At 42.4% G+C, this 144179-nt stretch overlaps 1 protein-coding gene across 1 annotated transcript; it reads left to right on the forward strand.

The window, feature by feature from the left end:
* The first annotated feature begins 46509 nt into the window (after positions 1-46509).
* On the forward strand, positions 46510-107479 carry TAPT1 (transmembrane anterior posterior transformation 1). The gene is made up of 14 exons (XM_059923301.1): positions 46510-47311; positions 56898-57028; positions 70510-70628; positions 81155-81317; positions 83681-83816; positions 85366-85463; positions 85640-85709; positions 91170-91250; positions 93668-93777; positions 95202-95261; positions 95648-95716; positions 99055-99131; positions 102286-102446; positions 105274-107479. Exons 1-14 carry the CDS (start codon positions 46525-46527, stop codon positions 105489-105491), a joined length of 2280 nt encoding a protein of 759 aa, XP_059779284.1. The 5' UTR covers positions 46510-46524; the 3' UTR covers positions 105492-107479.
* Positions 107480-144179: the final 36700 nt, after the last annotated feature.

Below are 144179 nucleotides of genomic sequence, written 5' to 3' on the forward strand. Positions count from 1 at the left end.
CTAACCTATACCAATGTTTTCACTCTAAAGCGTTCTATAATTTGGGAGAATCACAATACTCACCAAAATTCAGATACAAAAAGCACAAAATCTGAAATCACCAGCACAACCCTTCTGCTATGTCACTAGGTGGCAGCATATAATAATAAATAATGATATTACAAGGTAGTAAATAATAAAAGTGAAAAGCTACTTTAATAACAAATGGTCAGCCTCACAAAGATTCTAAAACAGAAAGAACTTCAGTGCTTTTTCAGGTTAATTTGAAAGGACAGTGGATCATTTAGAGGCATTATTGTACTCTACACATTCACAGATTCCATTTTAGGTAAAAATTCTTGAAACTAAAGTATGATGGAGAGAAGGGTTGGATTCTCTGAGACATCTTTTCTTCATTAACATTTAACCAAAGGAAATAAAAACGCACCTCTAAGCAAAGAGACCTGTCAATAGATACCAACAGGAAGTAATAATGAAACTTTTCTCAAAGTCAGATCTTGAATTTTACTTGGCAATTAATGATCTAGAAAAGAAAATCAAAATTTTAACTCTAAGGAAACATACCAGCACAAGTGAGAAATTTAAGGCCATAGGTAGCAAACTGGCATTCTACAGATTCAGGGAATGAATATGGTTTTCTTGACCTGAAGTGCATGCATGTGTGTGTGTGGGGGGGGGGGGGGGGTGTGTGTGTGTGTGTGTGTGTGTGTGTGTGTGAAGAACTGCCCATGTTAAAATTCGAGATGTTTCATACAAAAATCCAGATTCCTGGCTTCTCTAGAGCATACAGATCTGCCAACACTGAGTCCCTATTTTCACATGCAACAAGAGGCTGGCATCAAGTGGTGCCCACCCCTTTTAACCAAACTAGAGCCCTCCAGAGTCTCCCATTTGCTCTGACTCTGGTGTCTGCTTCCTAACTATGTTAGTTTTCTATTGCTGCACAACAATGAGCACAAACTTAGAAGCTTAAAACAGCACCCGTATGTCAGCTCACAGCTCTGTGGTCAGAAGCCCGGGCACAGCATGACTGCGTTTTCTGCTCACGATCTTACAAAGCTACCGTCCATGTGTCAGCCAGCCTGCTTTCCCATCGTCTTCCAAGCCACGTGGTTGTGCTAGAATTCAGTCCTGTGTGGTTGTAGATCTGTGTTCCCTGTTTGTCTATTGGTTCTGAGCAGGGATACTGTCAATTCCTGTTGGCTGCCTGCATTCCTTACTACGTGGCCCCCTCCATGTCCAAAGCCAGAAGTGGAGCACTTATCATGCACCAAACCCCACTCATGCCCCAGATATCTCTCCAGGAGGAGCTCAGTCCCCTTTAAGAACTCACCTGATTAGGGATGGCCCACCCAAGCTATTCTCCCATCCTTGAAGCCAAGTCCACTCTGTGATATAAGCTACTCATGGGGGTGATGTCCCCTCACAGTGCCAGGCCCAGGGATTATGCAGGGCATGCACAACTTGAGGTGGGAATCTTAGACTTCTGTCTGCCACACTTGGTTAGGTTGGTTTATCATTCATTATCAAACTTGCACTGGTTTTTTTTTCAGGATAGAGTTGAAATTGAACTATTTCTATGACACGTTTCTATCAAAAATTGAGACAATGAAAAGTGGAAAGGACATATAGTTTGAAAACAATAAGAAAAATGTTCCTACATGTTTCCTATCAAAATAAAGTGGACTTTTTTTTAGACTCAGGTCCTATGACTCATCTTTGTTGCCCAACTGGGAGTTTCAGTTTGTGGCCCTGCTTTAAACCATACCGGATATCTGTGTCCACTGAAGACAAATGAAGCGCCTCTCTACTGCCTCTCATGTGACTCCTGGCTCCCCAGTTCTACTTCTCCCTTTCCTCTTGACTTCATGGGCTTCAATCTTTGGGGTTCCCCGAGCTGAGAGACTGTGCTTCCTTTTATCAATGCTTCTCAAACTATCTGGGATGAAGAAACTTCCTTCCCCAACCCGTCACAGACTGATATATTTCTTAAATACCATAGAAATAAAATGAGTTCACCAATTAGGTTCTCAGATACTGGAGCAATGTAAAATTGCTATAAAAGTTTCCAAATTTTACCTTGTTAGAGACTGTTAACAGATTGTTCATGGGCAGCTACCACCCCCCTAACCACACAAAGCTAATAAGGACCATTCATCAAGCATGTTTTCAGTGCAAATGACTTATAGCATCAAATTACATATATTGCTAAAGTTATAATAGCTAACTTTTCTTGTGGAATTATTACATGCCACTGCCAAGTATTTTTCTAGCTCTTTATATACATTATCTCCTCTGGTCCTCAAAATCTACTTGCGAAATAGATTCTACTATTATTTTATAGGTATGAAAACCAGGCCCAGAGAATGTAAATAAGTTGCCCACATCCACACAGATAGTCCGTGTTCTCAAATACCGCACTCTGCGGTCATTCATGTCACCAACATTCATGGGGCCACAAGGAGTGCTGGAAATTGTACATGATTTGGTGTCAGGGACCAGAGCTGAAACCACATCTCCTCCATCTCCCAGATACATGACATGGGTCAAATTATTTAACCTTTCTGAGATTCATTGTCTTCCTTGAAATGTAGCATTATAATATGTAACTCACTGGGATATAAAGGGGGGAGCGATGGTTATATGATATAACTTGTGTTAGTACTTTATAAATCATAAAATTCTCCTCAGACATTAATTATATACACACATCAATTTTTTGTTGAGATATAGCTGCTGTACAATGTTATATGTTACAGGTGTACAACATAGTGATTCACAATTTTTAAAATTTTTTTCAAGTTGTGATTCACAATTTTTAAAGGTTATACTCCATTTATACTTATTATAAAATATTGACTATACTCCCTGGGTTGTACTATGTATCCTTGTAGCTTATTTATTTTATACGTAGTAGTTTATACCTCTTAATCCCCTACCCTAATCTTGCCCTTCCGCCTTCCCTCTCCTCACTTGTAACTACTAGTTTGTTCTCTATATCTGTGAGTCTGTTTCCTTATTGTTATATTCATTAGTTTTTTTAATTTTTAGATTCCACATATAAGTGATATCATACAGTATTTGTCTTTGTCTGTCTGGCTTATTTCACTTAGCATAATACCCTCCAAGTCCATCCTGTTGTTGCAAATGGCAACATTTCATTCACTTTTTATGGCTGAGTAGTATTCCATTGTATATATACACCACATCTTCTTTATTCATTCATCTGTCGATGGACAATAAGGTTGATTCCATGTCTTGGCTATTGTAAATAGTGTTGCTATAAACATAGGGGTGCATGTATCATTTTGAGTTAGTATTTTCATTTTTTTCAGAATTTATGTCCAGGAATGGAATTGCTGGGTCATATGGTAGTTCTATTTTTAGTTTTCTGAGAAACCAGCATACTATTTCCACAGTGGCTGCACCAATTTACATGCCCATCAACAGTGTAGGAGGGTTCCCTTTTCTCTGCATCTTTGCCAACATTTGTTATTTGTGTTCTTTTTGATGATAGCCATTCTGACAGGTGTGAGGTGGTATCTCATTGTGGTTTTAATTTGCATTTCTCTGATGAATAATGATACTGAGCATCTTGTTATGTGCCTGTTGGCCATGTCTTCTTTTGAAAAATGTTCAGGTCTTCTTACCATTTTAAATCAGGCTGTCTGTTTTATTGATGTTGAATTGTATGCGCTATTTACATGCTTTGGAAATTAATCCATTATCAGTCATATCATTAGCAAATATCTTCTCTCATTCTGTAGGTTGTCTTTTGACTTTGTTATGGTTTCCTCTGCTGTGCAAAAGCTTTTAAGCCTAATTAGGTCACATTTGTTTACTTTTGATTTTATTTATTTTAATTTAAAAGATTCAAAAAATATTGCTACGATTTATGTCAAAAAGTGTTATGCCTATGTTTTCTTTTAGGAGTTTTATGGTTTCTGGTCTTACATTTAGGTCTTTAATCCATTTTGAATTTATTTTTGTGTGTGGAGTGAGAACATGTTCCAATTTCATTCTTTTACATGTAGCTATGCAGTTTTCCCAGCACCACTTATTGAAGAGGCTGTCTTTTCCTCATTGTGTATTCTTGCCTCCTTTGTCACAGATTAATTGATCATAAGCGTGTGGGTTTAATTCTGGACTCTCTATTCTGTTCCACTGATCTATGACACACATCAGTTTTTAAGGTAATACTGGCATAGTCTCTAAACAATGTCTTTCAAAAAGCTCCTTTCAAATATGCTGTATCAGGGAAGGCTCAGAGAGTGGAAAGATAACCCAGAGATAATCTGTATCAGTCAGGGCTCTGCCAGAGAAACAGAACCAGCATATTAGATGGATAGATAGATAAAGAGATAATATAACGTATGTTACGTATTATAAGGAATTAGCTCATGTTGCTGTGGAGGTTGGCTAGGCAATTCCAAAATCCATAAGGCCAGCTGTCAACAAGCATAGCCTGGAGACACTTGGGCAGGAGGTGATACTGCAGTCCACAGGACCACAGGCAAAATGTCTTCTTCCTCAGGGAAACCTCACTTCTGTTCTTAAGCCCTTTCTCCTGAAGCACCTTGGATCAGGCCCACCTACATTACTGAGAATCACCTTCTCACTTAAAGTCAACTGATTGTAGATGTTAATCACATCTATAAAATACCTTCCCAACAACACCTAGATTAGTGTTTGATGAATAACTGGGTACTATAGCCTGGTTGACACAGAAGACTGACTATTATATTATTGACAGCAAGAATCCACATCAGCACTTGGGCTGGGGGAACATTGGAATGACATGGTCCTAGGGTCCAAATGGTGGGGAAGCATGGTGGTAACTGCCCGGTAAGAGCTGGGACCACGGAAGAGGCATTGCACGTGGTAGAGCTACCACGTTTGGTAGGGGAGCTGAAGAAAAAGGGGAGAAATACCTGGCTATTCTCCCCTTTCCATCTTCCAGTTTCCACCAATGTTTCCCATTGGCCAAAACTTCAGGATATCAGAGGGCAAGGGAGCCTGGGAAATGTAGCTTCCTGTGTTGCAAAACAGCTTGGAGGAATGAAGGCCAATGGGACTGATGACATTTATATACCTAAACAAGAAAAAAAAAAAAAAAAAAAAGATAATGTGCCCCTACCTAGGGATGCTTAAAATTGAGAAGGCACTCATAAGGTGACTTGAAAGACGGCTTCTTCAGAAAGCAAAGAACAGCTGTGTCATTCCCACCTTTCATTCATTTAGTAAATGTTAAAGCTTTATGCAGTTGGAGATAAGGCTTCAGAAGAGCAACTTGTGTGCAGTGCTTAAGAGCCTGGAGTTTTTTTCCTGTGGGTCCATGGGCCTCCAAGTGTGATGCAAGTACCACTTTTATTCTGATGATCTATGCACTTGTAGAAATAAAGATTTCTGAGCCCATTCCAGATCTACTGAGTCAGAATCTATAGGAATGGAATGCAGAATTATGCATGTTTATCAAGCTGCCCAGGTGATCATGAGGCAAACTGAAGATTGAGAACCAGAGTTTCAGGCAAGATGAAGCCACAGGAAAGATTAGCAGGGAAGTGTCATGATAATATTTAAGTTTCAGAAAATGATAATAAAAATAACCAACACTTATGGACCAAAAGATCAAACAGTGCCTTAAGTACTTCATGTGTGGATTTATTTAACTACTCTGATGTCTCTGTGGAAGATAGTCGGTTTTTTGGCTCTGGGTACTAAAATGGTAAGTAACAGTTAATTAGTGTTTACTAATTTCAGATATCGAAAATAACCTCAGAAGGGGCTAAATCAGAACTTCATAAAACAAGCGTTATTGGCTCCAGATTTTTTGAAGGTATCTGAACACGTACCATTGATTGAGAATTCATGTGGTTTATTCAACCACAAATTTGAGCATACTCAAATGCATCTACAAATAATACCCAGTGAGTTTCTGGCAATGTAGTAGTTTCCTTTAGCCCCATTATTAACCCTTCCCTGTACCCACACTCTTTGTCATGTGACTTTGAAGTGCCCTCCTACAGGAGCAGGGCACTCTGCTGTACCCCCTTGACCTTGGGCTTAACCGAGTAATTTCGCCTGTGGATGTTAGCATCTGTGACACAAGCAGAGGCTTGAAAAGGGGTTGCACGCTGGGGCTTGCTCTCTCTTGTGCCTCTGTCACCACCGTGAGAGTGTGCCCAGGCTGGCCTGTTGAAAGATGAGAGACATGTGGAGTAGAGCTACACCCCACCAGCTGCACCAGCCATGGCCAGCTTAGATCAGCCAGTTTGCCCCAGATGCATGGGAAACATACTCTTAGTGTAGATTGCACTAAGGATTTATAATTGCTTATTACATGGCATAATTGGAACATACATAGCTCTATCAGCACTATATTTCAATCCACTTCATTGCACTGTGGACAAAGAATCACATCTGCCACATCAGTAAACAGAGGATGTTGCAGCCATCAAGCCGTCTCAGGATGGAAATAGGATGCCTGCCATAAAACCCTCAGCCGCTGCAGCCACCCCCAAGGATGCACCCTGAGGAAACTTAGGATGGAAAAAAACAGGATACTGGCCCTAGATAGCTGAGGTGCATATCAAAGGAATGATTTCAACGAGCCCAAACTTTTGCATCTTCCCACACACAGAAAAGCACTAAATTCATTAACTTGTGATGTCTGGTTTTCTTTAATTAACAGTCATCTTTTGATGTTCCGACCACCTGGGTTTTGTTGCAAACTCCTCTATATCCTGGCTCCACCCTTACATCTTTGGGGCAGTCCCTCAGAGCAATCTGAGAGTCCTGTCTGCGGATTGAAGTCCGCAGAAAATCTGCCGAATAAAACATAACTCACAACTTTTATGTTGTGCATTTTTTGTTCAGTTGGCGGCACATTGGTAAAACTCTTTGTAAACAGTGCTTGGTGAACAGTGCTGGTCTCTCTCCAGTGATTATTTTCTTCTTTAATTGTTCCAACTCTGTATCACCTTATAATAATCTTCCATATTCCATGTTTTAGAGGTTATGATACTAAGGAATGTGGAATGATCCTCCATTCCAGAAGTGTCTAGGAAGGAAGTTAGGATTCTCGAGGTTAGCGCTAGAGTTGAGTGAGAGTAAGACATTCCCACCAAGACAACGACAGACTCCAACCTCAGAGGAACTGGTGAAGTCAGAGGCTAAAAGAAAATGAGCCAAGGTCCAGACACAGAGGACAGAGAGAGAGAGAACAGATTCGAAGAAATAGGATAGTAGTCCAGCTCTCAAAGGAAAGCATTCAGGGATACGGAGCTGATTTTAAAGGGACTCATACATAGAGAACTCTAAGGAATCTAAAAAAACATGCCAAAACTGACAGAACTAATTAAATGGAGTTAGCAAGGTTTTAGAAAAGGCCAGTGTACAATCGTATTTCTTTATATTAGCAACAAACACATGGAAACTGAAACTTCTAAAATAAGCCATTTATAATAGCATCAAAAAACACAAACTAGGGCTTCCCTGGTGGCACAGTGGTTGAGAATCTGCCTGCTAATGCAGGGGACATGGATTCGAGCCCTGGTCTGGGAAGATCCCACATGCCGCGGAGCAACTAGGCCTGTGAGCCACAACTACTGAGCCTGCGTGTCTGGAGTCTGTGCTCCGCAACAAGAGAGGCCGCGACAGTGAGAGGCCCACGCACCGCGATGAAGAGTGGCCCCCGCTTGCCGCAGCTAGAGGAAGCCCTTGCACAGAAACGAAGACCCAACACAGCCAAAAATAAATAAATAATTAAATAATTAAATAATTAAAATGAAGTGTTCAATAATTAAAAAAAAAAAAACACGGACTAGTTAATAACAAATTTAAATATATGTATATATAAGACCTATACCTTGAAAAATACAAAATATTGATGGGAGAAATTAAAGGAGAGCTAAATTAATGGAGAGTCATATTCATAGATTAGAAGACTCAGTATTGTTAAGATGTCAATTCTACCCAATCAGAATTGCAGCAGGCAGATTTTTTAAAGACTTACAAGCTGATTCTACAGTTTATTTGTAAATCTAAATGACTTAGAATTGCCAAAACCATTTTGAAACAAAAGAACAAAGCTGGAGAACTGACATTACCTAATTTCAAACTTACTCTAAAGCGTCAGTAACCAGACAGTGTGATAGTGGTGCAAAGATAGACACAGAAATCAATGGAACAGAACAGAGAGTTAAGAAATAGATGCAAACATATACGGTCCATTGATTTTTGCTGAAAATGCTAAGATAAATCAATAGGAATAGTCTTTTCAATAAATGGTGCTGGACAATTGAATATCCATACACAAAAAAATTAACCTCAGGTCTTAGCTCACAGCGTACATAAAAACTAGTTCAAAATAGATGAGATGTAAACATAAAAGCTACAACTATAAAAACTTCTATAAGAAAGCATAAAAGAAAATCTTCGCAACTTTGGGGATAGGCAAAGATCTCTTAGGTAGAACACAGAAGTATGCATTATAATAGAAAAATCGATAAATTTGACTTTAATAAAATTAAAAACTTGTCTTCAAAAGGCACTATTAAGAAAATGTAAAGACAAACCACAGATTGGGAGAAAATATTTGGAATGAATGTATCTGACAAAGTACTTGAATTCAGACTATATCAAGAATTCTTACAACTGAATAATAAAAGATGAATAAAATAAAAATGTGCAAAGGTTTAAACAGACACTTCACAAAAGAAAATGATGTATGAATACCCAATAAACGCATGAAAAGACAAGCAACATCATTAATCATTAGGATAATGCAAAAAATTAAAGCCAAAATAAAATACAACTATACATCTATTAGAATGGATAAATTTTAAGACTGGCAAGAAGATATGAAGCAATATTGCCAGTGGAAAACAGTTTGTCAATTTCTTATAAAGTTAAACATATACTTATCTTCTCACTCCTGATTATGTATCCCACCCCAAATATTATTAAAATATATGTCCATACACATGTATGTTCATAGTAGCTTTATTCATAAGAGCCAAACATTGGAAACAACCCAAACGTGTGATTTGATTGGATAAACAGATTTTGGTATATTTATACAATAAAATACCACTAAGGAATAAAAAGGAACAAACTACTGATACGTGTAACAACATAGATGAATCTCAAAAATACTATGTTGAGGAAAAGAAGTCAGACACAAAACAGTAATACTGTATGGCACCATTTATTTAAGCAGTCGAAACTAATATGTGATTCCATACTAGAATATGCAACACTAGTCTATACTAAGTGTCTTAATCAGCTCAGACTACTATAACAAAAATACCATAGAAGGGGTGGCTTAAACAACAAACATTATTTCTCATAGTTTTTGAGCCTGGCAAGTCCAAGATCAAGGCACAGGCAGATCTGCTGTCTGGTGAGAGCCCCTTTGTTGGCTTACAGAAACACATCTTCTTACCATCCTCACATGGTAGAGAGAGAAGAGAGCTTGCTAATAAGGGCACTAATTCCATCATGTGGGCCTCACCCTCAAAACCTAATTATCTCCCAGAGGTCCCACCTATTAGGTTTCGAACATACCCATTTTGGGGAGACACAAACATGTAGTCCATAACACTAAGAGAAACCAGATCAGTGGTTTCCTGGGATTGGGAGTAGGGGATATTGAATGCAAAGGGACATGAGGGGACTTTTTGGGGGTGATGGAATCAAAACTATATCTTGAGTGTGCTAATGATTACATAACTGTATATATATTTCAAAGCTCCTCAAATTGTGCATTTAAAAGGGGGGTATTCTTTTACATAAGTTATACCTTAAGATAAACAAGATAGCGGGCCCAGCTGTGGGGGTAGGGAGATATGGCAAGGAGGAGACCTAGTCATTGTGTCAATGTAGCTATTGTCTGCAACTTGCCTTTAATGCATGATAAGTGCATTCTGGTCACCAGACCCCATGCTTTCTGTACTAGAATGCATTGAAGATTCAGTACTAATAGTACTAATAGCAAAGTATTCTCAGGTTCTCCACCTACAAATGCTTCACACTTTATTGTTCTTTATTTTTATACATCTGCTTTTCCTTCTGTCATCCTCACTCTCGCACTAGTCCAAACATATAAATATAGATAGATAGGGGGAGTTCCCTGGTGTCCTAGTGGTTAGGATTCTGGGCTTTCACTGCTGTTGCCTGGGTTCATTCCGTGGTCAGGGAACTAAGATCCCACAAGCCACGCAGCACAGCCAAAAAATAAAAAGAATTTGTAAGGAATAAAATAGATAAACAACAAGGACCTACTGTATGGCACAGGGAACTATATTCAATATCTTGTAATAACCTATAATGGAAAAGAATCTGAAAATATATATATATATATTACATATATATCTGAATCACTTTGCTTTTCACCAGAAACTGACAGCATTGTAAATCAACTATACTTCAATAAAAATTGTTTGTTTAAAAAAATATAGATAGATAGATAGATAGGCAGATAGGTAATCTCACTCATCTGGTTTACATAAAAATTCTGTCAGCCATAAGCCTAGCATAGCAGACGTTGAGACAAAAAAGCCTAACTGCTACAAAATATTAAGTGCAGAGCACCTCACATATTTATTTCTAAAGAATTGTATGTTCACCAAATGAGCAAGGACCTGGGGAAGGTGGAAAGGATAGGGCCAAGCACACAAGCAGGTAAACTGGCCTTGGGAAAAATCCAGGAAACCCATTCAATGAGATATAAATAAAGAAGATCTAAAAATAGGGGTGTTTGAGAAGAATGCTACAGAATTGGTGGCCTTTTGTCTCTGCACTGAGGGAAATAAAGTGGATGGGGGTGAGGGAAAGAAAAGAGAAAATTTTGTGACAGCCACTGGGAAGAATTGGAAGTAAGCTCACCACAGAAGGTCAGGAATGAGTGACCAGCTCTGATCAGAAGTCATCATTTATTAATGGTTCCAATTAGTCTTGAGTCAAAATTCATCTCCTTTGAGAGTCCTGGTTCTGCTCTTTGCCTTTCACATGCAGACATTTGAGTATTTTGAAAATGCACAAGGTATATAAGGTATATATATTTTATCCACACATTGTGTATCTCTGGTGGTGAGAACACCGATGTGTTACTCTCGTTGTATTACTATACATATGTCCCTAAGTCTTCTTCTTTCTGGTTTAACATCTCAACCTGCAGCTATTACTCAGATAGCTGTTGTTTTGCCATCTTGGCAGCTCTCTCTTACAAATAGATAAATAACAACAAAAAAGTTAGTCATTCTTCACAGTACATTATGTGATGGTTAATTTTATGCATCAACTTAGCTGGGTCACAATTCCCAGATATTTGGTCAAACATTATTTTTGATGTTTCTGCAAAGGTATTTTTTTGGATGACATTAACAGGTAAATTGGTGGCCTTGGGGTAAAGCAAATCGCCCTCCATAATGTGGGTGGGCCTCGTCTAATAAGTTGAACGTCTTAATAGAAAAAGACTGGTCTAACCCATGAAAGAAGGAGTTCTGCCAGCAGACTGCATTTGGACTCAAACTGCAGTGCTTCCCTGGGTCTCCAGCCTGCTGGTCTACCGCATCAGAATTTAGACTCCTCAAGCCTCCACAGCTGCATAAGCCAATTCCTTAAAATAAATCTCTTAGATAGATGATAGATAGATAGATAGATAATAGGTAGATAGATAGATATAAAGATAGATATAGAGATTGAGATCGAGGCAGAAACATCCTGTTGGTTCTATTTCTCTGGAGAATCCTGGCTAATACACTTTATAAAAAGTGCTTTCACATAAGCTCTCCAGTAGGTGAATTATGGAAGTCATTTGTGCTAATCAGCTTATACAGCCTTTTCAAACTTCTTTCACTTGGAAAGGAACATAAAGATTTGTGGTCCCTCCTCCATATCTCTCACTAACTATATTTTCCAAACTCCAAAACAGAGGCCACAGACTTTTCATGATGTCTAATATATCAATATAGATCTTAAAAGAGTTATACAGCGCTTCCCCGGTAGCACAGTGGTTAAGAACCCGCTTGCCAATACAGGGGACACGGGTTCGAGCCCTGGTCTGGGAAGATCCCACATGCCTCAGAGCAACTAAGCCCATGCGTCACAACTACTGAGCCTGCACTCTAGAACCTGCCCGGGAGCCGCAACTGCTGAAGCCTGCACGCCTAGAGCCTGTGCTCCACAACAAGAGAAGCCACCGCAGTGAGAAGTCCGCACACTGCCACAAAGAGTAGCCCCCGCTCGCCGCAACTAGAGAAAGCCTGGGCACAGCAACAAAGACCCAATGCAACCAAAAATAAAATTAATTAATTAATTTTTTAAAAAAGAGTTATACAGAGGAACGTTAAGGCTCAATTCCTTAGTAGCACTTTTAAAAAAATAGTGACTTGAAGTTAGTTTATTCCCCAACCTTCCCTCTGATCTTCAAATAAGTCACCTTTCTTCAAATAATGCAGGGTTTCTAACGTACCAGTTATAAATATCATTACTAAAGTGGATTCGAAATTCAACATCAAATCTATAGAGAGTGATGAGGATTTTGTTGGAATAAAGATGACTAATAATGTATTATCAAGAGCAGCAACAGCTAGGGATGATGCAATTGGCAGCTCACCCACATGTTACCAAAAACAGACCGCCTTTTACAGATCCCTGACAGAACTCTCACACCCTTTTCCTGATGCTGAGTTCTTGGGATCTTTTCTTTGACCCAGCTCTTCAACAGAACATTACTTACAAGCAAACAAACCCTAGTTTAGGATGGGAAGTGAACGGGAGAACAGTATACATAGGATGCATTCTCTCTCCTTTCAACTCCAGTTCACAAAGGGTGTAGTTTAGGGGGCAGAGCTGCATTAGAATATAAGCACAAACACAGCCGATTCAGATATTAAATAAGTGAAAATTTTTATTGAAATATAGTTGATTGACAATATTATATTAGTTTTAGATGTATAGCATACTGAATCAATATTTTTATAGATTATACTCTCTTTAAAATTATGACAAAATAATGGCTATATTTCCCTATGCTGTACAATATATCCTTGTTGCTCATCTATTCTATACATAGTAATTTGTGCCTCCCCTACTCCTATTTTACCTCTCCTCCTTCCCTCTCCCCACTTGGTATCCAGAGTCTGTTCTCTGTATCTGTGAGTCTGTTTCTGTTTGTCTTATCTTTTGGATTCCACATATAAGTGATAACATGCAGTATTTTTTTTCCTCTGTCCAACTTACTTCACTAAGCATAATACCCTCTAGGTCCATAGCAAAACTGTTTTGTACTTGTTAGAAAATGGCTACTACCTTATGCAAACCTCTCCACCCCAGACCCCTCTTCTTTCCCTCTGGTCCCTCCTTGGGGCTCCTCCAAGGCCTTCTCACAGTTTCTAGTTAAAGGGATAGTGCCTGGCAGAGTGGGAACCCTTGGAATACCGCTCTCTGCAGCTACTGTCAGCATCCATTCTGATTGGTCGGCATGCATGGCCTCCTGACTGCTAAATATTCTAAATATCATACCTAGTTGGATGGGGAAGTTTTGAGCATTTTTTTTCATACAAAGGCTTTTAGTTACTCAGTCTATTTTTGTTGAGAAAATAAATAATAAAAACCAGAAGCATTTTTATAGCAATCTATACTTCACGGCTTTTCCAATATATTAGCCTCTTCAACAACTATTTATTGAGTCTTACCATGTTCCAAGCACTGTGAGAGGTATTTACATACACACACACACACACACACACATCATTTACTCCTCATGACAACCCTGTGACTTAGGTGCTACTATAATAATTTCCCCCAAAATCATGTTAATATTACCTAACATTACGCTGTGTGCTAGGTGACCGGCACTGTGGTAAGCACTTTACATGGTTTAGCTCATTTAATCTACAACAATATCATAAGATATATGCTTTTTTCATCCCCAATATATAGATGAGTCAACTGAGACTGGAAAAGATTAAGTAACATCCTTAAGGCGAATGAGCTGGCAGGAACAAAGCAAGAACTCTCATCCATGTTTTTCAGTTCCAACTTTTCCACTGCCTTCTCCATTGTTCCTTGTTCCCTTGCATAAGGAGTGGACATTGGCAGAAGTCTTGAATAATAGGGCAGTTGTAATTTCTAAATGGCTCAAAGTATCTTGAGCTCTAACTTTCAGCTTTAGGATTGACAACTTACAGATTTCATGTTAAAGAAGTGTCACCCTCATACCAACTAATCTAACTGATATCTAGATGAAGTTCTGCTCCAGTTTCTCAGTGGTTATTCTTGTCTTTTAAAGGTGGGCATTTTGCTATCCCTTACAGACTCTTTCTGTGTTTTTCTTTTACGTTGTATTTGAGATGAAAAAAACTGAGTGTTCAACTTCCTGGGGACATTATAGAGTTAAGGAGTTACTGAAGACTTGCTACATTCCTGCCCCTTCCCCACTTTTCCCTGTTCTTGTCTATTGTAGGATGCTACACCATAAGTTTTGGGGGCAGGGACTGTGCCTATGTCATTGTATCCTTGGCCACTAAACTAGTGCTTTGAACATGAGAAAATAATAAATATTGTCTGAACACAGGAATAAGTATAGGTGAATGGTGGTGCTTTTTCATTGCCTCCAAAAGAGACAGTGGTCCTAATCATGATGACTATGTGCTCCCCCAGCATACCTCCCACTCCCACCAAGTCAGAACTCCACCATATCCAGTATATGGCATCCGATACATGGTTCTCTCTTTATTCTTTCATACAACAATCGTTTACTGAAATTTTCATTCCTTTACTTAACTGGCATTTTTTGAGCACCTATTGTAATAGGTGTGAAGCAATATGCCGGATTCTGGGAATACAATGATGAAGAAGAAGGTAAGTAAGGTCCCTTCTTCAGGCGGCTTACTTCCTAGTTGTAGGGAGGAGGTGGAAATGAATGCCTCCAAAAAACAACTCAAAAAAAGAATGCACAAAATAATTACCAATTATATGGAGGGCTATGAAAAAATAAACAGGGAAGAGAGATGGAGTAACCAGGAATACCAATGAGTAGATGACCTTTGAGTTGAGCTCTAAAGAGGAGGATGATCTACCCACACAAAACGATGGGACAAGAGCATCCTAGGCAGAAAGAAGAGCACGTGCAAATGCCCGGGCTCCTGGGGAACAGAACGGAGGTGGTGCTGCTGAAGTCCAGTGAGAAATGGGGAAAGCGTGAGAGCAGGAGAAGCCAGGCCTTGCAGGGCTCCATTGTACAGAGTGTGACTTTTATTCTCAGACAAATGCAAGACCAATGAAGGGAATGAGAATTTTCTGTCTCCTGTGGACTAAGGAGGAAAGAGTAAAGGCAGGAGGTGATAGTGGCTTGGACTAAGAAAGTGGCAGAAGAAATGGAAAGAAGTCAGTGGATTCGAGTTCTACACTCAATAAGGGAGGGGGATGGAAAGGATCTGGCTGAAGCAGCTGAGATGGGAAAGAGTCAGATAGGGACAGGTTTCAATCAAGAGTTTTCAATTTGTATATATTATTTTCCATTGCCTATTAAATATCCAAATGGGGCTATCACATAAGCAGTTGGATATACAAGCCTTGAGTTGAGGGGAGAGAGAGAGAGAGAGAGGTTAGAGCTGGAAATATTAAATTTAGGTATCAAGAACAGACAGATGGTATCAAAACCAAGTAATATATACAAGGATCTGCTTCTTTCAACACCAGTCAGAATCATATTCATTCTATGATCTTAAGCAAATAACAATTTTTCATGCCTCCATTTTCTCATCTATAAAATAGGAGTCAAAGTACCACTTCTTAGGGTTGTTGTGAGGATTAATAAAATAATCCATACCCTGGAACTAGATAAGCGCTTCATGCGTGTTAACGTAACTAGCTTGTATTTTTCTCACATAATTGCCTTAATAATCACTCTGGGTATGACTGTCTTAAGGCAACTGAATGCCTTCTGCGGGGTTACTCAGACATGCTTCTCTATCAACCTCCTGAAGTCCTGGCCTGTCGTCCCTGCCCTCAGTCTTCAGCTGCCGTCTCAGACAGCTCTGGCCAGACTCCCACCCTCAGGACACCCCAGGCAAGGGGAAGGCCCCAGTCTCATGGGGTAGGATGTCGATATTCCCTCCTCGAAGACTTTCCTCTTTTCTAGGTTTGCCTTAAGGACCACTCTAGCTTGGCTTAAGGGGACAGCCCTCCTTTCTTACCCCAGATTGAAGATCAAGAGAATGCCATGATGCTCTTACACCTATGAATCCCATCTAAATCATCCTCCAGCTTTTTCTTATACAGTTGAAGGTGGTTGATGGAGTTGATGAAGCTCTGGACAGTTGAAGAATCCATTTCTTCACCTCTCAGTAAGTCCTACAGCAATGTGTCTAGCATTGCTCTTTATAACATAGGGAATTTGTCATACATTTTAACTAGCTTTGAGTTTCAGCCAGAATTCCTGCAGGAAACATCCCATTTCTCATCATATGTATTTTATTTTTAATTTTTTTCTTAGTGTCTGATTTATTAGCCCATTACGACCTCCATGCAAATAAATACTGGCCCATGAACCTGAAGTCTAAAGAGATTTAGGAAGAATAACAGTATAGAATATTGCCTCTTCTTTCTGTGTATGCTTACGATCTTGGGTTACAAATCTGAATAAGATTATAAAATCTGTACTATAGAAGAATGCATCAAATAGGTCATCTGGATGATGTTTAAGGGAGGATGATAATTAATTGCTCCTTCTCTTCAAAGTCCAGAACCAATTAAGAAATAGAGTCCAATGCACAGAGGTCAAAACATTACATTTGTAATTCAGCAAGGCTAGATTGGAGAATGGAGCTCATCCTGTAGCAAATGGAGGCTTTCGCCCACTGCCAACTCAGAAAGGCAGGCCACTGCATCCCACAAGATGAACACCTGTCTTTGAAGTCTACCATATAGAAGCGGGAGCCACGGATGCATGCTGATTGCTGAGAGGCAGATCCCAGAGAGATAGCCACAGGACCCATTTGAAAGGGAGCGGGAATCAGAGAAACTTGGACAGGTGGACATTCAACTTTCCCTACCTCCCAAATAAGAATGGTGAGAGAAGAGAGAGATACTTAAAGTGTTCCTTGAATCTTTTTCCTTCCTTTCTCCTTTAAGGAAATGTAGTCCAAGAACCCAGGTTGGTAATAGTAACACTACCCACATTTTAAGTGCTCAGCAGCCACGCTTGGCTATACTGGCCACTGAACAGCAAAGATAAAGAATCATTCTGTCATTACAGGAAGATTTATCAGCTCTGTTTCACTCGTATAATTACATAACAATATAAGATAGAATATATTTGTTTCATGTGGGTGTGCCTTGTTTGCTCAGTGAGCTCAAAAGTTTTTCATGGGCAGGACTCTTCTCTTACAATTCTTTTGTATCCCAGAGCACTAAGCCAGTGCTGGGCATGTATGGAAATACTTTATAAGTATTTGTTGAATTGAATTTTTAGTACTAACTTGGCAATGTGCTATGAAGTAGAGTAGTAGAAAGAGAACTAATTTGGAAATCAGGAAACCAAGTTTCTGGCCCAAGCTCTTCTGCCAGTTAGTGTGTAACTTGGAATATCTCATGTAACCGAAGTAGTTCATAGTTTCCTCAAATGTAAACAGTTATAGATTAGGCTATATCAGAGGATTTTTCCAGGTTTGGAATTTTGTGATACATGTGGAGTGTTCACTTTTAAATAGAAATGCGCTCATGCGTGCACACAGACACACACGTTCAGAATGGAAAACTAGCCTGTTAAAAAATATTCTAGCTTGTTTAAAATCTCTGGAAATAAGAGTGCTCCCTCAATAGGAAGAACTAAATGCTATTAACATTCAGAGAGTAGAGAAAAATCACCTGGAAGTGGAAAAACACTGGGAGGGCAGCATCATGAGGTTCATTTGCTCTGACCCTGCCAGGTGTGAATTTTTCAGGGGAAGGTGTGTAGGAGGAGTTCCTGCCAGAGGGAGACTGTGAGTGAAGAAGAGGGGGAAAGGCAGCTGTCCTCGGGGAGAACTGAGTGGTCTAGATGGACTTGAACATCAGGAGCTTCAATGGGAGAATAGAGGGAGAGGGTGAAAAGGCCATCTGGAGCCAGGTTGGGGAGGATCTCGGTTACAAGCCAAGGAGTTTGTATATTATTTGGTCAGAAGTTGGAAGACAGTCAAAGCTTTTGAGTAGGAGAGGAACAGAATTATAACAATGCTTTAAGAAAATTAAGTCGGCAGCAGAGTTTCGAATATATTTTCTGGGGAGATTTTGGAAGCAGGAAGATCAGTTAGAGGTTCAAGTGGAAGTAATGTTAATTAGTGTCATCGCAGGGGAGCTGGAAGGCAAACGACATGTGTGCGGTGCTTTAGAGTTTACAAAGTTCTTTTCCCATCAAGTACTTCAGTTGATACGGCAGTTGTGGGAAGTAAGTCGCTCAATGATAGACACAATGCAAGGCGATCAGTTTACATCAATAAATCTTAATTGAATTAACATCAGGAAGACTCTAAAGGACTTGATGACTATACACGGGAAGGAAGGCAGTGGGAAAGCAAAGATGACTCATAGCCTTCAAACTAGTATAACTCGTTCATTCGTCAAACATTTATTGAGCTCTTACTATGATGCCAGGAACTGTTCCAGATGCTGAGCTGCAGCAAAGAATTTGACGGACAAACACCTTACCCTCAGGGAGCTTACATACTAGGGTTAAGTGTTCATCAATAGATATATAAAGAAATATAAAATATCATGGCGTAAAGAGAAAAAAATCAGGGTGAGAGGATGAAGGGTCAGGAGATTCTTTTTTAGATAGTGTATTCAGAGTCCTCTTTCTGGAAGTGACCAGGACAGAGGCATCTGGAGGCCAGAGGGATAACAAAAGACCAGATTTAGAACGGTCTCATAAGCCAGGCTAGGGACCTCTGGTCATTGTGTGGAAGAATCATTCATAGAGGAAAAAAAGTGGACATACAGAGACCAGCAAGAGGGTACTACAGGGGTTCAGGGAAAAGATGATGATGTCTTGGACTGATGTGATATTTTTAGAGAATACAAAGACCAGCCAGATTCCCAATATATGATAAGATAAGGCTTACAGGATCTTTTTCTTGGAATTGATGTAGTGTGGAAGAAAAAGAGAGAAATCAGGATGCTTCCAAGGTTTTTGCTCTGAGTGGTTTGGTAAATAGTTGTGCCCTTCTGAGGTAGGGAATAGTGGGCAAAGGAATCAAGAGCTTTGCTTTGAACCTGTTATCTTTGATCAACCTGCTGAACATTCAAGCGGAGATGTTGCAAAGGAAGGATACGATTCTGGAGTTGGGGGAGATGTCAGGGTTAGAGATCTAAATGTCAGATGACTTTACAATCACCAAAAATAGAGAAGCCAGGAGGGGGAAGCTGGTTCTCGTACTTATCCAGTATGTATTAAGTACTTAGTATGTGTAAAGGATTTATCTAGGCTCTGGGGGTGCAGAGGCCAAAGACATAGTCCTTGCCTTCAAAGGGCTCACAGGTTGTCAGGAATACAAGCAAAGAAACCAATCACACTATAGTATGATAAGTTCTATAACAGGAGTTTCCAGGGGTGATACAGGAGACTGCAGAGGCGCAGCAGATCCAGAATTCAAGGAAGTCTTCCTTAAGAAGGTGATACTCAAGAGAAGTTTTGAGAATTGAAGAAGTGTTGTCTGGGGGGGGGAAAATCCAGGCCCAGGAAGAAAGGCAATTCGGGTGGAGGGAACATAATTTATAGCATAGAGGCACAGGATAGCAGGGCATGGTCATGCATCTGTGGTTATTTCGGTATGACTGGAAAAGAGGGTGCTTGTAGGAGGGGGGCAAGAGATGAGACTAGACAGGTGGGCAGAGATAGATCATGAAGACCCCTCTAGGCCATGCTGAGGAGTCTGCCAGATGGAGAAGAGGACAAGTTTAGTCTTAGAATTGCTGAGTTTGAGATAGACATGGAACATGTCGAGAAGGTAACAAAAAACAGAAGATCAGAACTCCAGTGAACATTGGGGCCAAATTCCTCTTTTTATTTCTAGCTATATTTATAATATTTCAGCATCTCCCTCACAGAGATCATTGTTGAAGACATAGACATGAATCAAACGTCCAAAAAACAGGAAATGCAGAGAAAAGAGGAGCAGGAAAGGAACAGAGCTGTAGGCAATGCCCACAATTTGAGAACTGGTAGAGGAGCAGAGTCAGGATGGAAATCAGGGCCAGGACAGTCAGAGAAGGTTAAGAACTGGAAGAATACATCGTCACTGTGGCCAAGGACAGAGGAAGATGTGTGAAGGGGACTGTTGGTGGCAATGTCATATACCCAGTGAGGTTAAGGAAGGTGAAATTTGAGGGAATGTCATCCAATGTGGTGACCCAAGGGTCCCTTGGTGACCTTTGGGAGAGTAATTTAGAAGCCTGGGGGAGAAACTCAGCAGCCAGGGGTTAGAGTGACTAGGATTGGAGTGAGAACGTGAAGGCAGAGAAGGGGGACTTCCAAGCCTCCAATGCCAAGCCTGTCCTAGTTTCACACCTGGCATCTGCCATTTGTATTCAACCTTCACTTGACCCTTTTTTCCTGGCTTTCTGTCCTGCCTCTCTTATTCCCACTGTCTACTGTCCCAACAAGACAGCATCTCCTGCCAGCAACAATCCTAGCATTCAGCCAGCCAGCAAGCTATGAACTGAATCATCAAGTAGACTTTATCAGATAACAAAATAGGGCAAGGTTTACCTTGATGAAACATGTGCTGTCATCGAGTCTGTAAAATGAATAGAATCTCATTAAGGACATGTTCGACCTGGAAGAATTCACACTAATCTATGAACAGTGGTTACTAACCGGGTCCAGGCAAGTAGGAGGTTGCGGGGACAGGGGACGTTTTTTCATTTCTACCATATGCATCATTTTATTGTTTTAGGTTGTTGTTGTTTTACAACAAAAATCTGTTGGTTTTCTAGTTTTAAACATTTTGGTTAAAAAAAAAAAAAATGACACGCCTCCCCCACCATGCTTCTAAGCTGCAGAAGTACCATTTGGCCAAGACCATCTATATTTCTTCTTTCCTTTATGTTCTCCTCCCATCAATCTTTGGCAGCTAGAATTAACTCAGTGGAAATGCTGGCAAACTCTCCAGTCAGACATTTGTTCTCTTTAACATCTGGCCATATCGAGATAATTGTTCTTCTATATCCATTGATATCTTGCTTTTAATTAATTGGATCTCTGCATATCCAAAAGCCACTTATGCAAATTAAAACAATGACTCCACTCAAGAAACTGGGAATGATAACCACAGTCATTGTCAAATGAGTGAAGCTAATCAAAGCCCCATTGTCATAATTTTCTTCTTAGAGACCAACAGCTGAAACAAGTGGAATCAGGAAAAAGAATAATTGGCCACTTATTCCAATTCCCACCATTTATAATAGTAATAAACAGCACAAATAGCAAACAAATTAAGTACTGCTCCCATTGAGCTAATCAATTAACAACATGACAGCTTTACCTCCCACTGCTTGACTCTTTCCCTTCTATCTCTGGCTCATTCGGACCCCACTCCACTCCCTGGACCATGACAATAGCCTCCCAGACTCTACTCTTGTTCCTCTTAGGCATAGCCTCTGCATTGGTCACTGGAATGAACTCTCGAATACAAAATCCAGGCCACTGCCTTGCTTAACACCCTTCAACCTGGAATGTTTAAGCTTTTTATCATAGCATCCAAGGTGGCTGGTTTCTTGGCCCCTATCTGTGGATCTTCTGAAATCAGGCTCGTGGTGTATCAGATGAAGAGTTCACCTTGATTTGGGACTATTGTGTGGAGCTCAGATCACTGCCAAACTCCACTTTCTCTTGTGGTGAGTCTCCCTTTGGGGAACCAGAGTGTCCTCTTCTGTCGCTGAACAGTGGTCAGGACCGCCACCATCCACTGTAACAGGTTTTCCTAATTTTAAGATTTGGTGGAGAGGGTTGGTACCTCACTTTTTCCCTCTCAGAAGGCTTTTAGGATCCTTATGCAAATACATCCACCTTCTCCCAAAACCTCTGCAAATTGAGGAGAAGTCTTGGCTAAATCAACAGCATTAAAAAAAAAAAAAATTAACGGTATGCCATTTTCCAAAGTCGACATACCTCAATTCTTATATTTATATAGAGGATGCAACTCCGATGTGACTTTCTGTTTGCCTCTAAATAAAAACTTCCACCACACCAGGTGCTCATCATAGGTATAAGCACAGACATATATCTTAAATCTTTTTATGTCTGCTTAGAAAATTGCTTTTCTGAAAACTTCCTTTAATAATATTATTGATATTTTATAGGTGATCTGATAGATCATTTCCTAGAGTCAATAGCACTAAGATTAGAGCCTTCTTGACTTTAACCAGAGCCCAAATGAATGAACCGTCTCAATCAACTGTTAATTACTTCTTCTGCTCCAGACTTTTAAAAGAAAGAAGGCAAGAAGCTAATAATTACAGATTTGTCAGAGACCATTTACAGGAGCTTTTGAGACAGCATCAGCCTCTATAGATCTCAATCACACATTCACACAGAAAAAATGCAGTATCTACAGTTCTTAGGATCAAGTGGCTCTTGGGAAGGCAAGGTTTTCAAACTTGGCCTGTTAAAGCTCTTTCACCAATGATAACCCTGCCTCGTGGAAGAGCTTACTCAGGCATCTATCAAATAGTGACTGCAGAGGTAGGAATGTCCATTGAAGACCTGATGGGAAAAACTTTAGAAATACAATGCTGGACCTTCTGACATCAGTAAAAATATCAGCAGGACCCACAGACACACAGTCAACTAGCAAGCTGTGGTCTTTTTAAAGATCCTTAAATACATAAAAATACAGAGTTGGCCACGTGGATGTCTTCAAGTCCTCCAGCTTTCTGAGTTCATCCATTCTTACATGTACGAGTTGAAACAGACAATGAACTTATTTAAGGACACCAGGCAGCGCTAGAACCTCTGGGAGTCACGTTTGGAGCTGTCTGAGCTACCTGGCCAGGAATAAGGCTATCCAAGTCATGCAAGAGTCCCACCTATTCGGTTTGAGATGGTTGGGGGAGGTAAATAAAGCTTTGTGTCTTTCTTCACATTATAGTTCCTCGTTTTCCCCAAATAATAGACCCTTCTAACCCAAAACTTATCCCATTTTTGTCTCAGTTCTCAGAACTCCCTGTAGTAACTCCTCAACTAAAGGTTTTGGCAGCATACTCTTCCCTTTCAGAGTTGCCTAGTTTATATGGGTTAAACTCTACAAAGCCAGGGTAGAAATTCTAAATAAATTAGTTAAATTAAGTAGAAAGAGTAACACATCACCATAGTCAATTGCAGCTAGACCTAGATACAGACATGGCATAGCTCTGGTCTTTTAAATAGACCATGGATTATCAAAAAATGAATGTCTGTTATTTCACTTTTGCTAAGTCCTTGTATCTTCAGAGGGCATCATCCCTTCAATACCCTAATGAAATTGCCTGGGACCCATACCACGTGCCTTGGGAAATCCAGGCACAGACACATGCATGCAGGAGCCATATGCACACACTTAGCCTATCCCGTTTCAGTCTCTCCAAGGCACCCCAAGAGGTTATGCTTCTAGTCAACAGTACGTCCTCTGAGCTACCTCTTTCCACTTTTTTGCTCAAACATTGTTGGCATAGTGGACTCTGTGGGCACTCAACCAAAAGGAGCTGCCCCGCCTTCAGAGAAGATAGGAGACAATGACTGACTGACACAAGACTTTGAAAAGCCATCCCTTTGCCTCAAGAGGAGACCAGCTCCGTGGTGGAATTCATGCTCCAGAGCTCCCCGAGGGGTCAGATCCAAGTCAGCTCCTGCCAAGGTCACATCCATGAGGGGCTTTCCTCTCCTTCCCTGCTCTTGTCCTCCCACTCCCCTTCTCCAAGCACCGCCTCAAAACATCACTGTCACAACAATCCCTGACCCAGGTTCTGCTTCTGGGGAACCAGACCTAACACAGTTGGATTTATAAGATTTTTTCCAGGAGGGGACTGAGAACTCAACACAGAACAGCAAGGATTCAGATCTGGGTCCCGTGCTACATTGCTAAACCAAGGAGCCCCAGCGTGAACTGCTGCAGGGTAGAGAATGCTCTTTTCTCTACAGAACAACAGGACAAAATCATAACTACTTTCATGCTTTCAGAGGCTTTTATTCTGTCCTCTCTTAACTGCCTCCATGGAAGGAGGTGAGCACAAGAACAAGAGGGCAGCAAATCCTTGGTGTAGTTACTTTCCAGAGTTTGACACTTGTATTAAGAAGTTTCTGAGAGCTGTGGAAGCAGACACAAGGCGTGGCAACCAGACTATTTAGCTCTTATAAATCTGCCGTTCCCCAGACTCATTCCTCTCATTTTCTTTTCTTTTGTTTTATACTTCTTGCCATTGCCTGATTATTATTTTTTTTTAATCTTTATTGGAGTATAATTGCTTTACAATCTTAGTTTCCATGGCATAACAAAGTGAATCAGCTATATGTATACATATATCCCCATATCCCCTCCCTCTTGCATCTCCCTCCCCCCCTCCCTACCCCACCCCTCTAGGTGGTCACAAAGCACCGAGCTGATCTCCCTTTGCGATGCAGCTGCTTATCACTAGATATCTATTTTACATTTGGTAGTGTATATATGCCCATGCTATTCTCTCACTTCATCCCAGCTTACCCTTCCCCCTCCCCGTGTCCTCAAGTCCATTCTCTACATCTGCATCTTTATTGCTGTCCTGCTGCTAAGTACTTCAGAACCATTTTTTTTTTTTTAGATTCCATATATATGTGTTAGCATATGGTATTTGTTTTTCTCTTTCTGACTTACTTCACTCTGTATGACAGATTCTCGGTCCATCCACCTCACTACAAATAACTTAATTTTGTTTCTTTTTATGGCTGAGTAATATTCCATTGTATATACATGCCACATCTTCTTTATCCATTCATCTGTCAATGGACACTTAGGTTGCTTCCATGTCCTGGCTATTGTAAATAGAGCTGCAATGAACATTGTGGCACATGACTCTTCTTGAATTATGGTTTTCTCAGGGTATATGCCCAGTTGTGGGATTGCTGGGTCATATGGTAGTTCTATTTGTAGTATTTAAAGGAACTTCCGTACTGTTCTCCATAGTGGCTGTATCAATTTACATTCCCACCAACAGTGCAAGAGGGTTCCCTTTTTGCCACATCCTCTCCAGCATTTATTGTTTGTAGATTTTTTGATGATGGCCATTCTGACTGATGTGAGGTGATACCTCACTGTAGTTTTGATTTGCATTTCTCTAATGATTAGTGATGTTGAGCATCCTTTCATGCGTTTGTCGGCAATCTGCATATCTTCATTGGAGAAATGTCTATTTAGTTCTTCTGCCCATCTTTGGATTGGGTTGTTTGTTTATCAATGGAACAGGATAGAAAGCCCAGAGATAAACCCATGCACATATGGTCACCTTATTTTTGATAAAGGAGGCAAGAATATACAATGGAGAAAAGACAGCCTCTTCAATAAGTGGCGCTGGGAAAACTGGACAGCTACATGTAAAAGAATGAAATTAGAACACTCCCTAACACCATATACAAAAATAAACTCAAAATGGATTAAAGACCTAAATATAAGGCCAGACACTATAAAACTCTTAGAAGAAAAGATAGGCAGAACACTCTATGACATAAATCACAGCAAGATCCTTTTTGACCCACCTCCTAGAGAAATGGAAATAAAAACAGAAATAAACAAATGGGACTTAATGAAACTTAAAAGCTTTTGCACAGCAAAGGAAAACATAAACAAGATGAAAAGACAACCCACAGAATGGGAAACAATATTTGCAAATGAAGCAACTGACAAAGGATTAATCTCCAATATTTTTAGTTTTTTAAGGAATCTCCATACTGTTCTCCATAGTGGCTGTATCAATTTACATGCCCACAAACAGTGCAAGAGGGTTCCCTTTTCTCCACACCCTCTCCAGCATTTATTGTTTGTAGATTTTTTGATGATGGCCATTCTGACTGGTGTGAGGTGATACCTCATTGTAGTTTTGATTTGCATTTCTCTAATGATTAGTGATGTTGAGCATCCTTTCATGTGTTTGTTGGCAATCTGTATATCTTCTTTGTAGAAATGTCTATTTAGGTCTTCTGCCCATTTTTGGATTGGGTTGTTTGATTTTTGATATTGAGCTGCATGTGCTGCCTGTATATTTTGGAGATCAATCCTTTGTCAGTTGCTTCATTTGCAAATATTTTCTCCCATTCTGAGGGTTGTTTTTTTGTCTTGTTTGTGGTTTCCTCTGCTGTGGAAAAGCTTTTAAGTTTCATTAGATTCTGTTTGTTTATTTTTGTTTTTATTTCCATTTCTCTAGGAGATGGGTCAAAAAGGATCTTGTTGTGATTTATGTCATAGAGTGTTCTGCCTATGTTTTCCTTTAAGAGTTTTATAGAGTCTGGCTTTACATTTAGGTCTTTAATCCATTTTGAGTTTATTTTTGTATATGGTGTTAGGGAGTGTTCTAATTTCATTCTTTTACATGTAGTTGTCCAGTTTTCCCAGCGCCACTTATTGAAGAGGCTGTCTTTTCTCCATTGTATATTCTTGCCTCCTTTAGCAGAGATAGGGTGACCATATGTGCGTGGGTTTATCTATGGGCTTTCTATCCTGTTCCATTGATCTATATTTCTGTTTTTGTGCCAGTACCATACTGTCTTGATTACTGTAGCTTTGTAGTATAGTCTGAGGTCAGGGAGCCTGATTCCTCCAGCTCCGTTTTTCTTTCTCAAGATTGTGTTGGCTATTTGGGATCTTTTGTGTTTCCATACAAATTGTGAAATTTTTGGTTCTAGTTCTGTGAAAAATGCCATTGGTAGTTTGATAAGAATTGCACTGAATCTGTAGATTGCTTTGGGTAGTATAGCCATTTTCACAATGTTGATTCTTCCAGTCCAAGAACATGGTATATCTCTCCAACTGTTTGTATCGTCTTTAATTTCTTTCATCAGTGCCTTATAGTTTTCTGCATACAGGTCTTTTGTCTCCTTAGGTAGGTTTATTCCTAGGTATTTTATTCTTTTTGTTGCAATGGTAAATGGGAGTGTTTCCTTAATTTCTCTTTCAGATTTTTCATCATTAATGTATAGGAATCCAAGAGATTTCTGTGCATTACTTTTGTATCCTGCTACTTTACCAAATTCATTGATTAGCTCTAGTAGTTTTCTGGTTGCATCTTTAGGATTCTATATGTATAGAATCATGTCATTTGCAAACAGTGACAGCTTTACTTCTTCTTTTCTGATTTGGATTCCTTTTATTTATTTTTCTTCTCTGATTGCTGTGGCTAAAACTTCCATAACTATGTTAAATAATAGTGGTGAGAGTGAACAACCTTGTCTTGTTCCTGATCTTAGAGGAAATGGTTTCAGGTTTTCACCACTGAGAATGATGTTGGCTGTGGGTTTGTCATATATGGCCTTTATTATATTGAGGTAAGTTCCCTCTGTGCCTACTTTCTGGAGGGTTTTCATCAGAAATGGGTGTTGAATTTTGTTGAAAGCTTTTTCTGCATCTACTGAGATGATCATATGGTTTTTCTCCTTCAGTCTGTTAATATGGTTTATCACATTGATTGATTTGCGTATATTGAATTCTTGCATTCCTGGGATAAACCCCACTTGATCATGGTATATTATCCTTTTAATGTGCTGTTGGATTCTGTTTGCTAGTATTTTGTTCAGGATTTTTGCATCTACGTTCATCAGTGATATTGGCCTGTAGTTTTCTTTCTTTGAGACATCGTTGTCTGGTTTTGGTATCAGGGTGATGGTGACCTCATAGAATGAGTTGGGGAGTGTTCCTCCCTCTGCTATATTTTGGAAGAGTTTGAGAAGGATAGGTGTTAGCTCTTCTCTAAGTGTTTGATTGAATTTGCCTGTGAGGCCATCTGGTCCTGGGCTTTTGTTTGTTGGAAGATTTTTAATCACAGTCTCAATTTCAGTGCTTGTGATTTGTCTGTTTATATTTTCTGTTTCTTCCTGGTTCAGTCTTGGAAGGTTGTGCTTTTCTAAGAGTTTGTCCATTTCTTCCAGGTTGTCCATTTTATGGCATAGAGTTGCTTGTAGTAATCTCTCCTGATCCTTTGTATTTCTGCAGTGTCAGTTGTTACTTCTCCTTTTTCATTTCTAATTCTGTTGATTTGAGTCTTCTCCCTTATTTTCTTGATGAGTCTGGCTAATGGTTTATCAATTTTGTTTATCTTCTCAAAAAACCAGCTTTTAGTTTTATTGATCTTTACTGTTGTTTTCTTCATTTCTTTTCCATTTATTTCTGATCTGATCTTTATGATTCCTTTCCTTCTGCTAACTTTGGGTTTTCTTCGTTCTTCTTTCTATAATTGCTTTAGGTGTAAGGTTAGGTTGTTTATTTGAGATTTTTCTTGTTTCCTTAGGTAGGATTGTATTGCTATAAACTTCTCTCTTAGAACTGCTTTTGCTGCATCACATAGGTTTGGAGTCGTCGTGTTTTCATTGTCATTTCTTTCTAGGTATTTTATGATTTCCTCTTTGATTTCTTCAATGATCTCTTGGTTTTTTAGTAGTGTATTGTTTAGCTTCCATGTGTTTGTATTTTTTTACAGATTTTTTCCTGTAATTGATATCTAGTCTCATAGCGTTGTGGTCAGAAAAGATACTTGATACGATTTCAATTTTCTTAAAATTACCAAAGCTTGATTTGTGACCCAAGATATGATCTATCCTGGAGAATGTTCCATGACCACTTGAGAAGGAAGTGTATTCTGTTGTTTTTGGATGAAATGCCCTGTAAATATCAATTAAGTCCATCTTGTTTAGTGTATCATTTAAAGCTTGTGTTTCCGTATTTATTTTCATTTTGGATGATCTGTCCATTGGTGAAAGTGGGGTGTTAAAGTCTCCTACTATGATTGTGTTACTGTCAATTTCCCCTTTTATGGCTGTTAGCATTTGTCTTATGTATTGAGGTGCTCCTATGTTAGGTGCATAAATATTTACAATTGTTATATCTTCTTCTTGGATTGATCCCTTGATCATTATGTAGTGTCCTTCTTTGTCTCTAGTAATAGTCTTTATTTTATAGTCTATTTTATCTAATAATAGTATTGCTACTCCAGCTTTATTTTGATATCCATTTGCATGGAATATCTTTTTCCATCCCCTCACTTTCAGTCTATTTGTGTCCCTAGGTCTGAAGTGGGTCTCTTGTAGACAGCATATACATGGGTCTTGTTTTTGTGTCCATTCAGCCAGTCTATGTCTTTTGGTGGGAGTATTTATTCCATTTACATTTAAGATAATTATCAATATGTATTTTCCTATTACCATTTTCTCAATTGTTTTGAGTTTGTTATTGTAGGTCTTTTCCTTCTCTTGTGTTTCCTGCTTGGAGAAGTTCCTTTCGTATTTGTTGTAAAGCTGATTTGGTGGTATTGAATTCTCTCAAATTTTGCTTGTCTGTAAAGGTTTTAATTTCTCCATCGAATCTGAATGAGCTCCTTGCTGGGTAGAGAAATCTTGGTTGTAGGTTTTTCCCTTTCATCACTTTAAATATGTCCTGCCACTCCCTTCTGGCTTGCAGGGTTTCTGCTGAAGGATCAGCTGTTAACCTTATGGGGATTCCCTTGTATGTTATTTGTTGATTTTCCCTTGCTGCTTTTAATATTTTTTCTTTGTATTTAATTTTTGATAGTTTGATTAATGTGTGTCTTAGTGTGTTTCTCCTTGGATCTATCTTGCATGGAACTCTCTGAGCTTCCTGGACTTGATTGACTATTTCCTTTCCCATGTTAGGGAAGGTTTCAACTATAATCTCTTCAAATATTTTCTCAGACCCTTTCTTTTTCTCTTCTTCTTCTGGGACCCCTATAATTCGAAGGTTGGTGTGTTTAATGTTGTCACAGAGGTCTCTGAGACTGTTCTCAATTCTTTTCATGCTTTTTTTCTTTATTCTGCTCTGTAGCAGTTATTTCCACTATTTTATCTTCCAGGTCACTTATCCATTCTTCTGCCTCAGTTATTATGCTATTGATTCCTTCTAGAGTAATTTTAATATCATTTATTGTGTTGTTCATCATTGTTTGCTCTTTAGTTCTTCTAGGTCCTTGTTAAACATTTCTTGTATTTTCTCCATTCTATTTCCAAGATTGTGGATCATCTTTACTATAATTACTCTGAATTCTTTTTCAGGTAGACTGCCTATTTCCTTTCATTTGTTTGGTGTGGTGCGTTTTTACCTTGTTCCTTCATCTGCTGGGTATTTCTCTGTCTTCTCATTTTGTTTAACTTACCGTGTTGGGGGTTTCCTTTTCACAGGCTGCAGGTTCATAGTTCCCGTTGTTTTTGGTGTCTGCCCCCAGTGGGTGAGGTTGGTTCAGTGGGTTGTGTAGGCTCCCTGGAGAGGACTGGTGCCTGTGTTCTGGTGAGTGCTGCTGGATCTTGTCTTTCTGGTGGGCAGGGCCGCGTTCAGTGATGTGTTTTGGGATGTCTGTGAACTTAGTATGATCTTAGGTAGCTTCTCTGTTAATGGGTGGGGTTTTGTTCCTGTCTTGCTAGTTGTTTTGCATGAGGCGACAAGCACTGGAGCTTGCTGGCCATTGGGTGGAGCTGGGTCTTAGTGTTGAGACGGAGATCTCTGGGAGAGCTCTTGCCAAATGATATTACGTGGGGCCGGGAGGTCTCTTGTGGTCCATTGTCCTGAATTCGGCTCTCCCACCTCAGAAGCTCAGGCTTGACACCTGGCCGGAGCACCAAGACCCTGTCAGCCACACGGCTCTGAAGAAAAGGGAGAAAAAAAGAAAGAAAAAAGTTTTTTAAAAAATAATAAGTAAGAAAAATTATTAAAATAATAAAATAATAATAATAAAAGAAGACAGCAACCAAACCAATAAACAAATCCACCAACGATTCATGCACTAAAAATGAAACTAAGATAAACATAAAAATCAGAAACAAATCAGTCTCAGACAGCAAACCCCAAGTCTACAGCTGCCCCCAAAGTCCACTGCCTCAATTTTGGGATGATTCGCTGTCTATTCAGGTATTCCACAGATGCAGGGTACATCAAGTTGACTGTGGAGATTTAATCCACTGCTCCTGAGGCTGCTGGGAGAAAATTCCCTTTCTCTCCTTTCTTCGCACAGCTCCCGGTGTTCAGCTTTGGATTTGGACCCGCCTCTGCGTGTAGGTCATCTGAGGGCGTCTGTTCTTTGCTCAGACAGGACGGGCTTAAAGGAGCAGCTGCTTCAGGGCCTCTCGCTCACTCAGGCCGGGGGGAGGGAGGGGTACGGATGCGGGGCGAGCCTGTGGCAGCACAGGCCGGCGTGATGTTGTAACAGCCTGAGGCGTGCGTTCCCTGTGTTCTCCCGGGGAAGTTGTCCCTGGATCACGGGACCCTGGCAGTGGCGGGCTGCACAGGGTCCTGGGAAGGGAGGTGTGGATAGTGACCTGTGCTTGCACACAGGCTTCTTGGTGGCGTCAGCAGCAGCCTTAGCGTCTCATGCCCGTCTCTGGAGCTCCTTTAAGCAGCGCTCTGAATCCCCTCTCCTCGCGCACCAGGAAACAAAGAGGCAAGAAGAAGTTTCTTGCCTCTTCGGCAGCTCCAGACTCTTTCCCGGACTCCCTCCCGGCCAGCTGTGGTGCACTAGCCCCTTCAGGCTGTGTTCACGCCGCCAACCCCAGTCCTGTCCCTGGGATCCAACCGAAGCCCGAGCCTCAGCTCCCAGCCCCGCCCGTCCCGGCGGGTGAGCAGACAAGCCTCTCGGGCTGGTGAGTGCTGCTCGGCGCCGAGCCTCTGTGCGGGAATCTCTCCGCTTTGCCCTCCTCACCCCTGTGGCTGCGGTCTCCTCCGTGGCTCCGAAGCTCCCCACCTCCGCCACCCGCAGTCTCCACCCACAAAGGGGCTTCCTAGTGTGTGGAAACCTTTCCTCCTTCACAGCTCCCTCCCACTGGTGCAGGTCCCATCCCTATTCTTTTGTCTCTGTTTTTTCTTTTTTCTTTTGCCCTATCCAGGTACGTGGGGGAGTTTCTTGCCTTTTGGGAGGTCTGAGATCTTCTGCCGGCGTTCAGTAGGTGTTCTGTAGGCGTTGTTCCACATGTAGATGTATTTCTGATGTATTTGTGGGGAGGAAGGTGATCTCCACGTCTTACTCCTCTACCATCTTGAAGATCCCTCATTCCTCTCATTTTCTTTCTCAACCACTTTTATGCCCAAAATAAAGCACACTTCCCTCCATTCCTTTAGGGAGTGTGGCAAGTGCTACAGTGAGGGATGTGTGACGGTTTGAGGAAAGGTAGAAGGTGATCTGGGCACAAGAAAATCCTGTGGGAACCGAGATGTGCAGGAAGGGCGTGGCTTCCCCTCCACAGAGCAAGGGTAACATGGGGTGCATGTGCATTCTCCCTGCTGCGGCAGGTGGGCTAAGTTGGAGGAATAGACAGATTGCCAGGGGACTGCAGAAAAGAAAGCAGTCAACATGATGATGAGGAGGTGAAGGTCAGCAAAGTTTTCACTGAGCTTAGGACATCTGATCTATGCCTGGAAGGATAAGAAGTGGATTACGAAGGAGAAAAGGAGAAAGGAGGAAATCCCAGTTGAGAACCCCGAGGTGCAGAGATGTGAACCTAGAGAATCCCACAGTGGTAGGACCAGGGAATCCTGCAGGGCTGTGGCAAGAGATGAGACTGGGATGATAGCTTGGAATCAGCTTGAGAAGGTCCAGAGGATCATGGAAGTGATGTCAGTGGGAACCACTTTGTTCATATGGATGGTAAAGACCAGTATGCCCACCCAGTGGGGAATAGACTAAAGAGAAATAGAGAAAGAGAGGTGAGAAGGCAGTGAAACCAGTTAGGAGGCTTTTGAAATGATCTCTAGTGCTTACTGCATACTTATGACATGCCAGGCACTGTTCCAAGCATTTTCCACATTTTATTTCACTAAATCCTCACAAGGGCTGAATGGGACAAATACTATCGTGCATCTCAAATAGCAGAAGGAAACTGAGATGCAGGAGGCTAAGTAAGTGGTCCAGGGGGTCAAAGCTAGTAAGCACAGAGCAGTGACTTAAACCCGGGAGTCTGGCTTCAGAGTCGGCAGGATGTTCTGCTCCCCTATTCTGTAATCCTCCAGGGCAGAAATGTTGAAGGTCTGTCCGAGGGCAATAATAGCTGGAATAGAGAAGAGGGAACAAGACGAATGACATTTGCAGGGTGAGTAGGTGAGACAAAGAGATCAGTACAAATAACTGAGGTTTCTAGTTTCAGTGAACGAAGGCATGGGGGTTCGCATTAATAAGATGGGGAATAGCAGCTCCAGGGGTGAAATACCATCTCTGTGTGAGATGCGAAGTTTGCAGGGATTAGGAGGTATCCTGGTAAAACGTTCAAAAATGTGTCTTACTCCTCCCCTCCCCTTCCTCCCTCTCCCATCTTCCCCAGCTCGCATCATCACATTTGCACTGTCCTTTGCTCTATCAAAATGTCTTCTCAAGAAAGTGCCTGGGACAGATGCCATTGACACACTAAGGCCAGTAAGTTCTCTCTTCCTGGGCAACTCTAATCATAAATGAGAGGCTTATTCCTATCAAAGGAGTCAGTAAAAATCAAGAGAATATGCTGGAGAGGAGGCTTCCTGGCACCATGGAGAACTTGACCTCCTTAAGAAGATGACAGTAAGTCCCACCCACCACGACCAATTCAAACTTCCAAATAGATCAGTGTCTCCCATTAATTCAATGGCTGTGGACAGACTGGGGTAGTTCTCGGGGTTCTCTCACAGGACACAAAAGCCGTTGGGAAGAGAGAACACTTTGGAATCTCAGCTAATTCCCAAGAGCATACAGGCCTTCTTTCAAAAATGTTCTGGTCCAAAGGACCATATTTTTATAAAATCAAGCATCTCTCTCTACTTCTTCATCTCTTCCTCTCTCCCTCTCTCTCCTGCCCTCCTGTACTCCCTCCTAGTTGTTTTTACTTAAAGAAAGTCATTGACAAATGCAAAAGGCTACTCATTGTGTCATAATTCATAATAGCAGAGGATTGGACACAATCCAAATGCCTATCCATATGGGACTTAGAAACTATGATATGTTCCCATAATTCTGTATATTCAGCCTTGAGGAAAAATGAGGAAGATTCCATACGTATCAATATGGATACTGAGATAAATTATGTGCAAAAAGCAAGGTGCAAACTGGCAAGTCATATGCCACCTTTCCTATATATATTTTTATATTTGCATAAAGAAATATTAGAAGACAATTTTCAGAAACAACATTAGTTACCTGCAGACAGCAGAGGCAAACAGGGTGGAGGGCACAGGATGAAAGCAGCAGGGCCCTGGGTATAACCATCTAATGTTGACTTTGGAATCATACAAATCTTATGTTCAAAAAGTAAAATTAAATGTAAAAAAACAAGGAAAATAGCTCATGCAGAAATTAAAAGGAGATATTTTACAGAAGTAATCCACAGGGAGAAGTCAAACTGTGGTGTATGGCCCTCTGGACAAGCCCTCAAAGTAGGGGGACCTACTAGGCCCTGGCTGGTCCTCTCTAAACAGCTTTCGTTGGATGCGTATAGGATGAGAGCAGGACAATGGCGGGGAAAGACGGGGATGGATGGAGAAAGGGGACAATATGGCTCAGGAGGAGAGTGGTCCAGAGGCAGTGGTCCAGAGGCAGGGTGGTCCAGAGAACAGGAAGGGAGCAGGAGCATGATCAAGACATCACTTCCCCAAACGGCCTCCTCCCCCAGCCTGCAGAAACTTCTCCCTCCATCTTGCCACAGATCTTCATCATTCGTCAAAACTTTTTTTTTTTTTCCAGGTACTTTTAAAATTTATTTATTTATTTATTTATTTTTGGCTGTGTTGAGTCTTCATTTCTGTGCGAGGGCTTTCTCTAGTTGCGGCAAGCGGGGCCACTCTTCATCGCGGTGCGCGGGCCTCTCACTATCGCGGCCTCTCTTGTTGCGGAGCACAGGCTCCAGACGCACAGGCTCAGTAGTTGTGGCACACGGGCTTAGTTGCTCTGCGACATGTGGGATCTTCCCAGACCAGGGCTCGAACCCGTGTCCCCTGAGTTGGCAGGCAGATTCTCAACCACTGTGCCACCAGGGAAGCCCTCGCCAAAACTTTTTAAAGTTAGAAATATTTTTTTCTAAATTTTTAGGGGAGACCATCTTCCCTATTAGCATTTTTTTGCTTGTGGGGCAGGATACTAATTTAAAATACTAAACTGTGTCTTTTTTTCTCCGGGCCTGACCCTTCTTTTCTCTCTGCTCTCCTGCCCCCCATCGGAGCAGGGAGGTGCCTGCATGTGTACTGCCTGGGGAGCAGATGTGGAGGGTAGAACACAAAGGCCTGTCTGTCCAACATTCACTGCCCCACCCACCAGGAAAGAGGGAAGAAGAACGAGAGAATGATGTCTGGCGTCCTGAGAATGAGTGAGGAGAATATCCATCTAATATTCCGGGCAGAGACAGGAAGACTCATGGCCGCGTGGCCGGGACCCTCCAGGCAGAGCCCAGCCCGAGACCTGTGCTCCAGGCAAGGTAGGGAGACAGAGTGAGACCCACATGGTGTGAAAGGACTATGCAGAGACAAACCTATAAAGATGGGCAGTGAACAAAGCCCAGGTCCAACCCCACCCATTCTCTGGCCAGGGACAACATCCGGACCCGTGACCCAGGTCAGGAAGAGAGCCAGCCCCGGGACAGGGTGAGGATTTCCTCTGCTTTCCTTTTTCCAACAGTCTACTATGACGTGAATCTAAAGTGAGTATTAAATTGGTCTACAGATCACTTTCATGCAGTGTTTATTGCATACTTCAATTTGGGGGATGAAATATATGCCCAATATCTCTGATTCTTTCTCAACCTAATTAGACGCACTTATACTCCAAGGGGAATTGTGGTTTGGTGCAGGGAAACAGAAGCAGGGCATCTCTGATTTTCCCCGGGCTCCCCCAGCCCCGTGCTGTCCCGCTGCAGTGTCCCACCTACACAGGGTGCCAGTGCTGGAGGCCAGAGGCAATGACATGTCCGTGGGATAGGGAAACAGCATCGCAAAGCAAAGACAGAAGCTTGGAGAACTTGTCAGGGAGGAATCATGACTGCTCAGTTCACCTTTATTTAATTCATGTGCCCAGAACTAAATTCCACAGAGGTCAAACAAATACACTAGACTCAAGAACAGCCAACAAAAGTGTTCTGCACTTTGTCCTGAAGGCAAAAACAAAAAAAAACAAAACGAAAAAAGGGTCAGAACAGGGACAGGGTGGAAGGGGATGCTAGCTACAAATATAAAGGATTCAAAGAGAATGCAGTTTGTTCAATGTCCTGGAGGTTCAGCAGCTGAGGTCAGTTGCTACGGAAGGAGAAAAGTTTTCTTGAAGGTAATCGCAGTCCTGAAACCTGTCCCACTTCCTAAAACAAAGTTAACCTTTGGAGCTGTGTGCACTGGCAGACCGGCAGGTGAAATGATTACATTAGGATAAGAAGAGTGCATTTCATATGTTCTATTGCCCTCCTAAGATTGTTATAGATTCTACTTAAAAAAGAAAAAAAAAAACCAATAAAACAATAATAATTAAGGCCATCTACCAGTCCCTACTTACCTAGACTAACTGGTTCTTTTTTTTTTTTTCTAATAAATTTTATTTATTTATTTATTTATTTATTTCTGGCTGTGTTGGGTCTTTGTTGCTGCATGTGGGCTTTCTCTAGTTGCGGGAGCTGGGGCTACTCTTCATTGCGGTGCGCGGGCTTCTCATTGCAGTGGCTTCTCTTCTTGCGGAGCATGGGCTCTAGGCGCGCGGGCTTCAGTAGCTGTGGCACGTGGGCTCAGTAGTTGTGGCTCACGGGCTTAGTTGCTCCGCGGCATGTGGGATCTTCCCGAACCAGGGCTCGAACCTGTGTCCCCTGCATTGGCAGGCGGATTCTTAACCACTGTGCCACCTGGGAAGCCCTGTCTCCAAGTCTTTACTTCCTTCTCGCTCCTCCTGTTTGTCTCCCCAGCTGAGTGTTTCTCTCCCGCTCATGAGGTGGCTGGCACTGAGGACAGCGATGGTGTCACTGCTGCTAACCCTAAAGGACATGTTTCATGTGTCTCCTACACGCCCTCTGCTGCAGCCATCATCATTGGACACTGCTCTTCCTTACCTGACTTCCGTGATAATACCCTCCGGTGGGCTTCTTCCTGCCTCTTGCCTCTCTTTCATGGACTCCTCCTCCTCAGGCTATGTCCTTCTGGAATGTTGGTGCTCCTCCTACTTTTCCTGGGTGCTCTTCTCTCATGCTATATACCCTCCTGGTAGATGTCACCCATCCCCTTGTCCTCAACACCCAGATGCAAATGACACCCATATCTGTATTTGACCCTGATTTCTCTCCAAATCACTATATCTGCATACATTTCCTATTTCCTGGACACCTCCCCTTGGCTATCAGTGGGCTGAAATATGTCATTTTGATTCTCTCATTGGGAGGCAGTTTGATCTTAAGCAATGGTCCCCAAACTTTCGGGCACCAAGGACCTGTTTCGTGGAAGACAATTTTTCCACGGACCGGGGTGGGGGTGAGGGATGGTTCAGGCGGTAGTGTGAGTGCTGGGGAATGGCTGATGAAGCTTCGCTCGCTCGCCCGCCACTCACCTCCTGCTGTGCGGCCCGGTTCCTAACAGGCCGCAGACCCGTATCAGTCCATGGCCTGGGGATTGGGGACCCCTGATATTAAGGACCGAAATGAAACTGGCAGGGGCCAAAATGAGACATAGTAAAATTTGTTACGGATGAAAAGCTGACTTGAGGATCATATATCATTGCTAAATTTAAAAACTGCAAAAATCATTTCAGAAAATATTGGGCTAGGTTAAAAAAGCAAAGTAAACTACCGTGGACAATAGCCAAAACAGCAAATGGTAAAAAACTTTTATTGCTCACAGATTAATGAAAAATCAAAAAGATTTGGTAAAAGTTTACATGTATAAACTTTGACATGGTAAAAATTGTGGACCTAAAAGGAAACTTGCCATAGTAAAAGCTATAATCTATAAAAATTTGACAAAGATGAAGAAAAAGAAGTTGAACAATCAAGCCTTCCTTGTAAAAGGTACATGAGAAAGATTTTATGCTGATGGAAATAATGTTGGTAAAAAAAAATGAAAGTGAAAACAATTGGAAACAGTTTTAATATGCTATATAGAAAATGGATCAGGGAATTAAATTGCCTCAATGGAGTTCACTCTGGAATAAATCTTTGCCACAGAATTCATCCGTGTTTATATCAACCTAGCAGAAATGTTTACATTCCAGAACAAAAACCAGCAGGGCCAAAATATACAAGAGCTCAAAATGATGACATCACAATGTCCCACACTCCCCACGGGTACTTCAAACCCTACAATTTCCAAACCGGACTCACTTTTCCTTCCCTAACTATGTCCCAAACCACTTCTGTTTCCTCTCCCTGACTCCTCTCCCCTCCTTACCACCTTTTCCCTACCATCACATCTGATCCCATCCTGCCTTTTCTGGCTCCTAAATATCTCTCAATATGTTCTCATCACCCCGTTCCCACTGTGGTTCCTGCTATGGAGGCCACCATGACCTCAGGGAAACAGCCTCTTAACTGGTCGTGCTGGTTCCCTTGAATATCGCAAACTACCCACACACTGCCAAGGAGGGAGATCTTTCTGAATCTCAAATCTGATCATACATTCTTCACAGGTTCCCTCTGCCTCATGCCTGACATGCAAGGCCTCTCATGGTATTTACATCTCCAGCCTCAACTCCGTGGCCACTGCTAGACAATGTCTCTCTCTGCGTCCTGACTTGCTGTCTTCTCTCTGGCTCAAGAGCATCCTATCCCACGTGCTTCCTCTGCCACCCCAAATCCTGCTGCCTTCATCCAACCCCAAGAATCCCTGTGCTATTCCTTCAAGAATTATATTGCAATTGTCTTTTTTCTTATCTGTCTCTCCCAAGAAATTATAGAGTTCTCAGGGAAGGATCATGCCTTATTCACCATTATATTCTTAGTACCAAGCACAGTGGCTGACATGAAATAGGACCTCTCTATGTATTTGTTAAACAGATGGATGGGTAGTATTTAATCTTCACAACAATCCTGCACAGCAGGCATTACTACCCTCACTGAAAGAAGCACAAAGAAGTTAGGTAACTTGTGCAAGTTCCCATAGAAAGTAAGTAGCAGTTAAGATTAACCCTATAACAGTTTAACTATAAGGCACATGTTCTTTTTATTCCACCATGCAGTGTCTTTTAATTAGATGCAACCCAAATACAGATATGGAGACACAATTCTTACAAATATGGCATTGAGAGTCAACAGGGAGAACAATGCATTAAAAAATAACAACATAGTGTGGTCATGCAGTTGTAGGTGCATGGACAATGGGTATATACAGAAAAGAGACTAGCCATAGGGGAAAGGGAGGTTAGGGAAGACTGGGAAGGGGGATACTCCAACTAGGGTTTAAAGGATGAGTAAGAGCTTGACTGGCAAAGTTGGGAAGTGAATCCTGGACAGATGTAGAAAATGAGTTTAGTTTTCTCATATACCAGTTGCTTCATCAGAATAAGCTTAAGAAATTAATATTCTCTCTGAGTGTAGTTTAGATGACAAAGCAACTAATGCCAATATTTTGACATCTCAAAACACTAAAGTGATTAAATATATGAGTATAAGTGCCAGTGAAGATGATTTCTCAGAAGCATTGGGCATTATGCTGGAAGCATCTTTCCTGGATGCTGCCAGAGTCCTCAGGCAGGCCATTATGAACACATTTCTTCGTGTCTGGTACCTCGTCAACCTATTCTTCTGTGTTCCAAGTGCTAATTAAAATTGTATGCTGCCTGCCAAAGGAAAAGTGCTTATATTAAAACAATAAGTGTCTAAATTAAATGGCTCAAAACAGCCTGATTCGAAGCTGACGTACAGTTCTTACCCCACGCTATAATTGTTGGGGGAGAGGGCTAAAACTCAAGACATAAAATTTAACAGTGTATTCCTTCTGATATTTATAATTAATCAAAATAATCTAGAACTTTAAAGTTTCCAAAAACCAGCTTCCAAGCCATCATCCCATTTTACCCTTTCAATAGACTGAAATGATTTGATTTGGGATTTTGAGGTGAAATATGATATTCTATACGTGAAGAATACATTGCTTACGGTTAAATTGCATCTGTGATTCCTTGTCAAAAACCTAACCCTTTGTCTTATAGCCAAACAAAACAAATTTTTAAAAAATGTTTGTTTTACAAATTTTATAGAGATCAATTTTCAGATAAAAAGATGTTGGTAAAAGTTCTTAGGGACTTGGACATTGAGAATAAGACTTAATACACAGTAAATGCGCCATAAACACAGACCGACTTTCTAATTGTTCTACTTAACAACTATGGGTAGAAGTGCAAGCAAATCTCACTATATATGAGGCTCAAAAAAACTATGAATTATTCTTGTCAAGAAGGCCCAGAGGTAGTGTTAGCAACCTTTTAATCCCCTAGTTCCGCATTCTACCTCCAGACCATTTCTGCCCATTCTTCTGTCTAGTCAATGCCCTGCCTCTCCCACCATTTTTTCCCTGGGTTTAGCCCTGGAAACAAACCCAGTCCTGAAGCTCTACTCAAACACTCTGCATCTTCCTACCCTGCTCCCTCGGCACACGCTGTTGCATCTGCCTGTAAGGCCTTTTAGCTACCTGTCTCTGCCCCATTTTCTACCTGACAGACACATCTTCCAAGACCTGTTCAAATGCCACTTCCTTCTAAGCTGTCCCGGCTCCCCCTGAACAGAATTACTCGGTCTCCCCTTCGAACTACCATGGCACTTCCTTCATTCCTCTACTGTAATACTTATCACACTGCAATGTAATTTCTTGCGGACAGGAACTACATGTCATTTTTCGTTGTTCCTCTAGGGCTTTGTGTAGTAACTGACATAAAAAACATTCAACTAATGTTTGCTGAATAAGAAATACTAAAGTCTGTTAAGTAAAGGTAAGCAATATAAGGTAAACATTATAATTTAGAATAGGGAACTTGAGTTCATCATAAGAAAAATAATATTACAAGCTTATGCCAAGTCAACATTTAACTTCAGCCTAAATACCCCAAGAGGTACCTAAAATCTCTTAAGTCTAGAACTTAAAGGAAACTTCAAGACAATATAGCCAATCCTCTGCTGTATGGATCAGGGAACTAAGGCCCAGAGTTCATCCTAATTATCATGACTAGTAAGTGGCAGCACAGAATCCTAACCCAGGCCTCCTGACTCCGAGTTTATAGCTTTCCCCATTTAATCTGCTGTCTCTCTATCTGAAGACCTTTTCTAGTCTACTGCCATCACGTGATATTAGATTGTAGAGTCTAGTCCCAAACAAATATGCCACACACTTAGGCAAAGAAGCAAAAGAATCAGACTGTTTTGAGAAAACCATCCGTTAGCTAGAAATAAATGCTTGCATGGGTGAATCCACCTGTGTGTTATATATAGGTCCCTTAAGAATTAACAGACACTGCCTCTCTGAAAATTTAGTTAAAAAATTACAAACTCAGAAGAAAAAAATCCTTGCTGATATGTTGTTTTTAAAAACACATCCTTACAATCCTTACAAATACAAAGAAAATTATTTTCTTTCAAGGGAGAAGCCAATTACACTACTCTCCATAAAACAGAACACTGGGAACTTCCCTGGTAGTGCAGTGGTTAAGAATCCACCTGCCAATGCAGGGGACACAGGTTCGAGCCCTGATCCAGGAAGATCCCACATGCTGCAGAGCAACTAAGCCCGTGCACCACAACTACTGAGCCTGCGCTCTAGAGCCCACAAGCCACAACTACTGAGCCCACGTGCCACAACTACAGAGGCCCGTGCACCTAGAGCCTGTGGTCCGCAACAAGAGAAGCCACCACAATGAGAAGCCCGCGCACCGCAACGAAGAGTAGCCCCCGCTCACCGCAAATAGAGAAAGCCCACGTGAAGCAACAAAGACCCAACGCAGCCAAAAATAAATAAATAAATAAATAAATTTATTTAAAAAATAAGTAAATAAACAATGTTTTTTTCTCCTCAAAGAGAGAAATCTGGACTGGAAAGCTTGCTAAGCCATCACCTTGGTCTCTCTCATCAGTATTTTGGAATTTTCCAGAAATTTAAAATTTAATATGAAACAAACCTTATATCTGATTTTGAATAAAGGGTCTCATTAGCCAATAAAGCATGGATTTACGTTCATACACTTTTATTACATAAACAGAACCTTTTAGGTCTTCAGAACAGACTATCTTTTATAAAATATCTCTTGTAACAAAATACAGTTTTCAATAGGTCCTGTTTAAAATGTTTTCAGTTCTATATTCTTATGCCAGAGAAATGCTTTTAGAAAAAAGATTTTGCTCATGACCGTTTTAGTTAAGTTGTAACAGGTACATTAAAATCAAAGGCACATTATTCAATTTGTGCTAGATCTTCCAGAAACAAACTGAGTTGATGTCCTTTAGAAATCCATGGAATAAAGCCCAGACAGGATAAAACATAATAAGTATCAGTCCAAAAATGACTGCCGAAGATAGAAAGTATTATTACTGAAGCTCAGAGATTCAATAAACTCACATAAATTTACTGCAAAGCATTGCTCTGGGTCCCACAGTATATTTTATTTCTTTAGAACATCAGTTGCAATGCTGTTCGGATTTTCTGAAAACATCAATTCATACTTTTCTCTTGGAAAGACAAGGGTGAATGAATTAAATTCAGTACTACATTTTGTGAATTAGATGTGTGGTATTTATGGTTTAGAGAATAGAAGTCATGTACTGCTAAAATAAATTTTCAATTGGGAAATACAGAATTATTTAAACTGTATTCTATTCAGTGGTTGAATCTATACTACCAAAATGAGTGGTACAACAGTAATCATCTCAAATACCTCTTTAGTTGCTGTTAAATGCTACCTTCAAGCGGTGTTCTTAGAGTTATGCATGTGTCCAGTACAGAAAACTTGTAAAAAGCACAGAAACCCTGAGTCTTGGGGTGAGGAGTGGAAAGGTCAGCGGGAACCACCAGTTCTCCTCACAGAAAGGGATGAAGAGCTAATGCTTAGCTCATAAAGTAGGGACATTAACGATGACACACCTTGGATGTGTTATCAATAAAGTTACTGCATTTGAATTCCCTGCATTCAAAATTTAGACCCAATTACAAAGTCACTCTATAATTAAGGATTTCATACTTTTCTACGAATCTTCAGAGTATAGGCAAATATCTAGCTCTTTATAACCCAGGGGTCCAAGAATCTGAAAAGGGTTTGGAAGGGTTTTATCAGAAAATTTTAGAAGAGGCCATCAGGGTAATCTGGTGTAATGCTCTACAGTGGAGAAAATGAAGCATAGAGAGGTCACATGTGTCACCTTAGATCAAAAGACTCTTTGACTGGAGAGCCAGAGGGTCCAGGCCTTCTCTTGATTCAGGGCCCCTTCAAGTCATCAAAGTGCCTGATGTTCCCGTTACTCAGGAAAAGTATATGAAACTAATTCCAAACATATTTTAGGGGAAATATACCAGAAATGTTATCAAGAGATAAATTGCTTTGTAGTTGAAAAGTAAAACCTACTCAGTCTAAACAAAAGGAAGCATTCGAAGTTAGCACTGAGGAGGAAGAAAAAGGGAAATCTTATTTTTTTCATTTCCTACTGTAGCATAGGTATTGCCCCATTTACCAGCGAAAGATACTGAGAACCAGAGTTTATAGGTTTCATAAAATAATTTTCTGGAGCTTGAATCCATGGTTCATACACAATGTGTTCAATGTATTTTGTTTAGTCACAAAATCACAATCATTAAATCTTCACTAAAATAGGCGATTTATTGTTTTAATTGTGTACACTACTCACCCAATTTTCATTCTTTTTAAAAACAACATTTTGCGTTTTGCTATTTTCAAAATACAATAGCTACATGGTAGATATTACCACCATTAGGTAAAGAATACAGTTAGTTGGGATTGACATATATACACTAATATGTATAAAATGGATAACTAATAAGAACCTGCTGTATAAAAAAATAAATAAAATTAAATTAAAAAATTTAAAAAAGAATACAATTAAGAATATGTGTAGCAATTTTACAAACTCAATTGAATTTATATAATCATAGTTATTATGCATATATATTAAAATATAATTTGAATATATAAGTCCCTTATTATTTAAGAAGTTTCTTCACTCATTGCATTTTTTTCCTTCAGTACTGTTTACATGTAAGACTCTTCTCCGCTTCTCATTCTTGCTCATCACTTTCCTCTACGGAAACTATTACCCACCAATGAATTATTTCTTTCACTAGCAACTAATATAGTGACATGTTAACAGCACACCATCCTACTGTTTGCTGAATTAATGTTTTAAGTTCAATTCCTGTAGCTCATTGTCATCCAAATCCTGCTTTCAACTTATAATTTAACTCAGAATGTTATTTGATGTCTCTTTAATGGCGAGGGTTATCATGTTTTTGAACTACTCCTATTAATTCCTAACGGTGGCATTATAAATCTAAGCTTATGTCTTTTGTTCTACAACTGATATAAAGAACATTATGATATTTTAAGTTCTATTTATTGTTCTCAGAGAACTGTTGGTTTTCTATACTTTGAAACTATTTCTTAAGATTATGTGTAACTTAAGTTTTGATGATTTAGAATACATATTTGATAATACCCTTTTCCTGGATTCTGAAAATTTGCCAATGGGTTGAATTAAGTCAGAGAAAAATTTTCATATACAGTAAGATATTTGATTATCTAATTATCAATACCTAGACAAGGAAAGAATAGTGTTAATTGAAAAATTATTTATATTAATGTTCATTTCAAAAATGCTTTTTAGTATATTCGACTTCATTATGTGTTTGAAATTGTGCAGTTTCACAAAACGTCAGATAAAATAATGCAGCTCCAGTGAAAAGACCCAATTGATGAAAAGCTACAAGAGCTTCAGCTTTCCCATTTCTGCTTTGCTCCTCTGCTATAACACCTTCAGACCTGGCCTGGACACATTGCTCCCTCCCTCTCTTTGCTGACTATTTTAAAGGACAGAGACAGCCTTTGGAACACCATGTTCTTCCTCAGGCTATTACAGAAAATGAGAGAAATCCATTCCTACAACTGGCTGCCTTAGGAAACAGAATTTTAGATTCCTTCCCTTCCAGCTCCTGTTGAGTTAAAAGCAGGGGCCATAAGCCAATAAATGTGGTGAGACAGCACTTGGGAACTGACATAAACAAGCAATAAAAGCCTACTTCCTTCTTCACAATCAGTAAATAATAGAATGGGATGGTTTTACACTATAAAAGATCAGAGAATAATAGAATTTGAGCTGTAGAGGAATCTTAGAGGCCATACAATTTTCAGTACCTTTTGATTTTCAAAATGATTCTGAAAATTTGACCAGAGCACTTGTTTTTGATTGATTCATTAAGACTCAGTTTTGACCAAACATAACCAAAACAGAGAATTTCATGGTCACAGGAATGTTTAGAAATGTCATCCTCTGAACTGTTCCGTTTTATGAAGGGGAATAAGGATGTTCCAAAGGCATCAGTTCCTCCTTTCTCTGGCGGCCGAGGGTCAGTTCCCAGCTACGGGGTCTTTTTGGTCCATCTTGGTCCCTCGCCCCAGTCTCTTACCCTGCTGTTAAGACTGTTAGGCGGCTGCCCTCAGCACGGTGCCCAAAACAGCCCACTCTGAGTTTGCAACCAGGTAGGTACTCACTAGTGACAACAGAACACTCAAGGTCTTTGATGAATCAACACGAGGTCGACTTTGCTCTATTCACACCCGTTTATATCTGGCTCTCAAGTTTAGGTCTAGGGTAATTTCCAGACAGCTTAATGCTAAGTGAAGAATTACAGTTTTCCGTTTTCTAATCAAAAGGGTACCAGAGGTACAAGTGAAGTTGGCAGAAGAGAAAGCGACCTGCCACGGTTCCCCTAAATGGAGTGCCCGGCCCCTTCCCCGAGCCCCGGGCATCTTCACTTCCAGGAGCCCTGCGGCGGCGGCGGTCTCGGCACCGCCCTCGGTGCGGAGTCACACCCCTGAGCTGCAAAGGACAGTCACCCCAAGTAAAGAGGTCGCCCAGGTGATGGAGCAAGGGCACCACGGCGGCCAAGAGCTGTATTCGAACCCTAATGCCGAAAGACAATCTAGTTTGTCCGCGGGCGCGGAAAACGTATAAAGCACCCTGCTCCTCGGGCTGAGTCCCTGAGACCATCGCTTCTCCTCCGCGCCCCCACCTGTTGGGTAGCATCTCCGGGCTCCTCCTTGCCCAAGTGCTTTGGAAGCTGTCAACAAAAACCTAGAGGCCAGGGAATGTGACAGGTGATCATAACTATGCAGAGGAGATGGAGCCCAAATAGCGGACCTATGGGGCCGGGCCTCGCGGGGGTCGGGGATCTGGAGCCGGCCCCTCAGCGCCGCGGCCACGCGAGCTGTGCCAAGACCGGGCGGGCGGCGCCGGCGCACTCCGGGCACCGAGCCTGCAAAACGGGCCCCGGGCAAGCGGCCGGCCACCTCGCAGACGGCGGGCAGCAGGCGCAGCGACCGCCGCCCCGGGGCGCCTCGGCCGACCCTCCGGCCGCCGCCGCCTCCGCTCTCGCCCCGCTCCCGCCGGGGCCCCGACCCGAGCCCCGGAGGCGCTCGCTCTCCCCGGCCGCGCGACCCGGCGGCATGGAGCCCTGCGCGGGGTCCAGGACGGCCGAGCCCGGCACGGCGCGGGAAGCCAGCGCGCGCTACGGCGACGGCAGGAAGAAGATGGCGGCGGCCGTCACGGCGGCGGTCTCTCACGCACAGCTGACGCTAATGGCGCGCGCCGGCCGGCGGGCCGCGGATGGTGGTGGCGGCGGCGGCCCGGGCTCCACCGAGGGGCGGGGCGAGGCGGGAAGGGGGCCGGCCGGAGACGGAGGCCGGGCGGGAGGCTGGAGAGAGGCGGTGGGGAAGGTTTGTTGTGCTCGGAACATGGCGGGCGTCGGCGACGCGACCGCCCAGAGAGAAGGCGGCGGTGGCGGCGCCGACATCCCGGAGAGGGAAGGCCGCGGAGAGGCGGAGCAGGCGGGCGGCGGCGGTCACGGGCCCCCGCCGGCGCCTCAGCACACGGAGACACTGGGCTTCTACGAGAGCGACCGCCGGCGGCAGCGGCGCCGCAGCCGCGCAGGTGAGAAGGGCGGGCGGGCGGCGCTAGGCCGCGGCGAGGGAGCGGAGGGCGGCGGGGGGCGCCGTGGGACTGCCGGCTGCGAGCTCCGCGGCCGCCGCTGCCTCCGGGGCCGCCGGGGTGTGGGTGCGCGGAGCCGCCGCAGCTCCCGAGGCTCCGCGGCCGCTGACAGCTCCTCGGGCGGGTCCGCGCGCAGCGCCGAGGCCCCGGCGGCAAACGCCCGGCCAGGTGCGTCCGAGAGAGAGGGCTGCGGCCCGGGGAGTTCGTCCCCGCTCACTTTCCTGCTTTTGAAAGGTCTTTAAAAACAAAACAGAACGCCTGGTATCCTCCCGCCTCGATAACGTTGGCGAGCATCTCCCCACGTCTCAGGGAGCCCAAAACTGAGAAACGCAAGACTGATTTCATTATCTGTGTGCCAAGGTGACTTTTGTTCTGTGTTTTAAGCGAATTTGAGTCATCGAAACCTGTTAACTTGCCCTCTGAATTTGTGTTCTTCTGCTGCAGATAACAGGGTGGTAATAATGACCGTAAAGTTCAGTCGTTTTGCCCAGGACATAAATATTTAGCGCTCCTGCAAATGTTACCTGTGAACTTTTCCTAAACCGAAACTTAAGCCACTTTGAAAAAAAAAAGAAAAAGGCTGCGTAAGATGCACTTGTGGATCCTACTTTCAATGACCGGTTTTAAGCATATTGTTACAATGTTGTTTCTTTAAGCGATAGGACTTTATTCTTGTTTTTAAAAGTTGCATTTGTATTCATATTGCAGTCGTGTATTAAGCTTAAAAAAGGGGAAGACTGAGATGTATGTTTCATTGAATATAGGGTGATAACAGCATTTTAATTCTTAAACAATTCTAAGTTTTGAGCAGGAACAGACCCATAACTACATTAATTTCTTCCAACTAAAAATTTGCTTCTGGTACACCATAGGAGCTGCATTAGCCGTTATTTCCTGCAGTTCATGCAAATAAGTGTTTAAGTGCTAGGGCTTACTGCATCATTGATTGCACTTGGGTATTGAAGATGTGGGAGTACTTCAATGCTAACTTAAGGCTGATGAGGTAAGATCCTGATTGATTTGCTAATTATCAGAAGTAGACGTAGGTTAGACTTTGAAGAGGTCTTTATCTTTGAAAAATTAAGTACAGACTGTGCCTTGTTTTGTCTTTTTCAATGAACCACTTAGAAATTCTCAACTCTAAGTTGTCAGTTAAACACTTGCTTGGGAGAGTATTTACTTTCTAAATTGGTCAGATCTAAATAAGACAAAGTATTAAATCTCTCAGCTGTCTGTTTACTTACTTGGACTTGAAAATTAAAAGCCCTCTGGTGCAAACGGAAAAAAATGTAGCCAGGTTTCACTCTATTTTCTTTGAAATATGTATGAGTTTTAGGAAAGCCAACATGATAAAAGCCTTTGTTATTGTTTGCATGCACAAAAAATGAACTTGTCAGGTGCCTTTTGATGATCACAGATGTTGGGCTCCTGGAGTAACCCTTAACACCCCTTCCGTGGCCCTGCTGGTCATGGGTCTGGATACCTGGTACTGTGGACTTCCATAGACTTCACGCCGCCTGTGCTTTCTTCATCATCATGGGTTACGGAGCGTGGTTTACTTAACATGTTTGAAGCTGGGCTTTTAACCCAGAGTTGCAGGAAGTCGTTATCAGTCACACACTTCCGGCTTTAGTCTTTGGGGTAGTCATTGTTTCCCCAATGCTGTCCGTTATGTTGAGGAGAGATGACCGTGGCAGCTCTTGGGGATGAGGACTTAGGTGAGAATCCCAGGAGTATTTCAGCTGGAGTCACCAGCCAGCGTTGTTGTGTCTGGGACTGCACATGGGCCCTTTGTCCTTTCCCCCGGGTGTCTGTCTCTTCTCCGCTAGTTACACAGCTCTTGCCGTTGCCGTTGCCAGTGCCCACTCTCCAACTCTGATGCCGCACTGGTCAGGGCATCCTCACTGGAGATTAGAATTCTCTCAGTCATTCTGAAATGCCCTGGGCTGCTGAGTGGCTTCTGCGTTCACCCTAACCCTGCAGCATTGCTCCCTTCCACGGTTCAGCATCCTTTCCTTCCTCTCCTGTCTGGAATTTAGAAAACTCTTACCTAGGGGCTGCCCTGGGCCAGAGGGCCTTGGAGTGGCGCCACCTAGTGTCATGTGAGAAGTATTTCTTCCTGAATCAAATCTCTTCCAAGCCTAGGTGCTTGCTCTTAAGGTGTTCCATGTCCATTTTTTATATTCTGGTGCTGCCTCTGATACTCTAGTCTTCCCCCCCGTCCCCTGCCAATTTAGGGCAACCTTTGTCTTTCCTTTTGAAAGTCATAATTTTAGTGTCTTGGTGGCGTGAACCATCAGTTAGTTCCAAAGTCCCCTTCATCATTTCTCCCAAGGAATTTAGGACTCTTATAAATTAGATGTTTGTTGGCCTGCCCTAACCATCTAGGGTCCCGTAAATGAATATACAGATTAGGTGATTATCCAAACCCTCTGAATCCAAGTAAAATAATTCAAAATGTAATGTTTGAGGTTCCTGTTTTTATTTTATACCTGTCTGTGTTCATTCATATGTTTGTAGAATATTTATGTATATTAGTTTGTATATATACAGCTACGTCAAGGGTAAGCTTTCTTTTTGTTTCTCTTCAAACTCTTCTAATCACTTTGTTCACTGAACTCCCTCTGACTTATGTGTAGCCTGGCAGTGGGCTGAGACTTTTCTCAGGTTCTAGTACTTAAACCTTAACATAGATAGGAATGGCTATCCCACTCATCATTCCTGGTTTCATTCTGTCACTCATGATGGTCACTGTGTATTCCACCGTTGCCTTATGTGGTCACCTGTCTTGAACTCTGGGTATAGTAGTCATCAAGAACCGCAGATTCATCTCTTCTGTCTTCTTTTTTTCCTCTTCTTAAAAATATGACCAATTTCTATTGTCCTTTTTGATATAAGACCAGACAAGTACATATTACTGGGACTTCCCTGGTGGTCCAGTGGTTAGGACTCCATGCTTTTGCTTTCTCTGCACAGGTTCGATCCCTGGTCAGGGAACTAAGATCCTGCAAGCTGCATGGCACGGCCAAAAAAAAAAAAAAAGTACATATTACTATGTTTCCATGCTTGTGCCCCACTTCACAGGTCTGTAGAAGTTCTAAGTGGGAGAGTTTCTGTATAGCCATATTCCCATTTAGGAATCTAGGTCCAGCAAGTCAACTTTGGACTAAGAATTAGGCAATCTGTTCTTGGCTTGGTTCAGTTGTTCAATTGCTTTGTAGACTCTATGCTTGCCTAATCCATTTGGCTCTGTTTCATAACTCCACTACTAAATAGTTTAGTATCTGAAGTATCTAAGTTGGCTCTAGTGACTGGAGACTTAACAGTAGAAGACTTGGTGTAAAATAAATGCAACACCTACTGGTGAGGATGAAACAATACCTATATAATGCAGGTATTGGAGTATGCATAGGGATAGGTATTGCTTGTAAAACAAAAGAATTTGACGTAAGGTATGGGTGAACAGTATGGTTTTTGACTATAGCAGTGCCATGGGCCCATTTTGTTCCTTTTTAGGTGGTGACTCATCACTCTGGAGCTTAAACTTGGTATCCATCCCTTGTGCTTCTCTTCTCTTTCTTTACATTTTAAACCTCTTGCTTTACCTCCATAAGAGAATGAACAGAGGCAGGAAGAAAGACTAAGACTCAGAAAAGCCAACTGATCTCCTTTTTAGCAGCTCCCACAAAAGATTTTGAGTGGGACAAAGGTTTTAACTGTTCATATTCACTATGTCCCATTGTGTATTTGAAAATTTAACATTTTGAATATTAAAATACATTCTCATTTAACCAGTCCTGATCCTCTGTAATATGTTACATAGTTATCCTTATGGCCCCAAACTTATCCTGATGGATGATTAAAGGCCGTGATTCTGAAAATTATGCTCTAGAGTAAATCAGTTTCTCATTTATAAAGGAAAATAAGAATAATTGTAAAACTGCCTGAGAAATTACTTGGAGTGAACACAACCCAGATACAGATAAAGTAAAATTAGCTTCTTCTCTTCTGACAGACGATTGCTCTCGTTTTAAAAGTCTCACTTGCTTTACTTAACAACTACTTGTAAAGTAAACAAGCAATGAAAAGTTATTTATTTTGATCTTTGACTGGTTCAGTATCTTGACCTTTTTAAGATGTTTACCTTCCACCTAGTTTACCCTCCAAAATTCAGTCCTAGCAGCTCATTTGCAGCCCACTTTGGGGAATGCTTGCATAAAAGAGGTCTTTGGAAAGACTGTATCATTGACTGTCAGGTTAATGATATTTTGTTCCCGTTTTTTAGTCCTTACTTTGTAACCTGATGACCTTGGAAAAAGTCACTACTCTTTTTGTATCTGTTTTCCATCTATAAATTTATGAATATGCTACCTATTCTTTACTTCCCTAAATGAGATTATTTATAAACAGTTTGAGGACCTTAAAAGTTCGACTGGTACCTTTACTGTATTTGACTTAGGAAAGCAGAATTGCTGTCATTGATTCCTAGTTGGCCTTGTACAAGGGTGTGCCTTTGTATTTGTGTAATAAACTTGTAACTAATATTTTAGTGTAACTTTAGTAAAGCCTATTAAATTTTTGCATTATTTAAGACTGGAGGTTTGCATGTTTCATAGTATTTTCCTAGCAGTTAACCAATATTACTTTACAGTTTTTTTGATGGTCAATGCTATTTTAAGAAAGATATATTTAGACATATTACTGAACATGTAAATATATTTATGATTACTCATTACTTCAAATTAATACTTTTTTATACTGGGTTTTTATTTCTAAAACAAGCTCTCTCAGAAGATAATTAAACATAATATTTCTTCGTTTAGGGATGAGGAAGAAACCATTTATACTGTACTTTTTCTCAATTTAAGATACTGGATCACAAGGCAATTCTGTGGTAGATGAATATTGATTAAAAATAATCTGGAAGAATTGATCCAGATTTATGATTGATATTATTTTCCTAGTGTTAAATATTCATAATTGACAAGACTAACTTGTTTAAATGTAGAAGCTCGTTTCTATTATAATTGTTGATAAATAGTAAAATACTTCTATTTTTAAAAGACTTTTACTGAATATTTCTTCTTGGTGAGATCTGGATAAATGAACTAAAGTTGGTTGACATCAGAAGAGTTCAAACAGTATTCAGAAAATAAACAATTGGATTATTTTAATTTGGAAAATAATTTGCACTTAAACTATAAAGACAGATGTTTGGCATAACAAATGAAAGTGACTCTTGCTAAGAAGGAATGAAGTATCACCACGGTATGGAAAAAGTTAAGGTTCACTTGGCTAGCAGAATTCTTGAAGAGTGGAGCCCACAGGTCAAAGAGCAGTAGTAGCCTTCCTAAATAATTAGCCAGGCACTCTACCCAATATCACGGGACAGGTGAGTTCAGGTAAGTCTGTAGAATGCTAGAGAACAGTGTTTAAAACAACGGCAGCAACGAACGAAAACACTGAAACACAGCTATACTTGGAACAGAAGATGGAGTAGCATCCTGCAGAATATATCCATGGCCAGGAAAAGACTGGAGGTGGGGAGACCAGACAGAGCGGCAAGACTACCCTATACCTTAGGAGCTCAGGCCACCGGGCAACAGAATCTTGTTCTTCAGTGTGAATCAGACAACTCCTCTGACAGGCTGAAGCCAGATCAGGGCTAGGTCATCTTCTCTAGTACGATTGTCAGATAGATGGGTGATAATTATGGTCCAGGGGAGAGAGCACGCTGGACTTGGAGTTCAGAGATCCAGGTTCTATTCCCAACTTGCCCCTTAGCTTTTCAGTGACTTTGGGCAAGTCTCCTCACCTCTGTGAGCCTCAGATTCTTCATTTGCAAAATGTGAATGCTGTTAACTGTTCCTTTAGCTCTCAGAATTGTGAGAATTTCATGAAGTAGTGTGAGCAGGACCTTTGTAAACTACCTCAGGCCATCTAGCGGGAGGATCCTAATCCCTGAAGTAGGGCCAGTTCTCCAGGAGTGGGGGAGGAGGAGGTGGTAAGAAAGGTTTCAAAATATTTCACCCCATGAAGCTTGGGTTTTTTTGTTAGTATTGCTTTAATGTTTCTTCTAAAACCATTCCCCAGCCCATTAGTATGGTGTTAATTGTAGGCAAACACTACCCTTACACTCAGAGCTCACTGCGGGCTGGACATGAAGAAGATCTGGATACATGGTGCTTGCTTTCAGAAAGCTCATGGGCTGGTAAGGGAGCTGATTAGTAAACAGTGTACCTTCATAGAAGTAAACCCAGGATGCTACAGGAGCACAGAGATGGGGGGTGGGGGGAGACCCAGTTTTGCAGAACACAATGGCCTGTTTACAAAAGCACTTGAGACAGTGATAGAATAATCTAGTGCCAAAAAGCACACACTTTAGGATAGACTGCTTGATTTGAATGCTGGCTCTACCATTTGGCTTGCTCTGTGACCTTGGAGACCTCCTTAACTTCTCTGTGCCTTGGTTTCGTCATCTATAAATTGGGCATAATTATAAAACCTGTCTCACAGTTATGAGAGGTGTCTACTCAAAACATGTTTAATCATTTGATTTTTAAGTGTTTACTTTTAAATTTTCTATGGGAAATCAAAATTGGTGTTTATAACTAAAATTCTTGCATTTCTAGAGGTAAAATCCTGACACGACACTTATTCATATTTACAATATAGTTAAAACACTTTCATAGGTTTATATTTTATAACTTAAGGAAAATTAGTTACTTAAGTTATATAGTTTGTTAAATATGCTTACTTGATGTGTTACCTTTTATCCATGGAAACAGGATTGCAGAAATAGCAATAAACATTAGGTAACCACCAAACTAGAATTGGTTAATACTATAGATCGTGTGAAATTACTAGTCAGTAGTTCAAGTATTGTGTCATGCTTTGCAGTTCTCATATCCTTTCATTCAAATCCTCTCTTCAGTCCCTCGAACATCCTTTGTGGGTGGCAAGCAGGTAACAGGTGTTGTAAAACTGCTCCAAGCCTTGGTTTCCTCTCCTGTGATATTGAGATCTATGAGTCGAGCGGGGTCACAGCACTAGTGAGTGACAGAGCTGGTGCCAGAACTTCCTTCTTCTAATTGCTAATCCTGTGCTCTCTTTGTGCATCATAACAAAACCCTTATTATGGTGGAAGCTCGGTCATCTCGTGGGCACCAGGGAAGGCACCGTTATAGAGGATAATTTTCTAAGTAAACAAGGGTACAGTGTTGGGCTGCACCCTGCAGGCCTACAAACCCTGTGCTTGCCCAGCTTCAAGACTGAAGAAAGAGCCCGGACTCAGCGACAGACACATCAGTAGTTTAATGGACGGGGGATCTTACACGTGGGAAGCACGGTCCTGGAGCGACACCCCACCGTGTGTGGCTGACAGCAGGCAGGACCTGGCGGCAGTCTTCTCTCCCGGGGGAAGGGGAGACTACCAGTTAGAGGGGAATTGACCTCAGGTAGCCTCCTTAGTTACCAGGGAAACCAGCAGAGGGGCACGCCCCTCACCACCCCTTTCATAAGAGCAGTCACTAGCTGGGGCCCGAGGCAAGTATATAGGAAGATCACGCGTGTGCCTAAGATGTAGGTGGAGCAGGCACTGGCTGGGCAGGGGAAGTACAGAGAGCAAGAGAACAGCCACCTTGAGTGGCCTCACCATACATACAGCTGTCTCAACCTTTTAATTTAATTTGCTTTTTAAAAAAATATTTATTTATTTATTTACTTATTTTTGGCTGCGTTGGGCCTTCGTTGCTGCACGCGGGCTTCCTCTAGTTGCGGCGAGCGGGGGCTACTCTTCGTTGCGGTGCGGTGGCCTCTCTTGTTGCAGAGCACGGGCTCTAGGCGCGTGGGCTTCAGTAGTTGCGGCACGTGAGCTCAGTAGTTGTGGCGCACGGGCTTAGTTGCTCCACAGCATGTGGTGTCTTCCCAGACCAGGGCTCAAACCTGTGTCCCCTGCATTGGCAGGCGGATTCTTAACCACTGCGCCACCAGGGAAGTCCCTATACTAAGGCCTTTTAGTCTGAACATCTATTAATATATACCGTGAAGCTTACATCATGTGTACGTGGCTTCAACCATAAATGTACTGAGAGTACCGTGCTCGTGGTGCACTGGATGATTTGGCCTGCCCCTGCGCTGGGCTGCAGTAGGTGGAAGTCGGGTTTTCTCTCCATCTGTTTCAGTCTCCTGTTTCAGACAGCTTTCGTGGTATCACTGACTCTCCAAATGGATTATGAATCTTGTATTTTAAAAAAATGTGTGTAGTTTTTTGGGGGAAGCTATAACTTCTATATATAAGCAAGCCACTTCACCTGACGCTCAAAGAACTAGTGATCTGTCCCAGTGTTGGAGGAAGTAAGCTGTTTTTAGGCCCACTGGGAGATAATAAGTCCACTTCTGAGTCTTCCTAAGGGCTTTTCAAGGGTATTTTGGACTATACACTGTTCCCCATCCCTGCAACCTTTAAATCCTAGCATCACATAAGACTAACTATGAGGGTCGACAACTCGTAAATGAAATCAACCTCCCCTCTTTGTCATTTTTTGGAGGGAACACCAATACTGTATTTGGTAAAAGGACCACGAGGCCAGCTCAGAGCAAAGAGGACAATTTGAAACCTTTGGTATGCTGAGTTCTGGAAGAGAGGACGGCCTCCTAGAGAGTAGAAGTAGGGATGTCTGTGAAGTTGGGGACTGAGAGGTCACCGAGGTGGTGGGCTGTCAGGGGAGTGTCACACAGTGGAAAAATTGGGATCAGGCATTAACAGCCTTACTTCTCATCTCAAGTCGTCCAGGTACAGCCAAGTGGAAAGTATTCCACCTCCTTTGGTCTTTCTTTCCTCAGCTGAGATGAGATGACTGTGGGTGAACTTGCCTCAGAGGAACCGAGGAAACAGGTGGACAAATCCAAGGAAAGGGGGAGGTCTTTCAGATCGGATTGAGGTTCTGTTTTGTATGACTTATTATAATTACCATCATGCTGGGAAGCCTTCACCTGGGGAAATGGCATTATTTAGATACTTGCAGGATCTCTGAGGCTGAAGAAGGAAGAATTTGCACTGGTGTCTGTGTACCTCACCCAGGATAGTTCTTGGGCTGAAGCAATGCCTGTTACGTGACTTGGCTCCCTTTTGATTGTGTGTGTGTGTGTGTGTGTGTATCTCCATTTTGTATATACTTGGTATCTACTCTTTTTACCTGCCTTCATCTCTCCATCAGTCCAGGTCCTGTATCACCTGTAACACCCAGGACTAGACTTTCACAAAACACTTTTCTAACTATTCTGGCTCATAGTAATCATCCCTTTTATATTCCTGTGACTTTTTCAGTTTATATCACACAGAACAGCAATTTTCTCAACAGTCTTTGCTGGTGTTTATGTGCAGTTCAGTTCTGGGCACAGAAATGTAGATTACTTTGTTTTATTCTCTTGTTGTTTTACATATACATTACCTGTAGCACCAGCTAGCATGGAAGTTCCTTGATAAATACTGTTCTTTTTGTTTTGTCATTTTTTTTTTTTCCTGTAGAGCTTTCATTGTTGAGGTTCCTCAGTGCTGAACTAACCAGAGGGTACTTCCTTGAACATAATGAGGCCAAGTATACAGAAAGAAGAGAAAGAGTATACACTTGTATGCGAATACCAAGAGAATTGGAAAAGGTACTTTTTTTTTTAACTCGTCGTTTTGAAAATTATGTCAATATGTTAATTCTATTAAAAAAATTGTGAACAGCTTGAGTTGCGTTTTTAAAATATTGGAAATAACGTGATCATAAATAATTAAATATATTGGGGGAGTAGGAATTCCCATTCAGGAAGAGTCTTAAAAAGTGTATTTTTAGTGTAAGAGCCAATGATTTGTAACTTTGCTACTTATTAAACTTAACCATATTCCCATTTGTGTCCCACCCAAATAACTTTTTCAAGGAATTGCTCTCTACTTATTCCTTTAGTTCTCTTCAGTTTTGTTTTACTAGAAGCAGTTTTTTTTCCTATTCAGCGTAATATAAATTATTTAATTGCACCCTTTTTTTTAAGGTTTCAGTTTCTCAGAAAGCCCTCATTTTTAAAAACAGTTTCTTCAAAGAAAAAAGACAATTTGTTTCACCTTCATCACAGAAAACATCTCAGCATAGGATAAACATAGTAATAGCAGCCTTAAATCTCTGCACATCGCGTGCTCCGTTGATTGTGTCCCAGGCCATCAAGACCAGTCAGATACGAAATCAAGGCTGCTCTTTCTGTCTGCATTGATAGAGTTGACGACTCTGAGCAGGAAGGAAAGAATTAAGAAATAATTCAGCTTTAGCTATACTGAAGCAAGTTTTCATACTTTTATAGTAACGTAAAACTTGTAATGTTCCAGTCACTTCTCTAGAATCACACTTTACTATTGGAGTTGGTATCAGAAGAGTTTAGTTGGTTTGCTTTCTCAATGTATTATAACAACAAGAGGTGTGGTACAGTGAAAAGGAAGGATGCCCGGTTTGAGAGATGTTGCTTTCGGTAGGTTCTTAGTGGCGCATCATCGTGTGCTGAAGCTTTGGAAAGTTCTGTATTAGGGTGAGATTTAGAGAGCTAGGGAGCCAGCAGGCATTTGAGACAATGAAACAGCTCGTTGCCTTTGGTCAGGATCATTAAACATGCGTAGCTATTATTGTGTTGCTGCTTTTCTGGGGAGTTCTAGGGTTCTGTGGAGGAGCCAAGGGCTGGAGGTGAGGAGGGAGGTGGAGGCGTCCGGGGGCACCCTCGGCAGCACTCCTCCCCAGGTGCAACATCACCCTTATTCTGTGTATTGGAGTCGCTTTAAGATTTTGTCCTGGGGGGACCTAGGGGGTGATGTTTCTTTTGCTTGAGGAAAAAAAAATCTTTTTAAGGTAAGTGTTGTGTCTTTCTTAAAACACTTCAGCCTGCTTTTCAAAGCTCACTTTTTTCTACCGATGATAAGCCATGGCTGGAAACGTGAGGACACTGCTGGAGGCGTGGACCTCTGCAGCCTGGACTCTTGTCTGGGACAGTGCCGGCCTCATCCGCCCACCTGTCTGAGCTGCCCTGGACTCCCGTTTTGCTCTGGGAGAGCACAGAGGGATTTGCCTGCAGTCACAGGCAGACTTTATGGACACGCCCGGGAAGCTGGTTCGACACCGAGAGGCGTCCATCTGACCCCTTTTATCATCCCACCTGTGGCAGAAATAGTGCGTGGTGGCAGCATCCTCTCGTAATCCTGTCACCTCATCAGAGGCAGGTTCAATACGCCCACCCTTCTCTCTTTATTAGCAACATTGAAATCACAAACAGGTTTCTGGGTAGATTTCTCACAGAAACTTGTAAGCGTTTCATGTTCGTTATTGTATTAAATTGTCTTCTGGGGGAAAATCCCTGCAGGTCTTTCTGGGACTGCAGTATAAACCATTGTTTTTCAAACTGTGGTCCGTTACAGGACCACTGATAGGTGGAGTCACCCATACAGTTACTAATCAATTAGGATTTATTTTTTTTAATTAAAGAATAGAAAAAGTATCAGATTGCATTCATTGCCTGTGCTAAGGGTAAGTATTTTTTCTTAAAACTTAGGTTTCACTTCTATGTGTGTAAAACGTATTAACATCAGAAAAGTTGAATGGGCACTGCTCATGCACAGTTGTAATTATTCTAATCCTGTTTCCCATGAGAGAGGCTTTTAGCTTTAGGCCTGTTTAGGAAATTTTCATTTAGTCTCTTAGAACAACACTTTAGCAATTTTACTGCTTAAAATGTACGAAAGAATGTCTTCTTTTTCAGTTTAGAGCAATTTCTTCTAAGACTAAGTGAAGCACAGAGGAAAGCAGCGTTAGATTTCAGTTTAATTCCAGGCTTAAATGTCTCTCATAACAGCATGAATTCACTCTGCTCTCTCTAAGGCCTTTATTTGATATGTGGGGATCCCACTTCAGACTTTTATTGTGAGAGGTGAGAGGCTATCTAGATATTCACGCTAATCTAATTTATTTTTTATTGGTTTCCTTTGTGTTTGTCTATTCTAATATGTAATACCTTACTCATTTTTTTATTGTTCTTGTTTTTTTGGGTAAGTGCTAATATATTTCCACCTAACCTTTGCAGGAAGAGAGAGTTGATAATTAAAGAGCACTTTGCGTCTACAGGGATTGCAAACACTCTAAAGCGTGTCATTACTGCTTATACTTTAGAGTCAGGAGAAAGGTCAGCTTAGTATCTCTTACCAAACCTGTTTAGTGATTGTAAAAAAAAAAAAAAAAATCCCAGGTTTTTTGTGTCAGTGGATAAACACATTATACTTGACATTTAATAAAGGTAAATTGCTTATATATTTAAAATAGTATTTCCAATTATTAGCACTTTTTTACATTTGAACTTTTCAATCTTATGTAAGCGTCTGAAATTTTGGAGCGTTTTGTTGGCTTTGGGGCAACATTTCCTCTTTTCCTCCACAGTCCCTTTTCCCCTGTGCCCACACACACCCCTTGGGTTCTTGTCCTAGATCTGCTGCTAACTGCTTACGTGGTACACTTTGGGGGCTGTGTTTTTCTCTTCCATACAAGGAGGAGGCTGAACTGTGCATCCTGAACTGAGAGCCAGGATAGCAAAGTGGGTTAAGGGCATGAACTCTAAAGCCAGTCTGCCTGGACTTGAATCTTGGCCCCACAGTTTATTAACTGTGAGGCCTGGACTAATTTACTTCTGTGGTAAGCCTTCTGTAAGTGTTTTAAAATCTTTACAAGCCTCTCTTCAGCAAATTGGGAATGCCTTACCCCGGGAGAACATGAAAAATTTTGAAAGGTTTCTTGTCCCCAGGTTGCATTCCAGTGGAAGTCTCATTTGCAATAGGGGTAGCTGTCATCTTGGGCTGAGTACAGCAGGAAGTGATTGGGAAAGGACTGATTTTCAAGGTTCTCCTGTGTCCCTCTTTCATCTCCTGCTATGCTTTCATCTTCCTTCTTTGCTAGCTAATAAACAACTTTTCTAACCCTGCAAGCGCCATGATTTTCTGACTCTCAGCCCTCTTGGATTGCTGACCTCCTGCGGAAAGAGCCTTTAGGGAAAACTGTTTTCTTCCCTCTTTTTAGCCAGACTGTCTTAGGGTAAAGCTTATCTCTTTCATGGGGATTTAGCTAATGGCCATAGGGATAACATACCTTACACCCTGACATTTTCTGCTGAGCCCTCAAGTCTGACCTCAGCAGGCACGTGGCTGGAGCTGACAGTTAGGATAGACAATGGTTGCTTTAATCTGGTGCTGGTGGAACCAGGGCAGGGGATCACCAGTTTCCCAGAGAGGAAATTCCTGGTGAGTGATTTTCACTGCTCCATACCCCACTTGGCTTGGCCAGTTACATCCCATCTCTGGCATCCATTTCTGTGTTACTAATAAAACAAATAGCATTTATCAAATAAGGATTAGATGCTTAGCACTGTCCTGAGCACCTGAAACGAATTAGCATTAAATCCCATCAGCAGCCTCCTGAGGTATAAATACCATGAAAGTTCCGTGTCCTCTTCCTGCCACACTCTGCCGTCCCACATAGACGCCCAGACAGATCTCACCTTCAACCCATGTTTTGGTTGAAACGTGCTAGTGTGTGTTCTGCTTTTTGACCCCATAGGAACAATTTACCCCACACCATGTACAAAATCATCCCTTGTCCAAGGGCTAGTTTTGTCATCTGAGTGAATCCCAAACTGCAGGAAGTAGTAAAGAAATGCTCACCATAGTATTGGGTTGGCCAAAAAGTTCATTCGGGGTTTTCCATAAGATGTTACATGTTTCCTTGACATCTTGCAGAAAAACCGGAATGGACTTCTTGGCCAACCCAATATTTTCTAAAATCCCCTAATGTATTTAAATATTACTTTAGAGAGATACAGCTCACTCGTGCATTTATTTATTAATTTCCTCGGTATTTGTTTTGAGTGCTCACTATGTTCCAGGCACTTCTACAGTGTGGCAGTAGAGAGATAAACTAAGACTTGTGAAGGTAATGGCAAGGTGATGAGGAAAAAGAGGTCACTTCTGTACATTTTACGGCATATGTGGCGGGGACAGGGGTGGTTGTACTAGGGAGATCCAGAGGTAGGAAATTGTTAGGAACACACAAGAAAGGACAGGTACACTGGAAGGTTGGGCTGGATCCAGGTTACTTTGAATGGTTAGGCTAAGGAGTTTAGACTGGCTTTGGGAGGAAATTAAAATTTATTTCTCAAGAATACTTTTAGCTGTATAGGTAACAGAATACCTAATGGTGACTTAAACAAAAAGGTTTTTGAAAAAATTTTTAACAAGTGAAGAGGAAGGAGATCTTAATTGTTCCAGCGGATTAATGAGGCCAGCATGGACTCACGTCCTTTTTATCTTTCTATTTCACCATCGCTGGCAAATTGGCTCTCAGTCCTCTTGTTGCTGCCTTTTAATAGAAAGATGAGAGCTGCAACCTTGGGCATTACATCTGCATTATAATCAGAAACAAGAGGAGATGGACAGTGCCACCTTTTCCACTGTCCCTTTTATAAAGAATTAAAAGCTTTCCCAGAGGTACCCCAGCATGCTTCCTTCCGCTATGTCTTATTGGCCAAACTGAATCACACAGCCATCCCTGCTGCACAGGAGACTAGGCCAGTGAATATCACGCTTTTCCAACAAAGGGAGAAACAGATTGAGAATGATAGTCGGGTTATCCACCCCTCAGAGCTCTGCCTCTGAAACATAGCAATGTTCAACATGGATTAGAAATAAGAGAAGCAGGGAGAGCTCAAGATCCCTCCATATGTATGCTCTTTCTTCAGATTAAAATCAATTGATTAATTTTACCTCTTAAGAAATTTATTCCTCGTGTTAAATACATGTCATATGTAGGTTGTGATTATTATGAAGTCTTTTATCAAAATTACTTTTCTGTAGTTACATATGTTTATGTAACCTTGCCTATATCATAAGAGGTAGAACTAAAATGAAAATATATTTTTGACTTTACCTTATAATTCTGTACTTTTTGACAATCTTTTATTTCATCATTACCATGCTTTGTATGTTATAGTTATTTAATATATTTTTTTAGAAAATTGAATTCAACTGCTTAGTCTTAAATAGAACTACTTAAATTCATCAGGTTGAAGATATAAGTATGACAGTAGGTATAGAATATTGTGTTTGGGGCATAGACTTTGTTATTATTGGATGGGAGAGGTTACTGTCACAGAGGGGAGTCTTGGGGTCGAGGTGAACAACCTTAGCTTCTCTCGGGTCCGGAGGGAAGAGCCCAGTAGCCCGATCATGGTGTTCCTTTGGCTTTGCCTTTCTTCGTCTAAGATTAGGCAGCTGGACTAGGTCATCTCAGGAGGATGGGTAGTCCATGACCATGTGAATGAGTTTGCTGACGAGGGGCAGAGGAAATGGGAGTAATGGAAACATTCACAGAAGGGAAATTTTACATCTCTAGTGGAGGAACTTAGTTCTGCTTTTTTGAGAGTTGGAAGGGGTAATAACATTTAGGAAAAAATAATTCAAAAAGTTCCTTTCAAAATAATGAACTTAATGAAAATATATAAAGCCTTTTTGTTGTTTCACAGTGTAAGTGTATATTAAGAAAATGTAGTTATAGCCAATGTTTCACCTTTATTTCAATAAAAACAGTCCTGAGACTTTGTTGTGAAACTAATAGGGAGTACTTAGATCTGTTTATGGCAGTGATTTCTTGGGCATCCTGCTCGGTTTCTAATTTTCATGAAAACGTGTGGGGAATCATCCCCCTAAATTGTTCTCATGATGCAGCTCTTGTTTGTGACACACCCTGACTCAAGATGTCCCACCACGTGACTACTAAGACACCAGAAAGCCTAGGGTATCTGCTCATCTCAGCATCTCAGCAGCCTTGGCTGGTGTTCCTCCTGGCCTCTCTGGGGCTTGTCGCCCCTGGCTTGCGGCAGTGGTGACAGCAGCTTCCACGTGTCCTGTGTGACTGTCTCACCTTTCCTAACGCTTCTTGGCGTGGGGGGGGCGGGGAGTGCAGATCCATTTTGGCGGGGGCACCAATAGCCCACTTCAGAGGTGGGGCTCGGGGGTGACGGGGGATGGCCCAGGCATCCGGGGCTTCCATGGCCTGCTGTCGGCCCTGTACCTCTTAGGCACATAGGACCCATCACATGGTTCTAGGGCAGCCAGCCAAAGACTTCAGGCCTCCATCCCATTCACTGATGTGTTTAAAAGACAATTTGTGATCTTGGCACTGTGGGGCTATGTTTATCTTTTTGGATCAGTAACTTATTTCTGTCACGTTAGCTTTGGAGACAGTCTAAACTCTTTCTCTTCCTCTCTCTTTCCACTGTGCTGTATCAGGCCCCTGTGATGTCTCCCTCAGACTAGTATTCTCCTCCTTAACTGTTCCTGCTGCAGTGCTGCTGGTCACTCCCTAAAAAAAGCAGATTTGAGCCTAGACGGTGTGTGACTGTAGCCTGCAGCAGCTGCTAAGACCTCGCAAATGTGCCATAGGGTCCTGAGGGCACACCCAGCCTTGTACATCACAGCCCTGTTGGTCCTTGCAAAATACCAGGTAATGGCCCCTGCCTCAAGGGTTTTTGTAAGGACTAAGTAAGTTAATATAGGTCAACTGCTTAGAATATTACAGTATTCAACAATGATTAAAAATAAGAGAAGTAGGAAAATCTCAAGATCTTTCCATGTGCAGTCTTTCTACAGATTAAAATCTTCAATATATTTATTTATCTCCGAAGAAATTTATTCCTTGTGTTAAATGTGTCAGGTATAAGTTGATTGTTATGAAGCCTTTTATCAAAATTACTTTGTTTTCCGTACGCACATGTGTTTATGTGACTTTGCCTGTCATAAAAGTACTTGGCTCCTTGTAATCCCTTTGCTTACCATCTCCTAGAGTGTAGACTTCCCAGGGGTATGAATTTTTGAATTCAGATGAATAAAAATTATTTTATTATAGGAATGACCTTGAAGCAGTAATTGCTTTCAAAGTCAGTCATTTGTAAACTTCCTTATTGATGACCCATTCTCCTTGACATCCTTTTAATTGATCCCCGCATGTGAGTTTGTTGAGAACTTCCAGAACACAGGATAAAGATTTGTGCCCCTTAGTGGTTAACTGAGCTGATTCCTGACCCTCTCATCTGATGATTACATTCTGGCCACACAGCTTCCCTCTCACGTTGCACCTGAGCACGCTCTTGTCTTTGCTTGAAATGCTGTTCTTCCTTTCTGTGCCTGGCGGCAGCTAGTACCCACCTTGTCTCCTGGTGGGAGATCTTTGCTAACTCCGTTCCTCCCTCCCCCAGGTGCCCATCCCAAGTTCACCCCCCCCCGCCCCCCCCCCCGCCCCCAGCTCGCTGCTCAGACCTGATCTCAGCGCATCCAGAGCACATCCTTCATCCGGCCCTTGCTCTGCAGTCTGTGTCCCGCTCACTAGATTTGAATTCCTTGGGGAAGATGTCCTTCCTAAATGACCTTTTAACCCCCACGTAGAATTAAGCAGGACGCGGGTTCTGCTCTTACAGGAGTAGACCCAGAGCTTTATAAACAGACCAGGGGAAGGAAAGAAAACACCCTTCCTGCTTTACTACTGCTTCCCAACTCCCACCCCAGAGCAGCCGCCCTCAGCTCTGGACACTACTTGGTGGTCATGGTGGAGGAGGTGGATTCAGAATTGCCGGAAGATGGTTTGTGCAACTCAAAGAGGCATATTCCAGAATCACTGTGCTTTAATTTTAGCCATAACATTTTATTTTTTGAAATTTCAAATGGCATTAAAAGGAAGGCAGGAGATTTTTGTCAAAAAAGGAAACATTTTTAAAAGGTTAAGAAACCTTGCTCCACTCTCCACAGAGAGAGGCTGGCATTTTATTTTATTTCTTTTGAGGCTAGTATTTTTCATATGATTAAGAGCAATAGTATTAGGTTCAAAATGAGTGTGGTAAGAGCTGGTTGTGGAAATTTTCACTAGCGTGTGATGTTTTGTTGACCAGAAGTGTTACAGAATTGTTGTAGTTTTAACATTGATGTTCAGTTATTAAAAACTTCTGTTAAATCTTTTTTTTTTTTTTTTTTAAACATATAAGGCCAAATCCAGTGGCGAGGTTGAGGCTGAGTGACAGGTGTCTTCAGTAGAAATAGTGCTTCAGTTTCAAAGCCATGTCTTCTGCAGACCTACCGGCCTTGCCTCTACTGCTCAGGAACTGGGCAAGCTCCCGAGTTTCACTGCAGAGTCGGGGCGGGGGCGGCGTGCTCGGGTTGGAGGTGAGGATGGATGGAGGCCCTCAGGCCCTGTGCACAGCACCTGGCCAGTGCCTGGCCGTATTGCCCAGTACCCGTAAAAGGCTTCTGAAGCCCTTCCACACAAGATCTCCCGCCAGACAGAAAGACCAGGGAACATTAGAGCATGCAGTACTTGTTTCGTTAAGAGAGAGAAGGAGGAACAAATCAAAGACTGAGCTAGCTCTGGAAAGTTTTCACACAAAACCTTCTGTAGCATTTTGTCTTCCATCCCCAGGAAAATAACATGGAATGGAAAAGAGGTACAGAGGTACAAGCCAAAAACCCCAGTGTGGGGTTTCTTCTTGAAGTTTCTTCATTATGCTTCGGTTTTCTGCATTCTGTTATTCATGTAATGGCCAGTTCAAAGAGATGACATATTTATAAGGCCTCCCCCACCCCGCCCCCCGTAAAGGTGAGATGCAGCTAAAGTAAGATACCGCCTTCTTCAAGATGGATAAAGTGAGGCGGGGCTGGAGCAGCAGTAGCAGAGGAGGAGAGAAATGGGGAAATGGGGTGAGAGAGCAACAAGGGTCCAGTGCGCAAGGCACGACTATCAACTGATAGGACGGATGTTCACCCGTGATTTAAAGAGGCGTGTTCCAGAAGCATGGTGCTTCTTTGATTTTAGCCACAACATTGTATTTATTTTGAAATTTCAAGTGGCATTTAAAGGAGATTTTTGTGTTTCTCAAAAGGGAAACAGAGCGTGGCATATGACACCAATTTCATTGCTTTATAGTCACACCTATTATATTTCAGGGCAGATTTCATTAGCTGTTACTTAAGACTGCTTGAATGCTTTATGGTTATTTGGTCCAAATGAAGAGGAAATAGTACTTGCCTATTTTATCAAGATGCCATACAAATTAACTGAAGGTGTGAAAGTACACATTATTCTTGTTAATAATATATACTCAAACCTTTTAATTTTATTAAGATAACATTTTCAAAGCTAGCAGTAAATCTATATATGTGAAATGTTTATGCCTTTTGTAAATTTGATTCATTAAATGCCTTTTATTTCTGCATTTTTTTATGACACTAGGCAAATTGGCAAAAGACAAGTTAGCACAAAGAAAATTACGTTAACTCCTGTGCCTAGCAAAAATAGGGAGTAAGATCTTTTTGCTGTGCTTAAACTGCTTCAAAGAGAACATGTAGGGCCTTGAGGCAGACAGACCTAGGCGTGAAGGCCAGTTCCTTCACTCTGACCCACAGCCTTGGGCAGGTGTTCAGCCGCCAGAGCTGTGGTTTCCTCATGTGCTGAGCAGGGATGAAAATCACTAGCTCAAGAGCTGATGGGGGATTAAGTAGTCAGCACTCAGCACTCGCGTGGAGGACGGAGGACACAGGGGTCCCTCTTGGCACATCTCCTTCAGACTCCTGGATCACCAGGTAAATTAAATGAGATGCCCTCCAGCGCCCAGTAGGCCGCCAGGCTCACACTCAGCCCAGCAGGGGTTTCTTTACCTCCCTCAAGGATGAATGTTTTCAGGATTACATCTTGTTTACTTTTTTAGGAAGTTTTCTCATTTTCATTTGTAAAGAATTTAAGAGAATGCTGCGCTTTGTGAAAAAAGTTAACACCTGAACAGTAGATAGAGGAGTTGGGTCACTTTTCCATGTTTCTAAACCCTGAAAGGCATCTCTATTGCTTCACTTGTATATTGCATGTTCTCACATAGATGGATGCCTTCTTTCCGTCCAGTTGAAGTTTCTTTAGATCACAGCCACTTGCTTTCCTTTCATTTTATTTTTTAAATTTTATTTATTTATTTATTTTTGGCTGCGTTGGGTCTTCGTTGCTGCGCGCGGGCTTCCTCTTGTTGCAGCGAGCGGGGGCTACTCCTCTTTGCGGTGCGCGGGCTTCTCATTGCGGTGGCTTCTCTTGTTGCGGAGCATGGGCTCTAGGCGCATGGGCTTCAGTAGTTGTGACACGCAGTCTCAGTAGTTGTGGCTCACGGGCTCTAGAGCGCAGGCTCAGTAGTTGTGGCACACGGGCTTAGTTGCTCTGCAGCACGTGGGATCTTCCCATACCAGGGCTCGAACTCGTGTCCCCTGCATTGGCAGGCGGATTCTTAACCACTGCGCCACCGGGGAAGTCCCTCCTTCCATTTTAATATTGAGATCTGTCGTATCGACAGCTCCAGGTGGTCTTTATGTGGTCAGCATACAGTGGGGGAAGATTTTTTTTTGCCCACTGAGTTTACTGGGCTGGTTGAAAATGTGAAGGGGAGGATAAACAAGAAGGTCCTACTGTATAGCACAGGGAACTATACTCAGTATCCTGTGATAAACCATAATGGAAAAGAATATGAAAAAAGAGGGCTTCCATGGTGTTTCAGTGGTTAAGAATCCGCCTGCCAATGCAGGGGACATGGGTTTGAGCCCTGGTCCGGGAAGATCCCACATGCCACGGAGCAACTAAGCCCGTGCGCCACAACTACTGAGCCTGCACTCTAGAGCCCGCGAGCCACAACTGCTGAGCCCGCATGATGCAACTACTGAAGCCCACGTGCCTAGAGCCCGTGCTCTGCAACAAGAGAAGCCACCACAATGAGAAGCCCATGTGCTGCAACGAAGAGTAGCCCCCGCTCACCGCAACTAGAGAAAACTGCACACAGGAACGAAGAACCAAAAGCAGCCAAAAATAAATAATTAATTAATTAACCAAAAAAAAAAAAAGAATATCTGTATGTGTATAACTGAGTCACTTTGCTGCACAGCAGAGATTGGCACAACATTGTACATCAACTCTACTTCAGTAAAAAGAAAAAATTGAAAAAAAAAGTGAGGGGAAGGCCCGTTAGACTTTTGTTAGTTGTTTACCATGATACTAATACAGATTCCTCTAAGCCTAAGAAAGGTGACTGTTCTTTAAAAGAAAGTTTGATTCTTTAAGAGGCAGTTTTCATCATGATTACTTTTCTCATCAGTGTTCTTGCTCATGCTTCTTCCTCCCCTGGAAAGCTTCCTTCCCCTGTTCCCACCCCTCCACCCCCGCCCAGTCTACCCTCTCCAGGTGTCAGTAGCCCTCATCTCAGATGTCATTAAGAGTCTCCTCTTCTATGGAGCTTTTTCTAAATCTCCCAAAGTTGGGTTGGCCATTTTTTCTCAGGGCTCCCCTGTTCCTTGTATACTTAGTGCTGTTATAGCAACCGTTACCTCTGCATTGACCTCCTTTATCTGCATGCTGGTGTCTCTATCTGTGAAAATGCGAATAAGCTTGCTGAGGGCAGGAACCCCGTCATGAGGTCCTGCCTGGCTCTGTGCCCGCCCGCCAGGTGGAGCGTCTTACTTGGCCCGTATTAACGGCTTAGTAGATGCTGATGCATGAGTGATGTGTTAATCCCCAGTGTAAGGTCACGAGAAGGACAGCCACTTACGCGAACACAGCAAAATACCTTCTGGGAATGTCCCGTTTCTGTCATTTTCTGCCTTTGGAGTGTAAACAACAGATCACCAGCAAACAGGGAAAGGATTCTTGGTGACAGGAGAGTAATAAGTAAGGACCACTAGCTTTAGGTGGACCTTGCTCAGTCTTTTATAGCACTCCTTTGTGTGTAAAACAAGGGGACAGTCACAGAACTGTGACTGTGCTGACGACAGGGTGACTGACTCAGACCAACTACTAAGAAACCTGGCACATATATGTAGACATACACATACATGTATGTGTATATATATATATTTTTTTTCTTTGAGACATTCTTGCAAAAAATTAATAAAATGTATCCTTTCTTATAAAGATGTGTTAGTTTGCTAGGGTTGCAGTAACAAAGTACCATAAACTGGGTGTCTTAAACAACAGAAATTTGTTTTCTCACAGTTCTGGATGCTAAAAGTCTGGGATCAAAGTGTCAGCAGGGTTGGTTTCTTCTGAGGCCTCTCTCCTTGGCTTGTAGGTGGCTGTCTTCTCCCTGTGTCTTTGTATTGTGTTCCCTCTGTGTCTTGTCTGTGTCCAAATTTCCTCTTATAAGCATACCAGTCATATTGGATTAGGGCCCACCCTAATGACCTCATTTTAACTTAATTAACTCTCATCTCCAAATACAGTCACATTCTGAGGTACCAGGGGTTAGGCCTTCAACATCTGAATTTGGTGGGGAGGGATGCGATTCTGCCAGTAACAGTGTGGATTTTAACTGCTTAATATATATATGTAGGACAGTTTATTGACTAAGAATACATCAAGTGCTGTGTGTGAGGGTGTATATATCATACCATGTTTGTGTGTCAGACATACAGAAAGTCACCACTCTTAAAATCGTGGAGTTTAGTAGCCTGGGTATGGCTACTTCTCTAAGCCATCAAAAGATTCTGTCCTCCTTATGTGGCAAGTATACAAGAAAGGGGGAAACATTACAGATATTAGCAGCTATTCCTCCAATTAAGAATAATGCCTTCTTTGTACAGCAAGTTAAAGTATACATGAAATTTTGTTAAAATTAGTAATCTCTTTACATAAGAGTAAGGATAGACTTTACAAGTTTTATCTGAAAGGTTTTCTATAATATCTCTAAAGTTTTGAGGAAGTACCCAGAAAGCTACATCAGATGCTGTGGTCAAGGGCAACTTGTGTTTTGAGTAATTGACTTGTGTAGGTGGTAAACCAAAGGCTCTGGAAGAAGAACTACAAACTTGCATTTTGAAAAGGGATTTTTCATTAGAATATGGCTTGTATACACAAGGAGAAGTACTAACTTTTTATTCCCATAGTTAAGTTATAAGAAATGAATTTCCTACAAAGTTTAGAAATTCCTTGATTGTTTGAAATTTTCATCTGTAATATTTTAAAGAATATTTATTTTACATTTTGTTTTTTATGTTCTTCTCTGCTTTTAAAATCCAGCTCATGGTTTTTGGAATCTTTCTGTGCCTGGATGCATTTTTGTATGTGTTCACCCTGCTTCCTTTAAGAGTTTTCCTGGCGCTGTTCAGGCTCTTCACACTGCCTTGCTATGGCTTAAGGTAAGTTTAAGATTATGAACTATTTTAAACATTTAAGTTATTTTTACTACTTGTAGTTGAGCTAAATAATCACTTGCATAGATTTTTTAGAATAGGGATAATCATTAAGTTTCTTTCACACTTTGGCCCTTAATGCATAAACTAATGCTGTTTATCTTTTTAATGAGTATTATATAATATACTTATATAATATTTGTACTTTTTATATGTACATTTTTTTTTCCCAAATGGTTTTGGACCAGAACTTTGCTTTGGCCAGTAAACAAATGTTAATAATGCAGGAGGCTGTGTAGAAGAATAGAAAAGGCCTAGCACTGAGAGTCAAGGACCAACCACATTGCCACTGTGCTAGCTCAGCCTGTACTTTTATTTTCTTCAAGTCCCTTGGCCTCCTGGGCATCATCTGTAAAGTGAGGACCAGGTGCTAGGCTGGGAGGTGGGCGGTGGCTGGCATCAGACTCTCCTAGGGAGCGCTTAATACAGGGTTCCTCCTCCATCTCATTTGAGAGTCTCTGTCTTCATGGCCTAGCTAGCCTTAGTTACTGCTTACAGGTGAGACCCACCCCCCCTCTGATTTGTGAGAGGGGAAAGCTTTTGAAGACCATTGTCCTGGTGGGAAGGATCAGACAGTCTGGCCCAGCATTGAGTAACTGATGAGTCATGAGCAACTACTAACTTCTCTAAGCTTGTGTCCCCATCAGTAAAAAGGGGATGTTTAGAGCCAGCATCTTTTACCACAAAGACTGAGAGATGTGAAAAGAATACCTAGTGTAGTGCCTGGTTCGTAGTAGACAGGAATAAATACTAGTTTCCTTCCTTCCTTCTCTTCCAAAACTAGGAACAGGAAGATGAAAATGTAAAGCTTATGTGAATCTTAATGCTTTTTTGGTCTTGAGGTTAGAAATTTGGATTTTACAGTTTTTTTCTCTGTGGTTACATCAACATGCCTCTGCTCTGTGTGGTCACTCTCTGTAACATTATTACAGTGTTCTTAGCATAGTTGCCCAATTTACATTTCTCACATGCCTCATGTTTCTAAATACGTTTCATTCTGAAAAAGTTACAAAATACTGAAATGGACAATAATATGTGAAACTTTATTTAACTATAAAGTAGGTGACTCTTCCATGGTATATTAAATATATGAATAATAACATTATCATCAGTAACCATGGAAACTGAGTTATAAAATTATTGATCAACATACAGAATTATATGTTGATTTTTTTTTAAGACTAAAGTCATGGAAGAGTCTCTTTTAAAGTAATAAACGAGCATATACTTGATATCTAGTACTTACTGAATAACACATACAGTCCTTTTAAAGATGGCCTTAATCAGTCTTAATAAGGAAGAAATCCCTCCAGTGTAAATTGGAAGAATTTATCGATCATGATGATCATATTGTGATAAGAGTAAAAGCTCTTCTTTGCAAGATGGCATGGGGTAGATTATAAGAATTAAGATCACATCATTGTTATATGTGATACTTTATATTCTATAATCTTCCTCTCCTTCCAGAATGAAAGAATTATGTTACATATTTTATTAATTTCTTGTTAATCAAATGGGAGGATCTTTTTTAGGAATTTACTGTCAACTTTAAGATATTCAAGTACGTGCTTTATGCCTTTGGGAGAATTTTTAAGAAGACTTTATTCATATCAGCAAACCTTTTTTTTCAGACATTTGTAGCATGGTACTCCAATATTCAGAAAGCCTAACCTTGTATACTGTCACTATTCCTTTATCACTATTGGGAGCTCAGTAGAATCATGGTTATTTCAGTTACCTTTTCAGAAGACCAAGAAAAAAATCTAAGACATTACTAAATGGAAGTCTTCATGTGTGATTGCATAACAAGAATAGACGCATGGAAAGTTGGATAAAGCCCAGGTGAGGCTACCTGACATAAAATAACTCATGTCTACACTATGAGCTAGATTACTTTTTAGTTATTCTTTGATCAGCAATGTGAGGCAAGTTCGTGCTCTAGCTGTCTTTAAGCGAATGGCTTTTAAAGACAGAGCATGTTCTCCGTGGCTGTTGGCACGATGAGATATAGCATTAAAAGGATGTGTAACCTAAAATCAACAAGAGCCATCTTGTTGTTGCACAGGCATCTAAACTGTGTCCCTTGTCACTTGGGGAGCAAGGCACCAAAGTAGCATTAGAGAAGTCTTTCAGTGTTTGTTCTGAAAACTGGGAGAGGTGTTGCAGAGAGCTGGGAAGCCTTCATCCCTCTACTCCTTGTTGGCTTTAGTGTGAGTGGTCGATGGTCCCTGGAGCCAACCTTTTCTAGGTTTTTTTTTTTTGGCATAAAAAGTAAAGATGATAACTTTTGTATATTACTTTAAAATACTTTTCAATCTAAATTAATTTGAATAACATTTTAAAACAGAATTCAAGTCCGTTCTATTTTCAAGTTTTTATGGCCAAACTGACACTAGAGGTCAGCCCATCACACTACATTGAAGACTCCGCTAAGTTTTCCTGGGCAAACAGTTCTTGCTATTTCTGCAGTTTGGATCAACTGAAAAATTACATTTTATGCCATCACTAATAAATATGTGTATATATAACGTGAAGTGCAGTTAAAATGATATAACAGAACTTCAACACTTTAAATACTCTGTGAGTGTAGGCAGATTACACAGAATATGAAGATACTGCCTTCCTGTCTTAGTGCCTTAAGTATACGTCATCAGAATTAGCAAAACTATTGTTAATATTAAGTCTAAGACCTTTCAAATATTTTAGGAATATAAAAATACATTTTATTTTTACAAAATTATTAATCAGCCAAGTTTTGTCTTCTTATAGCTTTTCTTCTAACATTCTCTACTTCCATTCAAGATTATTTGATTTGTCTTGCCTGTAGCTGTATCATGTCCCATCTTTTTAAGCAAACAAAAAGTGCTCTTTCCTTCAGTCTGACTTTATTTTTTCAAAGAGATAAGAAGAAATTAAAGAGACCAGCAAAGAGGTTGATTGTATTCTTTTTTCTGTTTTCTTTTTCTCACTCTCCTGTATTTTAGTTTTCTTTCTGTTAAAAAAAAAAAGAAAGTTACTATTGATATCTTCCTAGTCTCTTAGTTGTTTGAAATTATTCCCAAAAAGCAGGGTGGGTGGGAAGGGATATTTGTCAAAGTAATCAAGATGCTGACATGAAAACAGCAACAGTTTGCAGGCTCTAGTGCTGTGGTTTCAGTGTCACATCACAGCAGAGTACTATTATTGCCCTCTTTTCAGAAATGGGATTGGTGTTCTCACCTCCTCTCACCACCTCTATCTGGTACAGCATTTGTGAGAGGCTTCTGAAAGCTGACAGCCTCCCAGGTTTTCTGCTTTAGAATTGATTTTTTGAACCTATTTCTAAATCTTCTGCAAACTTGCCATGGGTTTTGGTTTGGGGATATTTGTCAGTACTGACAACTGAATAGACTTTCTGCCTTTCATTAAGCCTGAGGGCCAGGGTGAATCTGCAGCTCTTAAGAAACCAGTCTTTATCGTGATTGCTCCCCTGGTGGACATTTTGCCAGCTTTTGACCCTGTTAAAATATTTTTCATTTTGAGATGTTGGCAGGGTAATTTTCTTGACTCGGTAGTTGTGTGTGTGTTTTCTGCAAAGGGTGCACTGCTTGCATAAAAAGTTGACAACTGTCCTTAGTAATTTCAAGAATATTTAGGTGAAAACTATTGCTAATGAATTGGCAGTCTTGAAAAATCTTTGCCCTTAACTATTTTGTTGTAGACTAAAATAAAGAAATACATCCAGATTCTTTAAAAGCCAACTGATTTATGTCTGTCTTCCCTCTTTCTCAGGATAGTATAATTTTTTTAAAACATTTGAGAAACTTCTTGAATTAAGATAATTTTTTTAATGATGAGGACATGAAAATCAGAATTAAGTTTTGATTCATTATATGAAGTATCTTTGTTTCTTGGAAGAATGAAAGTATTTTGTTTTTTAGAAAAGTAGACTGCTCTATATTATGCTAAAGAGGTACCCAACATTATTTTTTCCAAATTTACTTATAGAATAAATAAATAATAACCAGTTGTATGTGTGTTTTTAATTTACCTGGCATTTTTTCTGAATTCTTTTTCCTCCTCCAACCTGTGGCTTCATTTTGTGTTGTAGAAGCCTCAGTCACATTTGAGTTAAAAGTTGAGGGAGATTGTAGAGAAAAGCAATACTATCTGGTGCCAGGAACTGATAGTTTTGAAAACTTTGCTCAAATATTTTAGACAGTAATAAGTGTAGAGTAGGTTTAAGTAATAAATGCTAGAGTATTTTTCTTTTACTATTGGGGCAAATAAAATATGTGCAAGTAAATTTTACTGATATCTCACCTTGGTTTTAGGCATAACTCTTACTTGAGGCTTTATGTACTTCTTTGGTTTTAAGAGGCAATGGTGTCTTTTTCTTTTGAGAATTTACCCCACAGAAAGCTCTCATCTCCCAAAGAATTATGAATTTCAAATGCTTGAGAGTTTCTTAACCCATTGGGTTTCCTCCGTATGCCTTACCTCCTCCAAGGTAGTTCTACCTAAAATTAACTGCACACATATGAACACACACACATATACATAATAGATTTTTCTCTTTTTAGATGTAAGCCTTATTTTTGGCCTGAGTGATTCATGCCACCCCTGTCGCGCAGGTAGGGAGAGCTCTTGGTAACTTTCTCTGGGGAAACAAGTACGTCTGTCATTTCCTCTTACCAGGGCTGGTCTACGTGGCTGATTTGTAGAGAGCAATATATTTGTTAGAGAGTCTTCCTAACCTCAGGTTTTATTGTCCCCTGTTTCCTCACCATGACGCTCTAAGTAGCGTAGCAACATTACAACCTTCTCTCTTTCTTTCTCTCTCGTAAATCAGACCGAAGGGAGGAGCACTTTCACTTCCTTTATAGAATGGAATGTGGTGTCACAGGGACTCCTTGTGGTGAGTAAACCCTGATTTTTCCTTCTATACTCTCGGCCAAATTGACATCAGTACAAACGAATACTGATTATAATGAAAAAATACAGACATAACCATTTGGAGATGGACACATACTGAAGAAAATGTGGTTCCCTGTCCTTACTTGGTCATAAAGCTTTGTCCACATTTGTGCAGGATTTCACCATGATCTCATCTAACATAAGAAAATCACTTGATAAAATGATCTTTAATTATACATGTCGGACTAGACCTGACATCAAGTACTTCATTCCCAATGCCACATCAGTCAGCTGAGCCCTTCAATGTGAGCAGTTTTTTATTTTGCATCCTCCGAACACCAAACATAGCTTATAAAACCAGTGGTTTTTTCCTAGTATAGTTTGAAATTATTTTCAAAGCCCAAGGAACGCTTTAGTCATTCAGTTTAAGCTTTTATAATTATTTTTCTACTGTCTGTCGCAAAAACTTAAGATTTAAAATTTTCAGTCTCCTAATTAAGGAAAACATCTTAATCTTAATACTTTATTCCAATTTACTCTAAAATTATAAAACGACTTCTCTTTCAGAAATGGAGACCATTTTTAATATTTCACGTTTTTTTCAATAGTGCTTGTATATCTTCATTCTTTCAGTTATACCACAAATAGCTAAAAATGTTAAAAGACAAAGAGAGAAAAAAAGAAAGATCCAGTCTGCGTATTTTGTAATGAAGTAGCTCATGCTGACACCTTGACATGTTTCAACACCAGTTTGAAAATTAACTAGGCAGGGCTTATCCCAGTTCTCTTAGTCATTTGTGTTGCCTCCTCTTCTTTCCTGATCTATTTCTGTTCACTATCAGTTTTTACTTTAATCTTAGTTGGCATAGTACCTTCTGCTGAACAGGGTGCAGAAAAAGCCTACACCTGATCATCTGGGTTTACTACATCATTCTGTACCCCAAAAGTGCCCTTGAAACAACTGGGTCACTTTATTCGGTAATTGTGCAAATCCAGGGAAAGTATTTGAAAGACCAAAAGATAAAATTTAGAAATGTAGACAATTTAATTTCTGTAAGAGTGGCTTAACTTGAAAATTAAAACAATTTTTAAGTTCTGTTGACTATCTTGTTTAATATTACTTGTCTTGTGATAACTGACAGCCAGCTGTAAATTAGATTTAGTGGGTTTTTCACTTTGTCCAACAGCTTCCTCCACTTGTTTATGTGTTAGTGTGGGATTTTCAGTGCTTGCAAAACGAATTGCCAGTAACCACCGTTTAACAGGCATTTATAAGGAAGAGCTTCAGCCTGAAAGTATTGTTCATAAACCAATTCAGAGTTCATTGGCAGGGCTGTAGATAAGCTTCTTATGGAGTTGGAAATACTTATCATATATCATATCCAAAAATGTCCTGGCAGAAAAGGAAACAAATGTTGGAACTGGTTCAAGTTGTTTTAACCAGCTGAACTTATTTTGAGGTTAGATCTTTTCTTACTCAGAGAAGCTGTGATGCCCCCTTAGAAACGATTTTTTTTTTAATTTTTGCAACTTTCCTTTTTCATTTACAGGGAAATTTATATGAAAACAAGACTCTTGTTTCTTAAGAGTTCTGCTTTTATTTTTTTATTTGAATAAATCCCCTTAATTTTGAAATTAAGGAGAAAATCAGAGTCATCTCTGTAGCACCCAGTTATGATGTAAGCAATGGAAAATTTTCACCAAAGCAGAGAGTGCACAGAAAGCAGTGCACAGATCCAGTGGAAATAGTCCTTTTTTCCCTCTTTTTAGAAACGAAAAATTATAGCTATTTTTGGTTTTTAGCACAATAATTTTTCCATATGAGATGACAGTACAGTGATAAATTATACAGTATTAAATTATGCTGAAAGATAAAAGATACTGAGTTGCTGATTCCTGTAAGTTTAAAAGTTCTTTTAAAGAAAAGTCTGGGACGACAGACGGGAGTGAGAACATGCCTTCTGGAGCCAGATGCAGAGGGTCAGATCCCTGGTCCCCCACATCTAATTCCTGACCATGCAGCTGCAGGCATGTTCTTGATACTCTTTGCGTCATCTGTGAAATTGGGATGGTGATGTACCTTCCTCATAGGATCTCATAGGATTGTCGTGGAAACTAGAACAGATACGTGCCGAGTGCCTAGAATGGTGCCTGCCTCATAGGACCTGTGGATTGTAGCATAAGGTGTTTCTTCAACTCTTCCACTATTTTTACAGCCTGGTTTAATCCTAAGCAAAAGAAAGCTAAATTAAAGTTGTTTACTTAAAATTTAAAAATTTTAATTTATTATCATCTTGGTTTAAAATGTGTGGTATTACGTTATTTGGGGAGACAGCTTTCCAGTGTTTGGTAGCTAATTTCTAACAATGACTTGTATCAAATATAATATTCCTCCTTAGATACACTAACATACTGTTCCTTCGTTGCAAATGTTTATAAAGAAACAAAGTTGGACAGATATGTATTAAAAATCCTTTTATCTCTTAAATAAAGTGCTTTGACTGAGATCAGTTAACTAAGTAGATGCCAATCTAGTACCAAAAGCTCTAAGTATAGATTTCTACTTTAATTAGTTATCTAAATCTTTTTGGTAATTAATGCAGATTCATTAATACCACCCTACTTTTTGTTCATATCGTTTTCTTTAGTTCATAAAACATGACCTCTAGTTCTTAAACACAAAGGACCCTGACTATGGGTGATTTGTGCTTTTCAGCATATGCTCAGCTGTGCCAGCACTTCTGAGGGGGAGGTGGGTGTGCACTCCTGGCTGATGCTTCGGGTTGACCCTGGCCATCCCAGAGGAGACAGGCACACGGGCCAGGAGCCCAAGAGTGTTCAGAATGTCTCCTCTACTCATTGTTTGAATTAAAAATATGTTTACCTCCAACTCTTGACAAATATAATACCGCTTCCATTTTTTATCTTGGGGTCCAGCAGCGAATTACCTCGATATTTGAACAGCCCTTGGCAGAGTTCTGTGTTCTGGGCTAGGTGTTTGGAGATGGGAGATGCAGCTCACTCTGGATTTCATGAGGAGAAAAGGGCCAGAGTCTGCAGGGAGAGAGAGGAACAGCACTGGAGACAGAAAGGGACAGAAAAATGATGATAGAGATTGATCAGCTTTGTCCTTGAGGCAGTTTTTCCCAAGATTTCAACTTCAACTACTAAGAATAACTTCCCTCGGCTTATTGTGCCATGGTGGTATGACTTGGGCACGTGGTGTGACTTGGACTATTCTGACCCATCTCTCCTTCTAGCTCGTTGGTTCAGCCCAGTGTCTTCTCATCCTCTGCTAGCCCTCCCTGGACCCAGTCTTCACAGAATTTGTCTCTTTTCAGGATTTTTGCAGATTTCCATATTCTCTCTGTGAAGAGGTCAAATTCACACCTGACTGAAAACCTCTGCATACTACAATGTAGTACGCAATGCAGTATGTATTGTAGAAAACAAGTGTGAGGTTCTGTAACACATCTGGCAGAATTGGCATTGCATGCCTCACTGTTATCTTACAGAGCAGTGTTCTGGGTAGCAGTTATGGGTTCCTTGTTGAACCCTACAAGGATCTTTGGAAGAAAAGAGCCCCCGATCTGAATGTGGACAAGGGCTAGGAAGGAGCTCCAGAGAGAATAGGTAGCCAGGAAATACCAAGTAAGTAGAGAGCTCAGGACGCCAATAGCCCGCTGGAAAGGGAGCTCACCCCTTAGGTAGGTCCTAAAGTGTTGTCACAACGGACAGAAATGAAGAGACTCTGCAGCTCCTAATGCCAGTATTCAGGCTTTTTACTGATTGTACGATACATACGTAAAAGCTGCCAAAGCAGGAGACTGAGCATTTTCTATCTTGAGGAATCAGCCTGCAGTCGACTTAGAGAAAACACCTTTCCCATTCTTGTCACAGGAATTTTACGTTCGTTCAGTGAAAGAAGTCTTAAATTTCTTCTTTTCTAATGTATTTTTTTGCTGTGTCTTAGGAAGACGTTTCCAGTCACAATTTAGGTTTAGCTCCTTATACTCTGACCTCAAAAGTAAGGAATGATTCTGCTTGTATTAATTAGGAAAAAAACCACAGTTGACACTTGAGCAACTGGGGGTTAGGGCACCGACGCTATGCTCAATAGCCAGCCCTCCGTATACACGATCCCTCCGTGTCCGAGATTCCTCTGTATCCATGGTTCCTCATCCATGGACTCAACCAGTCGCAGAGCACGTAGTACTGAAGTACATATTTATTGAAAACAGTCCACATATAAGTGGACCTGTGCAGTTCAAACCCATGTTGTTTAAGGAGCAACTGTATTTTCGACTCATGTCATAGACGGCTAACTTTTGTAATATAAAAGCTGTCCTACAAACCAGTAAGAGAAAGATGTGAGGAGAGGGCTTCCCTGGTGGCGCAGTGGTTGAGAGTCTGCCTGCCAATGCAGGGGACAGGGGTTCGAGCCCTGGTCTGGGAACATCCCACATGCCGCGGAGCGGCTGGGCCCGTGAGCCACAATTGCTGGGCCTGCGCGTCTGGAGCCTGTGCTCCGCAACAGGAGGCCGCAATAGTGAGAGGCCCGCGCACCGCGATGAAGAGTGGCCCCCGCTTGCCACAACTAGAGAAAGCCCTCGCAGAGAAACAAAGACCCAAGACAGCCAAAAAATAAAAAAATAAATTAATTAATTAACAAAAAAAAAAAAGGTTATAAAAAAAAAAAGATGTGAGGAGAGAATTCACAGACAGTATAAATAACTTAAATATATAAAGAAGATGTCAGTCTCCTAATGAGAGAAATTAACATTGAAACTACTAGATTCAATTTTTCACCAGTGACATTGGCAGAGATCCCAAAGTTGATCAAATGCTAATTGATGCACGTGGGCTTACAGGTGTCTAGTGCAAGTGTAAATTGGTACAACCCCTGCAGAGGGCAGCGCAGCTGCTGTTATCAAAATGTCAAGTGAACATAACCCTGAGATTCCAGTTTTAGGACTTTATCTTATAGATGCACTTTCACTGACACGGCATGACATGTACATTGCATCATGGTTTATAGTTGCAGAAGGCTGGAAACCTGTCAGTGATATGTTAAGTAAATTATGATACACCCACACAGTGGAGCACTGCGCTGTCATGTAAATATGAGTTCCTAATGAACTGACATGGAAAGATCTGTTACGCTGTTCAATAGAAAGTGCAAAGTGCAGAACACCACGCGTAGAACGCTAGCAGTGCGTAAGAAGGGCTGAGCCAGTGGGCTCCAGGGCTTTCCGATGAGGTGGGAGGCTTGCGTCTTCTTCGTGGAAATCCATTGCTTCCGAGCACTCTATCAGCAGCCGCCTGCCTTCGGTGTGCACTTGTTTAGGTTCCCCACTTCTAGCAGTAATTCTGGTTTAATATTTTATATTCTCTACTTGGGCAGAAAATTTCATACTGTTGAGTAGTCAGGATAACTTTCCTTGTTAGTTTGAAATTTTTAAAAGGTCAACCTAAGTCCCATTACCTTTGTTTGCCACTGTATGTCCAGTGAAGATTATTTACTCAAGAACACAGAAGGTAAAACTCATATTTTTATTTCTTCTCATATATTTCAGGGACAGACGTTTGCTTCAGCCTGCCCAGGTGTGTGACATCTTGAAGGGTGTCATTTTGGTCATCTGCTATTTCATGATGCACTATGTGGACTACTCCATGATGTATCACCTGATTAGGGGCCAGTCCGTCATCAAGCTCTACATCATCTACAATATGCTCGAGGTGCGTCCGGGCCCTCATTTCCCCGCCAGGCAGTCCAGCGCCCCAGCCCGCACAGGCCTGGCCGGTGGCACACTGCTCCAAGCCTTCCAGAACAGAACACTTTCCTGCAGGCTCTGGTAATGGTGCTTCTGGCCCCCCGTGTTCATCCGGTCATTGGCGACCTTGTTAAAATGCACATTCTGATGTAGTAGGTTTGGGCGTCTTCTAACAAGATGGTGCTTGTGCTGCCGGTCCTGGGACACACTGAGGGTTGAGGGTAGCAGGTCCCCAGGGCACAATGTGTCCTCAAGTAGGGAAGAGGGGCACCTGCTGCCTAGACATTTCTGAGTCAGTGCTCCCTTGAGAATGTAAACTGTCAAATGGTAGAGAAACATATTTTGCAAATTCGTTGGAAACCCATGTATACTTTTTGCTAGAATTTTTAAATTTATGAAGATACTTTTAGGGTTATGTGTATGTTGGCTATAGTAGATTTATATTTTAAGTTGCTTTTGAATTTTCACACCAAGCAGGTAAACAATTTCCCAGTTTCTCTAAGTACTTAACATTTTGAATACAATATGTCTTCCAAGTACGCTATGCTTTAAAGCAGTCATCATATGAAAATCTGCATTTATGTAAATTAACAGTTACACAAAGCAAAGAAAAACATGCTTTGCTTTATAGGCAGAAACTTAATAAGTCTTTTAGATAGTAAGCCAACCTGGGTTATATAATTAACCTCTGAGACTCAGTTTGTACTTTCCTATACTACTTTTTGGGGATACAAGTAAGGTCTACCTGTCTTTTGAATTAGTCACAGACGGGCTTGTCCTGGCGAGTAGACACGTGGGGTGGGGTGGAGGCTGCTGGCCTTTCTGCCCTGAAGCTGCGCTGCCCGGGCAGCTGGGGGCTTTCCATCTCTTCGTAGAAGCCGCAGAACTCTAGCCGTCCCGGTTAGTCCTTAATTCATTGACTGGGATGATTTAAAACCACACCCCAGCTTCCTGGTTGTAGGCCACGCACTTGCTTCGCCCCATCAAGTGTGGGTGTGGTTTGTGAAGCCGAGTAGCCATCCTGCCCTCCCCGCCCTCCCACAGAAGGAAAAGCCCAGGCCTCCTGTCCTCCCCGGCCACGTGGGTGGCTCTCCGTGCCAGCACCCCACTAATCTCCATGCCTTCCCTCCCGGGGGATTGCAGGTGACCGGGCTTCTCCCTGCTCCCAAACTTAAGGCAGACGCCTCCTGATTTACACAGCCCTCTCACAAGGTGGTGGTATTACCGTTACTAGGAAACAGGGCAAGCAGAAGGACCCATGAATTGCTGATCTAAGTGGCTTAAATACTTATTCACTTTGTAGACTAGAGTTGATGAGTGGTTTCAGCATAGTGTAGAAGAGTCCAGGCTCTAGTATAGAGATAACTACCCCCAATCCTGGTTATCCTGCACATGGCCGCCGGTTGCTGAATGACTCTAACCTTCAGCTTCTCATCTGTGAAAGGGAGATACTAGGGCAATTACCAGGATTACATGAGACAAACCAGGCATGTGGTAGGAGCTCCCTAAATGGTAGCGATTTATCCCTTCATTCGGCAAATATTCAGCCAACACTCCCTACATGCCAAGATCCCGAAGATCCAGAGATGAACAAAGCCTAATCCCCTGGAGCTTATATGCTGCAGGTGGGAGAGAGGCAGTAAACAAGGAGGTATTTGGAAATAATAAATAACCGTGATGAAGAAGAACACGGTGATACGTCAGAGACCACGGGAGCCACAAAAGACTGGATGGTCTGGGAAGGTCCTCTCTTAGAATGTGACTGAATCCTGAATGAATAGCCCTCCTTTTTTCTTTTTTTATGTGCTTCTCTTTATTTATCATACTGTATTCATAGAGATCAGAACTTGAAAATGTCTTTAGGAAGCAAATCTGCTTATTATATTCTTATATGATAAACCTCAAACAAATTACAGCTATTGTTATTTACCGATATTAGGTGTGAGTAGAGTGGGTCAAATGATATATTTGTCCTAAAGGATTTAAGTTTGAATCCTGAATTTGAATTCAAAGAGTTTTAAAACCAGAGGAACTGTGATTTTGATGTATCCTCTCCCTTTTATTTTTGCTACTAAAACTTTCCTTGTCACAAACAGAGTTTACTAGACAAAGTCTAATTCAGATAATACAGAACTTGAGCACTCATTGTGTGTCAGAGAATAAGGAAATGTAAGTGAAGAAGTAAATAAAGATCCTGCTCTCTTTTGGAACCTACCTTCTAGTAGGATTTAAAAAGTGAGATTTCCAGTATTTGAGTTCACCTCTGAATTTTAGTAACATATTCAAATGGAATATTGAGAAACACCTTAACAAAATTTTTCTCTTTAGGTAGCAGATCGTCTGTTTTCATCATTTGGACAAGATATATTAGATGCTCTCTATTGGACAGCAACAGAGCCCAAAGAAAGAAAAACAGCACACATCGGGGTGATTCCTCACTTTTTCATGGCCGTTCTCTATGTCTGTATCCTTTTAGACTTCTCGGAAATTCCAACCATCAATGCATATTTTACATTATTCTATTTGGTTAGCTGTTTCTCAGATTTAAAGGTGTGTGTGTGTGTGTGTGTGTCCGTATCCTGAAGACTAATGTGAACCCTCTGCTATCTTTTGAGAAATTGCTTATAATAGTACAGTTGACCCTTGAACAACACAGGGGCTAATTCAAGTATAACTTATAATTAGCCCTGTGTATCCAAGGATTCAAGCAACCACGGACCATTTAATACTGTAGTATTTACTATTGAAAAATATATGCATATAAGTGGACTCATGCGGTTCAAACCCATGTTGTTCAAGGGTCAGCTGTAATTGTAAATTAATTTAAAGAGTCTCATGTGTACATGACCCTTTGAACTGCTAGAAAATAGTTCTGCTCTCAGTGTAACTGATTATAAGGAAGGATTTTAGAATAAAGGGATAGTATGTTTATACATATTTTAGATTTATATAGATCTATATAACTTTCATACATATATTAGAATTTTTTTGAAGTTATCTTTAAACCTATGAATTCTTTGTTTTAACCTTCAGCTTAAAATGTATACAATTCATCTAGAAATAAAATTTGAAATTGGTTAGGGAGGAATTTTTGAGCTTTTATTTCTCCCTCCTTCCTCTCCTGAAAGCTTTTCTTTTGGAGAGTAAATGCTTTACTATATAGCACGGTGTGCACGTGTGTGTATGTATATTTACACACACATGCATACCTACACTTAAGATCCATATGGGATCAGGACTCGTTCAGAGGAATGTGTCATGTGATTTTTTTTTCTGTACTGTCTCTGAAAGAGCAATGCTTGAAAGAATTGGATTAATATTTGGGAAGTTAAAGGACTATGTGGGAAAAATTTCTGTGGAGAGTAAATCTTGTTCCAAGTATAATGAAGTAAAAAGTTACTGTTCTAATTTAAACAAACTATTCCATATGTAATATGAGTATAATTCTGCAGCTTGTGGATGTCTTCAAAAATGACATCTGAAGAAGAATCTTAATTATCAGACATTTCTTATTATATTCCCCGCCACCTGCAGAACCAGAGAGGAAAATCAGTTCCAGACTAACTTTTACTTTGTGTTCTCTTCTATTTTAGAATGCAAATTATCTTAATTCACAATGTATATATCTAGGTCTCTTCTTTCAGTATTTACCATAATTTTTTCCATTTATTTAATAAACTTCTCTGAGATCCTATTTCCCAAGCATTGTACCAAATGCCAAAGATCCAGAAAGAACAAGACGACTGTTTTCCAGGACTCACAGTCTTAATGACTGGATTCATTTCTGCTTTTGTTTTGTTTCATATGAGTTGCATACATCTTATCCCATCAAATTTATATCAACTATAGCTAATAGGGAAATTACAGAGATAATAAAATACTTAACGTAAGACTTGATTTAGAAAGCATAGTCATCTTTTTTCCCCATTATAAACTTGCAAGATTTTATAGCATTATCTATTAATATAAACTGAAAACAGACAAGTTTTTTCCTTGACATCACTTACTGCTAGTTTTGCATGCAATCCTTATAATGGTTCAGGCAACAACTCTCAACGTGGCTTTTAACTCACACAACAAGTCCCTGCTTACTATTATGATGTCTAATAATGTAAGTATGAGATTTTATTTTACATTTTTGAGGTTATATGGTACTTTAACAGTAGTATTCTGAATGGGAAAAAGTTATTTTTTCTAAATGTTATTCTCTAAGAAGTTTTATATGTAGCATGTCCATTTTTAAAACTGCGTTAATGATGAAGATGATATTTGTGTTTACTATTTCAGTTTGTTGAAATTAAAGGAAGTGTTTTCAAGAAGTTTGAAAAGAACAATCTTTTTCAAATGTCAAATAGCGGTATGTACAATCAGATTCTACTTGCAGCTTTATGCAGTATTATTTTGTAACTCATTCTGAAACTCTAATGTCACGTTTCCTACGGGCCACTGTTTTCTCTCACTTAAGCAGTGCTTTCTTTTATTCTCTCAACATCTTTACTAAGTTTTTTTATTATTATTTTGGTTATTGTAATCTCAGGATGTTTAAGATAGTAAAAAATTACAGGTATTTGTATCGCACCTTACCATACTTTCAGAAGCTTCTCACTGATCCAGAAATTTCTTAGGAGCAGCTGATATTATTCCATTTTACAGATGTGAAAGTTGAAACAGAGAGTAATTTGACTTCCCTAAGGTCACTCACTTAGCTACTGAGAGAAATCTGATGATAAACCTCAGATTGGCTCTTCGTTCTCGGCTTTTTCAGTTGTGCCTTACTGCCTCCTTTCTAATTCTAAGATGTGTGAGGGCACAGAATTTATCCCCAGAAACCTTATCTTACGTAGTTAGGATGATCATAGCAGCACAGTGTCTTGGTTCTCAAGGTGTGGCCCATGGAACCCTGGAGGGGAGTCTGCAAAGTCAAAACTGTTTTCCTAAGAATATGAAGACATTACTTATCTCTTTCACCATGTTGCCATTTGCACCGTGGTGGAGAACAGGGGTGAAAAAGCCAGTGAGAGGTCACGCGCCCACTGGCATGGCTGGTCCCGTGGCTGCCAGTGTGTGTCAGTGGCGCTGGGGAGGGCCCCGCACTGATGGTGCATGTGAAATGCTGCAGCTGCTCTGGGAAACCTTTTGGCGGTTTCTTACACAGTTACACATTCACCTACCCTATCACTCACCAGCGGGAACACAGGTTCACAAAAGGACTTGTACTTGTAAAGAATTGTTATGGTAGCTTTATCCATAGCCCAAAACTGGGAACAACCCAAATCCTCCCATTAAGAAGAAAGCAGATAAATAAATTTTGGTATATCTACACTGTGGGACACTATTCAGCAGTTAGAGAGAACTGTGTATATTCAGCTACATGGATGAATCTCAAAAGCCTTATGCTGAGTGAAAAGAGGCCAGACACAAATAAGTGCGTACTGTGTGATTTCATACTTATGAGGTTTATGATCAGATAAAATTAATTTATGATGATAGAAATAAAAGAGTGATTACTTACTGGGGGTGGGGTTGACTGGGAGGGATGCAAGGAGACTTACTGTCGTGATGGAACTGTTCATATTTTAGTTATGGGAATGGTGGCATAGCTTGTTCATCCATCAAAACTCAATCAAATTGTACACTTAAAAGTAAAATTTCACGGTACATAAATTTTGCTATACATATATTAGACAAGGAAAATAATGGCATATGAATATATTAAAGCAAAGGAGTGTTTAGAATTATAGGAGATTTGATAACTAGGCAAGGAACAGAAAGAACTAATGAAAAACTTTAGACAATTCTGTGGAGCAGTGATAGACCTTAGATCTCAGAGCTCTGAAGGGCACTTGGCACAGTGTCGTTCTGTGCAGTAATATTCTTTCAAACGTGTGCTGCCAAGCTCTTTACATTTGAAATGAAAGAGGAGGGGAGGGGTAGGAGGGAAGGGGCATGCTCTTCTCAGCTTCAGGAGTTAACTCTAGAATATATTGCTTCAACTACAAGAATTTCACTTGTAGCAGAAATCATATTATTTCTATTTAAATTAATAACCTGGTTTGAGTAGGCACTCTTTGTAGAGCTTTAAACTAGACATGCAGATCTTTAAGTTGTAAGGGTTTTCAGTCTTTATGTATCGTGAGGAGGAGATTGTGAACGATTTTCAACCTTATCGCCAGTATGTTGATATAATTAATATCCCTTTTTCCTTTCTTTTATAAACAAGTCCCCCAAATTTTAATCTCTTAGCTTAGAAAGATAAGGAATTCAATATTTCAGTTCTAAGAAAACTCTGAAAACAGTAGCATATTAATCAAGCAATGCATGTGAGTCTATAAGAAATTCAGAAGTATATTTTGGCTTAAAATGGTTAGTAATCAGCATGAAGAGTTTTGCTTTTTGTTAGAGGTAAAATAATTCACGTTACAATGCAGGGTGATCTGCATTGTACCCCCTTCTGTCTCCCTTCAAGTTTTATAAGAAACTAATTTTACCTAAGGTAGCTTTTAAAACTTGTTCCCAAGTAAGAAAAAGAAAAATCTGTCGTAGACAGTCTCGCTGATGTTGCAGGTGGTGCTCAGATATTAAAGGGATAGGAAAGGAGTCACTACCGCCTGCCTTTCACGTGGTGACTGAGTTTATTGCCTCCTCCACATGCATTAGCAGCTGTGAAATGAGAGCCAGGCCACAGGATGCTGCCGGTCACACACCAGCTATTTCTTTCCCTGTGAATTTCCCTGGAAAACTGAGCTGCCGTGTACATGGCATGGGATCAGATTTAGTACCTCATGCTAGTTTAATGTTGAAAACTTGGTTTGGAAATTTTAGAGTGACTTTATCCCTTTCAGTTTCTTGCCTGACTGTACATTGTCTTTAGGGGAATTATCTGAGGACACACGAAATAGAGTTTAGTTAATAAAACCCAACTTTTAACATTTTGTCCTTTCTTCCACATCATGTCATTGTAAGCCCCAGCTGAGTATGGAACCTAGACCTTTCTGACCTGGGTTCTTAAAATGAAATATTTTACATAGCTGTTAACCCACTGACAATGTGAACTGTACCTTCAGAAAGATCCTGCAGGAGTTACATTGGTCTGAAGTCAGGTTCCAGCTCAGGGTGATTCTGTTTAACTCTCTTAACATAAGCCTGTGTACCTGCATTAATTTGAATGACTGTTGGAAATAAAAGAGTCACTCATTGCACATTTAAATTGTGACTGTAAATATGTTAAAATATATCCCTGTTAGTGGTGACTTAGAAGAGGAAAAAGGAGCTTAATAATTTGAATATCAGAAATATTTTTAAACCATTAATCACCAGTGTTTTTAAGCTCATTAATAAAGATTAAGAGAAAACATTCCCATTTTGGTAGGAGTTTCACTTTTTAATTAATGCGAGTTCAATCCAAGTCAAAACTGTTCTGAAGATGAGATATGATGTAAATACGTTGTGGATTGCATTATTAATATTGTAAATAGATAACTCATTCAATCAACAACATATTTACATCTTATCATTATTAGAATCTATTATTCTAAAAAATCTTACTTCTTTATGTAAGATTTTATTTTATTGCGGAGGAACTGTGTCAGAATTTCGGTGTACTTTAGTGATGCTCAAATTTTAAAAGTCAAATCTCTATAAATTATTTAAATGTACAAAAAATAAAATTGTGAAAGTACAAGAATGAAACATAGTGGGATTTTTTAATAGCCACATAGCAGCCTCATTTTCATAGTTAGATTGATAAATGAGTGCTTTTTTTATTGTGTTTTTAATCTTCACACTTACCACCTTTCACGTCCCTCATAGTGTAAAATTGCATTTATCTACCAGAATTTATCAATTTTTATTAATCTCTACAGTATTTTGAAATAGTCTGCTTTTCTAAAATCTATTTGACCTTAAATATCCCCCTAATAAAATGGAGTTTTTCCCCTTTTATCAGTATTCTTAGAACTGAAATGATTATAGGTTTCCTCTATGCCGGCAGCTACCATGTGTCCAAGAATCAGATATGATTAATTTAAACACTGCTCTTGTTTTTGTTTTATTATATAAGACTTCATAAAAATTATGTTGGCTTATCTCAAATACTATTTGAAATTTCACAAGGCAGTTTCTTTCCAGATAATTCTGCAGTGAACCAAGTCAGTATCATGGAAAGTGGAAAGGTCAGAAATAAGTACATTTCTTCGCTAAATTTGTTGATGGACATTAGAAATCCAAAGGGCTTAGCACACATATAGATGCAGCTCTGTGAATAACTGTACAGAATTACAACTGAAAGTACATGGACAAATTTAATTAGTCCCATGAATTAAGTCCCACAGTTAACTATACATAAGTAGCAGGGAATACATTTTATTTAGATTATGATGGAAATTATTCTAGGACAGGCTTTTTTCAGCTTCTTTTAACCTATACTCCCCTTTGAAATCACAGAATAAGTTGAAAATGTGATCTAGAACTAGTCACAACATGTGTGCTTTACACTCCACAGTGTGCTTCCTTGCAAGTCTGCAGTGCCCTTCGAGGGGGCACGCCTGTGCCCTTCCCCTGGAGACTCACCGTGCTGTGAGCTTATACCCCAGAACGTGGCATTTCGTAAGAAATAACGCTATGGATTCATAATAGAACAGCAAATTGTGCCCCCTGGCCTTTGAAGAAGTAAAGGTACAGCTCAGACTCCTCACAAATAGGGGCTAGGAGCCGAGCTACCCTAGAAAAGAGGTACTGCTACTAACTAGAGAGAGTTCAGGAATTTAGGGAAGAAGACACATGGAAAACGCCAGCTCACTTACAGAGGCCGAGGTTTAGCTGTAGAATAAAAGTCCAGATCATTTGCTCTAGAGTGACAGGGAAAGGTGGAAATCAGAAAGGAAGAACAAAGCAGTCCCAGGAAGGACTTCAGAGTGAAACTGAAATGCAGAGGGCTACAGGGGGTCCCACAGTTGAATTCCTGAGATATTAGATTATTAGGGAAATGACAGATGTATACAGGCTTTTGAGATGGGCACTATATGCGTGATGGCTTCTAGCCACAGCCCTACCATTGCATAGACGCAACACATGGATGTACCAGACTTACCACAGACATAGATTTATTTCATTCCATTTTTTGGTTACATAGTATCTTAGGCTCTGATGAAGATAACAGCTTCAAAAGTGAAATGTGTAAACTAGCCTTTAGCAGGAATTTACTTATTTGCTTTTATTAAATTCATTCAGACTAAGCTCAGAATACTTAGTAACTTACTGTAAATATCATGAAACCTAATTTTTTGCTTGTTTTATTCCCCTAAGTTCCACATATATCCTTAGTAATGCTATTGTAGTACTAGCACTTTCTTAGCTGAAGGATTCCTCAGGTCGGTACTTGCATACTTACTATTTACCAGATCGGAAATAGTCTGGGAAGCAGGGGTTTTATGTTACCCAAAGTCTTATATTTTACACTCTTCTATTATTTCTTCTTCTATAAAATGAAAACAGTTTTCTTACATTCCCGAAGACCACAGGAGCAGTCTGACTCAATATGAGCAGATTGATGGCTTGAATATTTTTTGAAGTCTGTAGAAAACTGGAATTTCCATACTAGAATTATGTTGGTGAAAGAAGTAGATGGCTTACCAACGTAGCACCACCCTATATATAATTTTACAGACATTTTATATATATTTTATAATATATTAATTTTACACACATTTACATATATAATTTCATCATGCTCTGACTAAAAGTTATTTTAGATACATACTCTGTTATTTATATACAATTTGTTATATATCTACTATTTGTATGTTAAATTCTTTTTCAGATATTAAAGAACGATTCACAAATTATGTGCTTTTGCTAATAGTGTGTCTAAGAAACATGGAACAATTTTCTTGGAATCCAGGTAAGTAACTCTTAACAAATACAGTGCCTTCCAGTTTTACTCTTGAACCAAAAATCATTCTCTTCCATGGAATAAAATGAATATTGCCGAAAACTTCAAAATTTTTAGCTGTTCAACTCTTTGGGTGTTGGAAATAACCGTTCCAGTAGGACAGATTGAGTGTGCTCTCTGTGGTATGGTGGGAGCCAGACCACGGGCCGTAGTGTTTGGCCCGTCATTTCCCGTGAGCCACACAGCATCTCTAGAGCTGTGTACCCAGTGGGTGAGTGGACCCTGTCGAGCACTGCAGCTTCCAAGCCTCTTTGCTGATTTTTCTAACTGTAGTGTGCTGTGGTTATCTAAATACAGTCAGATCTTTTTCATTTTACGGGTTCACCAGAAGAACTTTTACTCTTTCCTAAAATTTATCTTTTACTCATTCACTGCCTATGAATTAGCATTTTGAATAAAGATAAATTAAAGAAATATAATGTAAAGCAGTAAACTTTGTTACTTACACTCTCTGAATCAAGGCTGGCAAGGAAGTTGTTGAGATTCCATGAATTTTCATCAGTCATTCAGCTAGCAGACATTCACTGAGTATATGTTATGTGCTGGGCACTGGCACAGATAAGAAGGACTAAGATGTGCGTAGGAATCACAAGCTAATAGAGGAAATAGATAGGTAATTAGAACGCAGTCTGGTGGTGCTGAAGTCAGCTTGGTGGGAAATGATCAGATATCTCAAGTAATTTAGAATTTTTTACGTCTGACATTTCTGTATAACCTTGTTCTTAAGCATCGAAGTCATGTTTTGCAGTTTAATACCCCCAATGCCGTGCATGTTTTAGGTATTTAATAACTTGTTAGTTTTCAGGTGTGTGTGAAACATCAGAAACAGATGTAGAATGAGATATATGATCTTGGAAATATATTTCCAGGAGTTATTTTCTTGTAGAAAGCATAAAATCAAATGGTATATCTTAACAGTGGCTTGACATCTCATCTGAATAGATCCAAAGGCTACTTGACCTGTGGTAGCAAAGCCCCTCCTACACACACACACACACACACACACACACACACACACACACACACACACACACACATTCTCTGCATAGCTGGATTCTTGCTTTATAACTAAGTCACCTAACAGGATGTCCATGAGAGGCAGTAACGGGCGAGTGTGGCTGGTCCCAGCAGAGCCCGTGTGGGATCAGCAGTCCCGAAACAGCGGTATTGTTGCGCCCCAGGACAGTAATCCCTAAACCTGCTGACAACTGGATGTTTAAAGTCGTGTTCTCATTTGTACTTGACTTTCAACAAGTTATCTTAGTTTTCTTTGCGAGTATGATGAGAGGAACACTTCTTTGTTGGTAAATTCATCATTCTTTCACTCTTTGTTTTTGTTTTTTTTAGGTTTTTAAAAAAATTTTTTTAAACCAAATACCACTTACAGAAGCTTACCCTAAATTCCCAAGATGATGAACAACATAAAAATAGTACAAGCTTTTCTGTATGCTGGGCCCTTTGCTATGCACTTTACATCATTGTCTCATTTAATTCTCATAATGGTGAAGTGTAGATACTTTTATCTTGTAGATGAGGAAGCTAGAACTTAGGTAATTGCCAGCATCATCTAGCCAGTCAGTGGCAGAGTTTATTGTTGAAAGAGGTTCCCTGATTCCCCAAACCTCAACAGGATGTGAAACTCCCTAAGACTGCCTTGTCTTGTCAGCAGGCAGAACCCCAGCTGTGCTTTCTCCACCCCACCTTCCAGCTGCCCAGGTGCTGGATTGCTACAGGTCCCTGCCAACAATTCTGATCCTTTTCTTGCTCTGTCCCACTCTTATATCCTTCTTCAAGGTCTAAGGAAGTTATCTGTCGGCATTTTTTGGTCAGGTACTTGGTACTGAATTGACATTTTAATAAATACGGTAAAGGTGAGCAAATCTGACAAATTACATCTGTATGACAGTGAAATAAATGATTGATCAGTATCTTTAAGTCTTAGTGATCAAGGAGGGAAAAGAATTTGTTCAGTTGACTTCAGCACATGTTCCTAGTAGTTATTTACCATCACATTAAGGCAGCCAGAGAGTTTTCCAAGGAGCCTGCTTAGTTAGCCATCCCACCAGTCCTCCCGTGCTGGTCCGGGAAGGGAGCCAGGGGCTCTGCTCGCCACTGTGCCCGCTTCAATAGGGGTTGGCACAGAGGAAGCACAGAATAAATACTTGTTGAATGACTTATCCTTTATCTGGATAAAATATGGCTCTTCTGATAATTAATTGAATGCTGGTTCTCTATTATCACTTATTGAAAACATTATAGTTTTGCCCTGTGGAGATTGCAGGTTTCTGTGGTAGCCTGTGATAGGATATTATGGATTTTGTTCATATTAAGAGATTTAATTGTCTCTCTTCTCCCCTACTTTATAGATCATCTCTGGGTGTTGTTTCCAGATGTCTGTATGGTGGTTACATCAGAAATTGCTGTGGATATTGTAAAACATGCCTTTATCACAAAGTTCAATGACATTACTGCAGATGTATGTATTTTAATAAGCAGTTCAGTGTTTGCTGTTGACTTCTGGTTAATATTATAAAGTTGTAGAAGAGCAAGTTTAAGTTTACTGCATTTATGAAGAAAATAGAAAAGTACTACTACTTTAAAGTTAGAATTATAATTTTAAATTTCTAAAAATAATTGTACTACTGAAAGTACATTATTTCAATATTAAACAGTTCTGGTTCCATACATTTGGGTAGAGGTATAGATTGACCAGTAGTTGAGATCAGGGTGTCACTAACTCAAAACCATTATAAACGGTTAATAACCATCATAATCTGTCTACTTAAACAGTTTAAAAATCACATTGTTTCTATTTAAAACATTAGATATCAAAACTTCTCTCTCTGCCTAGATTGTTTAATATTTTATATTTAAAAATTGATTCTTTTTCTGTGATTATGAATAGGTTTCTGAGAAGTCCTAGAAGACAAGAGCCTTATATTTTTCTAGTGAAAGCATTTGCTGGAACTTTGAGAGATTTGTTTTATATTATAACCAGGTATTCTATAGAATTTCCAGAAATAGAAATGGGGCTGTAGGCTTGTAAACAAAACGTAGGCAAGTTTTCTAGTGTGGTCCTCATTCCTACCTCAGGACCAAAATGAATAGTAATTTCACCAGTTATCTAGGTTTGGTTTGGTTGTGCTTTGTCTTACTCTGATGCTTATTGTTTTATTTCAAAAGGCAAAGACTTAAAATGTAATGCAGTTGCAGCTGCTATAATGTGATGATTGGATTATTGGGTTTCTGAATGTTTTAATATACTTGAATAAAATATAATTTTGCACTTTTTTGCAAAACGCTGATAAAGTAATTTTACCCTTTACTCTCTTGGCTTCCTCAAAACAAGAATTCCTTTTCATGGGATCATTTTCTCAGCAACATAAGTCAAAACTAATAGGACTGATTCGAATACTTAGTGCAGTTTTTAGTGGAAATGACAATTTACAAGTGCCTTCATAACTGTGTTCTCGAATTCAGCTTTATATCATGTTTACCATTCATTTTTCTAAGAAGGCATCATTATCATTAGATATACAGTAATAGTATTTTTTAAAGTGTTCATTTAATTTAAATTTTCAGAATTATTTTCTGTGCCTTACACTACTTAAAATAGCCACTCCTCCCCAAATTCTAAACTCTCAGGATCATAATCGTTGAATATTTATCCCTCTTTAAGAGAAACCTTTACAAAGCCTGTGAACTTACCAGTTGGGGGAATTGAGGCTATGTTTTACCCATATTGTAGGAAAACGAATAAGAGGAAAACTACCCAGATGTCACTTAGTTATTAGCATCTTCTTCCTGGCTAGTTATTGAACATCTTATCTACAAGGTAAATCTTTCCACGTTGTATGTTTGCACTATATTACTTAATATTTCATTCTTACTTGTCTTTAGGTCTACAGTGAATATAGAGCCAGCCTTGCTTTTGACCTTGTTAGCAGTCGACAGAAAAATGTGAGTATTATATTAAAGACATAGTCTGAAGTTAACTGAACAGTGGTTTAATTTAGCATGGGATATTAATTAAGGGAAAGCTAGGTAAACTTCCTACTTATCTCTGTTCTCGACACTAAATGTTTACAAAATAATAAAAATAATACTAATATGTAACATTACATAGGGTATGATTTCTGCAGTGTTGTAACAGTTATGCAGCTTTGTATTTTAAACTTCTTATGAACATTTAGATTGCCACATCATTTTACTAAATTACGTTATAGGTGCTAGGTTCTCTTCTTGCTCACAGCCTCACCTGTTTATAACATTTGCTGGTGATGAGTGAATTGTACTTTTTAAATGCTGTTTAATCCCGTAAATCCTTTTCTCCTTTCTCTGTCTAGGCATATACTGATTACAGTGATTCCGTGGCACGGAGGATGGGGTTTATTCCTCTCCCACTCGCTGTTTTAGTAAGTCCATACTTTTCCCTTTTTTATGACGAGATGACTGTCATTACAGAATATTAATAAATGGATTATCAATAAGTTTGTTTTAAAAGGACTTGATATAAAAATTAAAGGTACATGACTTAGAAGGAAATTTTGTTTTATAGTATTTTCCTTTTGGATCTTGAGCCATCCAATAGGTAAATTATATTAAGGCTCTATTTTATGTAATGGCTTTCCTGACAAGGAGAGTATTCATTTTTGCTTATTCATTTGGCAACGATTTTTCTTTTAGAGTGGAAATACCTAGTGGTAGGCATTGATGTGGCCACTGTAACACATATTGGTGGAAGTATAAGTTGATCCAACATTTCTAAAGGGCACTGTGACAGTATTATGCTTTGATGAAGTAATTCCAGTTCTAGGAATTTATCCTAAGAAAATAGTTATAAAAGGCACATGATGATTTATAGGCAAGGTTATGCATTGCAGTGGCATTTATAGTAGTAAAAATTTGGCAACAGATGAAATAGATTAAATAAATATGGTATGCACAAATGAAGAAATATTCTATGTTCATTATAAGCACTACTTCTTAAATTTTTTCCGAAGTTTTTACAAAGAGATTTTCTACTGTTATACACAGGAAATATCATATATATTTTTAAATAATAGCACTGAAATTTACTAGATCAACCAAAAAAATTAGTCAACTTCTGATATTTTAATGAATTGCTCAGAACAGCCTTGCATATAGTTACTATAATATTTAATTAAGGCTGTAATAATGTTAATTAAGAAGATTTGCTGGCTGCACTTATGTATGATTATATTCTTTTTTGGGTTTTTTTTTTTTTTTTTTGGCTGTGTTGGGTCTTTGTTGCTGCACGCGGGCTTTCTCTAGTTGCGGCAAGCGGGGGCTCTACTCTTAGTTGGAGTGCATGGGCTTCTCACTGTGGTGGCTTCACTTGTTGCAGAGCATGGGCTCTAGGTGCGTGGGCTTCGGTAGTTGTGGCACGCAGGTTCAGTAGTTGTGGCTCGTGGGCTGTAGAGCGCAGGCTCAGTAGTTGTGGCGCACAGGCTTAGATGCTCTGCGGCATGTGGGATCTTCCCGGACCAGGGCTCGAACCCGTGTCCCCTGCACTGGCAGGCGGATTCTTAACCACTGCGCCACCAGGGAAGTCCCTATATTCCTTTTTGGCTACCTATTCTCATATCAAAACAAATGCAACCATCTTTTTGTCAAAGGACATCTGAAGTTCTCTTATAATGCAGAGTCCCATAGAAATTAACTAAGAGATGTATAAAGAAGTTGTAGATTATACTAACTGTAGTTTTGACCAGCTTGCCTAACTTTTTTTTAGAGGATGGATGATGAATAGATTTAATGTTATTTAAACTTCAGCAGGACTCTTCTAATAACCACATCCTAAATGTTTTCAGTTGTATCAGGAGCTTGTTTTTATTATATACTAACTAATTTGGCTTTCTTTTGCTTGGGAATAGGAGCTCCTAGAATTTTGGAAAAACAGAAAATTTTTCAAGAGTAAAATTATTTGTTAAAGGTTTAAGAGATTGATGAAATAGAATTTAAAATTTTTCTACACTTGTTTTCTACAACTGGAGAAAGTATACAACAGTGTGAGAATAAACCTAGTTTGCCTGACTTTATTTTTTTTTAAAGGATTGGTTAAGTGGTTGGATTTAAGTGTGTCCCTGCTTTGCCAAATAATAATTATTTATCTAGTAACTTATTTGCCAGAAAACTCGATTCATAATTAGTATGAATTTTTTAAACTAGTAGATTTTTTAGATTTTTCTTCAGTGTTTGTTTTACTCTTTAAATAAGTTTTTATGGTTGTTATACAAAAAGATTTAAATTTAATTAATAATTGATTAGCAGAACACTTCTGGGAAACCTCCTGTAGTTTCAAAGGGGATTATGTAGTTATGCGGGGATCCAGCAGGTTTTCTTTTGCAGCGCTTTTCTCACAGAGTGCCAGAGCGACACCCTAGCTTTGGTAGAAATCTAGGGGCCCTGAAGAATAAGCTGAGGCCTCAGTAACTAAGATAATTCTTTAATTAAGGCCAAGAGTGGCAGTGTTTCCTTGTAAATGTTACTTTTGGTCCTAGAATGAATTCATATCCAAGAAAAGTAAAATAAATCATGTTAAGGTCTCAAGGAAATTGGACTTGGGACACATGTATCTTAAAGTTACCTAATAATGTACTGGGTAAAAATGAAGTCATTTAAGCCTTGAATGTGATCATTCGTTTGCCTTTCATATTAATGAATAAAATTCTAGAACCATGTTACTTTCCGTCACAAATGTTTGTACGACGGGTCATTTCCCCATTAGAGACTGTGACAGAGATGAGGACTTCCATATCTTTCCTCATCGTGAAATTTTATTGAATATATGGCAGTCCATTCTGTCTGTCTTCTCCCAATTGCTCTTTTATTAAAAGCATTTTTTAAATGTCATTTAAAATGTATCTTATGATATTTATTTAGAGACCCTTCCATTTGATGATAACATTACTAGATAAGGTCAGTTATTTTCCCTGATTTTCTATTTTCACATAGCAGTCCCCCTATACCCTAATATGTGGGCTCATTATCAAGCTGAACCTATAATGTGTAAACGTTTTCCAGCGACAGATCCCACCAGATTTATTCAGCAAACTTCCAAGGATAGTGCTGTTACTCCTATGTTTCTGTGAGATAAGTAAGAAAATAGGTGTTTAATCATAACTATCCAAAAGAGGCAGAACGTTTCTGGCCTTTAAGTAATTAATTTTGTAATAGTATTTAGTTTTTTTAAACAGTACAAACCCCCTAAGTTTCCCTTTTCTCTCTCCCCCTGCAAGTCATTGGGGGTTCTTAGAGAGTCAAAGAAAAAAGGACAGAAAAAGCAGGAGCGAGGGAAATGCCCACTAAATGCTTCTAGCTCTGGTAGGGACACATGCAGCAAGATGAATTCATTTGTATCTTCCAGAATAATTTTTATTTTAAAAGTCAGCTGATTTGCATCTCTGTTAATAAGTACAGGTAAACATGTCATTCATGAACTAGGTACAGTGTCTGACTTTAGAGTCAGCAGTTGAACGTGGCATTAGCCACAGACATCCTGGATTTGTCTAAAGAATCCAAATCTACCACAGAAGCTTTCACAAGCAGCCAGATTCTGATATGAATCAACAAAACTAGAACTGCTTTCTTGAGTTTAGACAAAGGCCACAGGTATGTGCCCAAAGTGTTAAAATCTGCATGGAGAAATCTTTATTTAAACATTAACTAATAACTCTGTGTTTGTATGTTTTGTTTATGTGTTTTGTTGTTTTGGTTTTTTTCTGGCTAGCTCATCAGAGTTGTAACAAGCTCAATTAAAGTGCAAGGAATCCTGTCTTATGCCTGTGTCATACTCTTCTATTTTGGGTAAGATTAACCATTCTTGAATATGTTTTTGGTTATACAGTAAAGTATAAATGCAAGATGTGATGGAAGCTAATAGCAGCTAAATCATAACAATATGCCCATCCCAACTGTCTTGGGGGTCTCCCTTGACAGCATATATCTCCAAATGTATTTGTGACTCAGTTAAATTCTAGTTAAATTAAATATGCTGTTTGGTAGTAGCATTAATAGCACTTTAGATTTAATTTTAATCTTTTAGTGAAATCACTTAAAGCCCTTTCTGCCTAGGACTTAAGTTTCACCCATGTTTTATGATAAAATCTGCCATTGTAATCAGATATTGTTCTATGTTTTAAAAAAATCTTTGTTTCTACTATGTTTATCATACTGATTATTTAGCATGCTCTAGGCCTATGTCATATAAACCCAAAGGAGTTGCAGAAATGTATCATTTCTCTGCCTGTGACTGGTTAAACTTTTATCTGCAGATTTGTTGGTCTCATGCGGCTTATATCTTGTTGGGAATGACAAAGGGTAACAAATAAACAACTAAAATACTTTAAGATAGTAATAAGCGGTATGAAGAAAATAATATAAAAAAGGCAATTTTGCCACAGCTAGTTTTTTCACGACGTGAATTTATGATAAAGTAGCCCCGCCTAGCTTTAGGTTTACTTACTTTAGCGGAAAGGGACCCCATCCCTGGTCCCTGTGCTCACGTGCAGTGGCGCATCGGGTGGCGCATCAGGAGCCGTGCTCTGGGCGGCAGTCAGAACTGAGTATCTCGAGAGGAGAAAGTGAGGAGAGGATAAGCGTAGCGGTAGTGACCTCAGCCAGAGAGTCACCCAGAATCTGCCTCTGGGACGAGGTCCGCTTTCCAGAGACATCTGGGTATTTCCGGTTCCACGTTTTGAGTGTTTTCTACACCGCTGTCTGCCTGCTGACTGACTCGGCAGGTGCTCCAGAGGTGTCTGACGCAGGAGCCCAGGAGCGGTCAGTGTTCACCGTCTCCACCAAGTATGTGAGTTACAAATAAGCTTTCCGCACTCTCAGTGCCACCTTCAGGCTACACGGCCAATGTCAGTGATGCCCAAAGCAAGATGTGGTTCTGATCAGATTGTATACCATGTACTGTTTGAATGAACATAGAAATGCTTTACTGTATTAAGGTAACTTTCAGCAGTTACTGCCATTAAAAAACGGGAGATCCTCCTTCCGTGGCACAAATGCTCACACTGCCCTCCGAAGTTCTTAGTATCATTCCTTGTTTACCTCCACCCTGCCAGGCAGAGAGCGTGGGCAAGGATGGCCGGCGGTCCAGCAGACCCCGGGAAGGGCCTGGGCTTCAGCTCTGAGGGAGGGGAACCACTGGAGTCTTGCGAGCACAAGAGGGCTAGATCCATCTGGCTTTTTGCAAGGGCCACTCTGGCTGTTATGCAGAGAATGGACTGGAGTGTAGCAAGGAGAGAAGCACAAGTCAGGCCAGGTCAGGAAGCTGTTCCAGTCGTTCCCAGGAAGGGTGACCACAGCTGGAATTGAATGGTGGCAATGAGTGCTAAGAATCTGTCAGCTAGGGATACACTGAAGCTGGAGATGTACAGGACTTGCTGATGCATTGACTGAATGTGCGGCGAGAGGGAACACGAAGCATCAAGTGTGATCACAGAGTGTGGGGCTCAGGCAGTTAGGGTGATGGGCTGGCCGTCCACTGTGATGGGGAAGCCGGTGAAGACAGATACGTGGGGCTGGTTCGCCTTGGATTTTTTGGAGGGTTGGGGCTGGAATCGAGAGTCCTGTTTGGGTTTTGTAAGCTTGAGATCCTACTAGACATGCCCTAGTGGTGTCAAGGAAGCAGTGGAAGGGCTGAGTAAGGAGGGCGGGGGAAGTCGGGGCTGGCGGTAAACCTGGAAGAGTGGCGCACGCACGCGGAAGGTCCTTGCAGCCTTGGGTCCATGTGAGGCCCTCGGTGCTCCGGAGTGGGGAGTGGGGAGGCCGGGGAGAGTGAAGGAAGCCTGTTTGCTTCTTGTTTGACCTCCTTCCACGCCCCTCCTCGGACTTCCCCTCACTAATGGCGTAGTTCCGTGTCACTGCCAGGATTGGATTTCATATCAGGCCTAAGGAATAGCCACCCACGTCTTCACTCACTGTAGAACTGGCCGTGAGGTCCTTGGTGTTGTGCCATTTAAGGGCCCCTATTTGTGTGACGATACCAGTGTGAAGAGTTTTTTTCAGAATTTTTGCCAGATTTGTTTCAGATGCCTAAAAAGGTTATGTACCTTTTGGCCTAGAAATCTCACTTCTGTAATTATGTATTTTGGAATTTATCTTAAGGAAACACAGATTTAACGTAAGTTTTCCTAACCAGAAACTTTTTAATAGAAGCAAAATATTAGAAATAGCCTAAGTAACCAGAAATTAAGGGCTTTGAGGGGCTTTGTTATATGATAACCAATATAGTGCAGCATTGTGAGACCATTAAGATAACGTCATTGAGGAACACCAGCGGTTCTGGAGAATATTCATGATGTATTGTCATGTCAACAACAACGATGGTAATAAAATGACAAAAGTTGTTGGCATTTCTATGTGCTCAGCACTGTTCTGAGCACCTTACTGAAATCACCTCCTTTATGGATTAACCTGTTAAGAGATTCACTCAGAGCCACACAGGTCCTGAGCCGTGGAGTCAGGATTCGAACTCAAGCACTTGGCCCCTGGAGTCTCTGCACTCGCTCTGAACTCCAATCCCCTACTGCCTTCTGAAGAGACCCCATTTCTGGACAGTGAGAAGTATGAATAGACGTACATTCAGAGCAAAAATGACTGAAGGATAATATGCCACATGTCACAGTGATTTGTACTGAAGTGTGGCATTATAAGTTCTTGTTGTTGTTTTTCATCTGCATTTGCTAAATGTATTTGTTTTGTAATAAAAGAATAAATGTCAAACAATTTAGAACCAGGTGAGACTTCTAAGTATAATTTCTTCTTATAATGAGAACTAAGGAGTTTTTCAAAAATGGTCCCCCGTGGTAAAGAAGCCTCCAGAAACTCGGGTTTTGCATAAGGAACTGGGCCCTGCGGCGCCCGGGTGATCCTCTCTCCCCCTGCCCTCTGCCTGCCCAGTGACTGAGAGGGACTCCAGCAGTGGTTGGTTGTTTCTTTCCGGTTTTAGGTTGATATCTCTGAAAGTACTGAACAGCATTGTCCTGTTGGGAAAATCATGCCAGTACGTGAAGGAAGCCAAAATGGAAGAAAAGTTGTTTAACCCTCCCCCAACCAGCGCTCCCAGCAAACCATCCAGTAAATCACAAAATAAATGTAAACCCTCTCAAGGTAGGTTTGGTTCTTTTTATCACTTTTATGAATCATTCTATAATGAATTAATTGTCTGAACTCTACTTAATAAAAAGATCACTGTTCAGTCGACGTTTAGCAATGCTTTCAAGATTGGATTTCACTTTGCTTAGCTGTCAATTTTTAATGTTTATGCTGTGGATCTCATCACAGGTGCCCCTAACGCAGTGCTCCGAGCTTTTTCACTCCTTCGTTGGTTGTTCGGTAGATGATTATTGGGCACCTGTTACCTGACAGGTCCAGGGATGCAGCAGGGGGGCAGGCAGAGCTGGATCATCGGGGAGAGAGAGGGGGTGGGTGTGCACTACAGCAGGTGGCTGTCAGTGCTGTGGAGAAAACTAAAGCAGACTCAGGAGAGGGACCGTGACGGGGGTTGGGGGCACTCCCCAGCCGTGAGCAGCCGGCATCCGGGCAGAGACCAAGCCTTCCAGAGAGGAGCCTCCCAGGCACAGGCCATGCGTCCGGAGGCCCCAGGCAGGAACGTGCTTGGCGTGTCAGGGGACAGCCTCTCCCCCGGGATCGGGAGGGACTGGAAGGGGGTCCAAGAGGCTGCCCAGGGCTCCGGGTCACCCAGGGCCCTGTGGGCTCTCGTGAGGATCTCAGCTTTTCCTGTGTGAAGGGGTTGTTGCAGGGCTTGGAGCGGAGGAGTGACACGATCCAGCAGACATTTTAAAAGGACTGTTTTCAGTCTTTGTGGAAATTAACCTCAAGAAGGGTGAGCCCAGAGCTTCCCTGGTGGCACAGTGGTTGAGAATCTGCCTGCCAATGCAGGGGACACGGGTTCGGGCCCTGGTCTGGGAAGATCCCACGTGCCACGGAGCAACTAAGCCCACGCGCCACAACTACTGAGCCTGTGCTCTAGGGCCCGTGCTCCGCAACAAGAGAGGCCACTGCAGTGAGAAGCCCACTCACCGCAAGGAAGAGTAGCCCTCACTCCGCAACTAGAGAAAGCCCCCGCACAGCAACAAAGACCCAACTCAGCCAAAAATAAAATAAATTTATTAAAAAAAACAAAAAAAGAAGGGTGAGCCCAGAGGTGGAGGCCACTGGGGAGCATGCGAGCGGGCAAGCTGACCAGATTCTGGTGGATTAGGAGGAGCCCAGGGCTTGCCAGTGAGGTTGTACCATGGGAGAGGAGTTGAGGATGAGTCCAGGGTTTCTGGCCTGGAAGATTTGGAGGAAGAACCGGGGCAATGTGTGTGACAGGTAGTATATGAGATGCTGGAGATACAAAGGTAAATAAATCATGCTTTAGGGCCTCACAGACTGACAGGGGAGACAACAAAAGTGGATAATCCAAATTGGTGAGTGAGGTTATAGACAGGGGCGTGGAGGGGACAGGAGAGGGGCCCTTCCTGGAGGTGGTGACGCCTGAACTAAATCCTGAAGGGTGAGAAGAAATAGGCCCAGGTGAAGATCGGGGCATGTCAGGAAAGGGACCAGCATGGGCTGAATCGTGGAGGCCTGAAAAAGAAGAGAACTAGTGGGTCAGTATTCCAAGCGTCGAGTTTGTTCTGGAAGGAATAAGAGATGAGACTAGAGCTGGGCCAGAGGCCAGTCTGAAGAGAGAGCCATGCTCGTCATGTATGCTTTATTTTAAAGTATAACAGAAACTTGTGATTAACTTGAAAATAATTTTTAATTTTAAAGAACATATAAGTACCATTGGTAGTATGGGACTGCATTTGTTTCAGCTACCTGGATAGTTCATAATGGGTCCATGTGTGTTCTGTTAGGCTAGGCTCCTTCAACACATTAAGAAACTAATAACCATCGGTCTTGCTTTCAAGAAGCCTCCAGTTGAAGAGGGGATAAAACCTGTAGCACTCACTGCAGTTCAAGGTCACTGGATCCAGAGCCGTGTAATAAGAAGTGCCTTTTGGGCAAGTGCCTTTGTGTCTGGTTAAGATGTTTTGGAGGTCAGGAGACCACTGGCCAGAGACCATTCAGGAAGATATTGCCAGTCGGGCAGCTCAGGCCCAATTTGCATATGAAAAGAGCGGCTGGCTGTCAAGACAGCACGGAGTCCATCATGTTCTAAAAGAAGCAAAGGACAGCAGGAGGGAGGGACGACCAAGAGAGATGAATGTATTCATTGTCTCAACCGTGGCAGTGGTTTCAACAGGTGTATATATGAGTCAGCACTCATCAGATTATCCATTTTAAATATGTACCATCTGTGGTATGTCATCCTTACCTTGACGAAGCTGCTCTTACAAGGACTGAATGTATGATTCAGAGATTGGTGGGTCCAGGCCCCCAGACCACTGCTCCTCAGGCCAGGCTCAGGATCCCCATGGCCCAAAATAAACATTAGAGGTTTTGTCCATTGATTTGTTTTTATTTCTGATTTGGACTTCCTGGACATGAAATGCTGACTATGTCTAATGTGACTACACATAAGAGGTGGAATGGATTAGAGTCTACTTAGCCCTGATGTCCTAGGTTTAGAAATCAATGTTAATTTTTCAGCTCTGGCAACAATCTTATTATTGGTTTTATAGGAGGAGGGTTGTTACATAGGAGTTCTGATCTTTCCAAAATCAGGTAACAGTGTTATTTGTGTGACATGATCCACGTAATGGCTTTTATATAAAATTTTGGACGAGGAAACAGAAATAGTGTAGCCTCTGAGTTTCATTATAAACTCTGGGGCTTATACAACTTGCTATTTGGCTGTTATTCGCTTTATCCAAAAGCATGGATAATCCACACTTTTTTTCAGTACCACTATATTGGTAAGCTTGTGGTTATTATAAGCTGGGGGGAAACCCTTTTCTCATTAAATGAATCTGTTTTTCCACAGAAGAAAACCTGTCTGCTTCGGTCACCAGCCAGCCTCTTCATCAAAAGGAAAATGTCATACCACTACTTGTGACAAGCAATTCTGATCAGTTTCTGACAACTCCAGATGGTGACGAGAAGGACATAACGCAAGAAAACTCTGAATTAAAACACAGATCCTCAAAGAAAGATTTGTTAGAGATAGACAGGTTCACAATTTGTGGAAACCGAATTGACTGATTTCTGTAGCTGCGTGTGCCAAAGATGCAGAGTCCCGGGACAGCAGATGCTGTGCTACCAGGACAGACAGATGCTGAAAATGGCACTTAAATATTTATTTAAGAACTTAAATTATTAATGGAAAGCAAATCTTAGTGTCCTTCTTCCAGTGATGTGCTCTGGCTGAAGGTCAGGTCACGTGAGTCAGCCAACAGTGACCTCCAGCCTTGACTCCTTGGAAAACTTGACGGATTAGGAAAAGTTCCTCCTGCTTGGCAAAGCGGCAGAGTCTCTCTGGGCCCGACAGGAGCAGCACAGACATCACTTTGCTTTGTCAATCTGTGCTTCCAGAAGAGCGGATTTTGACGTGCGTCCTCTTCAGTATAAGGATATACCTGGAAAACTGAGAAGCTCTTAGCACGATGCTCCCTTTCCAGCCTCACTCTGTTTCCACAGTTTTCAAACGTCACTTCATCTGCCAAACCATTAAAAATAATAATAGTAATTAAACTTAAGTCAAGATAAGTGTTCTTACCACCAGAATAATCTTTGAAGATGTACCTGAATTAATCAGAATAAAAAGCTACCTTAAATAAGACATGATGAATAGTAGCATTTTATAGAGGAAAAAAAGACCCTAAGCCAGTTTATTTAAAAAATATTAATTAATGAAGGTTATGCATCACTGAGAAAATGTTTCATAATTTTTCAGTTTACTCTACAGCAAAACGTGAGCTGTGTATTGTTTCATTGCAGTGGATAAAATAGTAATTCCCTTACAGAAAGGCACTTTTTATACTGAGAAAGCGGAGCAGTGTTAACTTTAATGTATAGTTAACTGGTTTCACTTTAAAACTAATTAATTGCTTCCTAAACTGTTACAGTTGAAAGGATTTGGTGTTGAACAGGCTGAAGAACTGTCAACATACAAAATTCAAAGGTGTCGACTTCAAGTGGGTTTTCCAAGCAACAGTTTTGAAGTCCATCCTCTAGCGGATGGGGCAGCATCTTGCTCCGGCTTCTGGAGTGCGTGGGTGGGTCTGTCTGTGTGCCTGCGCCTGGGCGGGCCTGTGTTGTGCGGGGAGGTGTGGCCGTCACGTGCGCCTGCGCCGGGCTGGGCAGGCTGCGTGGGGGAAGGGAATGGGGTGTTCGGGGCGTTCAGGTGTCTGCCTGGGTGTGGACAGGTGTTTGTGCGGGAATGTTGGGAACAGCAGCCAAAAGGTGCTTTTTGGTTTTGTTTGACATCGGTATTCCTTTTCTGCTTAATTACCAGTTTGTGGCCCACGTCCTAGGACAGGTTATTTTCCACCACATTTTACCTTGAGGAACCTTTCTGCACTTTTATAAAAATTTTACAGGGTCTAATTTCAGAATGTCCAGGTGTTAACCGTTAACTGTTAACTTCCTTTGATGTTTTCATTTTAAAGTTCAGCTCTTGTGCTGATATTTCCAGCATGTGATGTGCAGAGGGTAAATTTTAGCTGATTTGTCTGTTTCCTGGGTGAAATGTGAAAAAGCATGCTTTAATGCTTTGGCTTGTTCCTCTGAAAAACAAAAGTGGATTTTAATGTTTTGCATTAAAGCTAAAGAAATCGAAATTAATGTTCACATAGGGTAAAAAAGAAAATTGTACAGAAACGCTTTTGTGAAACCAGGAATTATTTTAACTTAAAAATGAAAGACTTTATTTAAATTGTTTTGTGTATGTTTCAATGAAGGCCCGTTTTAGGATTGTTATTCTTTTTTCCATCTTCTCTTCACCAACGTAAGGAACAGTGTCCACGAGGAATGGGAATAGTTTGGGGATAACTTTGCCAAACATAGCCCTGATCAGAGCAAAAATATGATTTGGGTATATCTTTCAGTTCAGCTTGAATTACTCTGTTACTGTGCTGTCATTTTTGGAAGATCTTTTTTTGGCAGAATATATTGGGAGTTTGGAATGATGTTCATTTCTTCTGTTAAAATGGCATTCAGTACTAATTTTATAAGTGCATCTTGTGTGAAACTCAATAAATTCAATTTTATAATCTTTTTTAAAAAGGTCACTGAATTTATTTTAATAATATTTACTACTATATTCAGTGGAGTGAATTTCCCACTCTATAATAAGAATTTCCTTCCAGTTCACAAGTGACAGGACTGTCTAATTTGAATTATTCTTTTGGTTTTAATGGGAGAAAAATGTTTGATTTTTGTCTTTGGAGAAAAAAAATAGGCTGGGTCTTGATCATAGACCATTTAATATCTCTCAGCAAATTAAGGTACTCCATTTTGCAGCTATTTGAATGTCACACCATGTGCTTTTCACATCTGGGAGTCAAGTTTAAGACAGTACTTTGGTTAAAAAAAAAAACCTGGGGCACAACGTAAGTCAGACTCATAGCTTTCTCTTTGGGATAGAAGTATAAACAAGAGTCATTCAGAGCTTGTCCAAATTTTCTTTGTACTTTTGTGCTTTGGCTAGCAGTTAGACTTTATACTCTTTAGACGTATACATGGAAGAAACTTGTTAGAACCTCAGAAATTTTCCTCCCATCCCTGGTAACTCAGCAGAGATGGATATAAAGTCACAAAATAATTTAAAATCACTACATTTTGGATTGTTTCAGTTCCATCTATTTATTCTTTCAACAAAGATTTATTAACACTTTCTGTGTGTCCAGAACTGCTCTAGCTGCTGGGATCAGCAATGAACAAAGTCCCTGCCCTCCTGGGGAGGACTGATGGTAAACAAGTCAGTGAAATAACAGCTGCTGGGGGCAAGTTGTCTAATAACCAAATGATCTCTCAGGTCTATTTCAGTTTTAAAATAAATATAGTTCTTTAACTTAAATCTGATTTTTTTTCCTATTGGATTTGCTTAAAATAAAATAATTGTATAGCAGTTTCACAGTGCTTCCATAAAATAGAAAAAGATAAGAGGGACTTCCCTGGTGGCGCAGTGGTTAAGAATCCACCTGCCAATTCAGGGGGCGCGGGTTTGAGCCGTGGTCTGGGAAGATCCCACATGCCGCGGAGCAACTAAGCCTGTGAGCCACAACTACTGAGCCCGCGTGCTGCAAGTGCTGAAGCCCGCGCGCCTAGAGCCCATGCTCCGCAACAAGAGAAGCCAGTGCAATGAGAAGCCTGCGCACCGCAACGAAGAGTAGCCCCCGCTCGCCACAACTAGAGAAAGCCCGCGCGCGGCAACGAAGACCCAATGCAGCCAAAAATAAATTAATAAAAAAAAGGAAAGAAAATATTTCTTTTTACTAAATACTGCTAGTTGTCCACCAGCATCTTCTGTGGCATAAGCATAGAGCTGTGGCTGGGCACCTAGCTGCCTCGCTGGGGACTACATTCCCAAGCCCCTCTTGCTGTTACATGTGGCCAAGTGACTAATTCTCACCAAGAGATGGAAACCAAAGGGTACATACCGTCACGGGTCCCCTACACCTCTCCGTTTCCCACCAGTTGGAACCCAGAGAAGGTGTGGCCCCGCCCCAGCCATGCAGGTAAATGCACAGGGCTCACTGGATGGCAGAGTCTCAACGGGGAAGGAACCCAGTTCCCTGAATGCCTCTGCGGAGTGGAGTTGCCCATCAACCTGGGACACTCAGCTTAGACTATACATGAGAGAGATGTAAGTGGCCTTGGTTCTAAGCCACTGAATCTGGAGGGTCTGGATTACAGCCCACATTCATAACACTTGGAGATCTGAAAGGGCCTATTTAGAGATCTTCACATAAAAGGAGTGGGTGTTAGACCTAACTCCCTAAAACGTGTGCTTCTAAAAGTACTCTTTGGATATTTACTATTTGTTGTTTGTAGAGGAAAAGATAAAACGACTATGCCCCACTTATTCAGCAGTCAGACTCCAACACCCTGGGTCATCACGACATTAAGTGTGTTTATAAGTGGCAAAGTCCTATTTGTTCATATACTCTACAGAACAGATGTGCCTTGCCCCTTGTCTCTCAGGAAATTGTACAGGAAGTATAGATTATGAGTACAGCCTAACAGCACAGAGAATTGGAAAGAAAAGGAGTTAATATGTCAAAAGAGCAGCAAAATCATGATCATCTGGGACCAGTTTGAAGCAAATGGTACCGTGTACGTGATGGCTGAAAATATCCCTGTGTTAGGGGGCAGTGTGATATGCAGCATTCATATATGCCTGAGACACCTCGGATGGTTTAGATTATGTTTAATCTGATTAAGGAAGAATGTGTACAGTTGAGAGGGGAAGTTGTTAAAAAAGAAATTGGCGTTCAAGGGAGTTTCTGTTATCTGAGGCGTTTCCTTAGTAACAGGCAATGCTCAGCAAGTGCATGCTTGGCCTTGCTGTTGTAAATTTGAGTAAGAAAAGAAAAGCAACACACACTGGCAAGTTAACGAAAGGCACGTTTTGGCACAGCATAGTAAAGTTGTATTTGGAGTCGTTTGATATTTAAAGTGATGAAAAAGAAGGGAACGTATCTGCGCGATGTATTTTGCTTTTCACTTACAACTTTCTTTTTGGCAGGTGAGGAAATGAAGTGAGGGTTTTGAGAGTACAGTTGGCACCTTTTCGAGGGAATTAGATCAGGGATTACAGAGTGTTTAAGCTCTTGAGGGGTGAATCACCTGCAAAGTGGGTACTTTCAAAACTGCAATTATTTTCAACAAGCTTATTTTCATTTCATTTTAGATATGTCTACATAAAAATGTAAATACTCGGGAAAGAGACAGCTATCACGTCAGGGTTAACCAGATAAGTGAAATACAACAAAACTGCATAAATAGCTTGTCGGGCTTGATGTAAAATATTCATGGCACAGTCAGTCGCTGTGCACAGCACAGAACTAAATAAGCTGTGCTCTCTGTTCACAGAGTTTATCTGCAGCCTGACAGGGGACCACTAACTGAGGTAAGTGCTACCGTAAACATAGGTGCTGGTTGTGACAGGACATCTAATTCAGATGGGTTTCACCGTGTTCACTGTAGCCCTGGCATTTTGTACAGTTCCTGGCACATGGATGCAGCCAATAAATGTTTATTGGATGAATAAACCTGGGAGTCATTGTGGAGGATGTGCACTTAGGCTGCTTTGAAGAAAGAGTAGGAATTAAACGGATAAAAAAAAAAGGAAGGACAAGTCAGAAATGAATGAATGAAGGGAAACCCCTTAAGGAGGTGACTGTGGTCATTCATGCCGGAGTCACAGGACTTAAGGGGTGTAGGGCATGGTGACCTTGTGGACGCTGGATGTCTAGAATGTTTACCCCTCTAGGAAGTCCGGGGAGGGCTGGCTGGCTGTGTGGTGTTGAGTCAGGGACTTCCTCTGTGTGACACTGCAAACCTCAGTCTGCTCGTTTTTAAACTGGGCTTGATAATATTCTCAGGGTTGTTGGGAGGAGCAAATAAGATAATGCATCTAAAACTCGGCTTGTCAATGATAAAGCACTGTACGAATCTAAGTTGTGCTGACCATCCTTACCTGATGCCTCACAGCTTAGGCTAGTGGTCCTCAAAGCGCTGTCCCGGCACAGAAGCATCCCATCACCTGGGAAGATGTTACAACTGCAGATTCTTGGCCCCTGCCCAGCCACGTTGAATCCGAAGCTCTGGAAGTGCTGCCCGACGATCGAGGTGATTCACGTGCACGTTCAAGTTTCAGAACCCCTGGCGTAGAGCTCTCGCTGTCTAGGATCTGGACCTCAGATTATGGGGCCAGAAACAACTCCAGCTGCTCTTCCCAAGGTAAACACCGAAGAGACTAAAATAGAATTGGGGAGCCAAAGTTCTCTAGCATATGCCTACATTTTATTTAAAATCCACACTTCACTGATGTTGCTTGCTCAAGACAGGGCAGTTAGATGAGGCAGAGCAGGGCTGAACCGGTGTCTTCCAGATGTTCAAGCCTCAATGCTCCGCCTCCTGCACCCTCAAGGCTCCACCTCCAACCTCTGGCAGTAGAACTTTTCAGATAAATCATGCAGAAATCATAGAGCACTGGGTCAAGATATCACATGACACTCCAAAGTTTTAATCACCAAAGTCGAGGAAGAGAGAAAGGACACACAGTCCACTAAGTTGTGCAATTGGGCACCAAAACCCTTTGCGGGAGATTCGTCCCCTCTGGGAGCAAGCAGCCTGCTGTTCTGGGAACTAGGGACACAGCAGACGAGGTAGCAGGGTCCTTCACTTGGAAGCTTACTTTGCAGTGCAGAAACCAGACCATAACCTTGGGAACAGCTGAGTAGTGCGGAGGGTGATGGGTGCCATAGAGGAAACAAGATAATGTGATGGGGATGGTCAGGGAAGCCCTCTAAAAGGTGACATGTAAGATGTGGCCTGAGGTAGAAGGACCTTCTTTCAGGCAGAGACCAGCAAGTTCAAGATTGCTGAGATGAGAGTGAGAAGGGTGTATTCTTCCCACAGAAGGAAGTCAGCAGGGCTGAAGGGATGTGGGGTTAAGGACAGGATACAGCTTGAAATGCAGTAAGAGGTGGGCTATGGCAGGGCGTCCAGCCCAGGGACCAGGAGGAGCCAGGATATTCCTGGTTTGGGGACCAGATAAGGAGTTTTAGGATGTTGCTTTTTCCTGCTGTGTGAAGAATGGGTTGTAGGGCAGCTAGCATGGAATCAGGGACACCAGTGGGGGGGGCTGCTTTTATGGAATTAACCAGGCGACGGAGGCCTGGAGTCGGGGCAGGGCCAGGAGCCCCCCAGGCTGACTTGGTTCTGTCTCCACCTCGGAAGGAAAAAGCAGCACCTCTGCAGGAACCTTTAAACCTCCACTGGCCATAGAGACACCTAACAGAGGTTTCGATTTAGACTTCATCCTTGTGTTTTTTCAATACTGACACTGCACGTAGGCAAAATCAATCTCTGTCTGATTTTCTGTTTCTCACTGGATGATGTAGTGATGAGCAGCCTGCAGGTCTGTTACCCCTGGAATGATTGCCCAGACAGGCTGGGAGCCGGTCACCGGCTGAGGATGGAAATCACATTTGCATAACAGGCAACGGAAGGAAGCACCCTGAGAGCCCCAGGCTGAATGGCAGGAAACTGGGCTCAGCTCCCTCATTGTCCGGACTGGGCTGAGAACTGGAAACAAAGAAGCAGGTGGCGGGGTGACATAAAGCCATGCGGTTTCAGATCCTACCCATCTTTAATTAGAAAACACCGCAGGAAAGAATATGACTTTCCCTTGCAAATGTAATGGATATTCATTTCTCCTTCAAAGAGAACATGTTTAAAGATGATGTAGGTCCTAGAAAGATGGAATTTTAGCCTTGAAGGGGCTCTAACAGGCACCCAGCCTCTGTCCCAGGGCAAGCTACTTTTCTCCTGTACCCCAGTGTCATCTAGCTTTGGCTTGAAGCAAGAGCTGTAGTAGTAATAAGAAGAATAATGATTTTTAGAGCAGTACTTATTAGACATCTACTGCAAACCATCATACAAGGCCCTTTTAATTCATACTTCATCTAATCTGTACAATATGCCTGCAGAGTCCCCATTTTATGGATGTGGAAACTGAGGCTAGGAGGCTTTTCTCAACAGTCATCCGGCTAGAGAAGAATAGGACCAAGATTTAAAGGCTGGTTCATCTAATGGCAGAGCACTGGTCCTTCACAACTGTGCAGTGCTCAGACCCCAGGACAGCCCTGCACCAGAGCTTTTACCAATACGCACAAGACTTTTTTCTTAAATCAAGTGGTTTTCCAACAAAACTGTGAGCATTTAACAAATTTTCCATTCCTCCTGACCTCTTTTCAGTTCACATTTTCCAGACTCTCATATGATTCCAATTCTCCATAGGTTGGCTTTGCTGAGTGCTATTTTTAGAATTTGGACTAGGAATGGATTGTCTGGTTCTACTGCTTATTGTTGAATCACCTTTTTTTCTCCCTAAGGAAGCTAGACAGTGTGAGGCATGACAACATGGATTTATGTGGTGCTTAGCACTTGGTTTCTCATTTACTCCTGTGTGGTGGGTCCTGATGTCCATGTACCAACAGGGAGACCAAGACCTTGGTTTTCCAAGAATTTGGGTGTGGTGCCAGGACCTCGGAGCAGGGCTCCTGACCATGGGTGGGGCACATGCTTGCTAAACACGTGGGCATAACATGCCCCCCATCGCTGATCACGTGCTAAGAAAGGAGGGTGGGGACGGCCTTCCTGGCTTGAGCAATGGTAAATACCGCATAATTTAAAAGCTTTTGTCAATCCTCAGGTAATAGACATTTGTTATAGAAAAGTCAGAAGACTATTAAGAAAAAGGTAGAGATGTGGAGAGGAATATCTATAATTTTACCATCTAATTTGTTGCACTTTCTTTCAAACTGTTTCTGATAATATATACACAGGTATAGGTTCCTACATGTAAATATATTTCCATGAGACTCTACATACTGGTTTATAACATGCTTCCTTTCGTTTACACGTGGTGGACATTTTTCCAAGTCAATGATTTAAAATATTTTTAATGGCTGCCTAGAATTCCATTTACGGCCGTATCATAATTTGTTTAATCAATTCCTTTTTGTTGGGCATTTGATTTTCTCCTTAGCATAAATTCCTAGGGCTGGAATTCCTTGGACAAAGTCTCCAAACGACTTTTGTTGTAGTTATGAAATTACCTTCTAGATGCACATATGAGCATCCTAGAACCCCGCACTTCCACCAGCCCTGATCTAGTCCTTGCCAACCTTACAGATGTTTAAAAAGGGTACCTAGTTTTAAGAGTGTGATTAAATATTTTTAAAATATTTATTAGTTATTTTTCATCTTAGTGGCATGTGTATTTATATCTTTAATTTTTCTTTTTGGTGTTAGCTGCAAGTGGGGCTGGGAGATGGGGACTTGAGAACCTCCTGATTGGCCTAGACCAGTGATTTTGGAAATTTCTGATGGAGACCCATAATAGGTAATAAAGCTGACCCTTAAACAACAGGAGGGTTAGGGGTGCCGACCTCCTTGCAGTCGAAAATCCAAAATCCGTGTATAACTTTACAGTGGGCCCTCCCAATCCATGCTGCCGCATCCTCGGATTCAGCCGACCGTGGATTGTGTAGTACTGTAGTAGTATTTATTGAAAAAAATCCACGTATAGTTGGACTCAGTTCAAACCCGTGTTGTTCAAGGGTCAACTATACATGGCACATTGAAACCACTGTACACACACATATATAACTGAAAAGTAAACTTTCACCAAACAATACTTAACCTTCACTCTTCAGTTTATAATTTTTAAATGCTGGTCACAGTATACTAAATTGATTTCATAATCTTGTGATGGATTGTGTCCATAGTTTGAAAAACACCGGCTTACACCAAGCATAATCAACTACCTGGAACATAGTGGCTCCGAATAAAATCAGGGTTTCATTAGCACAGACAAAAAGGGAGGGAGACATCAGGTAGACATGTAACAGAGCCGACATCAGACCTTGAAGGATGGGCCGGTGTGAACACGTGAACCCTGGCAGAGGGACAGTGTGAGTGAACAAGCACGCGTCCAGCACCAGGCAGGCTGGGCTCTGGGACGGATGGAAGGAGATTGTCTGGGAAAGTTGTTTGAGCCCTGCCTGCCCCCAAGGGCCTTGACTGCCAGGCTGCAGGAGAGCCCCTTCAGGGAGTGTCTTAGCCAGTCACGCTGCTGTAACAAATTACCAAAGACAGGGGCGGCTTAAACAACAAACCTTTCTCAGTTCTGGAGGCTGGAAGTCCAAGGCCAGGGTGCTGGCAGATCTGGTCTGATGGGGAGCCTCTTCCTGGCTTGCAGGCGGCTGTCTTCTCTTTGTAGCCTCACCTGGCGGAAAGCAGAGAGAGAAAGCTCTCTCCTGTTTCTCCTGTCTCCTGTCTCTTCTTATAAGGGTGCCATGATGGTTAATTTTATGTATCAAGTTGACTAAAGGATGCCCAGATAGCTGGTAAAACATTATTTCTTGGTGTGTCTGTGAGGGTGTTTCCAGAAAAGGCTAGTGTTTGATTCAGAAGAAGAATAAAGAGATCCGCCCTCACCAATATGGGCAGCGCCATCTAATCTGTTGAGGGCCGGAATGGAACAAAAAGGTGAAAGGAGAGTGAATTCTCTCTCTCCTCCAGCTGGGATGTCCATCTTCTCCTGCCCTCGGACATCAGAGCTCCTTGTTCTCAGGCCGTTGGCCTGAGGGGCTTAAAACCAGCAGCCTCCCCAGTTCTCAGGCCTTCAGCCTCGGACTGAATTATACCCTCAGCTTTCCTGATTCTCCAGCTTGTAGACAGCAGACTGGAACTTCTTGGCCTCCATAACCTTGTGAACCGATTCCCAGAATAAATCTCCTCTTGTATAACTATATATATCCTATTGGTTCTGTTTCTGTGGAGAACCCTGACTAACAAGGCACTAATCCCATCCCGAGGGCTCCAGCTTCATGACCTAATCACCTCCTAAAGACCCCACTTCCTAATATCATCACATTGGGGGTTAGGGTTTCGACATATGAATTTTGGGGGGACACAAACATTCAGTCCATAATGGAGAGAGTTATCCCTGGGCAGGAGTTCTCAGATCCCCAGTGGCCTTTCTTCAAGGTTCATTTTAGGATAGCAGACTCGCCCACCTCCGGGCTATTCACCAAGCCCAGTGCTGTTTCTTCAGGTGTGTTCAGATCGCAACTACTTCTCTGCACTCTTTTCCTCACGTAGGATAAGTTTTCCTAGTGTCTTTTCAAGCGCGCATCGTAACAAATCCTCCCCCAAAGTTCTATTTAAACTCTTCATTGGATGTTTCTCCAATGGCTAAGGACAACCATGCAATGCAGATCAGGAGTTACATTCGATGGGGCCCACATCACCTTGAGTCACAATGTATAGAGCATCCAATGGACTGGGCCCTGTCTCTGGACACAGCACTCAGTATCTTCTCATTCCCCTCCATCACTGTTGCCCCAAAAGACTGCGAACACGGCAATTGATCCCTATTCTGTCTAGGCCAGGCACAAAATTTCCCCCAAAAGGAGGGTTTTGCTCAGTTCCTTAGTGTCCAGAAATATAGCATCTGTGTTTTTACCAGTGGATCATTTCAATGCCGTTGGAGGAGTGCTTCACCAAATCTTTGATCACACCATATCCTGCACCCTGACTCCTGTCAGTTTGGAGTGTCAGCCTCTTTGTCATAAAGTTGATGGTCAGTGATGATGGAGAGAAAATCGATCCTCTGTGACTAGATTATGCTTGTAAGGGAAAGATCATCTAACACGTTATCATGACATTGCAAAAGTATGTACTCCCTGTACATGTACAAAGGAATCTTACTTAAAGGGATAATCTCAATTCATTATCTTCCATTCACTCATTCATTCACTCAACAAACCAAGTGAGAAGAAGAATCCCAAAGAATCACTTTTACTATACTGCGTTGCTTATAAGAAATAGCCTTCTGGAACTCACTGTGGTATTTACTGGAATGCTACTGGACTCTGTATGTTTCTACATGCTACTTGGAATCCTTGTCGTTAAATGATGGTCAGTAAAAAATTAATGAACAAAGAAACAAAAATCTCCATTCTCTGATGAACTTGGGCCCCTGGGCTGAGAGATGAGAGAAAAGTTCTGATGTGATGATGATGAAACCTTGTATTTGTGTAGGACCTAATACTTTCTGGACTGTGTTCTCATTAATTATCTTTAATAGAGGAAATAGGTTTGACTATACTCATTTTTCAGAGTAGGAACACAAGACTTGGGAAGGTTAGATAACCTGCCCTATAGGTGACACATCTGGCTAGTGATGGAGGTATGACTCATCCAGATGCAGCCCTGTGACTTGCAGCTCCGGGTTTACCCCACCCCACCCCCTGAGCAGGGCACCCTACTGCCACTGCAAATTAAATTCCTATGATTTCCTAATTAAAATGGTATTAGTTAGCTCTGCCATTTTAACACAGATGACTGATTTGGATGCCGTCTTTCCTCTACTTAGCAAAAGTCCTTTTACTTACAACTACGTAGTTAAGCCACAAGATAAACCCCCTAGCAAGCTGCTGACCGGGTTTGAAAAGCTGAAGCTATAACTCAGTGCAGACACAGTAGCCCACCCAGGAATTAGAATCTCTCTGTGTGTTCCCGAACTTGGTCTAGACTCCCAAAGGCAGCCTCCCAACCCCTGGGTTTCATCCTAGAGTGGGCCATTTTCCCTTTTTGCTGTTTTGATCAAATGACAAAAAGCTTTTATTTTCAAAAAACCATTTACAACTCACCAAGAGCCCACATACCATGATTTCATTGGATGTTCAGGGCAGTCCCGTGAGGTTAAAACACATAACACTAGTTTGTGTTGATGCGGTGCTCCTTCCCACGTCTGGACTCTCTGCTCACGTACGGTGGGTGCTTTAGGTCATTCATTCTGCATGTACTTTTTCTGAGCTGGGTACTCTCACAATCGACTCCTTTTTATAGATAAGACTCTGACTTAAGATAGAAGCTGCAAGTTCAAAGGAACACAGGAAGTGGCGGAGGCAGGATTCAAACCCAAGGTGTCTGGCTTCAGACCCTACTGAACCACCGTGCTGTTCGCTCCACCTGCAGCCTTTCTGCAGCCCTGGGGCCATGTTTGCCGCTTTGATCATGGTCCTGTCCAGAGAGCAGGTGGGACTGGCAGACAGCAGAGCATCATAGAATCGTCCTCTCCTTTCAGCCCCTCCAGAAGGCATGGACACCAGCTGGCTCAACCCAGGAAGCCAAGAGACGCAAAGAAAGAAACTCACTTCTGTTGCTGGCCTGCTTGATGCCAGCAAGAGGGCTGGGTCCTCTCCACACACTGTTTGAGTCCTCACTGCAAGGAGAGAGTCTTTTTTTTTTTTTTTAATGCTTTATTTTTTTAAATTGAAGAATAGTTGATTTACAATGTTGTCTTAATTTCTGCTGTACAGCAAAGTGATTCACTTACACATATATATTTTTTTATATTCTTTCCCATTGTGGTTTAATCACAGGATGTTGAATATAGTTCCCCGTGCTATACAGTAGGACCTTGTTGTTTATCCATGCTATATGTAATAGTTTGCATCTGCTAACCCTAACCTCCCACTCCAGCCCTCCCCCTCTCCCTTGGCAACCACCAGTCTGTTCTCTATGTCTGTGAGTCTGTTTCTGTTTCACAGATAGGTTCATTTGTGTCATACTTTAGATTCCACATATAAGTGATATCATATGGCATTTGTCTTTCTCTGACTTACTTCACTTAGTATGATCATCTCTGGTTCAGTCCGTGTTGCTGCAAATGGCATTATTTCATTCTTTTTTATGGCTAGTATTCCATAAGGAGGACAGTCTTATCTCGGGTTTATAACTGAGGAGCCTGAGGTCCAGGAAGGCCAAGTGAACCCCCTAAGAACACACAACAGTTGGTGAAGATGAGCATTGAACCCAGTTTGCTGACACCCAACACCACGCCCTTGGGGCCGACGGTAAAGGGACGTTTCCATCCCCGTCCAGGATCAGAGAAACAATCCCAGGGGCGCTGGTGCCAATCATGAACGACAAGACGGCAGGGAGCCTGTTGCGTGCCGACTTGATTCTCAGTAAAAACCAGGCTCAAGCAGAACTCAGAAGCCCCTCACCAAAAACCTCAGTAACTTTCGTATCTCAAGGATCAGGAGCCAGGACACATCACAGCCCGAATATGCTTTTTTTACGGGAGACCAGATGTGGTGGATTCCAAGAAAAACCAGCGCTCCTGCGGAGAGACTGGACCCACTCAGGACCCATCTGTGAGACGTGGGCATCCAGCAAAGCTAGGCTACAAAGCACACGAAGGAGGGTGGCATTACAGAAGGGAGACTGGGGGAAGCTGGGGGCCCAGGGGAGACCCTCCCTCCAGACGCAGTCCCGCGGGGTTGAGGAAACAAAGGCGGCAGATTCGAGCCCCACCGCCGCCCTCAGCCAGCCCCGCCCAGGACCCGCGACCCGTCTGCGTTCAGAGGAGGAACCGCCTGTGAGGCTGGCCCTCGGGAAGGGGTGGCCGCCGCCGCCCCCAGTGCCTGCGGGGGTGGGTGGAGGAGAGACCCCGCGAGCCCCGCCCACCCAGCGGAGAACCGAGGCCCCCAGGGCGCCGGGGGTGGGGTGGGGAGGGCAGGCCTCCGCGGGCTCAGAGAATGGACCCCCAGGGATCAAGTCTGGGAAGCCCTGGCGTGGGCTACGCTCTTCATCCTGTAGCAGGAAGTTTTAAACTCCTCTGCGGAGCTCAGGGTTCCCCGAGCTACTTTAAGGGCTGCTGCGGGAGGGGCGGAAGGTGCAGGGGTGCAGGGGGCCCAGGAACAGCGGAGTCCGGGTACCAGGACCCGGGGGGCGCACGGTGGGGGGGGGGGGAGGTCCGGAGCACGGAGTGGGGAGGGGACCGAACTGGGGAGGGGAGAAGCAAGGGATGAGGGGGAGCAGGGGAGGGGCAGTGGGGTCCGCAGCACAGGAGTGTGGGCGCAGGGTGTGGGATCAGAGGGAGTCCGGATTACACAGGGTCTGGGGCACCGCGGGGGTCAGCGCACACGTTCTCCTTCCCCACCCCCCCTTGAAAGGAAGCTCCGCTTTCATCCTTTCTTCTCTGCGGGCTGCTGCGGGAGGGCCCCTCTCCTGGACACCCTTCCGTCTCCCCACAATCCGGCCATTCAAAGGGCAACACCTGGCACAGCTAAAGTTGTTTCTGTTCTGATGGGCCGGTGCTAGGCCTTTGGGTTGTGAAATATTTTCCATATCACCCTTGCTTCTGAATAAAATGCTATCTGACAAAAATTTTCTACTACTTTAAAACAATTGAAAACCGTTCCATTCCGCCAAGCCACCTCTCTCTGTGTCCAAGGCTCCTAACGGGGGCCTGCAGTTGATTTTGACCCACAAGTGTTTTCAATTGGGGCCATCAAAAGGTGTTTTAAAAATCAGGCAATTTTGCATAAAAATATAATTTCTATTTTTTAACTTGCTCTAGTCCCATCCCTCATTTTCCAGCTCAGCAGTAGCCTTGAAAAATAACCGTCTGCATTCCCGGTACTGGATGGAGCAGAACAAAGCTGGAATTCTTTCAAAACGTCATTCACAAAGAACGATCATCATTTGACCTGTCTAGTAGTTCCCTGGAAGACCCACACTCAGAAAGCTTGTCTTTATTTTAACAGACTCAAAGTTCACCCAGTGTGAAAGTCTCTCCCACTAGGATGGCCATAATAAAAATAAATACATTTTAAAATAACAAGGGTTGGCAGGGATGTGGAGAAATTGGAACCCTCACACATTGCTGGTGGGAATGAAAAATAGTGTAGACTCTACGGAAAAGTTTAGCAGTTTTCCAAAATGTTAAACATTGTTACCATATGATACAGCCATTTTCCTGGATATATACCCAAGGGAAATGAAAACTTACCTCCACATGAAAATTTGTAGCAATGAATTTTTATAGCAGCATTATTCATAATAGCCAAAAAGTGGAAACAACCAAATGTCCATCAACATCAAACAGAGGAACAAAATTCCATACAATGGAATATTATTTGGCCACAAAAAGAAAAGCACTGACTCAAACTACGGCATGGATGAAACTTAAAAACATGCTAGGGCTTCCCTGGTGGTGCAGTGGTTAAGAATCCGCCTGCCAATGCAGGGGACACGGGTTCGAGCCCTGGTCTGGGAAGATCCCACATGCCGTGGACCAACTAAGCCCGTGAGCCACAACTACTGAGCCTGCGCTCTAGAGCCCACGAGCCACAACTACTGAGCCCGTGTGCCACAACTGCTAAAGCCTGTGCCCCTAGAGCCGGGTGCTCAGCAACGAGAGAAGCCACCACAATGAGAAGCCCACGTACCACAGCAAAGAGTAGCCCCTGCTCACAACTAGAGAAAGCCCGTGCACAGAAATGAAGACCCAACACAGACAAAAGAAAAAAAAAAATCATTAAAAAAAAAAAAACATGCAAAGTCAAAGAAACTAGACAGAGACTACATGTTGTAGGATTCCATTTATAGGAAATGGGCAAATCCATAGAGACAGAAAGTATATTATTGGATCCCAGGGCTGGCGGGAGGGGAAATGGGGATTGACTGCTTAATGGGTATGGAGTGTCATTTTGGGGGTGATGAAAATATTCTGAAATTAAGTAGTAGTGATTGTTGTACAACCTTGTGAATATAACAGAAACCATTAAATTTTATACTTTTAAGTGATGAATTTCATGGTATGTGAATTATATCTTAAAATTTTTCGTCAATTAGCAAAAGTATGGAGGAATTTGCTGTAATTTTTGCTGTCTTATGGACCAAATGTCAGCTCCAAATTGCGCTTTTGATACCGGCCTCCTACATCTGATGTGTATTCTGACTTTTCCAGGCAGAAAGCAAAGAATATGGATATTTATTCTGGATTTGATTGGAGAGAAAATTAGAGCAGAGACTGGTTTTAAACCATTTCAGGAGCTGGCTCCCTGACTAGCTGTTGTCAGCTTGCTCATTGTGGAACTTCATTGCTACTGTACTCGTGTCTAGAGGAGTTGGTAAGGGAACACTTTTAAAGTCTAAAAATAAAAGTCAATAAGAAAAATAATGGAAATTGTCAAGTTACAATGCAAAAGCATGCAGTGTGAAAATATTTGAAAATTATATAACAACAAGGCTATTGCTAAACAAATAATAAGAAAAAAGCCCAATGGAAGAGAAAAAAAGCAGGTACAAAGCTGATCCTTGAGAAAATAAATGAATACAGCCAATAAACATAAAAATATACAATCTCTCAAGTAACTTAAAAATTACAAATTGCAAATGAGCAGAAGATCTAAATAGACATTTCTCCAAAGAAGACATACAGATGGCCAACAGGAATGTGAAAAAAATACTCAACATCACTAAGTTTTAGAGAAATGCAAATCAAAGCTACAATGAGGTATCACCTCATGCCGGTCAGAATGACCATCATCAAAAAGTCTACAAACAATAAATGATGGAGAGGGTGTGGGGAAAAAGGAACCCTTCTATATCTTGGTTGGTAAGTAAACTGGTACAACCACTATGGAGAACAGTACGGAAGTTCCTTAAAAAACTAAAAATAGAGTTACCATATGATCCAGCATTCCTGCTCCTGGGCGTATACATGGAGAAAACTATAATTCGAAAAGATACATGCACCCTGATGTTCACTGCAGCACTATGTACAATAGCCAAGACATAGAAGCAACCTAAATGTCCATCAACAGATGAATGGATAAAGAAGATGTGGTATGTTTATACAATGGAATATTACTCAGCCATAAAAAAGAATGAAATAATACCATTTGCAACAACATGGATGAACCTAGAGATTATCATGCTGAGTGAAGTAAGCCAGACAAAGACAAATATCATATGATATCTCTTATATGTGGAATCTTAAAAAAAAAAAAAAAGAAAGATACAAATGAACTTATTTACAAAACAGGAATAGACCCACAGACATAGAAAACAAACTTATGGTTACCCAAGGGGAAAGAATGGGGAGGGATAAACTAGGAGTTTGGGATTGACATATACACACTACTATATATAAAATATATAACCAGCAAGGACCTACTGTATAGCACAGGGAACTATACTCAATATTTTGTAATAACTTATAAGGGAAAAGAATCTGAAATATATATATATATATATATATATATATATTTATATATTTATTTATATAAATATATGCATATATATATATAACTGAATCACTTTACTGTATACCTGAAACTAACACATTGTAAATCAACTATACTTCAATTAAAAAAGAAAAAGAACAAAAAAGAAAACATGTCTACATCCTCAGAGATGACAATTCTGCCCCTTAAAAAAAAAATTACAAATTGAAACAGTACCAGGAAATCATTTTTTGACTATCAAATTAGCACAAAGTTTACGTAGAACTATAAAACCAGTGTTGGTGAGAGTCATTAGTACTTTCCTGCATTTTTGGTAGGGACTATAAATTATTGTGAATTTTCTGGAGGGCTATTTGACAAAAGGTATCAAGAGAATGAAAAGTTACAGAAACTAATTCCATGTGTTTAGGAGTCAGAAACAATTAATAGCTCAAAGTTCTAGAATCAGGTGAACCTAAGTTTGATTGCAGCCTTCGTCATTTACTAGCTGTTTAACCTTGGGCAAGTCATTTAATATTTCCAAACCTCAGTCACTTCATCTGTAAAATGGGGTCAATTATAGTAACTGCTTCCTAAGTTTTTCTGAGCATCTGTTAATCGAGACAAATTGTACAGCATTTGATCATTCACTGGCCCTTATAAGCACTCAACAAATATTCACTATTTATTATCATTAAGAATTTATTCCAGGAGCATGTGATGTTTACCACTGTGTTCTTTACACTAACACAAATTAAAAGGATGTCTAAAAATGTGGAATGTTTAAATAAATTATAGCTCATCTACATAATGGATTTCCATGCAGATATTTTAAAGTGTAATAAAACCTTTATTGACATAGAAAAATGTGTATATTATATTGCTAAGTGAAGAAAAACAGGCTAAAATACTATAACGTGAAACTATATAAAAAGTCTTTACAAAGACTCTAAGCACATGATTAAAATGTTTGAGTTATCATGTGTGTATGTGATCAGACTGTTAAGTGATTTTTTTTAATTTTAAGTGATTTTTTAAAAAATAGGCCTTATTTTTTAAGACCAGTTTTAGGTTCACATCAAAACTGAGTAGAAACATACAGAGTGTTCCCATATGCACCCTGGTCTCTGACATTCACCACCTCCACTCCCACCATCAACATCCCCCAGGGTGTGGTACACTTGTTACAATGGATGATCCCATGTGGAAACATCATGATCACCCGAAGTCCATAGTTTATAGGAGGGTTGACTCTTGGTGTTGTACATTCTATGGGTTTTGACAAATATGTAATGATGTGTATCTACTGTTCTGGTATCATACAGAATAGTTTCACTGCCCTAATAATCCTCTGTGCACTACTTACTCATCCCTCCCTCCATTCCCCCCAACCCCTGGCAACCACTGATCTTTTTACTGTCTGCATAATTTAACCTTTTCCAGAAAATCAGATTATTGGACTCATACAGTATGTAGCCTTCTCAGATTGGCTTCTTCCACTTAGTAATATGCATTTAAGTTTCCTTCATGTCTTTCCATGGCTTGATAGCTCACTTCTTTTTAGCGCTGAATAATATTCCATTGTCTGGATGTACTGCAATATCCATTCACTCACTAAAGGGCATCTTGGTTGCTTCCATGTTTTGGCAATTATGAATAAAGCTGCTATAAACATCCGTATGCAGGTCTTTGTGTGGACATAAGTTTTCCTAACTAATTTTTATAACAGCTTCATTGAGGTTTAATTTATATACCATAAAATCCACCCATTTAAGGACTATAATTCAATGATTTCTAGTATATTCACAGGGTTGTGCAACCATTACCACCCTCAATTTTAGAACATTTTTGTAATCACAAAAGAAACCCCGTACCCATTAGTAGTCAGTCCCCATCTCATCCACCCCAGGCTTAAGCAACCGCTAATATACTTTCTGTCTATAATTTGCCTTTTCTGGACATTCCTTACAATATGTGGTCTTTTGTGAGTTATTTCACTTAGCCTAATATTTTCAAGGTTCATCCATGTTGTAGCCTGTATCAGTACTTCATTCCTTTTTTTTTTTTATAACATCTTTATTGGAATATAATTGCTTTACAATGGTGTGTTAGTTTCTGCTTTATAACAGAGTGAATCAGCTATACATATACATATATCCCCATATCTCCTCCCTCTTGCGTCTCCCTCCCACCCTCCCTATCCCACCCCTCTAGGTGGTCACAAAGCACTGAGCTGATCTCCCTGTGCTATGCGGCTGCTTCCCACTAGCTACCTATTTTACATTTGGTAGTGTATATATGTCCATGCCACTCTCTCACTTCGTCCCAGCTTACCCTTCCCCCTTCCTGACTTCATTCCTTTTTATTGCTGAATTATATTCATTGTACGGATAGACCACGTTTTCTTTATCTCTTCATCAGTTGATGGACATTTGGGTTGATTCCACTCTTTGGCTATTATGAATAATTCTGCCATGAACATTCATGGGCAAGCTCTTATGTGGACATATGTTTTCATGTCTCTTGTGTATATCCCTACGAGTGGAATTGCCGGGTCATGGGATAACTCTGTTTAACATTTTGAGGAACTGCCAGACTGTTCTGCAGAGCAGCTGTGCTAAACGCCAGCTGTGTCTGAGGGCTCGAATCGCTCCGCATCCTTACAACACCTGCTGTTATCCTTTGCAGTATAGCCATCCTTGTCAGTGTGGTGATTTATTTTTATACAGTGTACACGTCTCTGTCTTACAGTGAGTGTCTATTACTTTTGTGACTGTGAGGGACATGTTATTAATACAACCCATAATGGACTTCCCTGGGGGTGCAGTGGTTAAGAATCCGCCTGCCAATGCAGGAGACACGGGTTCGATCCCTGGTCTAGGAAGATCCCACATGCCATGGAGCAACTAACCCCGCGTGCCGCAACTACTGAAGCCCGCGCACCCAGAGCCCGTGCTCCACAAGAGAAGCCACCGCAATAAGCCGGCGCACTGCAACATAGAGTAGCCCCCGCTCACCGCAACTAGAGAAAGCCCATGTGCAGCAAGGAAGACCAATGCAGCCAAAATAAATTTAAAAATAAATAAAAAAGAGCTATTTCATTAAAAAAAAATGCAACCCATAAAAGTTGTGAGTGAAAGTGCAGAGAAATGCAATTTCAGTCAGGGAAACTGGGTGGGACAAGCCAGGTGGAAGGAGCCAACATTGGCCTGTGTGGACTTGGGGGGGGCCTTGTGGTCTGCCCCCCGTGCTGTCCCTGAGGCCCCACCCACTGAACGGTTCCCTCGCTTTGTTTCCCCAACTCCAGGAAACGGACTCAGAGGTTGGCCCTCCTTGGCTGGGTTTAGGGTTTGCCTCCTCATCACCCTGCTTTGGGGCTCGCCTCACTCCGCTGCTTACCTGGTGGGCAGCAGAAAACATTACACGTATGGAAAAGCTCTTGGGATATTTCAGGAAGGTGCTGGAAACAATTTTTGCTAGGTCCTCTCATAGGCAACTTTACCCCCAACAATGCTCAAGCCCTCATGGAAAGATAAGGTTCAGAATTACTCCCTTATCCCCATTACACCGCAGTTCAATTTAACGTGGTGCATCTAAGTGCTGACAAGTACACACATGCGATCAGACCTGTGTCCCTGGGAGTACTGTATTAATGGATAATCAAATGACAGGGACATTTTCCCTTTTTAAGTTCAAGCCTAATGGTCATTGTCTGTGCTGCCCAAGTTACAGAATTCAAAACAATAATAAGAATGACAGCAGTCACTATGAAGACTTGATGCCTTTAGCTCTGCTAGCGGTTTATATACATGTCTGTATCCTCTCGCACTCAGTAGCTTCCTTGTGGCCTGTTGCCTCACCTTCCAGAAGGTTGCAGAAACCATTCCGCATCCTATTGGTCAATTCTACAGTAGTAAAGAAATCATTCTTGAATTAATCAAGTCTTTTTATTCTGTATTTTTGATGCTTTGACATCTTGGGACCTTGCTGACCCTGGAGGGACTGTCCCTTCCAGGGTAGCTAATTCCTAGAGACAGCCAATGGCTGGTCTGTACACATGTGTTTCCTATGCAAACCGGCCAATAACCCAGAGCCCATACCCCCAGCCACCTCCTCTAAGACTCTCCCCATCTGAGCCTCTATTCACCTGCCCTAATCACCCCAAGGCCAGGTACCAGACAACTAAGGACAGCACCTATGCCCCACAGTCTGCTGAAGTTATTCACACCAGCCAATCCCAACCCAAGTCTGCCTACCCTGCAGCAAGTTCCTTCCCCTGGAAACCATGATAAAGGCTCTTTCTTGTCCGTGTTTTCCCCTTGCTCCCACTGCCCCCAGCAGACCATGGTGCTTCCCCATGTGGCCCTATATAGCACGCTATGCCTTCTGTTTCTAGGGATCTATGAGGATAACACACTTCTTCCTTGACAACAGTCACTGACATGTCGGTATCTTCTCATACCGATGAAAACAAATCCTATCTACTCTTTAAATACTCCTGGAGACCGAGTCTAGAGACCCCTACTCCCTTCAGCCTTCAGATGACTTTGTAAGCACCTAATTCCCTGTACTAATTCTCTTTTTGCCTAGAAACTACTAGAGGCTTTTGTTTCCTGCAGTTGACCCTGATGATAAAGCCGCTTAGCCAACTGCACAGATGGCCAGAACAAAGACCCACGCTGTCTGCCTCGAGCACCTGTGCCCTCAACCAGGAAACCCTGCTCTATTTACGCTGGCATTTGTATCGCCATCTCCAGTCTCAAACGATTTCCCCTCTCGGAAAGCATTCCTTCAACTACAGAACATTGCCCTGGCCACCAGGTGACTTTCGTTGGCCAGCCTCCAGGTAAAGCTGTTGCCTGAGTACATGTTTTACAATTCCCTGAAGTCTGGATCATTTCCCTGCAGTGACCTGGGCTCCAGGTTAGGTTTCAGTCCCTGGAGAAGACTTCTGTGAAGCTGAATTGAGGGTTCTTTCCATTTTGGAAAAGCACAAAGGAAGGCAAGGATTCCGAGATAACCTCCTGCCGCCACCCTCGTCTATAGAGAGGCACTCTGGCTCCTGCTGAGGCTTTGGGGGAAGTTTTGTATCAGAGCCCATCAGATATTTCTACCTGCATGTTTCCTATGAATTCTTTCCCATTCTTGGCTCTTGGAGGCAATTTCCCACATTATATAGGTGGATCCTGTACCCCGTTCTGGTCATTTTCAGATAGTATAAAGATTCCAGTCTAGGGCTTCCCTGGTGGTATAGTGGTTAAGAATCCACCTGCCAATGCAGGGGACATGGATTTGATCCCTGGTCCGGGAAGATCCCACATGCCACGGAGCAACTAAGCCCGTGCACCACAACTACTGAGTCGGTGCTCTAAAGCCCACGAACCACACCTACTGAGCCCGCGCACCTAGAGCCCGTGCTCCGCAACAAGAGAAGCCACCACAATGAGAAGCCTGTGCACCGCAACGAAGAGTAGCCCCCGCTCACCGCAACTAGAGAAAGCCTGGGCGCTGCAATGAAGACCCAATGCAGCCAAAAATAAATAAATTAATTAAAAAAAAAAAAAAGATTCCAGTCTAATCTAAGGCAGACCTTTTTTTCCTTTTTTCTTTTTTTTGTCTCACATCCCATTTGAAGCAGTACCCTTCCCCCAGTTCAGGCAGAACAACAGCAGCAACGAGGGCATTGTGTGTCCTTCGGCTCATATTTTTCCTCCCCTCTCCCCCATAGGCTTTGCCGTGTCTGGCTCCTCCAGAGCTGGAGGAGAAGGGTGAGCAAAGGGAGAGGAGATGTGAAGGCAAGGCAGTTCTGTTGAATTCCTGTTGGAATATCTGGCTCCTGGTACCTGCTATGTGGTGGATGCTCAAAGGTTGGTCCTCTTGTTAATTTCCTAGGGCTGCCATAACAAAGAGCCACAATATGGGGCACTTCAATCAACAGAAATCTATTCTCTCACAATCTGGAGGCCAGAAGTCCGAAATCATGGTTTCGGCAGAGCCGTGCTCCCTCTGAAGTCTCCGGGGAGGATCCTCGCTTGCTTCTTCCAGCTTCTCTTGGCTCTGAGTGTTCCTAGGCTGTGCCAGCATCACTCCAGTCTCTGCCTCTGTCTTCACACGGCCTTCTCCTCTCTGTGCCTGTGCCCAGTTTTCCCTCTTCTTGTAAGGACTCCAGTCACAGTGGATTAAGAGCCCCTCCTACTCCGGTGTGACCTCATCTTCACCAATGACATTAGTCACAGCGCCATTTGCAAATAAGGTCACATTCACAGGTATTGGGCGTTAGGACTTCAACATATTTGGTGGGTGGGGGTGAACAGCTCACCCATAATGGCCCTCTTTCTCCTCTCACTTTCATGGGGTGTTCTGTGGGCTCTTCAGGGATATCCCCTTCCCCTGATACCCACCCTTGTCACCACCTGGGGCTCTTGGCGTGGGAGGTGCACTCTCTGTCTGACCTCTCACAGCTTCTGCCCATCACATCTCCGGCCCTAGGCTTCACCCTGGAGGTCCCCTTGCCCAGCAAGCAGCCTCTTGGGCAGAATTTTTTCCAGGAAGTCTCTAGTCTGGTTCCTTCCTTGGACTCCCTTGGCCTGTCCAGCCCCTGGGGATGCAGATTGCTCCCCTTGCTGTTACGCCTCGTTATGCATCCAAGGCAGCTTCAGGAAAGGCATGCCACTTGCCTGTGGCCCCTGAAATTCAAAAACCCAGTCTTCATGCCATGGTGTCACCACACTCTGCTCTGGTCTCAAGGTGCCCGGGCCTGCACTTCAGCAGCTCAGGACACGTTCAGGAGGCAGAGTTTGGATTGATGCAGCCACCAGCCAAGGAATGCCTGGAGCCACCAGAAGCTGGAAGAGGTAAGGAAGGATTCACCCCTAGATCCTTCGGAGGGAGCGCTGCCCTGCCAACACCTTGACTTTGGACTTCTTGCTTCCAGAACTGTACAAGAATAACTTCCTGTTATTTCAGGTCACCAAATTTGTGGTAATGTGTTATGGTAGCCCTGGGAAACTAATATAGTAGACATCTGGTATGCCTACTGAGTGAATGAATGAATTAATGAATGCCATCCACGGCAGCACTGTTCAGCCCCTCTCTATGGGATCCTGGGGGGCCCATTGCATCAAGACATCACCCCAAAGAAGGAGCAGGTATCAGGACCACTGAGGGTAAGTCCCAGCTCTGCTGCTAAGTGTCAGTTCCACTCCTGGCCTCAGTCTCCCCAGTTGGAGATGGTCCCTGGGGTCTCCATGATCCAGCAGGAGTGTGCAGAGACCAAGAGGACTCTCTCCAAGCAGCTCTCTCCAGGCAGCCCCGCAGGCCTCGGGTCTGAGGCCTCAGCTGGCCCAAGGCCCTCGGGAGTCCCCCCAGAGCAGGGCATAGGCTGCGTGCCCAGCAGTGGCAGCTGCTGTGTGTCTGTGTCTGCCCGCCCCCGGGGCCTTGGGTCACCTTAGTGATCATCTCTCTCCCAGGCTCCCCGCAGTAGATGGGACCAGCTGGCGGTAGGGCTGGGGGCGAACCGTCCCCTGGCTGGGAGACAACATCACAAAGGACTTAACCTCTCGGTCAGGGTGGAGAACCAGTGGTTTAGGGAATTCACAACAGTGCTAAAGGCTTGTTTTCCATTTAGTGGATTCAGGGAAGCCTCTGGTATCGTCATGTCTCCTGGGAAGTCTGGTCGGTTTCCCCAACACAGAGAAGGAAGATTATTTTTGGAAACTTGTAATGATCTACAGAAATTTATCCACAAACTCTGTCTCCTGAGAGGACAGTTGGATGGCGAAGCTGGACGGTTAATTTCAGCAGGCTTGTGTGGGTTTTAAAAAAAATTCAGATCTCAACGTGTTTGAGCTGTAGTTCAGCTGACCTTTCCAATGACCGATTCTTCCTGCGCAGCTGCTGCCCATTGGAGTGATCACTGCCCCTGGCAGCTGGATGGAGCCAAAAGGACACTGGCCAAGGTCCCAGGACACATGAGCATTAAAATAAGCTGTGTGACTTTGAAGAAGTCCCTACAGTTCTCTGGTCCTCCGCAGACTCATTTGGGAACTAGAGATCACAGGATCGCAGTGTCTGCTGTGCCCACCTCCAGAGGCAGGGAGAAGGTCCAGGCAGGCAGGCACTCGCCTCTGCCACTCGCCTGCTCTGCTGTTGTCGGTCCCCCTTGACTTTGCCCTCTTGGTGCTTTCACTGCATTTCTCCTTCCCTCCAGAAATGCTCCTGCCTGGACTCAGCCATCTTGCACTGCCCTTTCTCCGGATACTGCTTCTTTGTCTCTTCCATTTACATCTGCTCTGCTTTCTCCCTGCCTTTCAACCCTGGTTGTAACCCAGGGTGAGTTCCCTTTTGTGTCTGCTCTCCTCTCTAGATGCCCCAGTTTTATCCCAAGTCTTCAAGCAGAACTTCCAAGATGGCTGCTCTGCCTGGCTGATGGGCATCACTGCATAGATGGGCATCACCATGTAGATGGGCATCACTGCATAGATGGGCATCACCATGTAGATGGGCATCACTGCATGAATAGGCATCACCATGTAGACGGATCACTGCATGAATGGGCATCACCATGTAGACGGATCACTGCATGAATGGGCATCACCATGTAGACGGATCACTGCATGAATGGGCATCACCATGTAGACGGATCACTGCATGAATGGGCATCACCATGTAGACGGATCACTGCATGAATGGGCATCACCATGTAGACGGATCACTGCATGAATGGGCATCACCATGTAGATGGATCACTGCATGAATGGGCATCACCATGTAGACGGATCACTGCATGAATGGGCATGACCACATGAATGGGCATCACCATGTGGGTGGGCATCACCGCGTGGAAGCCCAAATCTAATTAGGTCCAAATCTAATATCAGCCTAAACCACCCCAACTGTGATTTCCTTGTCTTTCTGTGAACAAGAGATGGATGAATTTACACAGCCACCAAAAATACTGGGGGATCTTTGCAAGGGAATTGAAGACAGAAGTGGAATTTTGGCAAAAAAAGTCAGATTCAAGACTTCAAGTCCAGAGGGCAGTACAGGGGATCTGAAGATCATCTGGAAGCTGATATTTGAGATCCATTCTGACCCAGCTAATATGCTCTTTGGGATGGAAAAGGCTGAGCATATAAACAAAAGAACTACTTGCCAACCATAGGGATTATGGTTAACGTGATCATAACTCCATCCTGGCGAGGCTTGGAGACATTGGGATAACGAGGCGTGTGTGTGTGTGTGTGTGCGCACGCGTGCGTGCGTGCACACATTCTGGGGGTCACTAAATGTGCCTTTGACCAAATTCTAAATTGGCAGATGGTAAAATCAGTCTTTATTCAAAGCCAAGACAAAGCTGAATATTACAATCATAGAATGAAATTTGAGGAGAGTGTGCTGAAGTGGTTCTTTGTGGTCCAGGAGGGGCACAAAGACGCACCTCCTGGATGCCTGGTCCACAGGGAGCCCGACTGCCCAGATGCCACGTCCTCACTGGGACGGACACAGCGTTATCAGCGCCATTCCTCGAGCTGGGCACACAAATATTTGTTGAGGAAATGAATGAATGACATGCTTTCTGCTCTCAGGGCGCCATAACTCATGGAGGAAGTAATAATTAACATCTCCAAGCTGGAGGGTCAGATAAAAACTACAACCACGGGGAGTCACATTTTCAGGACCAAGCCCTGCAACAGGACTTCTGGTAAAGTATTTTTGTCTGATTTTTACATATATTGAAATGAAAATCTTACAAAGGTATTTGAATTTAAACACACCGACTGCTTTTCACAACCTTCATGCCTCCCAGCCTGATGTGAGCCATGTTATCTCATGCCTGGCAATTTGGGTCACTTCCTAACCATTCTCACTGTTTCCATTCTTTCCTCCCGGGGATTGGTCCAGGGGTTTCATATGTGGACACTGGGCAAGAGAAACACTCCACTCTAGAGTCTTAATCCAGTGTGATGGGATGGGAGCCTTGGGTTGCTAGTGGTCAGGTTCTCTGCTACTTGAAGAAAGGTGGTCAAAGGTCAGAAAGAATGAAACAAAATGAAGCCCTGGCAACGTCATTTGAATCACTGGATCCAGCTGTGCCTAGATTTTCCCCTATTCTTTCTGGACACCTAAGTCAACAACTTTCCCTTTGTGCTTAAACTCCTTTGGAGCCAGGTTTCTGTCCCTTGCAAACAAAAGGCTTCTGGCAAATGAAATTTTCTAAGTCTCAGTTTCCTCTTCTGCAAAGCAAGCCACCTCCTAAGCCGGTGGTGAGGATCAAATGAGCTAGTGTTGCATCAGAGCTTTGTGAATATGAAGTAAACTTCGTTGTTATGTACCAGCCCAAAGCACTTATCAGCTAGGATGCTTTGGGTTGTGAGAAATGGAGCACGCAACTAAAATTGCTTTCAGCCATGGCTACTCAAAGTGCGGTCCCTGGATCAGCATCAGCATCATCTGGGAGTCTGCTGAAAATGCAAATTAGGGAGCCTCAGTCCAGCCCCCATGTGCATCCCTGTTTTAACAAGCTCCCTGAGTGATCCTCATACACACACTAAAGGTTGGAAATCAACGGCTTCAGCACCTAAGGATTTATTATCTCATCTACAAGTAGTACAAAGGCAGCTGGGAGCAAGTTGTTAAATTTTATCAAGGGCCTGGGTGCTTTCTACACTGCTTCTTGGTTTACTGGCTTTTGTCCTCAGGTTTGCCTCATGGTTGCAAGATGGTGGCCTCAGCCTCTGATCGCCTATCTATCTTCACAGAATCATGTCCAGGAACAGGAGGGGCAATTTCTCCTCACATATCCTTTCCATCAGGGAGGAAATCCTTCCCCAAATCCCCAAAGGACCCTCTCCTTTTGTGTCAGGAGCTAGGGTTACATCCCAAGCCCGCACCTAAGCAATCATGGATGTGGGGAATGAGGGACCACGAATGGCTCAAACTGAGCCACATTCATTGCCTGTGGCCACAGAGACACTAGCTCCCTTGGGCAGGTGGGAGAGGGGGTGCCCAGATCTGGTCTGGGCTTTGGCAGCAGGGGAAGAGAGTCGAGCCAGCTGAGGAACACCCCCTGGAGGGTCTGCCACACGCATAACAGGAGTGTGGTCTAGAGGTTAGAGCGACTGTGTTGCATTGTCCTCTGATCCTTCAATTGAAGTCCAAGTGTGGGAACCTTCTCTATTTATTGGGAGCCTTCTCCATGGGTCGTGGACGATAGGATTTTTCCAGGTGTATTAAGTGAGTTTTCATTAGTTCAGAAAGGCCGAGGAGAGAGGCTGGGTAGGCAGAGGCCCCCGGAGGCATCACCTGCCCCACAGGTCTATTCCGTGTGGACGTCCTAAGTCTTTCCCGGTGTCGAAGCCACACCCACACACTGACAGCACCCGCATCCGTGCAGCACAGCACAATGGGGCTACACGTGCTCGGGCATCTCATCACCTAGCAGGTGCCCGACATCCTCAACGGACAGAGTCCAAGGCATTTGCAATTTCTAAATTCACAAATAAGTCTTCACCTGCGTATGCTCTGGGAACTCAGGAACAGAAGGTCTACCCGACTCCCACCAAGCCCCGAGCTGGAGGACTTTGGGGGAACTTCACTGAAGGGAGGCGTGTCCAGTTTCCAGACTCAGCTCCCGTTTGGCAAGCCAGGCAGCCTCATCTACAGCCCAGCCAGGCAGCAGCCCAGATGGGGTTCAGTGGGGCTGCCAGGACCAAGGCAGCCGTGCGGGCCTCTAGGCCCAGTGACTAGGGAGCAGCTCCTGCGGAGAAGTACTCCCGTCTCGGGAGATGTCCAGACAGACGGAGGGCGGCAGGAACAAGCGTGCTCTGGAGGGACGCGGGCAGCAGCGTGAACCCTGCGTCCCTGTGGTCCTCCAAGTTGAATAACTTATGATGCCGTATTGGTCGGGTTGTGCTTCTAATTAGCATCCTGGGAAAAGGCTGCAGCCTCGAAGCCCTCCTGTGGAATGTCAGGGAAAGCTCTACGGCCCAATGAATTGTTTCGGTAACAACATCCAGTGCTGACCATGGTGGGCTGGCGGAGCTCTGGGCTCCAGCCTGAGACGTCGTCCTTGCTTCACCGCGCTTGAGGCGTTTCTCGGTGTTTCGCAGGGCTTACCCTGCTCCAGGGCAGAGGTGGGAGGCTTCAGGGGATGGCATCTGTGAAGGGAGGCCTGGTGCCTGGCCCTGAGCTCACGGCAGATAGTGTACCCTGGAGAGGCCTCGCTCAAAGGCCCTGGGCTGTCTCTGAACAGCACCCGAGGGGCTCCGGCAGTAGAAACCGGGACACTGACACGCCTGCTTCCACGGGGTGTTTGACTCCGCTCGGAGAGACGCTGGAGACACTGCAGGAGTGTCTCCAGTTACAGCCCAGAGATGACCAGAGCAAGCAGCCAGGGAGGAAGCCGACAGCAGCCCTGGGAAACCAGGAAGGCAGAACCGGATGCCTCGAACCGCACAGAGGTGAGGCGCCCTGGCCACGTGATTGTAAATCCCAGATTAGGGGCCTTTGTTCCACGGAAGGAGGCAGTGGGGCAGGATGGAGGAAGACACCAGGACTGCTAATAAGCAGCTCTGCCCCCAACTTGCCGTGTGACCTTGGACACGCTAACCTCCCAGCACCTCAATTTCCTTCTCTGTAAAATGAGGCAGTGATAATGACCTAGCACACAGAGGTACTCAAAAAAGAATATTTGCTGCCTTTTGCCTTTTGGCAAATTACTTGACCTCTCTGACCCTCGGTTTCTTCCTCTGCAGATATAATAATCCTCACGACATTGAGTTGTGGGGAAAAATATGATAACAGCTGACGTGGATGCGTTGGCTGAGCATTTATTCTGTGGCTCGCCCCGTTTTCAGTGCTTCACGTGTATTATTCACTTATTTACCCTCTCAATGGGCCCATGAAGTAGGTACTATTATCATCTCCATTGTACAGCTGAGGAAAGGAGATACAGAGAGGTTAAGAAACCAAGCCAAGGCACATAGCCGGGTAGAGCAGCCTAGATGCTCACTGATATTTGCTTGGGGGGAAAAAGTGGAATATTTGTCTCTGAAATATTAGTATAGTTATTCTGAGGGATGGGACAAGGAGCAATTTTAAGTTTCTTCTTCGGGATTTTCTCCGTTTCTAGGTTTTCTACCACGAAATGTGTGACTTTCTTTATCACACACAAAAAAAGTCTCAGCAAAGGTTAAAATATATCAGAATGAAATCTCCAGTTCAGCCCTCCTCGACCTGATGCTCTGCAGGTTGTTGATAGGAAGGGAGGGTCGTACAGTTCCATCTGTGGGAAATATCCAGAAGAGGTGACTCCATCAAGACAGATGCAGATGGGGGCCTGCCAGGGGCTGGGAGGCGAGGAAAGTGAGCACCTGCTTAATGGGATCGGGGCTTTCTTGGGGGTGGTGAAGGTGTGTTGGTACTAGACAGAGACAGTAGTTGTCCAACCCTGTGAATGTACTAAACACCAATGAATTGTACACTTTAAAATGGCTAATTTTATGTTATGTGAATTTACCTCAATTTTTAGAAAAGGAGAATAGGGCTGTGCCTGTAGCTATGCCTGTCCAGTGGCTGCATCTGCTGGACTGACCCTCTCCCGTCTTCCTACTCAAGGAAGGAGCTGCAGCGGAGAAATCGTCCTCTGGAGCTTTTGCCTGAAGCTCCAGGAGAGGCCAGCACCTCTCACACAGTGCCCTGTGCCTCCCTGTGCGCCCCACCACCCTCTGAGGGCGAGGGGCCACTTAGGCCCCTTGGAGCCTTGAGGCCCTTTTCTGGATGAGGGGCCTTTCCCCTCGTTTCCTGTGCAGACTCAGGCCAGTGCAGCCCTCGGGGCCCGGCGAGGGGGTGGGGAGTGTCATGTGGAGGGCCAGTGGATGTTGTGCCCTTTGCTGGACTTAATCGTTGTTCTTTACCTCTGATATGCTCGCTCAAGGTGAGCCACTTCCCCCTTAAGCCCCCTCCATCCTTCGAGTCTGACCCCCTGGCTCTCCCTGAGCCCCAGACTGGAAAGCCGGTGTCACAGGACGAACGGGATGGAGGTGAGGTGGTGGCTGCACCTGCTTTGTGGCCTCGGGGCCTCGGTCGCAGGACCAACCTGGTTCCCAGTTTCAACAGCACTTTCAGGAGACCGAGTGGGTGAGGCGGCTCTTAGCAGGAGGGAGCTCAGAGGCCTGCAGACAGGCTAGAGAGGCAGGCCCCTGTTTTCATTCTTCCCTCCTTCCCTCCGACAAACAGCAAGTGCTCAGCAACAGTCTCCAGATGATTTCTATGGTGAGACAAGAAAAGGCTGTGTATGACTCTCAGCTCTGCCACTAACTGGCCGGGCGGATTTGGGCTCGTTTTCCTGCTTCCTTGATCTTGGGTTTCCTTCTCTGTCCAAGGGAGAAATAAGAGCAGCCCCTGCCCCGCAAGGTGTGGAGAGGCTGGGATGGGCGAAGGGGTGAAGGCCAGAAGAGCCCTGGACGGGAGTCAGTAAATCCTGAGCTGTGATGGGATGACACCAGCATGGGAAAGGGGACCGCCACCGAGGGCCACATACTTTCACTTTCAAACATTTCCTGCAAACACCTTGTTTACTTTCCCAGGGTTCAGTTCCCCCCTCCCCTCCCTGGGGGTGTAAAGAGCTGGGACTTCCAACAAGGTTTTCATTAGCTTTACTGTGTAAATAAGGAAACTTTCTTCCTCCTGGCTGCCAGGAATTGGATCCCCTCCCGCCTCCAGGAAGGAGGTGCCCTGTCCCGTGTGAGTACCCGGGAGATCATTGGAACGGTTGCTACGTAACCACAGAAGGGAACAAGTGATCATAATTAGAGTCAGGGCCTCCTCTGCTGCAGCACGAGGGTGCAGCCTGGCCCGGGTGTGGGAAACCTCAGGGCTCCCCAACCCCCTGCCCCCAGCAGGAGCAGCTCCAGGCAGTGGGAAAAGGCTTGGCAGCCCATATCTCAGCCTCCTACTGGATGCAAGGACCCTTGAGGGGGACATAAAATCTCTCTGAGCTTCTGTTTCCTCATTTGTAAGGTAGAGACAATAACTCTTCCCACATGGGGTGTAGATTCATTCGCTAGGGCTGCTGTAACCAAGTTCCACAAACTGGTGGCCGAGAGGACAGACAGGCACTGTCTCACAGCGAGCGAAGGATGCGTCCCTGGCCTCCCTCCTCGGCTTGTAGACGGCCGTCTTCTCTCTGTTTCTCTGCACAGCATCTTCCCTCTATGTCTGTCTTTGTCCAAATGTCCCCTTTGTATAAGGACACCAGTCATTTTGAATTAGGGCCCACCCTAATGACCTTAGCTTAACTAATTACCTCTGTAAAGACCCTGTCTCCAAAGAAGGTAATGTTGTGAGGTACTAGGGGTAAGGACTGCAACATGGATTTTGGGGGATGCAATTCAATCCATAACAGGGTGGTTGCCATGATGATAGGAAATCGGGGGTGAGGAAGTATTCATAAATGTGTTCGATTTTCTCTCCTAGAGGCTTGGGAGCCTTTGTCTTGGGGATGCTACTATGGTCCTCTTCCTGCCTTGGCAGCTGAGCGGTTCCCTACTGTATTCTAGATGATTCCACTGTACACTCTATGATGGACAAGGGCCATGAGCTCAGCACAAGATGTCATGATGGCCCAGGAACCTGCTTCAGTGAATTCTTCCCGACTTTGTTTTCTCCTCCCCAGACTTCAGGCATCTTTGCTTAAGAAGCAGTGTGGCGTGGCAGCCAAAATCCCAGGCCTGGAGTCAGGCCAATCTGCACCCAGTCGCCCACCCCCATTCCTCAGCAATGGAACTTTGCCAAGTCTCTTCACCTTGGGAATCAAGAAGATGGATCACACCTAGATGGGTGGGATAGGGAGGGTGGGAAGGAGAAGCAAGAGGGAGGAGATATGGGGATATATGTATATGTATAGCTGATTCACTTTTTTTGTTTTTTTTTTAATAAATTTATTTATTTAATTTATTTATTTTTGGCTGCGTTGGGTCTTCGTTGCTGTGTGCGGGCTTTCTCTAGCTGTGGCGAACGGGGGCTCTACTCTTTGTTGCCGTGCGCGGGCTTCTCATTGCAGTGGTTTCTCTTGTTGCAGAGCACGGGCTCTAGGTGCGCAGGCTTCAGTAGTTGTGGCTCGCAGGCTCTAGAGCACAGGCTCAGCAGTTGTGGCGCACGGACTTTGTTGCTCTGCGGCATGTGGGATCTTCCCGGACCAGGGTTTGAACCCATGTCCCTACATCAGCAGGCGGATTCTTAACCACTGCGCCACCAGGGAAGCCCCCTCAGTTTGTTATACAGCAGAAACTAACACACCATTGTAAAGCAATTATACTCCAATAAAGATGTTGGAAAAAAAAAAGAAAATGGATCCCATGCATTGTGTCTGGGATATAATATGATACTGAGTCAAATCTATCAAGTTTACATGTATTCACTATCAGTATAAACCGCTACGTTACATGGCGTGTCCCTCTTGGTCTCTGTCCTCCAAACTCATCCAGACTCTGCTCCTTTTGTGTCCCATTTGAATCTGGAGAACTACTCAGCTCCATTTGCTTCGGTGTCTAACTTGTAAACAGGGTGACAGTTCTTCAGCTCAAGGCATGATGGGTAGAAGGAGCCACGTACCGTACCCTGAGACTAGCCGGACCTCAGGACACCCCCGGTGAGCCCACCGGCCCCTTGAGCCAGAGACTCAGCAGCACGGGCAGAGTGCAGGACAGGAGGCCAGCCCCCTCCAGGCTACCCCCCGCTCCCTCCCCACCATGCTGGGGCAGCTGAGCAGAGATGAGCTTCAAGAAGCCAGGCCAGGTGGGAATTCCTGCCCCAAGCAGCTCAGGGCAGGGGCGAACGGAGTCCAGGGGCACCGGTCAAGCTGTGAGGAATCCTCCCATAGGAGAATCTGTGACCTCTGAATGACACTGAGAGCGCAATGCTCTTGTTACCAAGCAAGGGCTCATGTGTACAAGGCACCAAGACCCAAGCTCTGACAGCTCTGACAGTGTTTGCAGCAAAGTAAGGGTTTATTTGCAGGGCACCAAGCAAGGAGAACAGGCAACTTGTGCTCTAAAGACCCCAACTTCCTGATGGCTTCCAGGCAAGGTTTTAAAGACAGTGTTAGGGGATAGGATGTCCTAGGATGCCTGACCAGCTCGTGGACCTTCTTCTGACTGCTTGGTGGTGAGGTAACAGGGTGATGTTTCAGGAATCCCAATCATCAACCTTCTGGTTCCCACCAGCCTGGGGTCTACGTGCTTATGGTCAGCATGTAGTCACCATCCTCCCCCTGGGTGGGGGTCTTAGTTTTTACAGAACAACTGAAAGATATGCACCAGATTGTCCTCTGTATCTTCAGGAGGAGCTAGGAGTCTGGTGACTCTGAGGCAGGAGATAGGTGGGCTCCAGGTTAGGCATTTACAACTGGCCTTCTGTTTACGTTTCATAGGGCAGGAAAAAGTGGGCTTCAGGCCAGACACTTACAACTAGTCTCCTGTTTGCATTTCCTGAGACAAGAGTTAGATGGGCTCCAGGTTAGACATTTAAAATCAACCTCCTGTTTACTCTCTGAAATGGAAGCTATGACAGGGACTGGGTAATTAGCCAAGCTTTGCCTCTTGTGGAGGCCTTAAGACAACAGTCATGGCAGGAACAAAGAGGGGCAAAACCTTGTCTGAGTAAAGGATCAAGGGATCTCTGCTTCCCCCCTCCTTGGGGCAAGGGAGACACTACTCATGTGCAGAAAGGCTCTTTGGGGGTCAAAATCAGGGGACAACTCCAGGCCATAATGAGTCTTGCTTCCCCCAGAATCCTTTGCGTCGAGATCCGTCTTGGCTAAGAGATGCGTAAGCACCTAAGGGGAGGGTCCTGAGACAAATTAGCCAGGGAGCACAAAGCAAGATGTTTGGCCAGAAGGAAGACAAAGACCTGGAAAACTGCCCCCTTATAAAGGATTTAAACTCCCCAAAGGCAAGACTCTCTCTGAGTTCGCCCGTGCATCTTTCCGCATGTACTCTGCTTTTCCAATAATTTTTTTACTTTTTTCTTTACCTTCTGCCTCCTAGCCTGAATTCTTTCCTGACAAGGCAGGCAAGAACTGGGGGTTTAGGCCTTAGCCGCTGGCTTCTGTGGTCTAGCAGTTAGGACTCGCTGTCCAGGAACTAAGATCTTTCTTCCAACTACTCCTCGCTGCTGCTTGCTGCAAGCTGCCGTTTACTGCTGCCTGCGTCTGAAATCAACTCTCTTGTTCTAATCGTTAACTGCTTGAGTCTGCTCTTTGGAACTTCGGGAAGACCTAGGGGATTCAAGCCTTTTTTCTACAGACAGGAGACCGGGAGATCAGCTCGGTACTTTGTGTCCACCTAGAGGGGTGGGATAGGGAGGGTGGGAGGGAGGGAGACTCAAGAGGGAAGAGATATGGGGATATATGCATATGTATAGCTGATTCACTAACACACCATTGTAAAGCAATTATACTCCAATAAAGGAGTTTAAAAAAAACAAAAGAGAGAGACAGCGGCATGGAGGGCCTTTCACAGAGAAGGGCCTCACAAGGTCCTGCTTGGTTTCAATCCCCACTTTTCTTTGACACTCCTCCATCCTGAGGGGAACTAGGGCAGGACAAGAAAGGCAATGAAGTTTTGAATAGAGAGGTTAATAACAAACTCAGTAAGGGAACTTGGTTTTAGCGGGACTCGCTTTCACTCTGATATGATTAAGCTGGGGCTACAAGCCCTTGAGGTGCTGGGCAGGGTCTCCTACAGCGACCCTGGTGTCAATCAGGCGGGAAGAGGAGGATGCTGGGACGGGAAGTCATGTGGAAGGCAGACCTTAAACTGGTGAGGAGTTGGCCGCCTGCTTCCCTGTGGGCCGCCCCGTGGGGACCAGGACCCCAGGAGTAGGGAGCAGTGGCTGGGAAGAGGCTGAGCCAGGCAGGGGACAGCTGTGGGTGGCCTTGAGGGTTCTGAGAGCAGCCGTGGCGGTGGTAGTTGTCAGTTATTCTAGTTACATCCCTTTGGTGTTCCCTAAGCTCCCTGTAACATCTTGCTAAACTATCCAGCCTGGTCTCAGCTGGGCTGGAACAAATCAATGGAAGGGTCTGTGTTCAGGGTTAGGTCAGAGAGGGTAAAGGGCCAGCAGGGGTGTGATGACACCAGGGGAGTCCCAGAGTCAAGCCTGCCATGGCCCTCCCCACTGGGGAGTCCCACTCCCTGCCGCCAGCCTGGAGAATCAAGGTGAGAATTTGTTGAGGACACTGGTGGGGGAGGCACAGCCACCCAAGTGACCAATTCCCTTTTCTACGCATTTCCTTTCCAAAGACTAGTGTCCAGAATTATGTGCCCTGGGTGGCATGGGGGCCAGGGGTTCCTGTAAGGGCAGAGGGAGCCAATAGGGACTCAAGAGAATCTGCCCTGGAAAAGCCAAGTTCAAAATCCAGGGGGACCAAGCTCAGAAGGTCAGAGCATGATTGGGGGGTGCGTTACAGAGTTTAGGGTCTAGAAACCTTCATCTGCATCTTCAAATCTCTGACCTCATTTCCAAGCCCTGCACTGGAGCCACCTAGGCTCCTTGCTCTGCCCTGAGCACATGAAGCGACCCTATCCATATCAGGGCCTTTGCACCTGCCGTGCTTCTCCCTGGAACCCTCTTCCCACAGTTATTCACTTAACTTGGATCTCTGCTCAAGTAGAACCTCCGAGAGACATCTCTGACGACCCTGTGGAAAATAGCTCATGTCTATCCCGTACACTTTCTTGTACTTCACAGCACTGTGCCTTAAAAATTTATTCTATAGGACATTTATTTGTTTATCTGATTATCATCTGTTTGCCCTGGTAGAATGGAACCCCATGAAGGCAGGAACCGTGTTTTGCTCACTGTTGCCTCCCAAGGGTCTCGGACAGGGCCTGGCACATAGTAGATACTCGATGAGTATTTGTTGAGTAAATAATTAAAGGTGATAGATGTCTACTGACCTTCCACTAGAGTTCCAAGACTTACCTTTCTGGAGATCAGCCTGCCTTAAAGGGGCAGGCACTGACAGAGGCAATGTGGACGAGCCACAGGTACTTCTACCTATTTGGCGACTCTGTTTCCCATCTTTCTCTCTCTGGCACTTGGTCATCTCCCCTGAGGAGACAAAGTCCTCCTCAGCGCTCCTCGACCACACCACACACATTTACTCTGTCTTGCCTTCCTTCATGCTTTTGCCTCTTACACTGTTCTTTCTCCATTCTCTGTTTTCCAAATCTTTCTTCTCTTTCAGGTCAGAACTATTCATCCTTTGAGAGCTAGGTTGAGGCTCTTAAACCTTTTCATAAAAACCTTTTTGTACCAGTCAAAACTAATATTCTTTTCCCTTGGAACCCTGAGCACGTTCTTTAGACTTCAGTTAAAGCAGTTTTCCCAATCTGGTGTAATTAGGACATAAGAGGGGGTCTGTCCTCCTTAGAAGATGATGAGCGGGGCTTCCCTGGTGGCGCAGTGGTTAAGAATCCGCCTGCCAATGCAGGGGACATGGTTTCGGGCCCTGGTCCGGGAAGATCCCACATGCCGCGGAGCAACTAAGCCCATGCGCCACAACTCCTGAGCCTGCACTCTAGAGCCTGTGAGCCACAACTATTGAAGCCCGCACTCCTAGAGCCTGTGCTCCACAGCAAGAGAAGCCACCGTAATGAGAAGCCTGCGCACCACAACGAAGAGTAGCCCCCACTCGCGCCAACTAGAGAAAGCCCGCGCACAGCAACATAGACCCAATGCAGCCAAAAATAAATAAATTAAAAAAAAAAAAAGAAGATGATGAGCTTCTTAAAAATCTTGAATGGAGGGTTGGTATCCCCAGGACTTTGCATATAATAAGTGCTCAATTAATGTTTGCTTAATTGAATAAAATTGGCATTCTTCTCTGAGAATTACCTGGGGAAAAGGAAATGAATTTAAATATGCTCTGTGTGTTCCACACTGTGCTAATAATGCCATATTATACTTTAGTTCCCAAAACCTTATTTCCAAAAAACTGCAGTCTTAACAGCATATACATCTTATGGCATGTATATTACCATCCCTGTTTTATAAATAAGGATCAGAGAAGTTGTGTGAGCTGCCCAGGGTTACACAGCTACTAAGAAGCAGAACAAGGGTT

This window comes from Balaenoptera ricei, chromosome 5, assembly GCF_028023285.1.
Source record: "Balaenoptera ricei isolate mBalRic1 chromosome 5, mBalRic1.hap2, whole genome shotgun sequence".
Lineage (NCBI taxonomy): Eukaryota > Metazoa > Chordata > Mammalia > Artiodactyla > Balaenopteridae > Balaenoptera > Balaenoptera ricei.

Excerpts from the sequence above, each read along its gene's own strand:
- TAPT1 (XM_059923301.1), top strand. The coding sequence starts at position 46,525 with ATGGGGCCGGGCCTCGCGGGGGTCGGGGATCTGGAGCCGGCCCCTCAG. Across the intron at positions 81,318-83,680 it reads TCATCTACAATATGCTCGAG|GTAGCAGATCGTCTGTTTTC; the intron begins GTGCGTCCGGGC and ends TTTTCTCTTTAG. Across the intron at positions 95,717-99,054 it reads CTCTCCCACTCGCTGTTTTA|CTCATCAGAGTTGTAACAAG; the intron begins GTAAGTCCATAC and ends TTTTCTGGCTAG.